The sequence below is a fragment of the Urocitellus parryii genome, unplaced genomic scaffold (assembly GCF_045843805.1).
Source record: "Urocitellus parryii isolate mUroPar1 unplaced genomic scaffold, mUroPar1.hap1 Scaffold_40, whole genome shotgun sequence".
Lineage (NCBI taxonomy): Eukaryota > Metazoa > Chordata > Mammalia > Rodentia > Sciuridae > Urocitellus > Urocitellus parryii.
Window position 1 is genome coordinate 3,890,793 of NW_027553586.1, and position 144,179 is coordinate 4,034,971.

Genomic DNA, 144,179 nt, shown 5'->3' on the forward strand with positions numbered 1-144,179 from the left:
CCACAGCTCCCAGTTCCCCAGTGGTGGGGGACGGAGCCTCAGAACCTCATCACCTGCCAAAGGTTCCAACACTTGAACTTTGGGGACACATTTGGACTATAGCAGCTTCCCTTGGGGAAGCAACATTTAATCAGAAACCCAAAAGATTAACTGGGGGCTGGGGTGGTGGCTCAGCGGTAGAGCACTTGCCTCACCTGTGTCAGGCACTGGGTTCGATCCTCAGCACCACATAAAAGTAAAGAAAAAAAAGATACTGTATCCACCTATAACTAAAAAATAAATATTTTTTTAAAAAAGATAAGTTAGGCAAGGAGGGAATGTTTCCAAAAAGAGATGTGAAAGTCCTAAGTGGGGAGGTGCCTGATCCCCCGCCCCTTGACCTAACCCTGAGCCCAGAGCCCGCAGAGCTGGGGCCAGCTGGCCAGCATCGCGGGTGCTCAGTTCTGTGTCCCTCCCATCTAGGCGGACGCCATCTACAATGTGATAGGCTACCCCAACTTCATTATGGACCCCAAGGAACTGGACAAAGTGTTCAACGACGTGAGTGGTTTACGCCCTGCCATCCCAAGTGCCCACTTGGGGAGGGGCCAAGGTGGGCGGGACACCCAGGGCTTCTGGAGGCAGGGAGGCTGACCTGGCATCATGACAGCCATCAGGGGATTAGCTCAGTGGGAGAACGCTGGCCTCGCATCATGACTCCAACTGGTTCAACCCAAGCACTACATAAAATGGGGGTCAGGGGGGCTGGGGCTGGCTCAGTGGCAGAGTGCTTGCCTCACACACGTGAGGCCTGGGTTCGATCCTCAGAACCACATTAAATAAATAAAAAAATAAAGATATTATGTCCATCTACAACTAAAAAATTTAAAAAAAAAAAAGGTCTTGGGGAAGCAGATCCTAAAAGGTGCAGCACCACCTGACCCTGAGCCCAGAGCCCACAGGGCTGGGGTCAGCTGGCCAGCATCGCGGCCCTAAAACACCACGGGGTGGGTAGAAAGTGAAGCCCCTCACACCCCCGCTCCTGCCCCAGAGCGGCCACCTGTCTTCAGGGTTGTACCCCGACCTCCTCAGAGAAAACTCGGACCTCAAATTTTGACCTTGAGATGGGAATGGGAACGAGGAGGCAGCCATCCCAAATGCACGGTGACGCTCCGCTGAGGTGGAGGGGGATTGCTGCCTCCCTGCTTGCTGCCAGAACCTTCGGCACATCACCCCTTTAAGTGGGTTGTGATTTTGCCCCAAATAATAGTTTCCTATCTTCTCATGAGTGAAATTTCTGAAATTCAGGCATTTTTGAAATTATAATAACCTCTCATCATGGTTCTATTTAAAACCTAAGACTATTAAAATTACTTCTGAGAATAGGAGACTCATTCCGCAGCCATGTTTCTTAAGAATAATTTCAGACACCCCAGGGTCATCATGATGCGAGACCCAGAGTCTCCTGGAGATAGCTCAGGAAGGGCCCACAGGACAGGGACCTGCCCCTAAGGGCCCAGTGTTTTATAGCAGCCCTTGGGTACACCGTAAAGATCTGGAGTGGACCTGGGGGAGGGCTTTGCACCTGTCAGGAGCTGAGAGGCCTTGCCCAGGGGTGGGGGTGTGATAACACCTGTCCCCTGACATTTCAGAGCTAGACTCCAGCATGGTTCATTAAATCTGTGCTGTCCAATTTGTTAGCTACCAGCCATGGGGGGCTATTTAATTCATCAAAACTTAAGTTAATTAAAATTTAATTACACTAGCACATTTGAGATGCTCGGTAGCCACCTGTCACCAGAGTCTACCATATTGGCCAGTGTGGATATAGAACACAGGGAGAACACACCCATCGTCACAGTCCTGCAGCACTGTGACACTGTCAGGCGCCTGAAGGAGACAGTTGTTGCTGGGCCCAGCAGGTTAGAGGCCTCCGGAGGGGTGGAGCCTGCAGCTCCAGCCCACACTCTGGCCCTGGTCCTGCCGACCCATCCCTTCACCTCAAGGGGTCTGAGTTTCTGAGTTTCCTCTGGGCGTGCTCTCATCCTGTGTCTCTGCTTCTTTCTTCAATACACGGCAGTTCCAGACCTCTACTTCGAGAACGCCATGCGATTTTTCAACTTCTCATGGAGGGTCACCGCTGACCAGCTCAGGAAAGCCCCCAACAGAGACGAGTGAGTCCCCCAGGCCCGGCCAGGAAGGCCTTGGTTCCCCACCATGGGGATGCACCCCGCTGAGCTTGCCTTCCCCACCCACTGTCAGGTGCCAGGTGTGACTGTCACATTGGCCCTCTTTTCAAATTAAGAAATCAAAAGCCACTGGGTGCGGTGGCACATGTCTGTAATCCCAGCAGCTCAAGAGGCTGAGGCAAGGGGATCGCAAGTTCAAAGCCAGCCTCAGCAACGGCGAGGCGCTAAGCAACTCAGTGAGACCCTGTTTCTAAATAAAATACAAAAGAGGACTGGGGATGTGGCCCAGTGGTCGAGTGCACCTGAGTTCAATCCCCAGAACCCTCTGCAAAAAAAGCCAGAGTAGAGCCCATCCTGGCCCCAGTCTGTGTGCCGCAGTGCCCAGCCTGTTGGCAGAGTGAACCTGGCCTCTGAGGCCGAGGAGGCCTGGCGCCACATCCCAGCTTCATGGCCTTCGCATTCAGAGCCTTCATTTCATTATCTTCGAAGTAGAAGGGAAGGGAACTGGTTCTGGGGTCATTGAAGCAATCCAATGTGGGAACTGGGGAGAGCCAGGCCCTGAGAGGAGGCCCTCCGCATGGGTGAATGTCCCATAACTCCTCACAAACAGGAGCGGTGGTTTCTCCCACTGTCTCCCTGAGAGCTGGGGAAGGTTCTAGATGGGCACTGATAACCAAGCACATGAAAACACTGCAAATCCCACTGTGCATCAGTGTCCCTTAGGGAGCAGTTTCAAAGATATTTCCCTAGGATGAGGGTGTAGCTCAGTGGTAGAGTACAGCCTAGTACTTGAGACCCTGGGTTCCCTCCCCAGCACTGCCAAAAATGTGGGTGAGGGTGTGGGGGTTGCCTCCTGAAGTTTTTTTGTTGTTGTTGTTGTTATGGTGGTGTTTGGTTGTGGGGGCTTTTGCAGCGGGGGTAGGGAGTTCCTGGGGATTGAACCCAGGAGTGCTTTATCACTGGGCTAAATTCCCAGCCCTTTTTTATTTTTTATCTTAAGACAGGGTTTGACTAAGTTGCTGAGAGCCTCACTAGGTTGCTGAAGCTGGCCTTGAACATGTGATCCTCCTGCCTCTACCTCCCAAATTGCTGGGATTACAGTTGGGCACCACTGCACCTGGCCATAGCCTAACTTCTATCCCAGATCTTAAGTCAGAATAATCTGGAGAAAGACCCTTCTTTTTAAAATGGTCTCCCCAGGAAATTTAGATGTAGTCAGCCCAGTACTAGTCCCTCCACTCCTGAAACAGGATAAATCTTACCAAAAGTCAGAACTAGTCCTCTTTGCCTCTGGCGCCCTCTTGTGGGCAATGGAGGTTCAAACATCCTTTTCCTCCAAGTTTTCCATTGTCAACCAGGGTCCCCCTAATAAACAAGAAGGTAGGTGGGCCTTCACCTTCAGAATATGGCACAGACACTACTGCCAATTTACCTGGCTTTTTAAATTATAGATTAAAATTTTTCACTTAAACTTGTCTTCTAGCCAGACACAGCAGTATTCATCTACAACCCAAGCTACGCAGGTGGCTGAGGCAGAAGGAGCCAAAGTTCAAGGCCAACCTAGGCAATTTAGCAAAGTAAAAAATAAGGGCAAGGGATGAAGCCCAGTGATAGAGCACCCCTGGGTTCAGTCCCCAAGGAAGGAAAGATTAATGCAGTGTGGAAAATCTGAACCAGTCGTGGTGGTGCACACCTGTAATCCCAGTGGCTCAGGAGGCATGGGCAGAAGTTCAAAGCCAGCCTCAGCAAAAGTGAGGTACTAAGCAACTCAGTGAGACCCTGTCTCTAAATACAATACAATATAGAGCTGGGCTGGGGCTCAGTGGTCATGTGCCCTGAGTTCAATCCCCATTAGCCTCCTTGCGCCCCCCAAAAAATACAATATGAAAAATCTGAAAACTTATCCATGAACTTTTCATACCCTGTACACTAAAATCATTGATCTGTCTTGCACTTTTTGGATTTTTTACATAATCATGGCCTCATGCATTGGTCCTTTGGAAAATAGCGTTTTGCCAGGCATGGTAGCACATGCCTGCAATCACAGCAGCTAAGGAGGCTGAGTCAGAGGGATCATGAGTCCAAAGCCAGCCTCAGCAACTTAGCAAGGCCCTAAGCAACTCAGCAAGACCCTGTCTCTAAATACTATATTAAAAAGGGCTGAGGATGTGGCTCAGTGGTTACACACCCTGGGTTCAGTCCCCAGTATGAAAAAAAAAAAAAAACAGAAAAGAAAAAAAATTGTGGTTCCACTAAGATTTACAGATTTTCCACTTTCATATACTGCAGCCAAAAAAAATTTTTTTTCACATTAGTTAACATCATAGTTGACCTCCTGAGAAAAGTCTTAAAGTACTATCAAATTCATGATGGTCAATACAAGTTTTCCAAAATTTTAATTTTTCTTTAAAACTTTAGTTTTTTTTGAAACCTCACATTTTTATCATTGGTAATAAATGACAAAATGTGAATTATTTACCCTGAGGTGCTAAGCTTCCCTTTTCATTTTCAAGAACATGTCTGCCTAGTTGCCCAAGTCCAAAATTCCATGGCTGGTCAGTCATCCGAAGAGGATGAGAGAGGCCTGAAGCACCACGTGGGTATTTCCCCATTGGTCACACAGGATATTAAAGACTGGTACTTGGGGGCCGAGATTTAATGGAATTAATAGTTAGGCTACTTTTTCCTGGGTGTTGTCAATGAAAATGACTGGCTGGTTTGTTTTGGTTGGAGCACCTTCTGGGGAAGGAGAGGTGGCTGCTAGGACTTGCCTGGCTCCCTTCCCAGGCGGCAGCAGTGTCATCCACGGTTGCTTTTGTACCTTGATGCACATCTCAACAAGTGGCAGAGGCAAAGTGTCTCAGTGTTATAATGAAGATAGTTTTGACATCATAAACCAGAGGATCTTGGGGACTGTCCACAGACCACACCTTAGAACAGTTTCTAGACACATTTCAAGCCTCAAAAATAACCTCAATTCAATATCTGATGGTCCCTCTTGCTGTCTGTGAGTGCCTTGGTGTGGCACCCTCTGAGGTGACATCTCTGATTTATAGACATTCAGGTGTTTTCTAGTTTCCCCCTCAGAAACAGTGCTGCCCGATGTCCTTGTGCTGACTTGGGCCCGGGTCAAGAAGAACCCACTGGAGTTCCACTCCGCCCACCGCCTGGGCTCTCTCGCACCTGTTGCTTGCAGGTGGAGCATGACCCCGCCCATGGTGAATGCTTACTACTCGCCCACCAAGAATGAGATTGTGTTTCTGGCTGGGATCCTGCAGGCACCCTTCTACACCCGCTCCTCGCCCAAGTAGGCCATCTCTGGTGCTGGTGCCCCGATGGGTCCCCTGCCCCTCAGCCAGCCCTGTGTCTGCAGCTGACCCTGACAGCCATCTTACTGAGCCATCTGCGCCCCAGTGGCCAGGTGGCCTAGGATTGCAGCGTCGTGGGTGCAGAGGGCAGCAGCCCCTGTCTCCTGCCTTCCCTCCAGGGGTCTCTGGGGCCGAAAGCTCCTGCAACCGGGGAACGTGGCACAGTTGTGCAGTCAAGAGCCCCATGTGGGAAATACTGCTGTGCCGGTGGCTTAGAGCAGTCACAGCCAGGGAGTTGGTGGGTGAGGGCAGTGTACTAGAAGCTGGACTCCTGGGATGACCGTGTGGAGCTTGGGAAGAGGTGCTGGCCCATTCCCAGGCTCCGTTTGCTTTAAAGCTTAACTGCTAGTCTGTGGGAGGGGACAGTGATCCTCTAGAGTGTCCAGCACGAGCATGTCACCCACAGGGCACAGCTGGCTCCCTTAGACTGCCCAGCCTCCCACTGTCTCTAGGGCTGTGTCCCACAGAGCCCCGAGAGACTCTGCTAAATCTCAAGCCCAAGAAGTGAGGACCACATGACAGGGTAGGAGCCAGAGGCCTTGCTCTCACTTTGCGTTTCTCCCTCCAGGGCCTTAAACTTTGGTGGCATTGGTGTCGTCGTGGGCCATGAGCTGACTCAGGCTTTTGATGATCAAGGTACAGGTTCCTTGGGGTCCCTCCAGACAGAGCCCATCAGCTTCTTAACCCCCGCTGCCTCTGCTCCCTGGGACTTAGCTTTGGAGAGAAGGACCAGAGTCTAAACCCTGGCTCAGCTACTTGCCAAATGCTCACAACTCGGCAAGTTACGTCATTCCCCAAGCCTCCTTATCTGCAAAATGGGTGCAACAGATCCAGGTGGGGGTGGAGAGGATCATGTGAAGACTATAGCTAGCACCTTCTAGAGGGTGCTGGGTGCTCGGTGCTCAGTGGGAATCAGAGACGTGGAAGTCACACCCTCCTCAGCAGCTAATGTCCAGGGTCTTCCTCAACTGCCCCCTGCTTGGGGACAAGAAGGAAGTGGAAGAGACCCTGGAGACCAGGCCTGTCATGTGCTCCTGATTCTGTCAACTCCACTGGCCCCTTGCTGGCCTCCATTCCTTGGGATCCGAGGCCCTTGGCCAGTGGAGATCCACCCCACGCCTCGAGCCTTTGTACAGCCGCTCGGCCGCCTGCCTGGCCACTTTCCCCCACCCTCTCCCACTCGGTCTGGCCCGTCCTCTGGCCCTCTGATGGGCATCCTGTCCCTGTGCAGGCTGGAGGGTGGGGGTCAGACAGAGGAACCCACTTGTCACTGGGAGAGAAGAGCGATAGCAGGGACAGGTCCCACGGTGCCACTCCTGCGCTCCGACCACAGGGCGGGAGTATGACAAGGACAGGAACCTCCAGCCCTGGTGGAAGAACTCCTCAAGCAGCAGAGGGAGTCCATGGTGGAGCAGTATAGCAGCTACAGCGTGAATGGGGAGCCCGTGAACGGCCGCCACACCCTTGGGGAGAACATCGCAGACAATGGGGGCCTCAAGGCGGCCTATCGGGTGGGTCTGCTCCCCCTGTGCACCTGTCCAGGTCCACATCTGTCCAGATGCCTCATCAGTAGGTCAGCGTAGAGACGCCTGGCAAACTGCAGGAGTGCTGTGCCTCAGTTTCCTCATCTGTCGGTGGGGGTGGGGAGGACATGAGCACTGACTGTGGATGCAGAGCCTGAGCCGGGTGCCCAAGGCCCTGTGCTCAGAGACCACCTGCCTGAGAGACCCGGGAGAGAGCCAGGGTGGGGTCCACCTGCAGAGCCGGCCCCTTCTTACCTTTGAGGGGGAACCCACTGCCAGGTAGGGCAGCAGGGCCCAGGAGGACACTGAGCACAGAGCCAGTTCTGGGTTCTGATCCTAGTCTAGAGTAAGTGGCTACCATCTGAGCTCATTGGCTTGGCTCTGAGCCCCTGACCTACACCCTCAGGTGGCCAGAGGTGAAAGCAAGTGACTCAGACACAGGTCCCGGCCCGAGAGGCAGCCTGGCAACTCACCAAGGAAAAAGGGCCAGGGGCAGGGGGTGATGGAAGGAGTGGGAAGCAAGGGCCTCTGTCACTGAGAAAGGAGCTTGTTTCTATTCTGGTGACAGTGGGAGCCACTACAGGGTCAAACAGGAGACATTATCTAAATCCTTCTTTAAGGCAGGTCTGCAAGCCCACAGCCCGTGGGCAAATCCAGCCCCAGCCTGTCCCTGTAGGTTTGGGGGACCTGGCCACACTGTGTCCACAGGTTGCCTGTGGCTACTTTTGCACTCTGAATACAGAGGAGGATAGTTCAACAGGGACCGGTAGCCCCAAAGCTGGAACATCTACTCTGGCCCTCACAGAGGAGGTCTGCCAACACCCGCCCTAGACAGTTTGCCACATGAGGAGGGGACCAGGCTTGTGTCCTCCGTTCCTCTGAGTCAGGGCGACCCGTTGGAAGCTGTTGTGTGGTTACCCAGGCAAGAGGCCGTGTGGAACAGGGGGAAGGGTGAGGAGGGTCAGATTTGGGGTGTTTGGCTTGGCTGGAAGAGTTGGGGGGCACTCTGGGATTTGAGCCTGAGTAACTAGGAAGGTGGTGGTGCCATCGTATGGTGGCAGGTTTGGTGAGGTTACGTGTGTGTGTGACTTATTCCTCTGTGCCATGCTGAGTTGGATGTGACCTTGGGTGTCCTGCTAAGGCAGTTGAATATCCAGATCAGGGAAGAGGCTGGCGCCAAAGTGCACGTTGGAGAGCCATTGGCATTGTATGGCGTTTTAGGCCTTGGGGTTGATTGCACTCCCCTTTAGGGAGGGAGCAGAGAAAGAAGAGGGATCCTCCAGGCTGAGCCGAGGCCCAGACCCCAGAAACCAGCCCCGGCCTGCACACTAGCCCCTCGCCCCTATGTCTTGGCTGCCCTCAACCTCTGGCCTTCTCTCCTCCCAGGCTTACCAGAACTGGGTAAAGAAGAATGGGGAGGAGCAGACCTTGCCCACGCTGGGTCTCACCAATGACCAGCTCTTCTTCCTGGGGTTTGCACAGGTGAGTTCTTTAGGGGAACAGGTACAGGTCCCCTCCGATCACCAGCTCCCTAACTCATCAGACCATCTTCAGGTCATTACCCTGTGAGGAGGTGAGCTTCCTGTCATTAGAGAGATTCAAGAAAGGGCCAAGAAAGAATACTAGTATCCTGTTTGTGGTGGAGTAGGCCCCTCCTGGTTCTGGGGTTCTAGAAACTTCTTAACATAGCCAGACATGGTAATGCACGCCTGTAATCCCAGCTCCTTGGGAAGCTGAGACAGGAGGATCACAAGTTCGAGGTCAGCCTCAGCAACTTAGCAAGACCCTGTCTCAAAATAGAAAATGAAAAGGGTTGGGATGTAGCTCAGTGAGAGAGCAGCCCTGGGTTCAGTCCCCAGAACCGGGGGAGAAAGAAATCAAGACCCACCAGGTCGGCACTTGAGTTGGCCTTCAGTTGATTCCCAGAGCTGCTTCACGAGAGAGTGTCCTGCCCAGTAAAGATGAGATCTGGACTAAATCCAAGATTTGTAAAGTAGAGTTTGGGCAGAATCCCAGCCTGGTACGTTGGCATCAGACAGAGACCCGGCTCTGGCTGAAGAGACACAGCTCGGTGACACCTGCGTCAGAGAGGGGCACAGGCGCACACCAGCCTCCCCTCCGACCCACCCACGGGCCTTCCTGACTCCTTGGGGTGTGAGCACCAGGCGAGGGCTCATTCCACCCCTGCACAGTGACCCCAGCTTCTCCCCCTTGTTCCCTCAAAGGTCTGGTACTCTGTCCGTATGCCCGAGAGCTCCCACGAAGGCATCATCACCGACCCCCCACAGCCCCTCCCGCTTCAGGGTCATCGGCTCCCTCTCCAATTCCAAAGAGTTCTCAGAACACTTCCACTGCCCCCTTGGGTCACCCATGAACCCTTGTCACAAATGTGAAGTCTGGTAAAGGGCAGAGCACAGAGAGCCAAGACGGAGGAGAGGAAGGGGCTAAGGATGAGCCCCGAGGGGAGGCTGCCAAGTCTGCCCCTCCTTCCAGCCCTTGGCCGCCCAGGGCCCCTTCCCCGAACTGGAGGGTTTGCAGCCAGCACTGGGCCAGGTGGGGTCCTCCACATACCCGAGTTGCTCCCCGGCGTCCCAGCGTGCACCAGCTCCAGCGGGCATTCGGGTATCAGGCTGGTGGCTCACCAGGCCTGGGCCCCACAGCGACAAGGGCCGGGGGACACAGCCCCCTCGCCCACATCCAGCACCACATAGACCACAATTACCACTGTGTCAAATGCTTTAAGATATGTTTTTTGGGGAAACTATTTTTTAAACATTGTGGAATACACTGGAAATCTTCAGGGAAAAATGCATTTAAAACACTTTTTTTTGCGGGAAGGATTGTTATATTTATTATGTTTTCTTTTTTTTCCTAAATAACCTGTGGATAAGGAAGCCCCACTGATTTACCCCCTCACTGCAAGGCTGGGCTGAGGCAGGGACACACACACACACCTGCCCCAGGCCACTAAGCAAATCCTCTGACTGTGGTGACTACTGCATGGCCACCCACAGACAGAAAATGTGGGAGCCAGGCAGAGGCCCAGTTCATGGCCAGCTGCTCTCAGCTTGCTGCCCCTGTCCCCAGAGTTCAACCATGGAAACCCCAGCAAGGAAGATCTCATCCCCACAGTCACAGCAGGGGACTGATGGCTATGGCAGATGAAGCCAGGTCAGGGTCCCCAGCATAGTCTGAGGACACCCAAGCGCCCTGGATCTGGAGCACAGGGCCCTCCAGCACCAGATGCATGCAGCTGCCCTTAGACCTTCTCTTTTGGCCCTTCCTCTTCGGGTCACCCCGCGGGACCTGTTGCTTCTCTGTAGCAACCCCCCACCCCAGCCATTCTTGGTTCTGCCTTGCAGGATCCCTCTCCCCCAAGGGAAGGAGGAAAGAGACTGCCATTCTTGTCTGCAGAAGTGTCCAGATCCTCCCCTGAGCTCCATCCTCATCCCCCAGCCTGGTCAGCTTCCAGACCAGTTCTCTAGTGCCTTATCTGAGGCTGCGGCCTGGGCCGTGCTGAGGAGATGACCCCTGCCCCAGCGGCCCCTGGCCTCCTCAGTGGAGCCCCCAAGTGTCCTGATTGGAACCCAAGGCCATACTCCCACTCCTGATGCTCACAGGGCCACCCCTCAGCCCCCAGGAGCTCTGGCCTGCAGGGCTGTGGCTCTGGGTAGTAGAAGGTAGATGCCACTGCCCTCACCCTGGGCTCCAGCCATCAAGGCCTCCTGGTTTAGATCAGGACGGCCCCTGCAGCTGGACAGGCTCCCCTCCTTAGGCTAAGGGAAGGGTTCCTCAGCGCAGTCTGGCCCGTGGAGTCAAGAGACCAAGAAGGTCACCCCTTCCTAGAGGCCACAGCTCCTGCCAACAGCAGATGCTCAGGCTCCACCAGGTAGGTGGGCCCGACTGCAGCTGCACAGAAGCTCCTGTGAGAGACCAGGCCCTGCCCCATGGCGCGCCCCTTACCGAGGAAGCCTTGTCCAAGAGGCACAGACAGCTCAGGTCAGCAGGAGGCTTGTGAGTGGGCTCCAGGCGAGGCCCCTCTTCCTCACAAGTTCAAGGCCTGGGAGCTCTTTGGGAGAAAGAGAAGAAGGAACCAGGGAAGGATCTAGAGCCAGCCACCTGGGAGGTGGGCCTTTTCCTTCGCTGCCCCACCCTCCTGCCTTCCCCAGGGAAGGGTGGTCCAGGAAACTGTCAGCACTACCAGACAGACACAAGTGTCTTGGGCTGGAGTCTAGCCAGAGGGAATGGAGATGGCACTCCCCGTCAGGATGTGCGGGGGCAGGGGGAGAAGTCCAGGCCCACGCAGAGGCAGCGTCCCCACTCCCATTGCCCCTCCACAGTGTCAAGGCCAAGGGGAGATGGGCAGCTGCACTCCCAAGACCAGGGGAGCCTCGGGCTTGCTTCTCTGTGGGCACATGGGTGTGGGGTTTGGAGGTGGGAATCTATTTTTTGTATTATGTTTCGTGCTACTGTAGTTTTGTGTGGCACTATTGTAATTAAAATAAAGTACTTGTATCGAGAGCCACTTGTGTGTGAGTGTCCTTCCAGGGTGCTGTGCATCCTTTGGAACCACAAGAAAGCCCCAGCCAGCCCAGAGCGGCCCACCCTAGCCTCACTAGGAAGAGGCTTTGGACCCTGAGGAACAGCTGGAGCTTCTTCCTGCCTGCACCCACCTAGCCGGCACCCCCCCCAGCCAGCCGGGCTTCATGGGCAGGCTTGTGTGCACCCCCTACCCGTGAGAATGATGCATCTCATGGCCTGGGCCCAAGGGGCTCCCTGGTCAATGTCATCTTTCCATTATCTCAGAGCAAAAGAGTTTCTGGATCTCAGATGCTTGGGCAGGGCAGGCAGGAAATTCAAAGAGGTCCAAAAAACAGCCTCCCCTGGCTTTTACATGTGTTCTTCCTGCTGCCTGGAATGTTCTGACTTCCCCACCTGGTGAACTCCTACCATCCTTCAGTGCCCCACTCACCATCACCTCCTCTAGGAAGCTTCAGGTCTGCATGGGGGGGCTCACACAGGCTTTCCTCTCCTTCCAGAGGGTATTAGTTTACTAGGACTGTTGTAACTGGGTACCACAAACACAGTGGCCTACACGACAGATTAAGGTGTTGGCCTCCCAAGTCTCTGGGGTTACGGGTGTGGGTCACCAAGCCCGGCCTGACTCTACCTGTCTTTAAAAGGAGTAGGTCGTTTCTCTGGCTATAAGACCTACAATGTACTCTCTTCTTCTGTCTTGGTAACCATCAGGCATGGGCGACTGAGGATGCCAGAGAGAGTGATATGCTTTGAGCTCAGATTGTCCCCATGAGGTGTGAAGGGGCCTGCGAGGCCAATAGGCCCCAGTGTCTCTCTTCGGGGCAGCTGGGAGAGCCCCCTCCCCTCCACCTCTTGTCCTCAGGAGAGCAGCCTGTTAAAAGAGTAGGTCCCTCTCTGTCACTGGCTCCTACCTCTTGTGTTTGACCCTGTTGTGTCCTGTTTGTTTTGTCTGGGGCAGTGCTGGGGTTAACCAGGCCTCAGGCTGCAAGCGCCCCACTGAGCCACACCCCAGGCCTCCAGCTTCTTTCTGGAGCCCAAACAGGCCAAGCCCTTTCCCACTGAGGCTCTGGGTCCCTTTTGTCCTTCAGGCTGGAATGTTCTCTGCACAGAGGGCACACCCCTCCCCAGCAGGATGGATGCGTGAATTCTGTTTAGACCCGCCATGAGTCATGTGCCTATTGGAGTGCAGCCATGTGCAAGAGTTCTCACCCGCCTCCCCTGGAGCTCACAGTCTGTGGGACAGAGAATTTCTCAGCCCTGATGCTCAGAGGAGGTGTCATTCAGGGACACTGGGTTGCAGGGCAGGAAGTGGCTGAGCTGGGTTCTGAACCCAGGCCGCTTGCTTGGAAAACGTGAGAAGCCGCTAGAAACAATGCCCCAGGGATGCCACGTGTGCAGAACACGCATGCGCGTACACACACACACACACACATATGAAGGCACAGGATGGAGGAGCTGGCTGCTGCCCACCCTTTTCCCAAGAAGGGAGCTTTTAGCCACCCTTCCCCCAGCCCTGGGCCTGCAGATGCCCTCCCTCCAGACAGGCCACCTCCCAGGGACTAAGGACAGGCTCCTTCCTCCCTGGGCTGGGGTCCCAGGGCCCCTTGCCGTCCTCATCTTCCTAGATCCTCGCCCAACCTTGTTCTCCCCCCAAACAGGACTTGAAACCCCAGCCTGGCCCTTCAGACTTCACCCGACACATGTGGAAACACACAGGATGTAACTTGGGAACAGCTGGAAAAAGTAAGCAATCTGTAACAATCGTGTAAGCAGAAGGGCCTGCAGAGGCCTCTGAAAGGGTGAGGGAGCAGGGGGTTAGGACAGACTTTAAACTTGTAAAGAGTTTGGTCCACTGAAGAGCCCAACCAGAACTTGGAAAACCTCAGAAGAGAAAACTGAGAAACTTTACCAAAGACCATCAGAGAATGCCCTTGAGCACCCTGCTGGTGGGCGGAAAAGTCCAATGTAATATTCAATGCCAGCTCTCCCCAAATTAATGTGTGATTTCAGCGTACTCTCAGCCAAAACCCCAAGATCATTTTGCATAGAATTTGACGAGCTGCTTCACATGAAAGGGAAAAAGCACAATCAGGACAATTCTGAAAAAAAAAAATTGAAACAACGAAGGAGATATATTCCATATGTAAATATTTATAAAGCAATGGTAAATGAGAGCTGCTATAGGTTAGGAACAGGTACCAAACTGGAATAGACCAGAAGCCAGAGACAACCCTGCACATATATAGGAATTAGTGTAAGATAGAGGAAGCACTTCGTGAGTGGAGAAATGAACCATTTAATAAATGAAGTCAAAAACTTCATGTAATCAAAGGTCAGAATCATTATTTCAATTTTTAATATTTTTTAAAGTCATAGTGAAGATAGAAGATTTGAAGTGTAGACAAAAATGAAAGAAACATTTTATCAAAACATCTTTTATAATTGTTGCATGTTTTTATGATGCATGTTGCTTAGGGAAAAGCACCATCTCCCATTGTGCTTTGAATCTTATTTGTTCATTTAACTTTTATTGTTATCATTTGTCCAAATTGCTATAATCTTTATAACTCTCATTTCTAGTCATAGACTGGTATTTCTTTGTGCATATAAGCCATAATTTTAAAATTAGGTGTAATTAATTTTTAATTACACACTCTCCCATTATTCATTATGTTTAATTCAAAGCAAATTTAACTATCAGAATTGCTGTAAGATCCAGATTTGCCTATAGCTCATGTCAGTGCATCTAATAAACCATAGCAATTTTCTCTCTTTCATCCATTCTGTCATTTTTTTGTTAGATGCAATATGGTACCACAAATCAAGCAAATATGTTTTTACAAATTATGTAAGAATTGACAACAGTTATGCATGAGTCATGAATAAATTATTATAATTTTGCATTAGTGCAGGCTTTCCATTGTTGATAACTTTTGATGCAACAGCTGATATATGTAAATATAATGTGTACTACCTTGATCTTTAGCCTTCTTCCATCCATCCAAAACTGCCCCATCTCTGCTTGATCTTTCCTGTGTAGGTTGTGTCAGAGTAGTTCTCAGAGAGCTAATCCTGGGTGGCTACCAGTTGCAAACACTTTTATACATGTCCCAATCCCCCACAAACTCCATCCTAAGCTCTCTGTGGCAGGAATGGCTCTCCTAATCCCTGAACAGTTGACCTTCCCTGTCACCAGTATTCACTGGATTCTATAACACCTGCTTTTGTTTTGTTTGTGATGTTTGAGGATGGAAATATGAGAAAGTTGTTAAAGACATTTACTCTCTCATTTTTCTTCCACCAGTGGGATGGATTAGGACCTCTTCCAGACTATGCAGAACCACCCAAAGGGATCCAGATGCTGTGGCACCCCTCCATAGTCAAACCCTACTTCACACTGCTCTCTGAGTGCTCAAACCCAGACACACTGGAAGGGGTGGCAGATGCCCTGCAGAACTTGGCCACAGGGAGCTGGAAGGCATGGCTAGTTCATTACAATACAAAAGAATCTGGAGTTGCAGCAAGTCTTGAGAAAATAATGCAAGTGTAGTTCCAAGAGGTGCAATTCGAACAAAGAGGTTTAGGGAAAAAAAATTATATTGAGTTGTTGGGCTTAGAAAGTTGAAAAAAAAAAACTTAAAAAAGAAATTCTTCTTAAGGTTTCAGAGGTATTTGAAGACCACTGGTGAATAATATGATCATTGAAAAGGCTGTGAAATTCTTGTGATTCTATGGGGAGAGCTGAGCTGCTTGACTTTCAGGGACAATTGTGACATGTGTACGTTTTCAAAGCACCATCATTGGCTGTTAAGGGAGCTAATCTGCAAACACCCATATGAGTATTATAGATGTTGTACTGGATCCCAGCCCCCCAAAAGACCCCTTGCATTTTTAAATCATGAGCTTACAGAGGAGAACCGATTGGTAATTCCGTTTGGCAAAAATATTTTTTAAAATGTATGATTTTGACGAGATTAAGAGGTTCCTTTCTCCAAGTCCTTATAAACTGACACTATTCCTGCTTGATTTTCACAGAAAATTCTCAAGACCCAATTTTTGGTAGGAAAAGATTCACCAGGGGAAAAAAAATTCTTGACTGTGGTCATCATAGTTACAAGCACCAATTTGCCTTGTTGCATTAAAATATAAAAATGTGTGACCACTCTTAGAGAAATGAAGATAGAATGTATGGGAAAACGCCAAGAGAAAAAACATCAAAAAAAGTTTTGATTTTGCCATCATGTTCCATCCATTTAATATCAAAGTCAGGATTTGGGATGTTCATAAACCACTCTTTTCTTTGACATTCATTCTCTTCAAAGTGATGTTAACATTGACACATAGCTTCAGAATTTTCAGAAGCTCAGAGGCATAGATGTCACTTGTCTTGGCCTCAGATTATCATTTCCTTGTGCTCATATGGTCCAATATCAGCCTTTTTGTCACTTCTCTCTCTCTCTCTCTCTCTCTCTCTCTCTCTCTCTCTCTCTCTCTCTCTCTCTCTCTCTCATCCTTGTTTCCATTACCCCAGCCCTAGCTCTTCCTTCCAGCTGTGACATCACAGCTCATGGGCCTGGTCCCTGAGTGTGCCTGGGGAGCTGCTTGCTGCTGTGTGGACAGGCTCACCCTTCCTTGAGAGCCTGAAAAATGAACATGATTGTTCCTTTCCCTCTCTGCCTGTAAAACATCCCTGGTGTTTCTACCTACAGAATTCAGGTCAGGCCAGGCTGTAAGATGTCTCCTACTTTCAACCAGAGATAGGTGCAGACAACTTTCAAAAGCAGAGTCCCACTAGTCAGAAGGCCAGAGTGTGGCCTTATAGGACTAGGAAGGTCATTAATGGAAATCACTTCTTTGAAGTGGCCCTCACATCTCATGTCCCTGTAAGCTTAACATGGTCCAGTAATTTTTTATTCAAACCACAGTTCAAACCCAGGACCTGCCTTTTCAGAGGGTGGTGATCTTGGGCAGATTACACCTCTTGTGGATGTCACGTGTGTCATCTTCAAATAGAGAAGACCATAGCTGCCAAGTACTTTACCATGCAGATGCATCAGATGGGAACAAGATGGCATGGCCCAAGGATTGTCACATTTGTGGCCAAGAGACCCCACCAGTACTCATGCTTTATGGCACTATCTCAACAGGCATGGAAAGGAAGGGGACTGTGAGCTGAGACTAATCTGAGGTACAAAAACCTGGATATCCAGATAGTGACAAATCTAATGTGATATCTAAGCTCTGTATTTAACCAACTATCTTGTTCCCTGAAAAAGATATAGTTCCTTATTATGATAATTTAAAAATTATGAAATATCTTTGGGCACTTGAAGATTTTGAATATAAGATTTTGACTTTTAAACTCAGATTCTTTATGTTCAAAACGTTAAGAGGATCTGGCAGGAATATGTAAAAGACCCAAATCAAACTTCTAGAGTTAAAAATAACATGTCTTAAACTACGGCATTTTGTTGCATTTAAATGGAATACAACAGTTACTAATATGGCATTATGTAAAAATGTGGGTGTGTAACTAATGTCATTCTGTAATGTGTATTTGGGGTAAAAATGGGAGTTCATAACTCACTTGAATCTAATGTATGAAATATGATATGTCAAGAGCATTGTAATGTTTTGAACAACCAATAAAAAAGACAAAAAAAATGTGTGAACTTGAAGACAATAAGGGAGATTATCCAAAAGAAAAGAAGAATGCAGAGTACATCTTGAGAATCGAGTAGTCTTGAGAAATGCAGTGAACCCTCCCACAAGGGAAGGCAGAGAAGAAAAGAATATATTTAAGGAAATAATGGTTGAAATTCTTCCACATTTTAAGAAAACCAGAAATTTACAGATTCAAGTAGCTCAAGGAACCCAAAAAACAAGAAACATGAAGAAACTGTACCAAAGTACATTATAATTCAGTTGCTCAGAACTGGTAATAAAAGGAAAATCTTAGAATCAACAAGAGAAAAAAGATGTGTTGAATACCAAGAGCCACGTTGCATCTGACAGCGAAGGTCAAGAGCAGTGTCATGGATCATTTATCCCTTCATACCACAAGTCCTTGCTAAGCTGCTAAGACTGACTCTAGAAGAGAATCTGGTCTGTGAGCCCCTGAAGGGCCAACACTAACTTCCACTTGTCTCTGTACCCCACTGCTTGGCTGAGCAAAGATGTCCCAATTTTAGATTATATAATGCCAATTATGAAAGGTGTGTAACAATTATTCTCAACATTTAACCCAAGCAGTACCTGTCCACATGTCTTTCTTTTAGATGATATCTATTCATAAGCATCTATCTATCAGTAAGAATTTAGTAACATATTAAGGACCAAGCCATCCTCAGATGGTCACATTTAAGACCAATTACTTGGTCTTTTGATTCAGATACAAATACACTTTTTAGTCAGAATAAAGTTGGTAGAGTTGTTTTTGCAGAATCTGGGCTCAGCTGTGCTGGCAAGCTGCAGGTTTAGAAGTGTGGCCCTGCTCTGCAGTTCCTGCAGTGTGGAACTATACCATACTTGTATCTCAGGGGCAACCAGGCCAGCATGAGAACTGCTGACAGGTTTGGGTAGTTAGGTGTTAGGGGTAAGAAAATGGCAGATTTGAAAAATATTCTCTATTTCTATATTCTCCAATTATCTCCTACTTTGGATTATATAATACCAATTATGAAAGATGTGTGACAATCATTCTCCGTGTATTCTAGAAAGAGCATCTTGCTATTTCCAGAATATAAGCCTATGTATTAGTGTAGCACAATTGCCCCAGTGTGACTACTGACCACACACATCCAGGGGACATTTATTTGGTAAATTTTTATAGAGTAAATACTATTAAGAAGGCGAAACTGAATTCAAGGACATAGAAGTTGTTATGTATTTTAGACAAAGTTTAACAAATATACCACTGGAATTCCCAGTCTGCACTATAGACATGAACTAGAAAATTCAGATACACAGTAAAAAGTCAGGGCGGATACCCTGATGGCAAAGAGAGAAAAAAGAAAAGAGTTAGGAAAAGTAAACATGCAGATGCAAGAAAGAAACACTCCCAGAGGTTGTTCTAATAACTGGTAGTCAAAGTGCTGACTTCTGTCATCAAGAACATGTTAAATTGCCACTAATAAATTTTAGAAGACAGAAAAAAATTTAGAATGCCAGTCTTATTCTAAGCTCTGCCCCCGGAATAATTCTAGACAAGTGAGTTAGTCCTCAAGCGGGGTGAGTTGCTACTAAGGAACATTCTGTGCAGTTGTAAATAAATATATACTTATGTAGGGTCTTTTTTATTAAAATACAAATACATAGGTACATATATAATTCAATCACATTACCAACATCTATTACATAATTTATTAATTTACAATGTGGGAAGGGAGGTGGACAATTCTTGGACAAGATTGGGAAAAATTTCATTGAACCAAACACTAACAAATTACTTCAAGAAAATTGACAATTAAGTGTTCAGAAACCAAGAAGGGAAACCCTTACTTTCAAAAGTCTATTTCAAAAGACAGTTCTTGAATAATTAAAATATTGACAGGATACACAATAGAATTGACTTTCACACAGATAGTATTGCTGTCTGAAATCTAGAGTCTAAGATTGTGTTTTTATAGTAATTGTCAAAATTTTGTGGTATTTCTTTAGTGTCCTTAACTTTTTATGGCCCAACAAAAACAGAAATGTGAAGGTAAAACACCAGAATATTGCATGAAGACAGCTTTTTATAGACCTCATTTTCTGAAACAATAACTTTCCTTTATGGGAAGAGCATGCACACTCTTTTTTTTTCTGTAACAAATTGACTAGCAAACTAGATCTTCATAATGGCCCTAAACACTTTTTAATGTTTAAAACACTCATTACTTGGTTTATGAGCATCAGAAAAAGATAATGGCATTATGCAGAAGCAAACTGATACATGTTTTTCATAGATGACATGGACATCAGTTACCTTTTTCTCATTTACATTACAATGGTTTTGTTTGTAGCAGAATATTAAAACAATTGGATATAGTAGCCTGAAGATTTCCAAAATGTGAATGAATACTTTTGAAGTGTCATTCCAATGTGTAGTGAGTTGACGTCTTAATATTATGGCCTCACAAACCAAGATTTTCTTGTCATGTGTAGATTTTTATTATCATTTTAAATCAGATTGCAGCTATAACATCTAGCACAGCTTCTTTTGCAATTGAGACCTATCTATCTTCACCTTCTTCCTTCCATATTTTGAACACACCACCACCACCACATCTCTAAAAAACAGAATTCAGTGCCTATTTTTTTTCTATTTTGCAAACCAAAGGTTTTTTATTTTTTATTTTGCAATTAGTACTTCGACGTACTTTTTGAAGAAGACATTTCTTAACTTTGATGTACATTGGACTCACATCTCCAGGGACACCAAGATACACTAGCTCTTATCTTAAGGCCTACTCAGGAATTCAAAAATATCTCAGTTGATAACTACTGATTTAGAGTCTGTAAAAACCATTATAGATAGAAAATGCCTGCTCATTTTCTGAAAAATTGTCTTCTTCCAATTTTGAATTGTTTTTAATGGTGAAAGCTTAAAACATGTATTTTTCTCTGAGACATTTCATTTCTTTGATCAGTAAAAAGATAAAAAAAAATTTTTCTCCAGGAATATTCTGATCCAAATTTCCTCCTTATCTTACTGCATGTAATGAATAATTAATTCTAATTGAGTAGCCAATTTCAGCCAGCATTACCACTATTGGTATTAATACCTATAGTTAGAACAAAGTTTAAATTGCTGTGTATATATAATTGGAATTTCAAGACAACTACTCCCATGTTTTAGAACAAGTTTTACAACACACCCTTGGATGAAGATATCACAAGCCTCTTCAGTTTAAGGAGGATTCTAACTTTATATTTCCACTTAATGAAGCCCCTTATGTTGAAAGACCAATTTAATTAAGAGTACAGGCTTAATGAGCTCATCGAAAACATTATATATGAGTGGCCACCAATGGCAACCACAGGCTGGGAAGGCTGTGGGGAATGCTTCAGCCCCCCCCCCCGCCATGGGTGAAGATATGAGGTGTCCAAGTTGCTGTCCAGCCCAGGAGTCATACAGGTGACCAGCATGGTTAGCCTTCCGGGCTAGTGCCTTCCTTTCAGCTCCAGTCTTAGCTCATTTCTGCAACCAGAACCCCTCATTTTTCACTCTACACCCAGATATTCCTCCTCACACTTTTTTTTCATGGCTTCTTTGAGTGTCTCTGCTTAAATGTGGTTGAGTATGGAAAGAATGCCCTTCATGTCCCAGTAAATGAGCAAAGGAGAAGAAAATAGCTGGGCCATGTCACAGGCCTGTAATCCCAGTGGCTCAGGAGGCTGAGGTGGAAGGATGAGGGGTTCAATGACAGCCTCAGCAATTTAGCAAGGCCCTATCTCCAAATAAAACCTAAAATGGGCTGGAGATATGTCAGTGGTTAAGATATGTCATTGGAAAGGAAGGAAGGAGGGAGGGATAGAGGGAGGGAGGGAGGGAGAAAGGAAAGATATATGCATATTTATATTTCAAGATACAACCCTGCCTCCAACCATTCCCCTAAAGTGCTGTGGTATTAGCATTACATTTCCATGAGCTACTTTCCATGAATTAAATCTTCCTATCACTTCTGAAAAACAGTTGTCCCCAACATCTACAGGGAATTGGTTCTAGGACCTCTCTGTTCAAAAACCAAAACCCATGGATGCTCAAGTCCTTTTTATAAAGCAGCATAGTATTCTCATATAAACCATGCACATCCTCTTCTACACTTCAGACCCTCTTTAGATTACTTCTAATACCTAATATGCTATGAAAATAGTTGTTCTACTCTATTGCATTGCAAGTAATGACAAGAAAAAGAAAGCCTTGCATATTCAGTACAGATGCAATTTTTAAAGACATTTTTTAAATTAGTTACTGAATTCATAGATTTGGAACCTGAAAATATGGCCGACTATTCTCCTCTGTCTCCCCTTCCTCCCCCTCCTCTCCCTCCTCTTCTCCTCCTGTTCCTCCTCCTCCCCCCTCCCCCTCTCTCCTTTTTGCTTCTACCTTGTGCCTTATGCCTGGATGAGTTTGAACTCTGCTGTTGGTTTATGGAGGCAAGGCAGTATGTGTTTTGAGTTGCTTCTGAGTCTTTAAGACAGGATGTTTTAGAAGCATCTCCATCTAGTATCTAGTTCCCTTCCCATCTCCTAACATAGGCGTGGCATTCAGATACCTCTGGACTTTGGTGAAGAGGCTGCCTCAGATGTAATACAGGAGAGAAGATAATTGGTGTCCTTGAAGGTCAAATATTTGGCCTTGCTTTTTTCTACTGAACTAAGAAATAACAAACAACGAGGAGACCCAAGAAGTGATCCCACTGTGCAGTGAGCCTGATATTACCCATCATTATGTGTCACCTTCTGGGACAGCTCACTTACGCCCCCCCCCCAAATAATGCTGAAATCGGTTCCTTCCTATTGATTCCTGCTATTGGCCTAGGCTAGAGGAGAAGAAGAAGAAGATGAAAGAGAAATTTGCTGATGGGGATTGGCAAGGATGTTTGTGGAATGAAGAAGTATCATTTCTAAAGACTCTTTAGAGGGAAAATTGAGAAATTACTCAACTACTTTCCATTAGGTAAGGGACTAGAATTAGTTAAAAACATTTGAATAACAGATTAGAGGAGCTCCTCTGGGATCCACATTTCAAACTTCAAGCATGTGACAGTGTTCCTATGGATTGGATAGTAACAATCTCTGAGTAATAATGGATACTGAACATTCGGTAATTAAGTACAATTTGCAACAAAGCCCATCTTAAACGGATAAGTGACCTCATGTGTGTAAACATGATTTCCTCCATGGTACTTAAGCACAAATTGGAAGAGACAGAGTGAGTCAGGCTTAGTCTTCTTCCCACTTTGGTTTAAGGCACTGCTAGCTTCTCAGTTTCCAAGCTGGCGTCAAAGACCACCCCATCACCCCCAATATGGCATCCAGGCAGGAATAGGACACAGTGGAGGATTTGGAGGTGTTAGAGTGGGAGGGACATTTTGCAGACAAGAGTCAGTAATAGCCACAATTGCAGTGCAGATCTTCCAAACAAAAGTTGAATAAATAAACTCTAAAACTCAATAATACAATCAATAACTTAGACTTAACTGACATATATAGAATATTTCAACCTGTATCAAGTGGACACACTTTCTTCTCAGCAGCATATGCATCCTTCTCTAAAATAAACCATATAATATGACATAAAGCAACTCTTAGCAAAATACCAAAAAGTAGAGATACTACCCTGCATTTTATCAGATCATAATTTAATGAAATTGGAAATCAATGACAGAATAAAAATAAAAATTACTCCAACACCTGGAGACAATATACTACTGAATGAACAATGGGTTGCTGAAGACATCAAGGAGGAGATTAAAAAATTCTTAAAGGTAAATGAGAACATAGACACAACATATGGAAATCTCTGGGACACTATGAAGGCAGTACTAAGAGGAAAGTTCATTGCATGCAGTTCATTCCTTAAAAGGAAAAAAAATCAACAAATAAATGACTTCACATTATGAAACTCAAAGCCCTAGAAAACGAAGAACACATCAACAGCAAAAACAAAAGAAGACAAGAAATAATTAAAATTAGAGCTGAAATCAATGAAATTGAAACAGAAGAAACAATTTTTAAAATTGACAAAACAAAAAGTTGATTCTTTGAAAAAAAATAAATAAAATTGACAGACCCTTAGCTACTCTGGGAAACCAAGCAGCCAACTCAGGGACCTGCCCAAAAGGAACACAGAAAACACAAATTACTCCCTAGACCACATCCATCTAAGTAGGAAGAGTGTGATTGAAACACGTCCAGATTTTGCCATTTCCTAGGTTCATTACTTTCCTTTAAGAATTATGCTGAATTTTCAGGAATGAATGCTGCATTTCTGTTTGGCTTTGGTAAGACAGAGTGGGGTGGTTTTTAGATTATGGAGCTGACAGAGCTGGGGAGACCTAGGCTTGGGGAAGTGATCAGACAGCCATAGGTCAGCTCTGGCTGTGTCAGCAAGGAGAAGAGAGGACCACTCCCAGAAGTGACTTAGGGAATCCAAGAGGAGGAAGGCTGGGGTCAGGAAGTGGATGGGATGTGGGTGTACCTGCCTGGAGGGAGGCACATCTCTGGTGACCTCTGCCTCTTCTTCCCCCTCCACCTGCCTCTCAGACTCACTTCCCACCCGCAGCTGCTAAGAACCCATCTCTGTTTTGTTCTGGAGTCCCCAGGTCCAGGGCTTTCCTATCTACATATTTTACCTTGTCTCTGCTCAGATATGCAGTGACTAGATTCTCCTCTCTGCTTGTTTCTTTATAAATTCAAAGGCACATGAGATTCCTTGTTTTAAACACAGTAAAAAGTGGGATCAACTAAGTACCTAAGAATAGCCCCATAACAGAGCTGAAAGGAGCTGGGATCTTAACTTAGAGAAAGGAAGGGGAATGGGATGGAAAGAATAGACCCTGCTATAAATGTCTTGGGGAGGACACATATCTGTTCATCCCAAGCCCTGCCCCACCAAGTGGCCTGAAGTTCTAAAGACATTTTTTCTTTCTGTCACTGGCCTCTCCTGGGTCTGGTGACTGTTCCTGATATTCTCCTTGAAAGGTTTTGTGGTCTTGTCCAGGATCCCCAATGATGGCCAAGGCTAGCCTGACCATCCAGGCTGCAAGGGGTCTGTGTCTGTTTATTGACAGCATCAACAATTATAAATCATTGACAGAATGATTAAAGACTGGAAGCCACAGTTTATTTTTTGCTTGCTAACTTTCTAAGACTGTTGTATAGATATTTGCTACTCCTTTACAACATCACATTTAAAAATATTTAAATGTACCACAAATATAATTCCTGTGATGTATTCTAAAATAAAACTGACATATATCCTTTTAAAATATGTCTAAGAAATCTGAATATTACAGTGGTTTTATATCCACTGTCATCCTCTTTAATAATGTGTGAGTAAATTCTTCATTAATGTTAGAAATTCAACATTGTTTATTTTGTTCCTTGAACATAGGATTCTCCCACATTCCTCGAAATTTTACCCTGATTAATGTCTCTTATGCTTTAAGGTCTCTGATTTATCATTGTCTCTTGAAGCAAAATATATGCAAGTTAAATTTTAATTTTTAATACTTCTAATGGTAACAGATTTTCAATTAAAACTTTTATGAATTAAGTTATTACTGTAGGTGTTAGCAGAATGAAATTGACCAAAAAACATACGTATCACAAATATTATTAAAATTTTTAAGAGTAGAATTTCCCTGGAAATACATTTTTTAGATCAAAGAGCTTCACCCCTCAATTTATGTATCCAAAGGTACATTACTTAGTGTTTGAAAAAAAAACAGGGTTCAGTATCATTCTGTTCTTATTTTTGTTTTGCTTTAGTTTTACAGACTTAAATACTGAGAAACTTATTTACAAACCTAAGCAAAGGCCTTTCCTTATAGTAATGCCATTTGATTCTTTGAACTTCATATATATATATGTGATTTCAAAAATCTCATTGGGGTCCATCATCAGAAGTGATTTTTAATTCTCTATTAATGGACAACCTGATTTTGCTCCCTTTCAAACTTGTTGAAGGTAATGAATTAGAAACTCACCTTCTGGGAAAAGCGATGGATTGTCCATCATCAGAGCCATTTCCTTTTCCTTGTGACTTAGTCACAGCCATGTGCAGTATCTGGGTTTTGTCTCACAGAACATGTGCCCTCTCAGAGCAGGGAGGGATCTGACCGGGCTCTGTGAAATGGGAAAAGGTACATTGTGAGTGGGCAGGCCTCATGTTCTCAAGCAGGTATATCTTGTTGTAACAGTGTGCAGGGAAGTCAAGGATCTAGAGAGGCTTCTCTGAACCCCCACACCAAACATTCCCTTGTCAAGCTCCAGGCCACACAGGCTCCTTCTGGAGACCAGTACCTCAGGATAGCCTGACCTTGACAGCACTATAGCCATGACCTTGAGGTTTTTTCTGCACAGAATCAAAAGTTAATGGTGCGAAAATGTGCTTCTCACCTGAATGAGCTTTGTTTTTCACAAGCTATTTCTGCATATGCCAGTGCTGAGCTGCAGATCCCCAGAGGGAGCTTACCACAAAGAACAGCAGCCATCTGCATGGTGGGAAGCACCAGGCGAGATTTAAGGGTCACATTTGAAGCTAATTAAGACTACAGGATGAATTTTATGCTAGATAATAATTTATTATCTACATATAGAGGATCATTATTGGGATAATAAGTGCAGTATTTAAAACTTCCTAGGGATCAATTAAATATAAAGAAGTCCTGCTTTCAGACTACAAGTGCCACAATTCAGTTCTCATACCACAAAAGTTTAAAGTGATTATTTAATTTAGTTACTGAGATTCTGTAATAAAAAATAGTTGGGTATTTCAAGGGTTTATCATCATTTTCTCCTTGTCTATCGACTTCCAACCTGTGAAATTAATTTGTATCCTCATTTATTCATTCAATTTACTCATTCATTCAGTATTTATTGAGTGCCTACTGTGTTCCAAACACAATAGAGCATCAGCATCAAAGTTTCTTCTGCTTTATGGAGACTGTGGTCTGATGGTGAAAACAGACACCAAGCAAGCAAACAATATTTACTTTCTACTTTAGATATGAATAAAATTGATAGGGGATTACAGAGTAACAAGATAAGGGAAATTTTGAATGTAGCAGTCAGGAAAGAATTCTCTAAGGAGGTACGTCATGAGTGATGGACAGGAGTTTCGGAAAGGCATCAAAGACAATTTTCTGGGTACAAGGAACAGCAAGAGTGAAAACCCTGGTGTAACAGAGAGCTCGATGTGTGGCGAAAACAGGGACAGAGTCAATGTTATTACAGCCAGTAAGTGAATGGGAAGGCTGAAGATGCTGAGGATGGGTGAGGGGTGCCTGTAAGCCCGAGGGTAGGGGACGGATTTGGATTTTCCTGCAAGGGTTTTAGCTGGAAAGAGCATGATTGGATTTACATTGCAGTCCTGTCTGCTAGTCCTTTGCACACTAGACTTCAGGGAAGGAGGGAGACCTAAGAGGGGTGGATTCCAGGAGTCTGGAAGGAGAGTGTACCATCCTGGACCAGGGCTGCAGTTGGGGTATCAGGAAAAGAATTTCAAATGTGGAACCAGCGGGATTTGCGGATGGATGGGGAATAAAGTGCTATAAATAGAAAGAGAACAGAGGCAGGGAGGGACTGGTAGGAACTAGAGTTTGATTGGGGAATGAAGGTGTAGAATGTGTGTTAGGAAAAAGCAGAGGCCAAACAGGAATCAGGAAATATTAGTTTGGAGCTCAAGACTGAGATACCCCTCTGTGGGTTATTAGTGAAATTAAAGGGGGAAAAGATAGTTAAAGTCACGGTCCAATTATGTTCATTTTCTGAGTACACAAACAGATATAAGGAAGCCTAATCATCTTTAAATAAAAAGCCTAGCTGCTGGTATACAAGCCTTTTGGGGCTCATTAACCAAAGACAGGTTTCTTACATAATTTTCTTTTTCATTTTTACTTGTGAATAAAGAAAACAAAAGATAATGTTGTTTCTTTCTGGATAATCTGAGACCACATATGTTCACGTAATTTTGCATGACCCACAGGTTGTATTGTGAAGTGTTTTGATGGTCTTCCTACTTGCCTAAGTGTGGCACTTAAACCTGTGCCTGCAGAATAACTAAATTGTCATGGCTGTTAGCCATATGCAGAAAAAAGTGTGGCCAGGTTGGAGAGGGTCAGTCATTTAAAACTGATGAGAAGTCTGCATTTTCATACCCTGGTCTAGACTTCCTTGGGTATTATTTGTTTTATTTTCTTAGTGTTATTATTTTGGATAGTCACATGTTACTACTGAAATTCCCATCTGGCAAGTAATATTTGTGTGTGTGTAGTCATCCGTCAATCTATTGCTGCAGGGACTTGATGGATCCCTGTGAACAGGACAGCATACCTAGTCATTCGGCTCTGTTCAGTTTTCTGTGTGGCGGAAATTATTATAGGGACCCGTATATGAAGTGCTGAGTTATTTATCTGTGGAATTTATTAACAGGGAAATAGATAGAACTGCTTCTTTGCTCATACCTTCATACATGCAGCAGAGCAGTAGCCTCCCTTCCACACCTGCCATACAAATGCCCGGGTTATGAATTCATCTCCCAATTTTCAGCTGTGTGCAGGTCTTGTCAGGAGACTCTGTCAAACATTTAGAAGTGAGAACAGCCTGTGGTGAGGCAAATGCTTCTAGGACACATAAATCTAATTGATAGAGGACCATTGGAGACACCTTATAGCCAAGTTCACCTTACTTTCTGGGGTGGGGGGAAGTATTTTATTTCCTCTTTTTTTCAACCCTATGTAAGGCTCAACAGATTACTATGAGATGGGAGTGGGTGAGTTCAGTAATATTTGTCCTTTAAATTGGACACTTTTACCCCCATTATTGGATTTTATTTGGCTATGGGTGAGTGATTTTCTTCCCCTAATATCCATATATCTTTGTGTGCTACAAGAGTTTTTCAAGCAACATGATTTTTGTCCCAAAGTATTTTTAGAGATATATGTGATTCCTTCAGAATGGAAAACCATCATTGCTCTGTCTTCAAATTCCCAACATCTTTTTTGTTTGTTCCCTCAGAGATGAGACCCAGTTCTGTGGTATTGATGATCTATCTATGCCTATACCATTAAACAAATCAATATAACAATAGACCCCCCTTCAAACTTCCTGTTTCCTCTTGTTTCCTAGTTACTGTGCTTTTGAGGCTGTTTTAAGAGCCCAGGATGTCAGTCTTAGTGCAGTCATCACATTCTTAGAGATGTGTGCTGGAGGAGGGGTGTTGGCAAATGGACGTGGTTTTCCATAGTGCAGACCAAGGGCAGCCATAGTTATAGACAAACAGATGTCCCAGAGGTATGGCTCCAGCAGGTTCCACACACTGGGATTCAGTGAAAACTACTCCACCAGGAATCAGCTTCAGAAATATATAGGAAGACACCATCCCTGACCTGACTCAGGCCTCCTGAATCTTTCCATCTGGCAAGGGCCCCGAGCATCTGTCTGTAGAAGTCTCCCAGATAACTCTGGTATATGGTCTGAGCTTGGGACCAGGTTCCTGCCTTGTAAAGTGTTAGCCCTCTCCAGGCCCCTCCTCTTATGTGGTACTGCCATTGGCACTGCTTTCTTAGCTCTAAATTTTCACTTGAAAAGGTTTTTAGATCCTTAAAAAAATAAAGCTCAAATCAAGTGTCATCAAGACTGTGCAATGAGCCTGTAGATTTAAAATACATAAGCAATTTAGAGCAGCAACTACATCATTGTTTTTAAATAAGTTAGATGAGTAGTGTCAAGTTCCATTACACAGGAAACACGGGGAGAAAATTTCCTAGATTCATTTAAATTTATTCTGCGTCTCATTTTTCAGCATTTCTTGGGTAGTAATCTAAATTTATTCAGTCATGAACATTAACTGAGTGATTACTATATTCAAGACATCATGCTAGGTGCTGATTCAATGCCAGGCATTTATTTTGATCCTCAATTTGAAAGGAGATTCATGAATAGTATTGAAGTGCATGGGTTTACTCTCAGAAGTGAAAGCCATTGTTTGAAGGTCTAGTTTGATTCAAGTATGTACTTAGCAAAGTCTGGATGATGGGAGACACTGACACCCCACCTCTGTGATTCAGGGCCCCAGCATGTTGCAGTTATACCAAGGACCAACTGGAACCCTCTGTTCATGAGCAAGTGTGTCTGAGATCCCACAATAGTCTGTGACCATAGGAGCTGACTTCTTTTGCAGACAGGAAGCCAGCCAAAACCCGGGTTGGTGTTGCAGGTGGACCTTCCTGTCCTCAACACACCAGGCAGTGCCAGGTCCTGGCAGGATGTCTGCCTGTGGGTTCCTGCTGTGGTTCCAGTGCATACATAGCAATCTCAGGTAGAGGCTTGTCACTGTCTATCTCTGACTCCTCCCCACTTGTGTCTTCTGTCCCTAAAGCCAAGGACCACTTAGCACAGTAATGCTAGGCACTGCCTCTCTCTAGGGTAGCTCACTGATAGCTCCCTTGAACAGCTTGTGCCTTGGAATGCCACCTCTTGACTCCAGACTGGTGGGAGTAGAACTTTCCTCTACCAACTCAGGTCCATAGTCAGATTAACAGGAGAAAATTCAAGTTTAGTCACATATACACAAGAAAGCTCAGTCAGGAGTAACTAAACAGTGGGGGAAATGGTTTACACACCAGCTTAATTGGGATGAGGCATAGATAGGATTTCTAGGGAGACTAAAGAAGATGTGAGAGAAACTAAACAGAGGTCCAGAAGCTTCTGATAAAGGTTGTTTATGCAGTTTCTCACCCCAGTGCTAAGGACCAGTCTCCTATTGGATGGGAAGTTCCCCAGCGTGGGTTATTGCACCTTTATTCTCAGATTGCTCTTCCTGAGACCCAAAAGGGAGGCTCAGAAAGGCTTCTTCTAGGTTTCCTCTTCATGCCATTCTGGTTGGTCCATTCGAGATCCCAGAGGCTGTGTCTAGGTCGTCTTGCCTCTAGTTCCTATGTTCTTAACCCTGACTTCTCAGACCTTTTCACTTTTCCATTTCTCAGTCCAGTCTGTGGTGTAAAGAAATGAACTAGGTCTTGCAGACTCCAAGGTGGAAATCAGCACCTTCAGCATGGCTCAGCTGTGACCAAGGCTTGCTCTGAGAAGTCCCTCCAAGGCTCCCTGTGTAAGGCCGAACATTAGAAGCACACATCAGGTGTAACAAAGCAGAATTGCTCAATTGCCATGAGAGGGTGGAAATGTAATGGCTCCACACAAATACAAGCATAGAACAATCTAGGGCCACCTAGTGTGGGACCAGAGCTCTTAGGACAATATTACTATAATGTAAAAAATTATATCATGTTCCCGAAAAGCCGCTGAACCATCTAGAGAGTGTTAAACTTACTCTATCCTAAGTCTTCAACTTTCATAGAAAAAAGAGTCTAGAATGTCCACCAGGAGTAGGCAATAAACATGCCTGATCTTCAAGGAGAAACTGGGGTGTGTGGAGATGGGAGGTAAGTGTTAGAACTAGCTGTATGGTGGGGGTGGGATAGTGGTCCTGGGGGTCCAGATCCCAGCTGGGGTTTGCAGGGATGATGGGGGTCACTGAGGAGGCACTCCCACTCCTTTTATTTCTGAGCAGTGGGCATTGCATGTTCTCCAGCTTAAGTCACTTGGGCAAGTGAGTGATTCATTTTCTCTGTGCCTTTGTTGAAGATGCAGAGTAGTACCATTAACCCCCAAAGCCTGTGGTAAGAGGTAAATGAAGACATAGAGTTCTTAGGCCAGTGCTTGGGAGGTGGCAACTTGGATGCCATCCAGCCTTGATGCCTGTCTGCAAAGCCCCAGCACCAGCAGCTCTCATCCCTGGCTTGCCCAGGTGCTTTCCTGGGCTTCTCTAGGTGCAGGGGCCTGCAAGGCAAAGGCTCCTTCACACCTCTGCTCTGTGAGCAAGAGATTAAACTGTTTGCTGTATTTAGTTATCTTTAGCCTGTTCTGATGAAGGTTTTTTTCCCAAAGCATGTTTTTATTTTCATTTTATTGTAGGCACAAATCTTTCTTATGCAGCTGCTTAATGTTTGCCCAAAAGAAACTTACTCCTGAGCTGCGGATGTGGCTCAAGTGGTAGCATGCTCGCCTGGCATGCGTGCGGCCCAGGTGCAATCCTCAGCACCACATACAAAACAAAGATATTGTGTTCGCCAAAAACTAAAAAATAAATATTAAAATTCTCTCTCTCTCTCTCTCTCTCAAAAAAAAAAAAAAGAAAAAGAAAAGAAAGAAAAAAACTTACTCCTCCTGCCCAGATTTTGTATTTGAGCATCACATCTCTGTTCTTCCAAGTAGCCCAGGGATGCACGGTGGGTCTCTAAAGCAAAGTTTGGGCAGTGGAGAGCACTCTGCAGTGACAGGACCTGAGATCTCAAGACCTTCAACTGTGTTATCCTACACATTTGCAAAGTTGGATAAAAGGAGAGATAGCTTGTTATGCCTTAACAAGAACTTTGGGTTTTAACAACCCAAATAAGCCTGCTTTAAACAAATTCAAACACATGAACACAAAGGAGATCAAGCACATCTTGTGACCCAGAATACACATGCCCTCCATAGGGTTGGAGGCAGTGGTAACTTCTCTTTGACATTCCATGAACAACACTCTTCTATCCAGATGTGGCCACCAGAAGAGCACTGTCTCTGGGAGTCTCCAGGGAGCCAGGCAGAGCCTCAGATAAAAGCCTATTCCCAGGCAAATCCTTGGAGAAAGGATTCTTGAGGAGGACATGAGTGCATTATCTGATTAAGTTGAGTTCCTTTCCTTGGTATCGAATTGCTTTGGCCTTATACCAAAGAGCTCAGCCTTTTCCTACAGAGGTTGAAATTTGTCTGTTTGACTCATGAATGATTTAAGCCTTTTTTTATTTCCTCTGAAACTTCTCTGGTAAGCTTGCCTCCATTTATAAACACATCAAAGCCTAGTAGGAAAAATAATAGAAGAGAAAATCACCTTTAGTTTAAGCTTTGAATAAGACTGAATTGGTTAGTCATCTGAGATTAGTGTGGCTTGTGAGAGAGTGTACACCAAGCCATGGCTGTCACCCTTTGTCTATTCTAATTCCTCTTTGAAACTTAAATTATTGACATTAGGTCATATCTGTAAGGGACTCTGGTGAACTCTAAGATTGAACTAGCTACTGCCCAATTTGAGTTTTGTGCATTCTAATAGAGACAAAGAAATCAACTTATAATCAAGCATTATAAGAATAGGCCAGAACTAATTTCTTGATAATGAAAATATCCAAAGTTTACATGATGCTATACAATAATTTTACAGCGTAATGAACAAAGGGCCAGCACGAAGTCTAGCTGCCTCACATGCTCACATCTGCTTGAATTCTAGTGGAAAAAAGTCCTCAGTGGTAACCAAGACTTGCTTCCTAAATATCATCAGCACAACTCGTTGCTAAAACAAAGCTGAACTTATTCCATGCCATGTTGAGGGAAACACCACTTAAGGGAGCAGGAGGCATACCTCGTTATGGTTGGGGGAGGTCTCATGGGGAGTCTGAAGCCTGGTTTACAAAGCAGGGCTTTCAGGGTGGTGCTTGCCCAGTTGAGGATTGGTGGAAGCAGGTGTCCAGAGTCTCCAGGTGTATGCACGTATGTTGATAGTTTCCATTGAAAGGTTGGTGGGTCTTTTCACAAGTTTCCACATTGAATTATCAAGTTCTCTGCCTGGTCAACAACCTCATGAAAGAGATAATGATGCTAATCATGATGATTAAGTGATATTCATGAAGCAGATGTGCATGTAAATTCATTGTCCAAGCTGTGCATATAGGGCAGCATGTATGTGGAGCCATAGGGTTCTTCACTCGAAAATTCTCTGTGTCATGAAGGACAGGAAGCTGGGAAGGAAATAAAATCACAGTAACACAAAGCTATCAATCATCTGAAATTCATTTTCACTTAACTTTAACAATCATTTGCACCCCAGTGTCCCAGTGTCTTCACCTCTGGACTCCCACTTAATTATTCCCTCCCAGCTTAACAATTTTAAAATTATATCAAAGAGCAGAGATTTAAGACTTTGTTTCAAGTTTATTGATTCAAAATATATATCCATATATTTTGTAATATATCCATACTATAGGTCAAGTATTCTGCTATGAAACAGGAACATAGGGATGAAAAGAACAGTGTTTTTATGTATAGAGGTTTTAATTTGCCTAATCCCTATTGTCTGTCAGGACTATGATTTCACATACTGGTTACCTAGATCTTTTTTCCTCCTTTACAATTTTTTTTGCAGAATTTTAGTGTAATGAGGGAAGCAGAAAACAAACAATAAAAATATGCTTAGTGTGCCATAATATGAGAAAATAATAAGCAGAAACACAGCCAGATCATCTGATGAAAGAGGTCTAGGAAAAGAGAAAAGTAAGTGAAAAGCTGGACCCGGGGCTTGAGAAAGGTTAACCAGTCAGAGCTACACGGAGAGGACTTCTCTGTGCCATAGGAACTAAAAACATATAGATTATGAGTTCTTGGACAGTTAAACAATGTGACAGATGGGTTAGTGGTCCCACATCTGCATGTTTATCTTTAAACAGACACCACCATGGTAGTGTTAATTTTAACCCTTGAGCTAAATTAAAAATTTTTGCTGGTGTGTTTTACCTTGGCATGCCATTTCACACTATATTAGTTTGTAGCTATAGGTGGTTTCAGATAAATTAGCAAATAACAGGTTTGGGGGAGCAGGCAATGCCTACCATGGAAACCTGGTCACAAGATGCTCACTGTGTGACCTTCAACAGAAGACTTTAAACTTGGTGCTAAAATTGTATATGTGGGATCCCAAAACAGGGGGTGGGAGTGTGGGAAGAGACATGAAAAGGCTTTTTGACCCAGTGAAACCACATTAGGAAATGGAAGGTATTTCAATGACAATGTTTCCAGCTTTTACTGTGATTCTCAGCCAGCTCTAAAAGCTGATTCTTTAAATTTCAAAAGCAGCTGAGTTCCACATGAGTGATTAAAGAATAAGGATATGCTGGCATTAAAATATTAGTTCAAAATATAAGCTGTGCTAAATTAGCAGTACTATTCCTTTGCTATTAACATTTTAAACTTTATTCAGTTGGACAGGGTAACCTTAAGCCATATGGCAAAAGGCTAGCTCTGGATTTCTTCATTTTGGAAGCCATGACCATGACTTTTATGTCAGAGTTTTATACACAGAAAACTGGTTAAAGACATACAAATAAAGAAATACAGACATATTTTATTAAAAATTGAACACAATATGAATGCCTAAAATATAGCAGATTTAATGGCTAAGGATATTGAAAATATCTGTTCCTTGTATATCTAGGGATTACATTTATTCCCCAAATCATGAAGGACCTAAAAGCTTCTTAGGGAAAAACTACTTCAGAATTACATATCAGAACTCATTATCTAGGGAATGCGGGAATGTTCCTTCTCAGTTTAGATCTTAAAAGAAAATGTGGAGGACAAAGAAGGAGGAAATGCGATCTGGAGGGCATGACAGATGAGTCTATAAAAAAAAATGGATATGCATCCAGGACTGTATTCTTAGAGATGGTTATGAAGTTTGTCCAAGATCTGTACTAGTATCTGAATCAAATACAAAAAGGAAGTATATCATAGAGCAGATTGCAATGACTCCACTGGAGGAAACAAAGATTCAAATTCTTTTAAGACTCACTCACTTGAAGTTGGATAAAGAATATTTTTTAAGAGCAAATAGATATCAATCCCTAATAAGGACAAATGTGGTTAATAGTTGTTGGTCCTCCACCACTGGAGGTCAATTCCAGCCAAAAAAGTGGAAGTGATTGCTCAGGGAAAAGTATCAGAGTACAACGAACCAGGTTCACACACTGGTTCCAACGTTTTGGGGCAATTCACTGTTTGAGTTACAAGTCTAAATATTTCACTTCTACATGGTACCTAACTCACTGTTGATATTGACGACAAGTGAAATAAGTACTACTTTAAAAAAAAATTATTAGTTCATTACAGGTATACATACTACTAGGGTTTATTTTGACATAATTATAAAAGCATGAAATATAATTTGCTTCAATTTAGTCCCCAGACGTCCCCTGTTCCTCTTCTCCTTAAACTTACCCCCCCACTATTTCTATTCCTCAACTCTACTGATATATCATCTATTTCTTTATAGTTTTTTTTAATTAATGCACTATGGATATACATAAACAGAGAGACAAACCCACATAGTTACAGTCATTTGATACTTGACAAAGGTGCCAAAAACATATGTTGGAAAAGCAGCCCTTTTAACAGATGGTGCTGAGAAAACTGGATATCCATATGTAGAAGAATGAAATTTGATCTTTCTCTCTCTCTCACCCTGACCAAAAGTCAACTTAAAATAAATCAAAGATACAGGATTTAAACAAGGTAGTTACTATTATTATGCTGATTGTACCAAGACATTTGGTTAGTTTTCCAAACTCAAATTGCTTATAAATATTAGAACTCTAGTCAAATTAAGTTATTCTGATACTAGAACATGTACTCCAATGCCATATTCTAGAGAGGGACTGTGTGCATAGGTCTGTAAAACACTAATATTTAAGTATTGGAAATGGAAAGGATAGGTAGTGATCTGTGAGATAACCAATGTTAAGGATAAGACCCCCATGTGCTCAAAATACATAATTTTCTGATATTCCTAATTAATCAAGGATGTCATGATTTGAAGTGTAATTGACAAGTGACATGTTTCTCATGTTATTTTCTTTAGAGTTTTCTTCTTGCCATGTTTTTGATGGGAATTGAGGATAAAGAGTAAGATTGGATTATTTAGTAAAATTCAGCAGAATCACTATCTTGCTCATTAAAGCAGTTAGGAGCTTCAAAAATAAACAAAAATGACTGCATGGGAATTTTAATATGAAGAGTTAGTCTCAGACACTACTTGTTTTTTATTAATAGGTCATCACACCCCTTAGAGAGGTGGAATATCAAGATATATAAGGTCCAAACCAAAATGATTCTCAGGAATATAATTTATAACTCACTAAAATGAGATACCCAAATTTTGCCATTTAAAGATTATTTTAGTTAAAACTTTATAAAGGTGTTACAGTCATCAGACATACCATGATTTTTCCAATTCTAATATTACCTTTTGATTGTGTCTGCTGTATAAATGTACATTGCATTTGTTTTAGAAATGATCTGAAACCTAATGCCAAATAAACAACCTCCCCAATCTTGTAAAATTCATTTTAAGCTATCATGCCTGTCAAAGTAGTTGGCAGGTGTTATATAAATATTCAGATACCTAGAATCTATGAATATTTATGTGTTAAAGTTGCATTTATTTTTACATACCTTGTAAATAAATAGGCAAAGACCTGTAAAAGAGAACAATTTAATAGTGTCAGGTGGTCTATAAATAAATTCATCTATGTGTGTGATATGGATTTTAAATTAATTCAAAGTAGAATACTGAATGTGTTTTCATCATGAAAAATTGCATAATCAAATAATTTTTAGAAAATCTGAGTCTAATAGTTAACTGGCAATCTGAATGTAAACGGATGTTTTAAAATTGATCTCTTTGAATTATGAAATTATCATTTGCAACTGTGTGAATGATTAGAAAAATAAATGATTTAGTGTTTGTTTCCTTTTTACAAATAAAACTAAAGAGTATTTGGGCAGAATGTGCATATAGCTGAAGGTTGGGAAGGAAGGAATTATCTAGGAGAGTATTTGTGTGCCTAAGAATGTGAATCACTGTCCCTGCACTCACTCTTCCCAAATAAACTGACAAAATGATACATAATCTCACCAGCTCATTTTGGTAGAAGGAGTTGATGATGATGCTCAATTCTCTAATAGGATTGCTGTGTCAAATATTGCTCAAAAGCTAAAATACTTCTTAATTTAAAAAAATTAAATTCATTGTTTATTGTCAGGGATTATGACACTCCTGGTAGAACAGTATTTGAGATCTTTAAGTTTCTGATTTAAAAGAAGAGAAAGAGCCATTGAAACTGATTTCAATAACCTGAGAACTTTTATTTTCCTTATTAGGTAAAAAATATCAAGTAAGAAATCAACTGTGTAACTCCTCAAATCTGACTCAAAGGTGTCCATTTCCAATGAAGACTTTTATTGGTCATAAGAGACTAATTTCTACGCTCAATTTTATTTTGTCTTATTTTAGCCCCATCAGAAATCAAACCAACCACATGGAATGGCTGAGTCTTGGGCAGAAAGTGTAACAGGGAGCAACAGGGTGAATTGGTTTGATAATTGTAACATACATAATGTTTCTAAGGAAGTTCATGTTTTTGTATTTTTTGTGCCTTACAGTAGCTAGTCTATAAACTCTACAAGATTTTCTTAGATGTTACAGAAAGTGCTTCTTCCCTTTGTGTCAATTACAAATTGATTTTCAAGTAATAAACAATATTATATGATTTTATATGAATGTTCATTCAGCATCTTCTAACATTGCAAAAACATTTACAACTCCTGATATTTAAGACAACATCCCCTAATTTTGGTGAAAACTACACTAGAAGTCTCTCTACACATATGAGTGTTCTAAATTGTATGTGATTCTTTTGGATTTTAATATTTATTCTTCTGGGAAAACGACCCACAGACTTTAACACATTGTATGAGGGTAGGTGCACTCAAAATATGAAGAAACTTTAATTAAAATAATGTTCAAATTCTGTAAGCATATTTGAAAAACTAATTTAAAGTCTATGGATATTCTCTTCATAGTCAAGCCAGTCCATTTTTGTGGTCTAGTTTTCTTCACATAGTTTGAAATTGAGTCAAGAGGAATTCATTTCAGATTAATTCAGGAGTTAGGACTTTGCCCTAAAACAAACAGAATGACTCCTTAAAACATTTAACTTAGTGCTTACACAACAATTCATAATAGAAAGCAAGGAAATTATCTTTAGTGACATTGTTGCTTAACTTTTACCATAGAAAACCTTTTTATAAATGATGATGAGTTGTCCTACTTAACTATTTATTGTATTATATAGTTCAGCCACTGCCAACATTGCTTCCAAAGGAAATTGAAGTTTATGAAATAAACTTAAATTGAACTTTCTGAAGAGTCTGTCTGTTCATTGGGAACTGTTTATTTCCCATGACTTAAATGGTGTTCTTATGGACAATAAACCACAGTATGTGAATAGTTTTCCTGAAATGTTTGAGAGGGTCATTGAAACTGCACAAAAGATAAATGCATTAACTTAAGAAAATGCTTAGTTTGGTCCTTGAAAAATCTGCGACTTTTAAAAGTACACATTTCAATTTTAAGAGGTTAGACTCATAGAAGCTGTCCTTTCCTAGGTCCTAACAGGATGCTTTATTACATGTAGTATTTACTTTCATTTTTAGAGCAGAAAAGTCAGGACAAGTTTTTAAGGATGTGTGTGTCATAACATCATGTCCTATTCATTCCACTTTATAAGATCACAATAACATATTTACTCTTTCCCCCAAATGCTGCATGTTTATAATAAATACAACATTGTATTCATTGACTATTATGTAGTAATTATGGATAATATTCCAAAATATATTTTGAATGTTGAAAAATATTTTTTTTCATATGTAGATCATTTTAAATTTATTCTGTTGGTCTGCAATAAGAACAGAATAGTATTGTAATATTTTGAATGTATTCTTAGGAATTCTTGTAGTATATGAAATGCTAAAATGTTTTATATAGAATTTAAACTGTTTGATATAAACAACAAAATTGTAAGTTATATATTGCTTGATGATAGAGATATGCTCTCAGAACTCCTTCCTTAGGTGATTTCATTATCACAGAGTATATTACACACAGTTGCAGCATATGTCAAACACTCAACATGGCTTCTTGATGCAATCGGGAGATGCAATAAAGGAGATGTATGAGACTGTTGCTGACATAACATGTATGTTGATTTATAGTAAACTCTTTTATAATTAGAAGATGTTCACTCTAAAATAATGATAAAATGTAGTAAATTTACAAATGAGTTATATTTTTATTATCATTATCAATCATTATGCATTCTATATAATTGTATATGTTATACTTTTATGGGACAGACAGTGCAATAGGTTTTTTAGATCAGCATCATCACAAGTGTGTTAGTAATGCATTGAACTACAACATTATAACAGCTTTTGTATTACTAGATGACAGAAATTTTTTCAGAAACATTAGATATTATGGGAACACTATTAAATATGCGGTTCTTCATTCACCAAAATATTGTATGATATATGAGAATATATATAACATAGTGTAAATTTTGTAAAACCTACAGAATATTATTTGGTATTTTACACACACACACACACACAGAGACACATTCACTGTTATCTAACTTTCTAATAAGGTATTATTTTTCACAGAGCACTTCTCAGCATTTACTAGAATCAGGTATCTTTTGGATCATATTTATTAAATCTGTTGCACCCAAACTTGAGTTGAAAACAAACAAACAAACAAAATCCAAATTGAAAAACAGAGGCTTATTCAACTCACTTTTCTTATTGTCATTATATTCAAGAAGTGATATAGAATCATGAATATGGACATGAAATATTGGTGGAGCCCAGAGTCTCCTCATAATATTTCCTGCTGAGAGATAAAGTTATAAAACAATTAGGAAGATCAAGGCTTTATTTAATTTAGAGAGGTTCTGAAAAGACACTTTAGATTTAAATTGTCCCATAAGACAATCATTAACAGTGATAAAATAACCAGGTAAGAAGGGATATCTTGTGTTATTGAAACTACCAGTGGTCAACATTATGAATTGTGACTAAACTACTCAAGAATATCATTTTAGAGACCAAGATGCAAAAGTTTATCTTAGTGTTCAATTGAACTTGATAGAGTATTGGAGAAACTGGTCAATGATAAAAAGATAAGAAATAAATATGTGCTGAGACAGTAGCTCAGTGGTAGGGTACATTCTTGCATACAGGAGGCCCAGAGTTTCATCCTAAACACTGCAATAAATAAACAAGAAAAAAGAAGCAGATATGATTCTTTATAAAGCTACTTTATTTTCACTTTTAGAAACTTAGTATGATAGTTTCCAATTAAGTGTATGTTATCAATCTCTTTGAGACTTAATTAGACATTATTTTGGGTCAAAATCCAATTATTAAACATTGAGCAATAAATGTGGTATAACAAAGTATATATCAAGAGTGTTAGTCTTTAAATAGATAAGACTACATCTGAAATTTTAATATACAATATTTATTCTCACTTTCAGAGGTTGATAAGAGATATATAAAATTGGTCACAGATACAAAATTTTATACATATCATTTTGTTGAGAATATTGATGGTACTTTGAAAAAATCTTATTTATTTAATATATCAAAATAATCTTGGTTACTGACACTTCAACATCTAAAAAATAAGATCTGAGATTTCCTGTTAATCTTAATTTCACTAAGTACATATACTAAGCTGTTATTAATTTTTACCAGGTTGTATTGTCATTTGAGATAGGATATGTAATTCAGATTGAGCACAACAGTGATGATCTCAAAAGTCTTTGAAATATAAATGCTAAAACTGACAATTTGAGGTGATAGCTTGTCTTTGTACATTCAACATCCTTAAACAAAATTCAGGCAATGAAAATACATCAGCATATTCTTTAAGAACATAAATGTGCCAATTCAAATGGGATAAGATGAATAAAGATGACTTATGAGTTAAATCAATGCAAAAAAGTAGACTTTTTTAAAAGACAGTAAAAACCATTACTAAATTCATACTATATACTGTAAAAATAATTGAAACTACTCTCCATGTCAAATCTCTGTTTTTAAGCTTTGATCAGTTTTAAATTTGATAAAGTAAAAAATATCTAGTGAAAACAAAATAGTTATTAAAGAGTAAGCATTAACTACTCTTTCAAGTATCTGTATTTACATTTGATAAGCTGTCATTGGTATACTTTGATCTTTTAAAAATTTCAGCTTTTATAGCATATTTAGTATTGAAATGTTTGTTAGAAGTTTAAAAAGTTCATGTAAGTTTGAAATACCTAGAGATTCTTTAAGAATCTATTACATTTTGTACTTTGAGAAAGGTGTAATGTAAATAAAAATAAGTTTAAAAATATAGTTTGTTTAAATTCCATTAATTTAGGGTTTCTCAAAGATAGGTGACATCTTTCTCTTGCTTTTTTTGTGGAAATGCTTTCCTAGGGTAAAGTGAAGTGTTAAAACAAAATGGACTTATTTAAAATAAAAGCCTAAGTTTTCAATAAATAAATATTGCCATAGTAAAGTATATATAAATTGCAAAAATACCAAAGAAAAATTGGGGGAAGCCCAGGAAATATAGTCACTGATGAAATTGAAATAAAAGAAATTGGGTTGCCCTGAGAGTTAACTCATAAAATAATTCTGTGATAAAAATCATGTAAAGTTTGGTTGAAAGGGAAGGGGGAATTGAGTTAGAACTCAGAGAAAATTGATATTATACAAATAACACATTGGTCACAAATGTACATTTATCAGCACCACAAAATACAAAAGCATGATTCAGAGAGAACATTTTGACAGTGATTATTTGACTTGGATGTAAATTGTAAGAAATAGAAATTCACTTAAATAGGAATCAATTTTGTTTAAAGAGGAAACTATAAGGGCAAGTCTTTGTTATATTGCTTTTCTTTGTAGACTGTATTGACTTCTCCCTATACTAGCCAACACAATATTTTTTCTATATCCTTTCTGTAAACTGTGTTAGTATTCTGATAATTATAATTTCAACATTTCAATGTTATTCCATTGTTCCTATTCCCATCCAAAATTATGAGAAATAAAACTGAGCAATTCATCATTTTGAACCAGGACAAACAGTGGTCACAAGTGCTATTCAGCTGGGGATTCCATTTTTTAGAGTCAGATGTTTACTGTTGATCCAAATTTAAAACACTTGACAGCAAGAGAAACAAAATATATATTACAAAGAATTGATAAGTCATGGCAGACAAAGATCATCATTCCAGTTCAGTCTGAGCCAAGATCAAGTCTGTCTGATCTGAAAGACAATAATAGCCCATGTATATTGGAAATCTGTCTCATAATCTTCTTTTATTTCCTGGCATTAAGACTTTGCATCTTAAAACCTATTTTCCAGCCAGGCAGGAGGCAGGATGCAGGAGGATTGCAGGTTCAAAGCTAGCCTCAGCAACTTAGTGAGGCTCTAAGCAACTTGGTGAGACCCTATCTTAAAATAATAATTATATATATATATATATATATATATATATATATATATATATATATATTATTTTAAGATAGGGCTGGGGATGTGTCTCAGTGGTAAAGTGTTCCACTATGTACCCCAAAACAAAATAACAGCAAAAATTAAAACCTGGTTATTCCATGCAGGTTTTATTATTTCCCTACCAACCTCTGATTATGTGTGTTTCCACGTAGCTTATCTTCTGGTAAAACATTAGCTAAACAGAGAACATGCTTGTCTAGTTAACTAGGCAGTTGCATCATTATATAAATAAACAGACATAATACTCAAGAAGCTGCTTCTATGTTTGTTGTTTTGAATCAAAGATACCATGATCTGTTAACTTTGAGAAACTGGTAAATTCAAGTCTCTGAGCCTGAAAAATTGAATGTGAGATACAGCAATGAGACAGACCCATGTAGATAATTGTCAGCTGAAGAGGCCTCTTCAGAGTCAGTGAGAAAGCTGACCTTCCCTAGTTGACAAACTTTCTCTCACAGGTCTACTGTGATCACTTTTCCTACACACATTCACCCATATAAATGCATACAAAAATTCTCACTGTAAGAAGTTGATCTTTAGTTGTGGGAAATAAATTTCAAAGAGCTTTAATTTGGGGAAAATTTTCATAAATACTCATTTTTATAGCCATGAATGAATACATTCAGTTCTTTATAGATCGTACACTATCACTTTTATGAAAAACTTCAATTGACGTGACAACATCTTTTATTTTATGATTCTTTGCTGTCATCTGGGTGACTCTCCTATTGCTTATTGCACTAATTATTTCTGACAATATAATATTTATTATAATATTTTCAATACTTCTCTATCCTAAAACTTTTAATTTACATCTTTTGTACAATGATATTAGAAGAAAGGGAGTTTGGACAGTTAATATTAGTTTGAATCATAAGAAATTGCCAGATTTTACTTTTGATGACTCAAAAATGGCAATTTCAGGCTGGGGATATAGCTCAGTTGGTAGAGTGCTTGCCTCACATGCACAAGGCCCTGGTTTTGATCCCCAGTACCACGCTCACACACAAAAAAAGAGGCAATTTCATGTAGTTCAAATTAATAATGTTCAATACATTATATTTAAAAAGATGAGATTTTGTTTCAAGTTCTCCCCCTAGATTACATTGTGCCTTTTTATGCAGAGAGATATTATTAATTCTTTGCTTTGCTTCTCACTATTTTATTTGAAAGGCTATCTCATAATTTCAACCATATAACACATGGTTGGTAGATATTAAACTGAGGCAGATTAAGTGTCAAGTCCTGAATTTACAACCTAATGTCTGCATAATCCTAGAGAATTTGTCCCAAGTTTGTTACCACAAAATCAGAAGAGTAACAATATAAATTTTATAGAGTTAGTATAAGGATCAAATAACATAACTTACATTATCATTAAACAACAAACTTAGTAATATTAACACTTTAATAAATATTAGCTGTTCTTAGCTACTATTTCTAATAAGTATATATTATCATTTCCATCATTAATTGGTCATTATTTCAAGTACAATAACTTATCTTCCAAAATAAAAAAGTAATAATTCTGCTAGGCAGAAAGGTTCAGCTATGTTGTGCATACTTAACCTCAGGATTATCCAATCTCACCTAACTCATATCATCTATAGAGGCTTCCAATGATAATTAACTGCATAAGTGTGCTCAGAATTAAGCAACCTGCTCAAGTTAATATAACACATAGTTATTGAGACCTGCATCTTGTAAATTACTGTTCTAAGTTGCTGAACCATGAAACTGGTGTTCTAGGGAGAAGTAATAACATAAAGATAAAGAATAAGTTTTCCTGGGGAATGGGAGTGTTCAAATTGTAATGAGAATTCAGTTTTTACTGCAACCAAGAATCTGTATAGATTTATAACAACAGTAACAAAAAAAGACAGGGAAGGAATTTGAGAACCATGTCTAAGAACCAGAGATGTTCATCCTTCAGTTACCTTGGTCAGCTCACTGCATAATTAATGTAAAACAAGAACTTCCTTGTTGAACCTAGTCAGTCCTTAGTATCATGTGAAATAACATAGTGTTACTTTAATCCATTAAATTTAGTATACTTTATCATTAAGTAGCAACTGACAACTAGAATACCAAACAATTCTTCATATATATCCAATAGATAATAAGCATAATCAATAATCAATAGCATAGTAAAGATATTTGTTTTTGTGTTAGACCTAAATATACTTCCAGAATATTTTGTTTCAATAAATACAAAAATTTTGTCAGGAAAAAAATCTTTCTTCAAAAATTTACTTCATCTGATAATCGTGAAGTTCACATTTCCAAGAAGCTGTTTCAGTTTCCTATTGACCAAAAATCATTTGTGGTCCAGGTGTCTGTCACAGGTTCTTATAACCTAGGCATGTATCAGAAATGGAAAGTTGAGCTCAATGGTTTGCTGCTCAGGAGTGTGAGCCTCAGCTTAGCTGTTATTCACAGCAGCACCACTTCTAAATCTAAGGAGTCTTCCCTCCGCTTGCCTTTGGCTTTTGCCTTCCCTCAGGACCTCTTGATGACACAGCCAGCGGGTATCTCCGATGATCTTTCCCCCAAAAGAGATCCATGAATATCAGGGGAGGCTAACGGCCTAGAAATAGGAAGAATATTATTAGTATTAAATGGAGCTTTAAGGATTTTAAAAGTATTGAAGTCAGTGGAGAGCCTGCAGGGATTTTTTAATAATAAGAGCACTTTCAAGCTGGGAAAATTTTCTGTTTTTTAAGGTAATAATGATCCACTTTCTCTCCCCCTCCCCGTGTGTGTGTGTGCGCGCGCGCGTGCTTATACGTCAACACACATGCACACACATGCTCACATTTCTCATAATTTATCATTTAATATTTATTTTATATATTGCTAAACAAACAAAAAAAGTGGAAATGTTTGTGCTGATAGTTCATAAGAAATACTTTTGCTGGGTGCGATGGCTGCACACCCGCACTCCCAGTGCTTCAGGAGGCTGAGGCAGGAGGATCACAAGTTCAAAGCCAGCCTCAGCAAAATCGAGGCACTAAGCAATTCAGTGAGACCCTGTCTCTAAATAAAATACAAAACAGGGATGGGGGTGTGGCTCAGTGGTGGAGTGCCCCTGAGTTCAACTCCCACTAGCCCAACAAAAAAAAAAAAAAAAAGAAAGAAAGAAAGAAAGAAAGAAAGAAAGAAAGAAATACTTTTTAAAAAAATTTTAACTACATGCAGGTTCCTATTAGTGGACAATAACTGACAATCATTTGTGGTATTTCATTTCTTCATTTAAAAGGCCATAAGGCAATAGCAAAATTTGAACCAGATCACAGATCAAAGACTTTAACAAATGTTTTCCATTTAAACATCAATCCTACCTGAATGAACTTTGGAGGAATATTTTTTTCCCATGAATTTTTGAGAATAAATCTTATTGAAAGTAGGTCTGTTTCTCTATCTTGGTTTTTATATTTCATGCTGAATTATCTGGAATGTCAGCTAGTGTTGACCTTATATTGTGAAAATTAAATAACATGCTGAACTTTTTCTTTCTTTCAAACTAAACATACAATGTTTAATAGGTAATCATGAGAAGAAACCTTCTGATTGATATGCCAAATAAGTATAGCAAGAGTTTCTTTTGGCAAAGATAATAAAGTACAAACATAGATCCTTTTAAAAATCACCTAATCCTAGGCTCTTCATACTTACAAGTATGCATGAGTGTGCTCTCTCTCTCTCTCTTTCTCTCTCTCTCTCTCTCTCTCTCTCTCTCTCTCTCTCTCCCATAAAGGTCTAATTTTGACAAGCAGTTTATATTGTTTTCACACCAACTGTTATATTAAAACCGGGTTTCATAGTAAATTAACAAGGTTGTCATTTCTTGCATTAACAATGTTCTACATTTTTGGCAAGTTAACTTTCCCCATCACGCTTTGGTTTTCTCATGATAGGAGGAGGAAAAGAAAATCGACTTCTCACAGAACACTGGCATTCTTATTTTCCGTCTTACTCTCCTTCTATCACTAACAAATAATTTGAAGAACTCATTCATAATAAGAATACTGAGTAGAAAATTTTTTAAAAAGACTTAATTATAAATACTTGGGATGAGATACCTCCATTTAGTTTTCCTTTCACTGTCTGTACTCTCAGATGAACTAATACCTCCCATTACTTGCACTACTCATATAAATGTAGAAATTGATATGTATATATGGACAAATGTAATGTATAAATAATATGTGTGGAAAGAAACATATTTTTATCCCCCAAAAAACTGTTTCCTTAGAATTTCACATGCAACTCAAGAATAAAAGGTGAGATCCTGTTGTCCGTAAACAAATACATTGAGCAAATCAATAATCATTTTGACAATAAATTCACTTGGACCTTTCTCAGTTCAAATCTTTCTACATGAGATCTCTCCGATTTCTCCCCACCAGGGGCAGTGACAAATATTGACTATTTGTGTGGTATGATCACAGATATAGTTTGTCTCTGTGCCTGACTGGAGTATGAATATTGGCCTTCCTCCCTTAATCTTCATTTCAAGAAAATAATACTCAACTCTTTTTGCACCACTAGGTGGTTAATTGAGCCCATTGGTGTGCTAGATAGGCCAATCTTGTCTCTTGACTTTGAACTGTATTACTATTCAAAGCACTTTTCTTTCAACCCTTGAAGCATCAAATACTTCTGTAGGTTTTGCAGGTAGCAAACTTCAGCTGAAAATCAAGACTAACCTCTGTATTCAGAAGTTGTCCTTTACTTTCTTGGCAGCCTTCTTCACTGCAATTGCCTAGGGAGAACACAGGAAAAGCATACTACCTTTATTCTTTCTTTGTCACAGCTCTTCAAATTCTCCTTCTATTCCTCCAAGCACTTGTTTCTGCTTTTGAATCTAGTCTCCCAACAGGAAGTTGAGAGGAATGGGGAGAGAGGATTTAGAACAAACCTTTTGCACATACAGTATTCTCAATTCTTTTGTCCCCTACTTTGCTAGATCTCTAGTGAATCTTGCAATTCATTGCCTCCTGTATTTATCCTTGCCTGTTTGTACACTCAGTGTATGTGTGTGTAAGGAAGGGGAGGGTGGACCCCAGGGGATTATGAAGTACAAGTCTTTGTCCTTCTCATCCTATATCTCAAGTTACTGCTGCAAGAAAATATTTTGTATCTTACTTCTTTGCAAAAATATTCTACTGTGGTAATAAATATGCTCTGGTAGCACACCTGAAAGCAAAACATGTCATCAATATTTCAATTCTAGCCCACCTATAATTACTAGAGCAAGGTGCACTATGTTCAGTATTTTTTAGATGATTATTTATGGTACTATTAAAAAAAAACGGTTTCCACAGTAACCTTGTCTGCAGATAGTTTCAGAATAGCCTTTACAGCTTCCAAATCATGAGTGCATTTCATCCACTTGGAAAAAAGGAAGCAAAACAAGTTTCATAGTTAATTTGTTTAATATCATGAGGGAGTGATTCTCTCTAAGGTACCTTTCACATACCCAAAATATCATGAACAATAATGTTTTCCATTTGTAGAGGAGAGAGAGGAAGGAAGGGGGGAATGAGAAAGAGAGAGAGACAAAGAGAAAGAGAGTGAGATTGTTTTTTTCACTCTTCCAAAAGATGACAACTGCTTTCTGATGAGAAATTAAACTTTGTCTCTTTCCTTAAAAATCATGTTATAGTTACCTGAAGTTCATTTCATAGAAGATTGTCATGCCTCAACTAAGTGTTCCCAGAGTGATTATTTGGTATGTATAGGAGATTCGCACAGTATTTTCCTTTGTTTAATGAACATTTATTAAGCACCTTCTAATACAAAACACTGTGGGGAGTGTGGAAGTAAATGATGACAGTGACAATGTAACAAAATGTCTGGGAGAGGAGTATACCTTACTGACAGGGTAAGATGACATGATGTTTGCTGGCAAGGCAGAGGCAGATGTGAACACAGGAGAGACACCATACTGAGTGTGTGTGGGGAAGCTTCTAGGAAGGGCAATGCAACAGCTGAGTGCTTAAGGATAAGTAAGAAGAATTCATTGATTAGAAATGGACTAGAAAAATTCAAGTTGAAGGAATAGAGATGTGATACATATGATAGGATGTTAAGATATGGTAGATGAGATAAACTGAAAGTAAAAATAAGTGTAGAATTGAATAGTATTAATCTAGTATGTCATTTCAATAAATATGAAGGTGAGGCAGAAACTTGATGGAAGTCAAGTTTTAAGGAGATACAGATAAGAACGTATTAATGTATGATAATTACACAAATACCATTGTAGGTTTTTTGAATTACTGCTGCTAATACAGATCTAGTGACATAGTTTAAGCAAATGCCAAGGGGAATTCTAGGTTCTATAAACACTTTTTATGAGGCTATGTTTAGACTGGCACAAGAATATTGATGGCAGTAGTTAAATCCTTTAGCTATAATATAATAAAAAGGTAGGAAACAGTGCTCAATCTCCCAAGGCACTTGCAGTGTTCTGAGGTGATCTCATAATGTCCTTTTCCTCCACTAATGTATGCCAAATTCTTTTAAGAAGAGATATCCGTTCTATCTCTAAGAAATGTCAAGAGGCAATAACAAAAAATATTTGAATTTATTCTAAAACAGTTATGCAAGCGTGTGTTCTCTGTTATAATTTCATTAAGAACATAAAAATACAATATTCAAAATACAACATGTATAAATAAGAATTTATAAACAGCTCCAGCCATCCTGTGGCCTGAGGGACATCTGTCCTCATCAATAGGAGTCACTGTAATACGGTGGTGGCTCAAACTGCCACCTATTTTCCCCACCGGCATGACTAGTGCTGTGAAAACCTTTTAAATAATGAATACCTAGATTCGAATTTTATTGAATGAAGTTTGAAATTTTCCTTGTGACTTTAAATATTCATTATTTTTACTTGTGAAAGGAAATAATTGAAATAAATAATATAAATTACATGGAGGAAATTGAGAGAACTAAATTTCTTAAAATTCTCAGTAATTCAAGTGTCTTTCTAGTACTTTCTGTTTCATGAGGAAATTCCCATTATGTGCCCTAATTCATTCCTTCTGAAAAGAACATTCTGGCTATTCTGTTACCTCCATGACAACTGTGCTTTTTACTTCTTTACTTAAGATATCAAGACCCGTCAGTGGCTTCTCCTTTCCTCTGACTTTTTAATTAGTTTATCGAATCTTTGAACTATCTCCCTAGAGCTCAGAAATTTCTGCTTCTCCAATTTAACCTTTCCTTGTCAATTACTTTCTCTAGCCTTTATTAGAGTGCCAGTCTTCTGGGTACCCCAAGAAATCTAGTGAGTCTCATTACTAGAAACAACAACTATTTACACAAAATTTCTCTCTCAGTACCTGCATTTGAAATATTTTATTATTTAGTTCATATAATAATGAAATAAGAGAAAAAATCCACTTAAGATTCTTGACACTAAATTATCTCTTTGAAAACTCCCAGTGTCAAAAGATTCCTGTTATGAAAATCAGTAGTTTATACACACTAACACATTTCATATCAATGTAAGATATTTTGCTGTTTTACATAAAAATGATCTTTTTTTCCTTTTATTTATTTTTTAGTTTTCGGCAGACACAACATCTTTGTTTGGATGTGGTGCTGAGGATTGAACCCGGGCTGCACCCATGCCAGGCAAGCATGCTACCGCTTGAGCCACATCCCTAGCCCCCCAAAAAATGATCTTTAAAATAATGTATTAATAGTAAATGGAATCCAAAATTTTATTTTGTTTAAATTAATAAGAAAACTAAAATTCAAAAAGATCAAATGACTTATCTTGCAAATAAAATATATGGACAAACAAAGATTCAAATAAATCAGCTCCAAAGCTTGAACTCACACCATTTTGCTGTATTTTATAACCGCATTACCACTGAAGGAATTTTGTAGAAAAATTTTGTATAGGTTTCTTTTTCTCCTTCTGAGATTTTACTTTAATGAATGCCAACTTTTACTATAAGAATTCACACAAACAGCATTTTTCATGGAAGATTCATGCCTTAGGCACTAAAATGATCTGAAGCCACATTATTCTCCTTCAGGGTTTGGTTCAAGAACCATTCCCATGAATTATATTCATATATATATATATATATATATATATATATATAATTATTATACATAATAATTATATATATTATAATCTTCAGCTTCCTCTACACAGTGTCCCATAATCTGGCCTGAGTCCTTGTCCAGTATTCATGAGGAGTCCCCCTCAGGAACTCAGAGTAACATAAAACAGAAGGTGACCTCTGCAAGCTATTCATAACCATCACCTGCAGGAAGCTACCTGTGAAATGTTTGTGGACCAGATCAGCTTTGAAGCCATTGAGTGGGAAGAGCTGGTATCTGAGAACTCACAGCGGCACTCCTACTGGGGAGATGGCCCTATACACGTGAACTCCCACCCAGCTCTGCCAAAGGTCCCACACAAAACCATCTTAGAGGGATGACTCCTTAAGAGCCAAACAGCCTGCCTACACTCAGTTACATACCCTGTTCTCTGTGAAAAAGCACCACCAGGAGAAGACTCCTCCCACACTGAAACCTTATACCTACCAATCCCCTTGGATCTGTACCACTATAAATAAAACAAGCGAAGTGTCCTTTCTTTGTTAGAAGCTGCACCCCTCTGGTCATCTTGGCCTGTCACTGCCCCTGCTCTGAAACTATATTTCTGTGTGCTGTGGTTAGTTCACATTAATATTTTCTTAGCTTTTATTTCTCAGCCAACCCATCCCTCTGGAGGGGAACCCCTTCTCTGGCCCATGTGGGACATCTGCAAGAGTCAACCATCTCCTATCTCTTCCAATTGTTTTTTTATTTAAAAACATGGAATACTGCCAGCAATATTTAAACCAGGTCAGCTCAACAGAGTGGGTTTTAGTGCACTGGTCAAATAACTAGGTTAGAAAAATCAGATCATCTGGACAAAAAATATTTGGGTTCTGAATTTGGAGCAAGCCAGATCATGTAGATGTTTCAGATCTTTCTCTCATTTACTCTATCTCAGCCAAACCCAGCTTCTTGGTATTTGGTAAACATGTCAGGCCCAAAGGCTCCTCCAACCCTCTGCACTTATAAGTACCTCTGTCAGTTAGGCATTTCATATATATATATATATATATATATATATATATATATATATATACACACACACACACAAAATTCACTTTTTCAAAGAGGTGTTTTTCCATTATCCTATTTAATTATCACTTCCAATAAAATTTCATGCTGCTTCCATGTTGTTTCTCTCATAGAACTAGCAATCATATTCTCTTTTTCCTTATAATCTAAACTTCATAAAAAAAGAACAATACATCTTTTGTGGCTTGTCTCCATCCATCCTTCTCCTTAGTAAATAAATCTATTAAAATCTCCTCAATGTCCAACCTATTTCTACCAAACTCCTGGACTTTAACTCTGGTATCTTGGAGGTCTTTTAGTCAATAAGTAATTATAACTATTAGCATTGCTCAAATGCTGAATCAAGTGTTTCTGGCAAATACATCAATATGGAGAAAAAGCAAACACGATTTAAAAATATGTTTTTCTCCAGATTTAGCTCTTTCAAAATCCAATGTCTCATATATTCTTCATATTTTTTGCTGATCTAAATTAACATCTTTGTGCAATTCTTAGTGTATAAATCTTTGGCTTCATTTTGAAAGGCAGTACCCTGCCTCTGAAATGCTTTGTCTCAAAACTGTTTTTTCACAAAAGAAGAAGGAATTTGAATCAGTAAGCAAAACAAGACAGGGAGAACAAATATCCATCTACAACAATCCACATGGAAGAATGTACAGATTTAATAAATATGACATACTGTACATCTATTGAATCATTAATCCTTGGACTGTTCACATTTCTTTTTTTTTAATATTTATTTTTTTTAGTTCTCGGCGGACACATCTTTGTTGGCATGTGGTGCTGAGGATCGAACCCGGGCCGCACGCATGCCAGGCGAGCGCGCTACAGCTTGAGCCACATCCCCAGCCCTGTTCACATTTCTAGGTAATAAAAGATGGATCTTTTCTTTCCTTCTCTGAAAGATAGCACCTGAGGATTGTGCTCTAAACCACAGGTATCATGGGAGTCCTACTATACATTCTGTAAGATCAAATTTCTGCTCCTCCACCTCCTCTTTCTCATTGGACACACAGTGGTAGGTAAGCTAACCAAAATTTTAAAAATCATGGATATTACATCTAACATGTTAATAAGTTACCCATTTGAGAGCCAAGGATTCTGTCTTGAGTCTTCTTACATGTGGTTGGAAATGGGCAAATGGAATTGGGATGGGTAATTGCTGGTGACCTTTTAAAAGGCTTTTAGATATATGTTTACATCCAAAATAGAATCTCCTTGCTCAATCCCTTTTAGAGTATATATATATGATAATTTTGTTGGGTTGGTAAAAATGCAGTTGATATTACAGCTTAAATGTAAGTATTAAAAATTATCTTAGAAGTATTTTGCTTATGTGTTGACAATTTGGATATTGGATTTTGACTGTATACCAGGTCTGCTGTCTTTAGCAAATAATACCTTCACTTAACATGTCCTCAAGCATTCAACTGATAAACTGAAAAAAAGGGAGGAAAGCGACAATAAAATCCTAATATTGAATAAAATATCTGTATAGCTAATAGACTCTCTCACATCAGTAAAGTGCTTAATATACAAAATTGCTAAATATAGTTATTGCTCAGATACTTTTTAGGATTTTTGAAAAAGTACAATAAAATTATGAGGACCACAAGCAATGGTATCAGATAAGTTTTAAGATGTAGCTTGCCTATTACTTGCTCTGCGACTATGAACAGATCATTTAAGTTTTTTAATAGAGTTTTATGAACTGGCTAATGTACATGGTCAACTGTAATACCCACACCAGAGAATATACACAGGAAATAGTTATCATTGTAAGTAAGGAGACAAGCACTAGCTGTTTCTATGGTTCTATTTTGGTTGTTAATATTATTTGTATTCTATTAATTACTTGCATATTATCAATATGCAAGATATTGATGATCTTGTCTGCAGTAGACTGCAGTAGTAGATCTTGTCTGATGAAGCCACAGGTTTTCTAGGAAATAAATCAATGAAACAGTAGCTGATGAGAGAAATTAACGCAATAATTTTATAGAACTTTTTCCAAAAACTGGTTTTGAGACATAGTAGAAAGGATAATGACCGTTGTTGTGGTGGACTTTGTGTTTTTGTTTTTCATTTCTTTAAAAACAGATGAGCTTCAAAGAGGGAAAGCCTTGAGACTGTAGAAAAACCAGTAAACCAATAGAAAAATGGAGAAAAAGTCATTGTTTATGTTGTAAAAGGTAAATTTCACACAATTTGAATTATTAACTTAGAGATGAGCAGAGAGCTTTGTTATCATGACAGGAAAGACATGTAGGTGAGAAAAAGTAAAGTTCTTAAGTTTAAAGAGAATTGAAGGATCCATAACCTGATGCCTTCATTTTATATATGAAGTGAAGCAGTGGTTGTTCTCATGATTTCCCAAAGTAGCAATTACTGGACCAAAGTGAGTGTGCATTTCTGTCCTTCTGTGTACATATATACCAAGTGATTTTCATAATAAAATTTCTAATTCATACAATTTAGTACTTTCTCAATATGTACAATTATACAGTCATTCCTTACTTCCACAACCAGGAGCATTCAGCAATCATCCATTTATTCAAAAATAAGTTTTTATATGCCAAGCAATGTTTTAGATAGTGATGAAGAATGTACAGGAATTTTCTGTTCTCACTTGGTGACAATACAGTGGAGCAAAACAGTTGATAAACAGAGTTTATAATAATGAATAAATATTATCTATATAATTATCTATCATCTATCTCCACTCTGTATTTATCTATAGTATTTCTAGACAGAGGGTACAGATGCATATGTGAGCTGGGTGGGGGGAGAGAGAGAGAGAGAGAGAGAGAGAGAGAGATATCTCCACATACCATTGGCTGAAACAAAAAATACTCTAGGATGGTTTGAACATATGATACATGTGTTTATACACTCACACAATATACACTCACATACATACTTGGTAACCATAATTTGGAATAAAAAAATGATAAAAGCAGCCAGGTGCAGTGGTGCATGCCTGTGATTAGAACTACTCCAAAGGTTGAGTAGAATAATTACAATTTCAAAACCAGCATTGGCAACTACAGAGATTCTGTCACAAAAGGGATAGGGATGTAGCTCAGGGACAGAGCATCCCTGGGTTCAAATATAAATGGAAGAAAGGAAGAAAGAATGAAATAAAAGAAGGAAGGAAGGAAGGAATAGAGGGAGAGAGGGAGGAAGGAGGAGGAGGGGAAAGAGAAAGGGAACAATTAAAGAATCTGGGAACTTAAAGAGGATATGCAATAGAGAAACATTTAGGAAGGAAAAATTGTTTCTATTACTTGTTTAAACATTTAATTTTGTTGTACCTATATCTTTGAACAAGCCATCTTCCCAAGCAGCTGTCTGGGCACTGATTGAGCACAGGGAATGAAATTGGTACCTTAGGGATCTTCATGGTCACTACAACTCTCAGGCAAATAACTGCCTTATCTCAGCATCAAACCTATGTCCTCTACAAATTCATGTTTAGCTCTCTCAAATGAGCCTGGATTATCTGTATCTAAAATTCAGAATTCTTATTCCAGTTAAGTATGGAACTATTAAAAAATAAAACAGAACTTTAAAACAAAATGAAGGGTTTGAAATGTTCTGAAGGAGTTCCATTTGAAAAGTCTATACAGAATTATAAAATTATCTTTACTCGGGGGCTGGAGATGTGGCTCAGCGGTAGTGCGCTCGCCTGGCATGCGTGCGGCCCGGGTTCGATCCTCAGCACCACATACCAACAAAGATGTTGTGTCTGCCGAGAACTAAAAAATAAATATTAAAAATTCTAAAAAAAAAAAAAAAAAAAAAAAAAAAAAAAAAAAAAAAAAAAAAAAAATTATCTTTACTCATGAATTTTATTGGGGTGGGGGGACAAGGGAGTACTGGGAATTGAACCCAGACATACTTTACAACTGAGCTACAATCCCAACCCTTTTTACTTAGTTTTCTCAGACAGGGTCTCACTAAATTGATAAAGTTTGCCTCCAAATTAAAATCCTCCTGCCTCCACCTCTCATGAAGCTGGAATTATACTTGTGTGCCACCATGAGTAATTTACTCATCTACTTTTGTTCTTGGAGTTCTCAATATCTAAATTACTAAAACTCAAATTCCCTAAAAATAGCTTTCAGGCTTTCACTTGGGATTATAAATTTTACTTTGATTATACCTCTTTTATATTTCCTTTATTTCCTACTTTTATTTTGAACTAGTCTCCATGGATACATGTTCATTGGCAAATATTCTTTAAATATTTAAGAACATCAAATGTTTAAAGAAATACTCTAGGTAATTACAGAATTTTTAAATCTTATTTGTATATGAAGATTTCCCCTTTTTGATTTAGTAAGATCAGAACAAGGTTTTGAATTAATTGCTATTTTAGCATTTATAAATTTAAGATAAATGCCTAAAACTTGAAAGACCCTTATTAATAAGAACACAAATGAACTCCTCAGTCATACTTCAATATTTTTCTGATTATAAAATCTTGGATAAATAAGCCTAACTGAAAGAATTCAAAAGAGCATAATCCTGTATGAAACTTTCTTTCTTTTTTCTTTCTTTCTTTCTTTCTTTCTTTCTTTCTTTCTTTCTTTCTTTCTTTCTTTCTTTCTTTCTTTTTTCAAGCATCAAAATGTCTGCATAATATGTCAGTGTCAGTTGGGACAGATGGAGACAGGTCAAGCATGGAAAAAAGCAGAGAAATGAGAAGTACAGAAACAACCAAGGGCTCCAGTGGCAGAACGGAGGCTGAGGCATACAACTGACCTTCAAATGTTTAGATACCCCAGAGCAGGATTCCTATAGGAATTTCAGGGCAGACTAAAACCTTCAAAAAAGCCATGACCAAACTTAGATGTGGTTTATGAAAGTTTTAGACTTCAGTTTTAACCAACAAATTGACTTCTTTTTGATCCACTGCTGAGATATGCTGAGAAATATTTTAATTCTATTTTATTTTGAAACTTAATTTGTTTAATAATTGAATAAACTGGGGGGTCGGGCAGCAATAACTAAATACAGTTGAGTACATTCTGGTGAGGTTAAAACTGATTCATTCGTTTATAGATAGCTCAGAAATTTAAAAGTTGATTTCTGCCAACCCCCATAATCCCTTCCATGCCTTAAAATAATAATTACAACAGCAGGAAAAAAGAAAAACTAAACTTATACTCCCCCTGGTGTGAAACCTCATTTACTGCCATGCTCCTTGACACTACAGGTGAAGACAGGAATTACTTATGGACAAATTCTGAAAGAGAATGGTTTCAATTATACTCGTAAAATTCAGTTGTTTTTTTCCCTTATTTTAGAACATCCATTTATTTGATCTGACATATCTCTTTTATCAAAAAAGTACATAAATATTTTTCATCAATTATTTTCTGTTCCAACCTTCAATTATTTTCCTACTCTATGTTTTTTTTCAAATAATGTTACAAATATCCTTATAATAAGAAAATTCTAGGAGTTTAGCTAGAAATAAAGATATTACCATATCTTCTGATACTGAACTAAATGATTCAGGGAAATGGAGGATGAATTCATGTCTATCTACCTACTTAGCTTGTCCTGGTTTATAATTTTCTTTCCATTTAAACCAATATGTAACTATTTGAGTATATAATGTTATTTGTTTAACTCTGATTTAAAAATGAATCTTTGAGAATAATTTAATTGCCACACCTTCAGTCATAAAATATCTATGTAGTTAAAATGTCAATCAACAGTGACAGTCATTTTCTGTTTACTCATATGTAGAACTCCTTCTGTATTAGTATGTTAAATGAATAATAAGCTAATAAAAATAAAAAGTGTTGAATATGAAATAAAAATCTTCAAAACTGTTGAAATAATTGAATAAGAGTGGTATGAAATTATTTGCTTTAAATATAGAATGAATAAATGAAGATTACTTACAACAAACATATAAAGTGTACTTTATTTTATTTTTTTCTCTTTAAATTGTTAAACTTCAAATATCTAAAGTAGTGAGATTGTTCACTGGTTTCAATTCACAAATGGACAAATGCATGAGGAATCTAATTGCTGAAGTAAAAATAGAACATGAGAAAGCATTTCCCCCTTTAATTGATGGGTACTGTGATTCATTGTCTAAATAGTTTCACATATTCAAACATAAAGATAGATCTTGTCACAAATTGGCACTATTATGACTTTAATTTATAATGAAAGTGGGTCACATTGAGCTCCTGAAGATATTTTAGGTCCATTTGCTGGAAAATGGAGTAATAGATAAAAGATGAAGAGATCTAACTAGCAAACACAATTATGCTTCTGCTATAATTCATCACTCACATTTCTATTTTCAATGAAGTCTGTATTTTAAATCATTCCTACTAGTTTTGCTTTCTCATATTTTGGAAATATTTGTGATTTCTGCCTCTAACCGTCCAATATCTGGATGAAGTAAGACAATCCCAGTTCAAAGACTTGACAGAAAATTTCAGAAATTGAAATAAATTAATAGTAGCTGAATTACCAAAGAATCAGATATGAAAATAACAATTTTTATTTTCATCATAAAGCAGTGTTTCTGATTTATTTTGAATTTTTATATCTGTAACACCTTTAAAATATGTAAAGCATCATCCAAAGTTATTCAGAAATTTTTCCTTAAAATCTCATATATATATAAATTTTTTGATAATAAACAATGAAAATTTTACAGAAATAATTAGGTTCTGAGTACAAGAGTTCACATTGGGTCCTAGTATAGATATTCATAATCCCTCATATTTTTCTTTGGCAACACTGAAACATTCCAAGAACAGTTAATATAAGAGTCTTTATCCTTTCAATATCCTAAAGGAGAATGTTACAGTGTTGTGAATATGTCTTTCACACAATTCTTTTAAGTCAATTGGCATTTTTGACATGTAAACCTTGTTTACTAAAATTTAACATGATAAAAATTAAATCAAGACTTTTTAAAATGGTGCAAAATTTTTGTTATGCAGGAAAAATAATTTTAGAAACAATGTATTAGTATGGTGACCATAGGTAATAATATTGTATACTTGAAATTGCAATAAATATTTCTAGCAAAATTAACAGTAATGGAGGTGATATAATAATGGCTTTAGTGTAGTAACCATTTTTATGATTTACACGTGTTGAAACATCACTTAGTACATCTTAATTTTATGTCAATTGTAACTCAATAAATCAGAAAAAAAATAAATTTTAAAAATTAAAAATGTAAAAAAGGGTGACTTTATCAAAAATTAACTATATGGAATGGACTCCAGTGAAGTATTGCAGAGGTTTAAAGAAAAAAATTTAGAAAACTAATGCATCATAATTTTATAATCAGTAAAATTTTTATCATAATCAAAATATTATAAACATTATTTAACACACATTAATAGCAAAATAGGATCATTGATATATGAATATATCATTTATAATTCTTAAGTAGCTTGTTCCATTACTGAATATATTTAAGAGGCTTAAAGTCATATCTACTTTGAAGAATTCATGCACTTCATCCATAGTAATTATACACACAAAAAACCCCCACAAATATGGTATACACACTCACACACTTATGTAATCAATGAAAGTTATATGCATGAATTTGTATCTTAATTTTGACTAATATAAAAATAATTAGTGTATTACATTCAGTATTATACATGCAGCGGTTCATAATTCTGACTTTTTCCTTTTATACCTTTTCCTGCTTTTTAAAAAATCATACCTAGAGCACTTTGATTATAATTTATTTCCTCCTGAATTTTTGAGCAAAATTTTCAATGAGGCATTTTAAAGAGAGAAAATGTTTGTATGCTTGACAGTAATGCTGTCTATCAGCATTTTATTTCATGAAAGTTATTTTATTTCACAAAAGTTACAAATAAGCATGGATTATTTCAAATAAGCATAGATTCTTCAAATCTATATTTTCTAAGAGAAGTGTTATGAATAGATGTGGCCCTCACAAAAAAATTACCTGGTAAAAACCAATAGGTTATGTTGATATAGGAATAAGTTGTCTACATGGTAGTCTTGAGTGCCAACTGGGAAGAGTCATCTTCACAAAAATTGTCCCCATCCAGCTTCCAGAATTGGGTCAGCAACAGGCCATGTGAGAACTCAGGCTTTTAACAACATTCTCTTTGCTCCCACTCTCATTAGGAAGTGATATTTGGGAATACAGAGCAGAATATAAGAAATGAAGACCTCAGATATTAGCACTGCCTCCAAAGGGCTCTTTGGTCTCAGAAGAACATTCTGGTATTATAGAGGAAATTGAAAAATGAAATAGAAGGCATATGAAGTACAATGAAAACTTTAAATTAGAAAGAAGAATAGGTTGAAAGTATGTGAAGTATAATGAAAATTGTCACTAGAAATAAAAATGGGTGAATTCATTTATTAAGAATTTATTAATTAAGAACTCATTTATTAAGTATTATTTTAATGAATGCCCTTGGTTTTCAATTATTCTGAGTGGATAAAGATTGAGGAAAATATTTTCAGTGCAAAATGCCATAATTTTTGTCCTGATAAACAAATTGTTTATTTATTTCCTTTAATTTAAAGGAAAGCTACCTAGCACTTAGGGAAACCTATTATAGAATAAACAATAATTTTATTGCTTCATGCGTAGTAATTCATATATTAGTATATATGTTCATTGCAACAATTTCACGAAATGGACAATGTACACATATATTACAGAGAAGGAAAATAAATTATTTACAGGGTAACTAAGTTACCAAGTATCATACAACATATTAGTTTAAAGACAAGAGGTTGTTCTGGCTGTCTTTAGAGATGCTCTTAACACATCACATGCTAAAAAACGGGGAGTTATTACATACCTATGATTGACTTGAGTTGGAATAAATGAATTTCAGATGAACAATTGAGATTATTTTCTTTGTAAAACCCATTATGAGTAATTTCAATGGCAAAAATTTACATTCTTTTGTGACATATATGAAGAATTCTGAAACGGGGAGTTATTACATACCTATGATTGACTTGAGTTGGAATAAATGAATTTCAGATGAACAATTGAGATTATTTTCTTTGTAAAACCCATTATGAGTAATTTCAATGGCAAAAATTTACATTCTTTTGTGACATATATGAAGAATTCTGAATTAAATGTGACTCATCAGCAAGCACTGGATTTTATTCCTTTAAGGTTTTCCAAATTTTGAGTTCCTTCTTTTTTATCACTGAATTGTAGTTACACATATTATTGGGGTTCATTTTGACATAATCATACCAACATGGAATATAATATGCTCAAATTCAATCCACAGCACTTTTCCTTTTCCTCCTGTCCTCCCTCCACCATCCCCTTTCCTCTACTCTACAGGTCTTCCTTTTATTTATTTATAATATGTACAAATTCGGAATTTATAGATATACAAAGAGGTGAAATTTTCTGTGGTGTATTTATCTATGTACATGAAGTAGTTTGTTCAATTTCATTCCATGTAATACCTCCAAACTCCTGTCACTCTTTCCTCCTCCTCAATTTCCTTCCTCTATTCAACTGATCTCTCTTATATTTTCATTAAATTTCTTCCTCAGTTTTTCACATTATTTTGATCTGCCTTTAGCTCATGAGAGAAAACACTCAACTCTCAAAGTTCTGATTCTGGCTTGTTCCACATAGGATGATGTCTTCTGGTTCCATGCTTTTACCAGCAAAGGCCATAATTTCATTCTTAATGGCTGCATAAAACTCAGTTGTGTATATATACTACATTTTCTTTATCTATTAACCTATTAAAAGGTGTCTATGCTGGTTCCATAACTTGTCTATTGTGCATTTCACTACTATAAACTTTGATGTGACTGTATCACTATAGTATACTAATTTTAGTTCTTTTGAATCAATACCTAGTAGTGGGATGACTGTGCAATATGGTGGTTCCATTCCTAGAATTTTGAGGAACCTCCATATTACTCCATATTACTTTCCAGGGTGGTTTTCCTTTTTCCTATTTTGCAGTCTCACCAACAATGTATGAGTGTACTCTTCTCCCACATCATAACCAACATTTCATTCTCTCTCTCTCTCATTTGTTCTTTTTAAATTATGTAGGACAGTAGAATCCATTTTGACATAATTGCAAAAGCATGGGATATATCTTGCTCTAATTCAGAACTCAGTACTTCTTACCCTTTCCTTCCCCTGGTTCCTATTCACTTCCATCGATGGATCTTTCAGCCATTTACTCATAGCTATTTTTCAATTAATTTCTCATGGATGGTGAGATTCAGTGTAGTATATTCATATATGTACATAGGTGAGTTTTATCAGATCCATTCCACTGTCTTTCCTTTTCCCAACTCTCATCTCTTCCCTTCATTGTACTTGTCTGCTCCACTGAACTTCTATAATTTTCTTATGGGCATTTTTGATAATTGCCATTCTGACACAGTAAGATAAAATCTCAATTTACTCTTAATTTGCACTTCACTAATTGAAAAGATGTTGAACATTTTCTTACACTTGTTAGTCTCTTAAATTTCTCCTTTTAAGAAATGTCTGTTTAGTACCATTGGCCATTTTATGATTGGGCTATTTGTTTGTTGTTGTTATTACACTTTTTGAGTTCTTTATATATTTTAAATATTAATCTCCTGTCAAAAGAGTAAATGGAAAAGATCTTTCTTTCTGTAGACTCTCTTTCCACACTCTCATTTCCTTTACTGTGCAGACCCTTTTATTTTTATGTTAGCCTATTTATTGCTTCTTGGTTGTATTTTCTGAGCTTTAAAAATTTTATTAAGGAAGTTGGTGCCAAAGTAAATACGTTAAAGCATTGAGCCTACATTTTCTTCTTGCACTTGCAGAGTTTCTGATCTAATTCCTAGGAATTTGTTTCCCTTTTATCTGCAAGGTGAGAGAGAGGGATATAGTTTTATTCTCCTACATATGTATATACAGTTTTCCCAGCACCATTTGTTAAATGTTTTTTCCAACAAAAGGTTTTGACACCTTTGTTTAGTATTAGATGGCTGTAAATATGTGGATTTGTTTTTGTGTCTTCTATTCTATTCCATTAACATTCCATTAACTGATTAACATTAACATTACTCTTTTTACTCAACATTTCCATAGCTATTCTGGGCCTCTTATTATAGCAATGAATTTTAGAATTGTTTTTTTTTCTAGTTCTATAAAGAAGGCAATTGATTTATATATGTTAATCTTATATCCTGCTACTTTGTTAAATTTATTCATCAGCTCTAAATATTGACTGGTGATGTTTTTTGAGTTTTCTAAATATAAGATCATGTCATCAGCAGAGGTAATTTAACATCTTCTTATCCTACTTATTTTCCTTTAACTTTCTTCTCTTTCCTGGATAAAGTTTCAAGTATTATGCTGAATAGAATTGGTGAGAGTGGACATCCTCATCTTGTTCCTGATTTTAGTTGAAACGCTTTCGTTTTTTTTTTTTTTCTATTCAGTATAATGTTAAACTTGGGTTTGTCATATATAACCTTTAAAATGTTGATGTGATGTAAGTTCTTTCTATCCCTAGTTGTTGGTGGATGAAATACTCTAAAGATTATATATGTATATATATCATTAATAGTAGGTTTTATTTCTGAAGAATCTTTACTTAGTTTATGTAGGGATGACCTGGGTCATAGAGATAGAGTCGGATTGGAATCACCCAATATAAATTGAATTGTATTCTATTTGATCCTTTATATTGAGAAGGCTTCATTTTATGTAAATAGGTGCACCATTTGGGAGGGGACATAACACAAATATGTATAAGCATTATATATTGTTGTTGAACAATTCCTTCAAACAATATGAAGTGGTCTTCTTTGTCTCTGATGATTAGTTTTGGTTTGAGTTTCTACTTTGACAGTAGTTAAACTTGCTTGCTTTTGGCTACCATTTGCATGTGCACTTTCACCTTCAGTTGTAGATGTCTTTTTATGTAAGGTGAGTTACTTGTAAACAACATATCATTGGGTCCTATTTTTTAATTCAAACTGACAGTCTATATCTAGGACTTTTGATTAGAGAACATAGACATTTACATTTTATTACAGAAAGGTAATTTTTATTTTCTGGCATTTCTATTCATTTTAATAATTAATTCAGATTTGATTCTCCTTTAATTGGCTATTCTTCTAGTGGGATTCATCCCTCTGCTGGTTTTCATTTTGTTTTTCATTTCTTTTGCATTTATGAAATTGTCATTGTATATGCTTTTAAATGTATCTTTCACCACCTGACATTTATCCATAAAAGACTGAGAAAGTATTGCCAATAATTTAGGTATTGCAAATATGTTTTATGAGGTAAACAAACTGGAAAATATGGAATCTTTAAATAATTATTATCAACCAGAAATTAATTATAAAATATCAAATGTTACATAATATGGGAAATATGTAAAAATTCAGATACATAACTATAATTATATAAAATATTTTAAAATATGCAAGTATATAATATAATACTTATATATTTACAAAATATATATCTGAGGAGATACACACACATATACATACATTCATATATAGCATATATATGTGTGTATATATATATATATATATATATATATATATTGATACAAGGGTTTTTACCCAGGGGCACTTAACCACTTAGCCATATTCCCAGCCCTATGTATATTTGATTTTGAGAAAGAGAACCACTAAGTTCTTTTAGGCCTTACTAAATTGCTGGGGCTGCTTTGAACTTACAATCCTCCTGACTCAGACTCCAAAGCTACTGAGATTGCAGGCATGCACCACCATATGCAGCCACATATACATTTATCTAAGTTTATTTCTCCCTCTAACTTTCCATATATCTCTATATATAGAGATACATAGGTCTTTCTAAATTAGATAAATATCATATTGATATGGATATTTACATTGACAATATTACATTGAAGTGTTCTCTCTGTGCAATTCTCTTCATAATTATAAAAATATGCCTTCCACTATCATCAATACATTAATTTAGTTACTAATCTAAAATATACAGAAGTATATTCAGTACCTATAACGGTGGAAAAAATAACTATTTTTACTAGAGATTAATATCCTTCCTTAACTCTATATTAAATGTATTTAAATAAATTTTAAAATACCAACTTTGATATTTAAAGTGAATATTCCAAGAACATGGGGAAAGCTGACATTTGCTTTCTATATGCTTATTATGCTTTCTATAACAAACTTCCGAAAAGTCTTTTACATCTAAATACCTAAAAACTTTAGAAAAAATATAACAAAATAAATCTAACTGAACAATCATTCATAAAACAATTTAAAGCCTTTTAAAAATTGAAGGTAAAATGTGTTTGTTTTGTGTGGCGATTGTCAAGCAAGATAGCATGGAGTCTAAGATCTTCAGCTCTCTCCACTGCTACACAAATTTGAGCAGCTATTCACACATCAAATCCCAGCACAAGAATTAAGGAAATCATGATGTGGAGATTCTGTGTGGTGTATTCATCTACATATATGTACATACATAAGTTATGTCAGATTCTTTCCACTGTCCTTCCTATTCCTATTGCCCCTCTTGTCCCTTTATTCCCCTTTGACAAATTCACTGAACACCTATTCTTTCCTTCCCCCTCCCCTCCCCCTCTCTTCCCCTCCCCCTCTCCTCCCCTCCCCTCCCTTTCCCCTCCCCTCCCTTTCCCCTCCCTTTCTCCTTCCCTCCCCCTTCCCTTTGTTTTGTGTTAGCATATCAGAGAGAATATTTGACCTTTGGTATGAGGGGATTGGCATATTTCAATTACCATGATTTATATCCACAAGATTGGGATATTAATTAGAATAAGATGTACTCTACATTTGTTTAAATATGTCAAAATTGATTCTACTGACATGTATAACTAAAGAGAATAAATGAAAGAAACAAATAAACAAAAAAAATTTAAAAAGGAATTAAGGATATCAGATGAAAGATCAATTTAATATATAAAATCACAAACTTACTTATATGAATTATAACTTGGAACTTTGCTCACTTTTATATTTTAATCATTTCTATGTATTAGAAAACATTTGAAGTATGCTTTTGTTGCAAAATATTTCAGCTATGAATATATTATAATTTTTTCAATCCCTGTCATTGAGAAATGAAAATTTTCAATATTGTAATGATGAGTGTGTATACAAGTATATGTATTCTTCAGTCTATAAATATTGAATGAATGGCCATATTTCGTGAAATTGGAGCATGTTATACAGTGTATGGGAAAAAATCAAAATCCTTGCCTTCATAAGCCTTATAGTTTACTGGAACACATACACTGAAAACAAAAACTAAGGATGTAGTTAAAAAAATGTGATGTGACATATGAAAAGGAATAAATTATTAAGAGTCTCTCTCAACCTTTTTCTCCATGTATCCATCATTCTATGCAGCTGGAGCTACAACCAAAATAAAGTCTAACCTGATCTTGAAAGTTTGGATGGGGCTAACTATGAAAGTGAAAAGAGAGAGAGAGAACATTCCTAGTAGAAGAAACAATATGTGAAAATATCCTATTATAAGAATTTAGTGTGCTTTAAGAGTCAAAGAAGTATCCCTGCAAGTCTGAACCATATCAAAAGATCAGCATGGAGAGCTGACCAAAGGCTCTGCACTGTCTCATACATCTTGGACAAAGCACTCAGCGAAGGTAGGATCAAAGCTGGTTTGAGTTATATTCCCCACCCCAGTGTGTGTGTGTGTGTGTGTGTGTGTATGTGTGTGTGTGTGTGAGACTTTCTACTTTCTCCAGTTGAAGCAATTTCTTTTCTTTAACAACAAAAAAAAAATCTTATGTTTACTTGTTAAATTCTATTTAAGAAACAATCTTATGATTTTGTTATGTCCAATCAATGTCAAGAGTTCAGTAATTGGAAATCATACAAGATTTTATTCAAAACACACTTTTTAGGTTAATGTTAAATGTCCTCCCTTCTTAAAGCTCAGAATGCTCCAGACTGGAGCCTGCTGTTACTGCATGCTGCTTTCCAAATGCAAAGAGCTACACAAATAATCTTGCCCACTATGTCCATCTGCTGATCAGCTTATCCACCCTATACTGAAAAGGTTCTTTGCTGCAATATTTATTTGTCCATTTTCCTGGTGCCCACTATCTTCTCTGCAACCATATTCTATGCTTTTCTATTAAGAATTCCAGGATTACCTATGACTATTTCACAGGTAGCTCACACAGTCTTTCCCGGCAGATCTCACTACCTCTTGACTGTAGTGTATAAGATACCATGCAGTTGTTTTAGCTCTCTTCTCATTGCCAACTAAATAGTCAGTGCTTTACTTGCTTTCTAGATTTCTGAAACCAGATTCTCACAAATATTCCATGACTTCATTGATACCTAATTCATGACAACTTCCTTGTCTTCCTGAATAAGAACATAAGCTTTCTACTGATCTGTTTCCAGTAGCTTTGCTGATACCTAATACTATTTCTCCTATTCGCTATTGGACCTATTTTTTAATTGAATCTATTATATACTTTTTCTTCATGAAATTTCTCAATGGCTCCCTGTACCTCTCTACCTCTCTCTCTCTCTCTCTCTCTCTCTCTCTCTCTCAGTGCTAGGAATCAAACACTGGGAACTCACACATACTAGGCAAACATTCTACCACTGAGAATTCTACATCTCCAGCCTCTCCATGCCTCTTTTCTGTATAGAACATATAATACTCTGTCCTTAACATAGCCTTAAACTTCATTCTCAATATGTGTCTTCCTCATTATCACATACATTGGTGCATGCCCAAACACTGACCCTTCCTAGGTATGGGCTAAACAATGAACAGCTTTCATCCTTCTATGTCACATTTTCTGCCCTGACAACCACTTACCCAAGCTCTTGAACAAATCATTTGGCTAACAACTCCTTACACTTTAATACTGACCTAGACTACAAAGCTGTGTGGGAATCCCATTATGCTAGGCTGTCAAAGCTCCATTGACTTCAGTCTAATTCTCCTATAATGCACTTAAGCCACCCTTTTATATTTGCTTGCTTGTTTGTTAATATTCCTTCGTAAGTCATCTCTACTTCAACAGCAAGAATCATGCCATTTTCTCACCATGGTATCAACAGCATATAATATGATACTTGCAATGATTAGTACTTAATGAATATTTGTGAAAGTAATTAATGAGTTGAATTAATATAGTGATGGAAATCTGACCCAAAACATGTTTCTCAGAAGCTTTAGTTTTATCAAGACTCCAGTCTGACTTCCAGTCTCTAAATTCATACTTATAATTCTAGGTAGAAAAAAAAATCTGATGGATCCATTTTAATTTCAGTATATAGTTTTTGATTAAATTGAAGTTAATTAATTCCAATTAATAAGCATATTGTAAATATTTTCTCAATTCTTCCAGTTGACTTCATTTTGACCACTTTATTTTTTAAAGCACTTTTAACTTACATATTTTAATGTTGAAATTAAAGAATATAGTAGGCCTTTTCTTAATTCTTTTCATGAAAGAATCATGAAGCTTTGCTTGTTTATAAATACATTTTTATGTTTTCTTTTCATTGATAATGGATTAAAAAGATATTTTCAATTACCTGTATATATGGAGGTTTACATGAAGTATCTTCATTTTCAATTAAATATTTTGATGTAATATAAACTATTGTGAGGATTTAATTGGTCATAATTTTATCTGTGCTTAAAATGAACCTAGTATGTTCTACCAATAAGCTATACACCTAGCTCTTTTTATTTTTCATTTTGAGGCAGGGTCTCACTAAGTTGCCCAGGCTGGCATCGAATTTGGAAATATAAATATAAATGCGGTAGACAACATAGATGATTTTAAACATATATTTAATGCTGATTTAGATGCTATATTCTTCATATATAAATAAATTTCACTTGAGATGTATGGATGGAGTTGAAGTTCTTGGTAATCTAATATTAGTTTGCCTCATTATTTTTGATTTTTTTTTCTAATTTTCTTTCCACTAATGGATTACTATTTTTGGCTTTTGTAATACTTGGTCATTTTCTATTTCCATTATATTCATGCAAATCTCTCTGGATCCTGGTGTGAAAAATCTGTAAGATTTTAGGCCTAGATATAGAATGGACCTTAGTGAACTCAACTAAATGGATATTCTCTTTTAGTACTGGGTCATTATTTTGAATGTGCATAACTATAATTTTGAATGGTTCTTGGTGACTGAACTTTTATTTATTTATTTATTTTTAACTTTTTGTAGTGGGTAGACAACATGTCTTTATTTTTATTTATTTATTTATATGTGATGCTGAGGATCAATCCCAGTGTCTTAAACATGCTAGACAATTGTTCTGCCACTAAGCTAAAGTCCCAGCTCAGATAACTCAGCTTTTAAATAATCTTCTTTTAGTAAGTGTTATACAAAAAAGTTATACTACATTTCTGCCAAATATTCATGTTTCTGTTTTTGTACCTATTCTTCCCATTCATGTGTATGTGTATGGCAACACTTTTATGTCCCTTGATTTCATGACACTTTAGGTATAGCCTGATTGTTCTAAAAATTATGTGACTATTTATATAATCTCAATTTTCCATCTCTCAATCCATCCTTATCTATTGGGAATTTGACTCTGATCTTTTTTTTCCTATTATAACAAGCAGTTTATTAAATTGCTGTGGGCTGTGAACATCTGAAGAAGAAGAAAGGACTTCCTTATATATGTAGGAAATAGAACATTAAGATAGCATCAATATTTTGTACCAATAATTACCATGAAATTTACCTTATCATTACTTAAGTACTGTAGAAGTAATTTTGTTCCATTAGCTCTTGAGATAGCAATCGTTTTTTTAATTTTTTTTATTTTTATTATTAGTTGTTCAAAACATTACATAGCTCTTGACATATCATATTTCATAATTTAATTCAAGTGGGTTATGAACTCCCATTTTTACCCTGTATGCTGATTGCAGAATCACATTGGTTACACATCCACGTTTTTACATACTGCCATACTAGTGTCTATTGTATTCTGCTGCCTTTCCTATCCTCTACTATCCCCCCTGCCCTCCCCTCCCCTCCCATCTTCTCTCTCTACCCCCTCTACTATAATTCACTTCTCTTCCTTGTTTATTTTCCCCTTTCCCCTCACTTCCTCTTATATGTAATTTTGTAAAACAATGAGGGTCTCCTTCCATTTCCATGCAATTTCCCTTCTCTCACCCTTTTCCTCCCACCTCTCATCCCTGTTTAATGTTAATCTTCTTCTCATGCTCTTCCTCCCTGCTCTGTTCTTAGTTGCTCTCCTTATATCAAAGAAGACATTTGGCATTTGTTTTTTAGGGATTGGCTAGCTTCACTTAGCATTCTCTTCTTTAATGCCATCCATTTCCCTGCAAATGCCATGATTTTGTCATTTTTTAGTGCTGCATAATACTCCATTGTGTATAAATGCCACATTTTTTTATCCATTCATCTATTGAAGGGCATCTAGGTTGGTTTCACAGTCTAGCTATTGTGAATTCTGCTGCTATGAACATCGATGTAGCAGTATCCCTATAGTACACTCTTTTAAGGTCTTTAGGGAATAGTCCCAGAAGGGGAATAGCTGGGTCAAATGGAGGTTCCATTCCGAGCTTTCCAAGGAATCTTCATACTGCTTTCCAAATTGGCCACACCAATTTGCAGTCCCACCAGCAATGTACAAGTGTACCCTTTTCCCCACATCCTTGCCAGCACTTGTTGTTGTTTGACTTCATAATGGCTGCCAATCTTACTGGAGTGTGATGGTATCTTAGAGTAGTTTTGATTTGCATTTCTCTGACTGCTAGAGATGGTGAGCATTTTTCCATGTATTTGTTGATTGACTGTATGTCCTTCTCTGAGAAGTGTCTGTTCGGGTCCTTGGCCCATTTATTGATTGGGTTATTGGTTATCTTATTGTTTCATTTTTTGAGTTCTTTGTATACTTTGGATATTAGGGCTCTATCTGAAGTGTGAGGAGTAAAAATGTGTTCTCAGGATGTAGGCTTCCTGTTTACCAATCTTATTGTTTCTCTTGCTGAGAAAAAACTTTTTAGTTGTGTAAGTCCCATTTGTTGATTCTTGTTTTTAACTCTTGTGCTATGGGTGTCCTATTAAGGAATTTGGAGCCTGACCCCACAATATGTAGATCGGAGCCAACTTTTTCTTCTATCAGACGCAGAGTCTCTGTTTTGATATCAAGCTCCTTGATCCATTTTGAGTTAACTTTTGTGCATGGCGAGAGAAAGGGATTCAGATTCATTTTGTTGCATATGGATTTCCAGTTCTCCCAGCACCATTTGTTGAAGATGTTATCCTTCCTCCATTGCATGCTTTTAGCCCCTTTGTCTAATATGAGGTAGTTGTAATTTTGTGGATTGGTCTCTGTGTTCTCTATGTTTCACTTCATGTGACCTATGGATTAACTTTAAAATGCTAAAAATCTGTGGGCAGTTTAAATTTGTTTCATCTTATTTCTAGAAACTTTATAAAGATTTTAGTTTCATAAACTCCTGCAGTACCTACTCTCATTTTTCTTCACCTTTGTAAGATTCTTTTCTAGGGCAGTCTATACCCTTTGCCTATGGCTTATATCTGACAGTTGGTTTTTCTAAGCCCTATGACCTCTGTCTTCTTCTTTATTTACTTCTCTAAACAATATTTGTTTTCCTAAGAATCATAGATTCTTGAATGGTGGCTACCAAATATTCCATCAAAATAATTTGTAAAATATTTTACATACAAATATTTTAAGAGAACGATTAAAAACATAATTGTATATTTATCCACAAGGTAAATAGTTAATGTCTTAAAATTTCTTCATGTAGAATCAAACCCTTTTTTAGAATTTTAAATATGAACTACAAGTTATAATCTTAGAAATATGACTTTAGTTGCCCCATAAAAGTCAGTTATTTCTCACCTATTGCCTCTACCATGTCTAGGTAATCCACATTTTATTCCTATAATCCTTATGTTTAATTGAATTGTTGAATTGCATGAATTCTTTTTAAAATATGTTTTCATATGCTGTTTTCTTTGGACAATTAGATCCTACATTATAAGGTTTATTTTAATCACTGTAATACTCTAAGCATCTAGTCTGTAGACCCCAAGATTTATTTGGTTGCTATATATTGGTCTGTTATTTTGGGTTTGTATTTATTTATTATGGTTTCATATCTTGTATATTTTTTTCATCTTTTGCATTTCCCTATGGATTTTTTCATTTCATATTTGACTTTTCAGTGACTAAAAGTTTTTAAATCAAGAACCAAAAATATATATGTATTGTTCGAAGATTGAAGAATGCAAGGTTATGCCACCTATAAACATTAGAAGAACTTTAAAGAAAGGAGTTCTTGGACTTTATTATATTATCTGCCAAACCTTCTCCTGGGACCTGGGAAGTGCAGACATCTCTACTTCAGGCTACCTTGTAATTAGGCTTTATGACAAATCTGCTCAAAATACTTATCTTACACCAATTTCTCTCTGTATCTCACTAAGAGTGTATAATAGATGTATGGCTTAAAAGTTTCAATAAAGTAGTAGATAGATATTCATATGTCCTCACTAGATTTAAAACCAGCATAATCTCTAAGTTAATAGTACAAATTATAAAATACTAATGAGTCCTAATGAATATATTGTGTAAAATCAACACTATCAAATAAAGCTACCATTATTAACAGTAATGTATAAATAAGACTCATTTATTTTGATCATATTTATCTTATATTTATCCTTTAACCTAGCAAGGAATATATATGAATTTATACAATTTTATAATTATCAGCTTGAATAAATAAAAAATGCTACCATGATCCTGAAAATGTCAACACTCTTTACACTTGAATCTGAAAATTTTTACAGAACTGCTAGTGACTCCAATTTGACATTAAAAACAAAAATCAGTTTATAGGAACTTAGAAAATCTTTTGTTTTTTTATGCTTGTTATAGTTTCATATTTACCTTTTAGGTTGTCAGATTCGCCAAGAAACTATTTTAGTATTCCAGGTTTTGGATGGGATAAAATGGTGACAGAGCATAGAGAAGAATAAAAACAAATGCAAGTTTTCTAAGCCACTGTATGTTACATGCACATACACTCACACATGTTATATATATATAATTATTATATCACACACACACACATATTAAGCTCAATAATTGAATGTGAAACCATTGTTTTGGTGTTTTGCCAGAATTCATTTTTATGCCTGTTGAGAGTATTATGAAAGTTTTTTTCAGAAAGCGATATATATTCAGACTCAGGTAACTACACAATACACTTAAAGTAAAACCAATTGAAGGTCAAGAGAAATTACTAAAATTTCAGATTTTGTTAATTTTCAAAAGCAAGACATTGTTATTAGGAATCATATCCTGTAAAGATTTAAAGTATATATGCACATGGCATGTAGCAGTAGTGTGTCTTACGAAGAGTTTTTCTTTACTTCCTTTCTTTCATACATCAATCTTGTGCTATTTATTCATTTGTCATTTTTGTTTGTTTTCCCTTTCCCCACACATGTCCAAAGCAAGTGTCCTGTTCTCATGTGGCAGTCTTGCTGCCATATCATGTAAATTCTTTCCTCTTTGTAGATAACAAACTATCCTTAGAGAGGCCATTAATAATAGAACAGGGCTTCTATCATTTATGTTTAAAGTGCATGTTCTGTATTTCATAATAGCCTTCTCTGTATCATAAGCTTACTTCTTCAAAGGACTTTCAAAGTAAGGAGTAACTTTATACAACCTTATATTTTAATTCAGAAAGGCAGAAAAGATATATGCATTTCTCCTTCCATTGAGGAACAGATATCAGCACATTTATGAGAGCATTTTTTGCTAATAGATAAGTCATGGGTGAGGTATCATAGCAGAATCAGCAAGGTTTCTGATTTTTCTCTTTAGGGATCCATTTTCACAGATTTGGTTTTATTAGTGTAACGTAGGTTAAGCCTGATCTCAGACTCTCTCAATTACAAATTTATATTCATACCATAATTCAATTTCAATTTTAAATTGAGATGTAAATAACTAGCAAGTTGACTACAGTGCAGATTTTCCTTGGTTAATGATTTTATTTTGTATTTTGTAATGCACATTTAAAGCATGCAGAAAAGAAGAGTTTAATGAGCACCCATATCTGACATCAATGAGATTTAACAACTTACTATTTTGCTACATTTGATCCATCTATTTATGCTTTTACTGAAGTATTATAAAATATTACAATCATAAAACCATACATATATAAATGTTTCAATTGGCATCTGTACCGAATGAGGTTCTTTTCCTTATATTACCACTGTCATTATCATAACTAACAAAATGAATAATTCCAAAATTCTCTAAACTCTGGTCAAAGTCACATTTATCCAATTATTCACTAAATACCATTTATGCAAGTTTCATGAAATCAATATCCATCAAGAACCATGCATTACATTTGCTTGTTATATCTCTTAAGTCACTTTGATCTAAAAGACAACACCAATCTGAGAAGCACAATGACCAAACATATATTCTTTGTTTCCTCCATGGTACTGACTTGTTGAAGAAATTCCAGAATAGTCCCCCTTCTAGATTTTTATTTTTTAATATTTATTTATTTATGTATTTTAGTTATAGGTGGGCACAATACCTTTATTTTATTTTTATGTGGTGCTTAGGATCGAACCCAGTGCCTCATGAATGGTAGGCAAGCACTCCACCTCTGAGCTACAAGCCCAGCCCAATTTTTTTATGTTAATTGTTCTTGTGTTATCTGAATTACTAAAACTGAAACAGTCAGAACAAATTTGTGCTAAACATTTTTGCAAAAACATGCTAGTGGAGGTTCTGTGAAGTTTATGTTACATAATGTATGTGATACTGGATGAATGATAGACTAATCACTGAAGTAGTGTAATGACATTCATCACGAAGAAGTAATCTATGGAGTGATACTTCATTATAATATGAGTACATGGTATCGCATTGCCACAGTCCGGCTGCAGCAAAATAACCGGGGGGTGAGGAGCAACTTGTGTAGATTGATACAGCAGGAGTGGGAGCCGTTTATTGTAGGACAGGAGTGGTATTTATACATTCCACACTGCATATCTTAATTAACATAAACTAGATACAGCAGTCAACCAATAAGGAATCTCCACACTTAATGGCTAGCTGGTGTTCCGTCATAAACCACTCCCTCTGGCAAAATGCCAGGCGCCATCCAGACTTGTTTACAGATTCTAACATTTGCCAGGCGCCATCCTGACTTATTTACAGACCCTAACATCGCATCAGTCTTTCAGGTGATGTTTTTATCATCAATTATGATCATCGCTTGAATCATAATTGATGATAAAATTTCACTGAAGATTACAAAATGTTGATTTTCTAATTCTATCATCCTTCCTTAATTTAACTGCCATTCCATTAATAAGATTTTTCTCTCACCAATAAGACTAACATTAATTCTTTCCCTTTAATTATTAATCTTAAAGTAAATATTTATAGTTCTATAAATTGTGATAGAAAAAAGTTTTGTTTTTACATTTTTTAAATACTAAATATCATGGTTTAGTGGATTTTTTAATACATGAAGTATTTCCACTAATAATAGAATTTATTTATATCTACTCCATTAACTCATCTTTGTCAGAGGACTTAGGTTTAAACTGTTTCTTTATCCTTTTCTCATAACTCCATTCATTTCTTTGTTTCTTGTACAACAGGATATTTCAGATTCACATTATGAAAAACTGAAAAAAAAAACATGTCCCAAGTACCCTAGCACAGATAAAACATGAATTAGAGATTAAATTCTGGGAACCAAACATACCCATTACTTCCTGACTCCTTTGTGAGATAAGATATTTATAGTTGCTGACAATTAAAATTATTATGATGAAGTTTCTTATATGTGTGTATCTTCTTATACTAAAAACATTGATTCTCCATGATGGTTTATTAGTTTTATATTAAGTATAAATTTTAAGTTCTCAATTAATCATTATAATCAATAAATATAAACTTTTCAAGTATTCATATTAAATACCAATGTGTGCTAAATAACATTTCAATCCATGATGGACTGGACTTCAGGTGATATTTTTATCATCAATTATGATGATAAAACAGTGGGCCCATAAGATTGCATTTCCTAGTAAAGTCATAGCCATCTTAAATTGCATAAGGATGATGTTTACACATAAGTAACATACATGACTGTAACCTCGATGGAATTTACTATCTCTAGTGGTCTATTTGTTGATTAGCATCTTCCACTACCCAGCATGACTCTGCACCATGTATAGCCAGAGGAATGAGAAGTTGTGCTCCATTTGTTTGCAATGTGTCAAAATGCATTCTACTGTCATGTATAACCCCAATTACAACAAATTAACAAAAAATAGAAAGGAGAGCAGTATAATAGACATAGGGGATCAGGTGGAAAGAGGGGAAGGAAAAGGGAGGTACTGGGGAATGAAATTTATCAAATTATACTGTTTTATTGTGTGCATGTATGAATATATTATAAGAAATCCCACAGTAATGTATAATTATAATGTGCCAATAAAAAAGAAAAAAGAAAAAATGTAATTGTTCAGATTACAGAAAAATACAACAATAAAAAATAAATAAATAAATAAATAAATAAATAAATAAATAAATAAAAAGAACCCAAAACACAGGAAAATAAAAAAAAAGAAAAAGACAGTTTTATATATGTTTCTTGAGTCTTATTTTCTTTCTGTATGCAATTTAAAAGGTGAATCATAGGAAGAGTTTTCTATAATACCAATAACAAATTACCAATGCATACAAGATTGTCAAGTTAGTGTGAGGGAAATATTCATTGTATAACATAAAGTGTATCCTAGACTGTCTATTTTAAGACCTGGATCAAAGACAGTTGAAACATAAGGCATTAAGGGCTCTATAGAAGCAGGTGTGGGATTATTTAACCCAACATATCTGACTCTGAACTAATGTTGCTATTCATTGTTTCCTACTATTGTAAAGTATGAACATAATTCTGCTTCCAGTTTATACATCATGGAAGAAATATGTTTTATCTCAGTGGCAGAAAATTTTCTAATAAACAGGGAAAACAAAGTGAAATAACCTCTGCAATCTAATCCCAAGGTAATTAATCAATATGGGAAATTCATTCAATGAAATCTATTACATATTTGTAATTTCTAACTTAAAGCCATAATTCTTCCTGCCTTACTTTAAATGGCAGTGGAAAACAAATCTTCATACATAAGTAAATCTAAGGAAAAACAACTCTGGGTGCAGTGATACAGGCCCATAATGCCAGGAGCATAGGTTTGACTCCATCTCAAAGAAAGAAAGAAAGAAAGAAAGAAAGAAAGAAAGAAAGAAAGAAAGAAAGAAAGAAAGAAAAGAGAGAGAGAGAGAGAGAGAGAGAGAGAGAGAGAGAGAGAGAAAGGAAGGAAGGAAGGAAGGAAGGAAGGAAGGAAGGAAGGAAGGAAGGAAGGAAGAAAAAGAGAATCTTAAGTTGTTTCTGTCTCTTGTGTTCCTCCAAGGTTATATCTTCTACCTTTTGTTTACATAATCATCAGAGAACTGTTCTGTTTCCTGATTAAAAAAAAAGTCAAAGGTCATTGATAAAATTTTTTAAAAAATTACTCAATATTCTAGAACTATCTAGTTGAGTTCAGTTTTTCCTTTGAAAATACACATTGATAAATACACACATTCAAATTATTTAAAGATAAGTTTTGTGTTCAAGTTCTGTTTCTTGCCCCTATGTTCAAGGAACTTTTCCAATATCAAATCTGAAACATTTAAAAAATGTCAACAGCACCAATTAAAAAAACAAATGTCAACAACATCATTTCAAATGAATTGATTTAGAAGTAACTTTTTAAGAGTAGTTTATGTGTGATTTTTTTCTGAAGTGATATTTAGAGAATAGTTATGAAGTGATATTTAGAGAATTTAGTGATATTTAGATATTTATATATCTTAAGGTATTTCTTTGTTTTCTGCCCAATGGTGACTAAATAACCTCTTTGTATATACTTGTAAAGATACAAATAGATACTTAAATATTGAAAATATTTTCATAATAAAACATGACAATTTAAACTATTTAAAGAGCCTATTAAAATTACCCATATTTAGTAATTTATAGAATATATTAATTTACAAATAGATTTGAATTTATTGATTTAAAAATTTTAATGAAAATAGAAGTGTAGAATAAAAGGAAAATAAACTATGAGGGCTTCTTATTTGAAATCATCTTACTATTGTCTACTTGTATACAATTTTGTCTTAATTGGAAAACCAAAAACAGTTATGCAATTACTAAATTATTCATTTTAATTCTGTAATTTTGATAATTGTTTTCTAATTTCCATCTGTTCTTGTACATTTATTTACCCTTGCATTTTTATTTTATTTTATTCATTTTTAAAGAATACATAGCAAAACAAGAAATGCACAAATTAAAGGAGTACCAGGTAATGTTTCAATAATAAAATATTTCTATTTTTTCTTCTTTACTAGATATTTACTTACATAGTATTTATATAGTTTGTACAGAGTGTGTTAGTTTCCATTCTGCAACTTTCCACTGGTATTAGGAGTGCTCAGATTTTCAAAATTGGATTGTGATATTAGGGTGTTTACATATTTGAAGTGTGAATTCTTGTAAAGGGAAACAAACATTTGTCATCCGTGGCATGAGGGGGCATCATATTTGGTAATTACAAAGGTGTGTCTTTGAAGCTAGTTTTGAGGGTACTAGGGAACACACAAAAGGTCAAAGTGAACATCTTAAAAGGACAATTCATGGGGCTAAGTTTGTAGCTCATTGGTAGAGTGCTTGCCTAACATGTGCAAGTTCCTGAGTTTGATCCTCAGCACTTGCAAAAACAAAACAAAACAAAACAAAACAAACAAACAAAAAAAAACAACCCACAATCCTATAAAATCACAATGGCTCTATTGTAACTTTAATAGTTTCTTTTCTTCTATGACTAAAAAGGAGTTGAGATACATAGAAGGAGTAATGCATGAGGAGCTTATGCTTGGGCAAACAGAATCAATGGTATATTGTCGCGACCCCTTGCCCGCAAGGAAGACGCAACTCGGGAATCTTCTCTCAGCAGTTTATTCAGGTCCTTGATACTTTTCTTCTATTTCCTGGATGCCCCTCCCAGCCTTAATAAAGCACCTCAAGCCCCAATGCGAAGCTACCACGTGGACTTTTCTCACAGGGTGCCAAGTCACAGCATGCCAACTCATTCTGATAAGGAGTTGTTTGTCACAGACTACAGGGGAAACCAGCGCCATCTTGTAATGGCGGCCACAGTTCACAGAAACAGCTCACCACAGTATATGTTTGAACCCATAAGACCTCCTGCAGATTTCCTTGCTGGCAGCAACATTCTCCTTTCCCAATGAAGGGGTAAGTCTTCCTCTACATAGAAGCTTTTCAATGATTACCATTCATCTGACAAGCAGATGTTACAATCTTCAGGACCCTTAGGGCAAACCTCCTTTCTATTCTTCTAGACTCTAAACCCATAGGGAGAAATAAATCTCGAAATAGCCTTTCTAATACAAGACTACATGGGTATGAGCTAACTTAGAGAACATGTTGCTGATTTTTATCAACAGAAATCAGTGGAGAATCTGTGTGGATTTTACAAGTTGTAGAACAAAGGAGAACAAAATATGAACATTGGGTTAGACACATTTATTAATATAGGATTACATTCTTCATTTCCATACTTTAGTTTTGAACATATTGGTTTGATCCCAATTGAGTGTTGTCACTTGAAATCTTGACTCACAGGTGGAATTTACTCATTGAGGTTGTAATGTCCAACCTGTTAATATGTTTTTGAAGAAAATCAAAACCAGGGAGTTGGGAGTGTTGAAATTTATTTTGTGTATATTCCAATCAGATAGTTCTCAACTATATTTTCCACAAAGTCCACAAATGCTACACAATGCAAAGAAAAAGCAGCAGAATTCTTGAAAAGCTCTTTCCTGGATGTAGATGATCACAGAAAAGATTATAGTGGAGTTAGGTTTTAAAAGAAGGAAAAAATGCACTTCTAAAAGTTCTAAAACAGGGTTGGGAATTTAGCTCAGTGGCAGAATGTGTACCTAGTGTGAGCAAGGCCCTGGATTCAACTACCAGTATTGAAAAAAAAAGTACTAAAACTTAATGCTATTAATGTCATTCTGGGTTATAAAAATAATAAAATAAAAGTAAATTACAATCATATGAATTTTAATTTTAATGCACATCTTTATATTTGAAATGGAAATGTAAGACATTGAAATTGTTTGCAGAGTCACAAAAAAATTAGTTATTTTTACCTTTTAGTTGAATACGTAGAATATTTTGTTATGATTACAAGAATAGAAATGTTGCATGTTACTAACTTACCCGTTTTTAATTCACTTTTTTATAAGTGAACATTCTATCAATACTCTCTGTCTTTGCATGTTAAGTAATAATAGCTAAAAGAAAAAAGTAAATATGGTTGCCTTATCTTTTTTCTTTTGTGCCAAGGAATGGTTGGCTAATAAAGAATAGTAACATAAAAGAGAAAGAATGATAAGATTCCTTGATTGTGTTTCTTGTAACAACTTAGCTTTTATTTTTCCATTCAAAGCAAGTTCTGCTTAACAGAAAAACTGGTTCAGATATTCCACATTTTCAGTTGTAGTCACATCAAAGTAAACTTGTGCAGGTTTTGAGTCTCATTGACCTCTCATGCATAATGTTACTTCAGAATTCTGTGAAAGTTAAAGGTCACTTGAAAATGGAGAAGCTAAAACAGTGTTGGACAGGCATATTATATGTATCTCCTCTCCTTGTGTGCATACAATATTATACCATCAGTCTCTCCACACCAAATATAATAATAAGTATATAATTTAATATTTCAAGATAACAATATAAGAATGTTATATGTAGTGTTGTTCTGGATTTAGGGCTTTGTTATTGACTAGAGTATCTGAACACTGATGGAAGGAAACATCCAAATTTTCAGAAACTATTAGATACTGTATCTGCAAAGTGAAACTATTTTCTATTCATTATATTTTGAGTCTGGAGATATGAAGTTGATGACATAGGTATCTTAGATTATTGTGGTACTATATTATCTTTTACTGATAGTTTTGCCAGCCCCAGAATTTATATAAGTAATAAATATTAATAACCAAGAATGATTACATGGATTTCTTGATATATGAAGTGGAGAGTATTTTGGTAGAAAGGACAAAGTGAAAATCCTATGTGCTGAGGTTGTGGCTCAGTGGCAGAGAGCTGAGGCACTGGGTTTGATCCTCACCATCACATAAATATAAATAAACAGAACAAAGATAATTTGTCCATGTATAACTAAAAATATTTTTTAAAATTCTTCATGTTTTTCTCCTCACCTAGCAAGATAGTAAAACAAATAACATAATCCTCATATAAGTGCAGAAATGAGATAATAAAATGTGTAAATGATGCAGAGTTGGTGGCTCCAAAAGCATACTCAAAGTGACATGTTTGGTCAGTGTCAAAGCCATAATGAATCAGATTTGGCATGAATGTTATCAGGTGGGATACCCATTTCTGCTTTAATCTAAAATATGATATAATTAGCAGAGCAGAATGTTATAGCATCTAGTACCTTGTCCACATTATTAGTCCTGCATGTACTAACAAAAATATAAGCAGCTTGATTTTACATATGCATGCAGCATCTCTAGAACATGTAATTGTTTAGATTTCTTGTCCAGTATATGCCATTTCTCCTACATTCTATCATAGCATGTTCTGAAGAGAACCATTTATCTTGATATCTTGTAGTAAATGAGAGAAAAATGTCTTTTTCTCACTAAACCTGATTTTGTTAATTTCTAATAAATTCTTTTTTTTTGAATTTTAACATTTATTTATTTTTTCCTTAGTTCTCGGCGGACACAACATCCTTGTTGGTATGTGGTGCTGAGGATCGAACCCGGGCCGCACGCATGCCAGGCGAGCATGCTACAGCTTGAGCCACATCCCCAGCCCCTCTAATAAATTCTTAATGTTGTCAACATAAAATATAAAATTTGATACCAAAGCAAAAGCATACTTGTCCTGGATAAGATCTAAAAAACATTCAGTAACAAATAGATGATATTGATTATAGATTATGAAAGATAAAGAAAGTTTTTCTTCAAGAAATATAGAAATTTCTAAGAAATGAATTTTCCTCTTTCATAGTACTTCTACATGTGTCATTTGAAGACTTAGAAAGTGCCTTACTCATTGTAATCTACTAAATATTTTCTCTAATTAAGACATGCATATCAAAGTAATAGGTATGCACAGTCCACCAGAAATACTTCGCATGATAAAACAATAGACTAGCCTGGCAAGGCTTGGTACCAGGTGGGGATAAGAACCATTTGAAATTGAACTATTCTTACTTTTGTACAGGATGCAATATAAGCTTTAAAGAAGTGGCCAGTATCTGGGTGACATCTTCCCCTTAATGCCAGTACCTATGAGCATAAGGAAATGTGGTATGGTTATACCAAAACCAATATTTAAGACTTTTTATCCTTGCTTCTATCATTTTTGGTGGTCCTAGTGCCTAAAGGAGAAATGTTGGATTTAGTAAATAAAATAATGGCTCAATTAAATTTGGAAAATGAGGAGCTAGGTATGTCAGCACACACCTATAATTCCAGCTAATTCATAAGAGGCTGAGAAGCAGGAGGATCACAAATTGGAATACAGTCTAGGTTACTTAGTTAGACATTGTCTCAAAACAAACAAAAAAGGAGGGCATGAGCTGGGGACTTAGTTCAATATTATCAATAGTAGCATCCCTGAGTTCAAGCCCCAGCACTGGGAGGGAAGAAAAAAAGAAAGAGAGAGAGAGTGCATGGGGCGAGGGGTGGGTGGGGAGAGAGTGGGAGGGGGGAAATGTCACATGCTGCCCCATCTGTTATGCATCTCATACTTCTGAATCAACAGGAAGTGAATAGATTTACTCTACTGGAGCCCCATAGCTGATACTGATCCCAGTTGTTGCTACACAACAGCCCGGAGGAATTCAGCCTCAACAATCCAGGGTTACACACTAAGGTACCAGTTACTATTCATTTGTTGAATAGTGCTGTTCAGTAAAAAGCTGTAAACATCAGTTAAAAAGAATTTAGATCACCAAAAAGAAAACCAATCAAAAGAAGTTAGATCATATAAAAATAGAAGTTTGGGTTATTCTCTCAGGACTGTATCTGGTCCAGTGGAGGTTCTGGAAGAAAGTAAGAGAAATTCTGAATCAGTTCTGGAAGAATAAACTATAATTATCCTCTTAATCAGATTTAGAAAGAGTGGTTTTACTATATATTGTTTGTCTTCATACATGAAATGCAGTAAGGTTGGATCCAATAATGGTAGAGTTTCATTTTGAACAGTGATTGAATTGACATAATTAATTGAAAGATAGCTGTCAGGATTTTCTGGACCTTCCTTTGTTGGAGACCAAATATGATATATGCCCACAACAATAATGGTTGGGTGGTTCTGAATATTCTCCTTTCCCTCTACAGATGTACTGTGCACCCTTCTCAACCCTCTTCTGATTCATGAGGCTCTTCTTTGTAAACTTTATCAAGTAGGTTACTCTGCCTGGCTGGAATTCTAATTAGTACTGGCTAATGTGAGTTACTTGTTCATAAAGAGCTAAGAGTAGAACCATGTTGGACTTAAGGCCCTCTGCCTTTCAGAGACATAAAAATGAGGGGTAATGGTATCTCTTCCAAAAGTCACAGTACCTTTATGAAGAACCTTTACCCCTGGGTGCTGTAATTACATTCTCCCTTTGTCTTTTTACATATAAGGATGGTAAGTTTTCCTGCTATGATTGGTGCTTCTCCATTTATTTGGAACTATTTCCTTAATTAAATTACATAAACTATTCTGTTTAAGTGTAGTTTGAACTTTAGGTCAAAATATCAATTTAATTTTAATTTTTCTGAATTTGAGACTAAAGACATTTTATTTATCATGATTCCCTCCAATTTCATCCATTTTCTTGCAGATGACATAATTTCATTATCTATGGTTCAAAAATATTCCATTGTGTACACATAATATTTTCCATTCATTTCTTGATGAGCATCTAGACCAGTTCCATAATTTGGCTATTGTGAATTTTGCTACAGTGAAGTAACACATGTATCTCTATGCTTACCTTAATTTTTTTGGATAGATACAGAGGAATGGTGTACCTAAATCATATGGTAATTCAGTGTTTAGTTCTTCCAGTAAACTCCATACTTATTTCCAAAGTGGTTTACTAATTGACTCTTTTTTGTTGTTGTTGTTGTATAATTTTTGACCATTTGTATTTCTTTTGATAAACTTGGGTGTGTGTTTGGGTAAAGCATCTCTGCTGCTTTATTACTGAGCTAAATCCCAAGCCATTTTTATTTATTTATTTTTTACTTTGAGACAGAGTGAAATGAGACTGGAGTTGAGGTTGCAATCCTCCTGCCTCAGGCTCTCGAGTAGCTGACATAACATGCATGCACCACTGCTTCAACTGATGTTGAGATTTTGGGGTTCTTTATACATTCTGTATATTGATTCTGTTAGAAGAGAAGATAATTTGGCAAAGATTTTCAGTTGGATTGAAAATTGTGATTTTCTTTTCTTAACAGAAGCTCTTTATTTTTTAATTTTTATTTTATTTGTTTTTTTAGAGACAGAGGAGAGAGAGAGAGAGAGAGAGAGAGAGAGAGAGAGAGAGAGAGAGAGAGAGAGATTTTTTTAAATATTTATTTGTTTGTATGTGGTGCTGAGGATCGAACCCGGGCCGCATGCTTGCCAGGCAATTGCGATACCGCTTGTGCCACATCCCCAGTCCAAAGCTCTTTAATTTAATGTCATGTTAATTATCATCATTTTAAATAAAATAAGCCAGACTCAGAAAAATAAGTGAATGTTTTCTGTCATATAGAAACAAGAGGGGACAAAATTAATGTCAAGATAGTAGAAGTGAGACAATTGGAGTGGATCTGGGGATCAGGGGAGGTAGGAGATGAGGGTAAGAGTAAATATTGAGGTATCAAATTGATCACATTATGTAACGTGTACATACAAATATTCCACGAAGAAATCCACTATTCTATATAATTAATATGCAGTGAAAAAAACAATGATAAATGTATGATGCAGAGCCATTTTTAGGACCACATTTTGCTTTTTAAAGAGCAATATAACAAAACAGTGGGTAACATAATAAATCTACTGGCCGATTTTAATTCTTATGGATAGGTTCTAAGGAGTGGCATAAATGGATAATATCGTAACTCAATTTTTAGTTTTTTAAAGAACCTCCACAATAATTAGCTTTCATTTTTAAAAGAGCAATATTTTTAGCAGAGTTCAAAGATAAAAATTAAACGATAAATTATTATTTTATATTACATGCTGAAATGTTGTTTAAGGTTTATCTCATTTTATTTTTAAGTTGGCTTAACAAAATTCAAAATATGAAACACTTTATAAATAGTAGTTTAATGAATTTATTCTGTTATCTTTTTATAAATAAATGATTTTTAGAATATTTCTTACTTGGAAGAAAAATATCCCTTCTTGTTTTATATCTCAGACTAATTTCTATTTATGGATTTTAAAAATACAGAAAATAACAATTTTTAGAGAAATGAATGTTAACCATATAAGTTATCCAACAATTTCCACACCATTTATTTTTTCAATGATTAAGATTTTTTAAAAAGGTGTTGGTTGGAGACTGAGCCTAATGACCTCATTGCTTCTTTCTTCTTTGTGAGGAATAGCTGTAACACCTAAGCTGTTCCTTTATATATGTGTTCACTAAGAACCCCTGAATGGGGTAATACTAAGTAACTTCCCAGCCTACTTTGCTTGGCATAGACACCGGTCACACATACTGACCTGCAATAAGTATTAACAGTGCACCTGCAAATTGATCAATGTGAATGATACATGCTTGCTTTGAAACCTATTTAACATTTAGAGGGAAATTAAAGTTCTTGCAATCCCCAGTGACTCACTGTTTAGCTATGACTTTCAAGGGAATTAGCCCTGATAATTCTCTGCTCATGATTGCCTGAGGAATTAGTAAGAAACAATGGCTGGGAAAAGCTTAATGGTAAACACTCCTTGAAATGTAATAAAGAGAGGTCATTATTTTTCACAAATTTAAAGAGGCCATGTTTTGAAATATCCAATTCATATCCATGATATCTAAAATAGTCCTTACCTGTAACATTTTAAAATAATAATAACTGATAAGATAAATGCATGTGGATGAATTGTAATAATGCAGAATATTATTTGAACTAAATCATTTCTGAAGCATATTTTACAAAGGAAACCAAGCAACACATCTTTCCCATATCTTCCTTCTCATACATATCTCCAAGCACACTTTTAGTAGCATTACAGGTATGAAATTTATGTTTACATTTAACTAGTCTACATTTTTCTCTTGGAAGATACTTAAATAATCTTTTTATAAATGTGCATGTTACTTCCCAGCACTCAACTCACTGATTGTATTCTTTGTTATTTTTAATTATTGACCCTATTTTCAATCATATTTAATGAATAAATGTTAATTAAATACCTACCATGAAATCAGTTTTTATCTCTCAGAACATTGGTGGAAACATACAATGAGTAGTTGGATAAAGTCAAATGAAAGACCCTCATAAATAAATAATAAATAAAGACACACACATACCAGGCTAATGATTACATAACCTCTTTTGATTTATTTTTGTGACTATGGAGTCAAATAATATATTCTAATTGGTGATAAGCAATGAAAAGAATATTGTGCCAATTTTCTATCATGTCAGTGAGACAAATGGCAATGGGGGTTGGTGAAGAAAAACACCTTTAATTTAATCAGCTCTATCTTTCCCATTACAAAGGGAAGTCTATCTAATGCACAATTCATTTTTAGCTTGAGAAATTTTTAGTAGCTTCTTATAAAATGTTTTCAATGTTCCTGTTTTTAGTGATTAATCAGTAAAATGTATAAATTTAGTGTTGTCATGCAAGTCTATATAGCATGAAGCATGAGGCATGATTATGCCATTTTGGGTAATAATATATTTGGTCAGTAGACTCACTAGATTTCAATTGCAGTCCTCTTTTTAAAATTTATGTATATAGATTTAACATACATCAATGATCATTGAATAGATCTGTTATGTCATTAGTCTTGGTAAAATTTAGTTATTGATAAGAATTATTTTAAAAGAATTGTTATCATCTGTGCAGTTATACATGTTACATAAAATAAAGACAAAGCATGTTATATGCTTTATTTTTTTCCTCTTTATTTATCAACTTATTGAAATCTGTCAATATCCTAACACTGTCAAGACAGACAAGAAAGAGAATGATTTTAGTGCGTCAATTTAGTTTTAGCCTAGTATTTTAGTCATTCAAAAATAGAAAAAAACCCATAATCTATAGCAATCACAGGATATTGGTCACAGCAATCAGATTTGAAGATGTTCTGTTTCCTCCATCAGTGGTAAAAGTTAACAGGATTTTTAACTCTTCATTAAAGCCTTCAAAGTTCTGATTATGTTATTTGTCCATGATAAATACATCTTTTAGCAGAAGGCAAACAAGCTGAAAGAACTAAAAATAAAAGGGAAGCTTTCTCATCTCCTTTAATTAGTGTCAAAATGAATCCTTTTTCCTGACACTTAGACTCATGTTATCAATGATTTGATTACATTTGTGTTAAGATTATCATTACAAAAATTATTTTTTTTACTTTAAAAGTGGAATACAAAAGTGAGAGAAATAATTTTATCATTTTATTATTGTACTATAAATTCTGTATAAGAGAAGCCTCTCAATTTTGACCTTGATGTATTTAAAACCCCTGCTAGACATTAGAAATTGCTCAATAAATATTGTAAATGGCTTTTGATAACTTTCTTTAAAGTTCTCTGAGATTGAAGGCAACCATGGAGTTTTGTTGACAGAAGATGAAGGCATTTCACCAAAATGAACCAAGATCGTATTTGATTGGGTGTTAGCATAAAATTTTACAATTGTTACTTAATTGCTGAGAAATAGTTGGGGTTTATAATGTTCCCTATATTAAATATGCTAGATATCTGGAAATTCTGAAACAATAATCAGTTTTAATTTATCTTCCAGTGGTTGGTGTTATCTCAGAATGATGTTGTATTAATAAAAGTGGAGATTTACCCCTTTAATGACAGGAAAAGCTCATAAAATTTCATTCATGTCCAACTTTAAATGACATTTAATTCTCCATAATATATGCTATCTCTTTGTTAGCCTTTGACTTTTAATAGGCATTTTAAGCTTAAAAGTGAATTTATCTAATATTAATATTCTTTAAACACTGATGCTCAGTTTCACATTTCTGAGGTGTTAACCCCTACTCACTCTTTATCTAGGAAAGTTGGTTACATGTAAGAAGCAGAGCTTAGGTTTTTGCTGAAAATGTAGAGAAACAGCTTGCCTATTATTTTTATATAGCACAGGTTTTATTCTTGTTGCTTTTATTGCTGGTGAAGGTTTTTGTTTGTTTAAACAGATAATATACTTCTTCTCTGATGAAATTCTAGTGAGCTAAATAAATAGGAAGAAAACCTTTGGCAGATTATGTATGTTTTTTTTACTATAGATAAAAACTGTGGGCACAAATGTATATTTTAAAAATATTGTTTGGCAAAATGTTCATGACAGTATTATGATGAATGTTTCTCACTGATGTATTTGGGGAAATTCTGATTACTTAATTTATAAAATATTCCAAGTTTTTTTATGGCCTGTGACAGAGAAAGTGTTCCGTAATAAAGATTTTCTTCAATGAAGTTTCATAGGTTGGCATTGATATTATTAGAGTTATATTTGAAAATGGCACTTATAAGTAATGGTTTAATTGTTTACATAATTGTATGTTTTAAAGACTATTCAGTGGCTCATTTTTTTTAATATTAACATTTAAATCACCAAAGTTGTAGCAAAAAAGTTTTAAGCCTTTCAGTTCAGTGTACAGATTTTACTATCTTGTTAATATGTTTAGCAAAAATTAACAGTAACTTTTTGTTACCTGTTAGTAATGCTTGGTCCCATCTACAAACTTAATTAATTAAACATCTTCAAGTATCATAATTACATTTAAAATTTTAATATATTTGATTTCTTTAATATGTACTTTAATTGTCTAACTTAACAAACAAAACTTGAATGCAAATTAGCTCTTGATACTTAATTAAGTTAAATATATAATGGGGAAAGTTAAAATTATCTTAAATGCTGTGTACTACATAAAATTTGTACACTTTCAATTTGTCATCAGAATTGCAAAACACTTAATTATATTCTTGAAGCTAAAGTTATAAAGTTATCAGTAGAATCAGGCAATTTTTTAGTCCACATATAAAATACCATTACATGTTTCTTATACAAAATATTAATATTATTTTTTCAAAATAAGTTTCACATTTTCCTGAGATGAATGATATTAGTCATAAAGAAAAGATTGGTATTCTCACTACCTGAGATTAATAAGACTGGATTCTTCAATTTTGTATGAATCTTGGACCTGCAGACATACACAAGATTTATCACTATTGATTGGGAAAACCATTTCAACTTCCACAGTAATTTTGGGAGTTTCTTTTTCAGTATGTTTGGAGTCAACACAGACCAGAGATGTTGACAGAGATGCTCACCAGACTGTGTAGATGACATTAGTAATGCACATACTATCCTACTTATAGGGTTCTTCATCAACGAATCCCTAACAGAAAAGAGATTCACACAGTTTAACTCTTCAGATGCAGAATATACACATCACCCAATTCTTACAGACTCTGCTACTCTTAAAAAGTAAATTTTATTATTAAACTTGGATTTGCATCTCTAGGTGAGTTGTACACAAACTTTTTTTCCCCCTTTGCACATTGTCAAGGTATTTGCACTTGATGATACCCTGAAATACATGAGGACTTATCCACTCTTGGATACAACATACCTTGCAGACATTTGAAACTTAAATATGCTTTATATTTGGCTATTTTCCATGGCTTTGTCAGTTGCCCAGATTGTAAAAAGAATAATACTGATGCAAGAAACATTAATTTCCATGGATTTCTGTAGAAAAGTTAAATTTTCCATTGAATCTCAGAATATATATATATAATCCAAGCATGGTTCTTTGTATTTAAGGATGTGTCCATCTATCTCTAGGCACTATTTTGTACAATTTGTTTTAAGAGTATATATATTTTTCAAAGTTTATACAGATATGTCTTTCTTGTACATTTCTCTACACTAAAATAATCTGAGACTATGTGGGCTCTTTCATTCAATGTTTGTACTACAATATTTTTTTAACTGCATGTACTTTTGTAGATTGATGTATAAAACATTTTGAGACAGATCAAAATTTAGAACAAAAGGGAAGACCCAAAGAAAGGAAAGAAAAGTTGAAGGAATAGGCATTTTTTAAATAATACTATCTATATGTCATAAACTGAGCTAGATAATTGATGAATTTGTCATTTAATTCTCATAGCAATGCGTTAGGGAAGATACTATTATGAGTTATACAGATGAAGAAACTTCAGTTAGGATTGCAACTGAGATTTGTCTCCAAACAAAAGCACTTTCTACTGCAGCCACCTCTGCTGCATCACCTTAGAGCTCAAGCAGAGTCCCAGCCTTGTTTTACAGAGTGCATTCAATTTAGTCCTTAAGTGGACTCATTTTCACTAAGAAACTCCAGTGCTCTTGAGACCACACAGTACTTTTTATTTTCTATCTACTAACCTTTTCATGCACACAACAGATCCTTTTTAATATCAAATTTAAGAAAGGCTTCCATGTTAGTGGTTCATGTGCTCACAGTTTGGCATGCATTTATAACTGTCTGTAAGCAGGAAATATTGCTAACCGTCTGTTGCTGTAAAAATGTCTATCAACATAGTACTTTACATTAAATAAATTCCACAATGAGAACATTGAAGGAATATATATCTCAGGAAAGTCATTTTAGGTATGATGTTTGATATTTGAATTCTTTTCTCTGAAACATCTGGAATGAAAATGTTATCAATTATTTATATGTCTTGAAATATCATGTACATTCATAAATGATTGCCTAGATAACTGTGTCAAAAGTGGAGTTATCACTAAACTGAAATTTTAATGAAATGAACATAATGATAAACTGGTTTAAGCTCATTCTTACTTTTGAAGTCTGAGTTGGTTGAATTTTAGAGTATGATTACCAGAATTATGGTTGTTCACATAATATTCTTGAAAATCACAAGTACTATATAATTTCTAAAACTCAGAAGGGAGGGCATCTTTTATAAGCAATATGGTTGTAGTAATTACCAGTCTACTTCCGGCCTTTAGTAAATATTATTAAATATCATCTACTAAAATTACATAAAATGAAGAACTATGACATGTTATTTCATGGCATACCAGCAAATCTTTATTAGTATCATACTAGAAATAGTCTCTGCAAAGCATTTCCTTAGGTCTGTAAGATATTTATTGCCTTTGACAATTTTGTTTGGTTTAATTTAATTTGAAAAATAGTCTGCAACTATGATATCCTAAATCACCTTCTTAGAATTAACTTTTGTTTTAAGGGGGGGAATTTGTCTCAAGCATTTTATATAGTTCTGAAAAAATACTTTTGTTCTCTGCATTCAAAAGCTCTAACTGGTGACAATGAAATTACATACATTGAAGAAAAATGTGGGATTGAACATATAAATTCTTTATATCCCTTATAAAATTTTATTAGTATGAGTACTGAAAAGTTACTGGAAAATCATTCAGCATTGCTGAGCTGTCACTTGATTATCCTGAACTTAGTAATATTGTAAAAGTAGAATAAAATGCTGAGTAAAAAAACAAGAGGTTAAAAAAAGAGCAATAGTAAAAACTACAGTTCAGGATATTAATTTGTTGAATCGTGTGGGTTTCTGACAGGTAATAAACCAGTGATAGATGTGATCTCTAAAATTGCATGTGTATCATGAGCTGAACCCTCAGTCTAATGCTGGGTCATTGTATTTTACAATCTCATAAGCTTCCAGGACTCTGCCTGGCACATCAAAACAATTGCTTAATATGCAATAAATTCTACAGCTAGCCATCTGCTTACCCTCTTGACCTTTCAAATATTATAAAAACCCAAGCCCATAATTTTTCACTTCATGAACCACCAGATTTTTGGAATATGTTATATTCCAGAGTTACTTCATATTTTTATGCAACCTATGAGACTTAATATATTGGATAATATTTGGCAGCAACATTTCTTTTCTATTGTAATGGTTATGAGAGCCATCACTAGAGTTAAAAAGATTTAGGCTGCTTCTACCCATTGTGTAACTTGATGTGCTCTTCTAGACAAACACGTGCTAGTTATGGGGATTCTTAAACTGCACAGTAATGCAAATTACAATAAGTAAGGACTCCAAAAAAGTAAAGATACAGTAAAATTAATCAGAATATTTATCTTTATTGGTAATACTTAACTTTGTATCTGTATGAATAGAATATTCTATCTTTTTTATACTTTGGGGCTAGTCCATGAACAATTTGCTTAATCATTTAATGGAGAATTTCACTGAAAAGTCACAACAATGTGATATACATCTTCAAAGAACATCTTTAGTTTTGAGATGTTTAAACATTGTTTATGCATCATGTATATCCAGTCTTAGGGCTGGAAGGATTACAAATGTGAGACAAAAATAGCCTGCATGATTCCTTCAGGTTCCCATGGCTAGGGGAAGATTTGAGATTTTCTAATCTCTTTTTCTAGGTTTGAGCATGACCTGGTCCTTAGTCTTGGGGGTGGGGAGGGTGAAATACAGATATCAGAAAAACATAGCATCAGTACACTATTTATTGGTTTTGACTTAGGAAATAAAATGTAGAGGCTGAGGTTGATAACTGAAGAGCAACTGAAAGTGGGTTCAGGCTGATACATGAAGGGCAAGCAAGAAATAATCCATCAATTTCTTTACTTTTTTTGTGTTTGTGTATCTTTTTTAAAAATTGTATTTATATATTTATTTATTATTTATATATGACAGTGGGATGCATTAAAATTCTTATTACATATAGAGCACAATTTTTCATATCTCTGGTTGTATAAACAGTATATTCCCATAAATTTGCATCTTCATACATGCACTTTGGATAATAATGATAATCACATTCCACCCTCATTAATAACTCCATGCCCCCTCCCTTCCCCTCAAATCCATCTGCCCTATTTAAAGTTCATCTATTCCTCCCTTGCTTCCACTCCCTATCCCACTATAAATCAGCTTCCTTATATCTCGGTATTTGGTTTTTTGGGATTGGCTAACTTCACTTAGCATTATCTTCTTTAACTCTATTCGTTTACATGCAAATGTCATGATTTTATTGTATTTTATTGCTGAGTAATATTCCATTGTGTATATGCCACATATTTTTTTTATCCCTTCATCTATTGAAGGACATCTAGGTTGGTTCCCCAGTTTAGCTATTGTGAATTGTGCTGCTAGAAACATTGATGTGGCTGTGTCCCTGTATTATGCTGTTTTTAAGTCTTTTGGGTATAGATCTAGGAGAGGGATAGCTGGGTATAATGGTGGTTCCATTCCCAGTTTTCCAAGAAATCTCCATACTGCTTTCCATATTGGCTATACCAATTTGCAGGCCCACCAGCAGTGTATGAGTGTGCCTTTTTCTCTACATCCTCGCTAATACTTACTTTTGGTTGTATGCATAGTAGCTGCAATTCTGACTGGAGTGAGATGAAATCTTAGAGTGGTTTTGATTTGCATTTCTCTAATTGATGGTGTTGATGAATATTTTTTTCAAAAATGTGGCATATATACACAATGGAATATTATTCAGCAATAAAAGAGAATAGAATCATTGCATTTGCAGGTGAATGAATGGAGTTAAAAAACATAATATGCAAAGAGAAAAAAAGCAAGTATTATTTGAATAACAATATGCTATGTAATTAAGTTTATCACAAATAAACACACCAACAAACATTAATTTGACTGTTTATTTTTAAATCAAGAAGATAAATTTCCAAAGGAAAAATAATTCAGACAAATTACTGTTATTATCTCTGAAATAATTGCTGGTCTTCCTATTTTCTTTTTCAACCTCATTCCTCTTCCCTCACTACTATTATTTTATATGCAGAAGTGTTATTCTTCAATGAATATTGCTGAACATGCTATTTCACCATATCAGAATGCTATTTCTATTTGGGGGGTACTGGGAATTGAACACAGGTACACTTTACCACTGAGCTACATCCCTATCCCCCTCACCCTTTTTATAAGGCAGAGCCTCACTAAGTTGCTAAGTCTGGCCTTGAACCTGCAATCCTCCTGCCTCAGATTCCCAAGTCACTAGGAATGCAAGTTACAGTCATGCACCACCGAATCTGTCCTAGAAAACTCTTTCTCCAGAACTTCCTAAGGCTTGGGCTCTCAATTCTTTTATAATTTAAGTTTGAGAAAGTGCCATCTCCATCAATAAACATTTTTTTAAATTTTTCTATCTGAAATAGCCTTTTGTCCAATTTTCTCTCTTTGTGTATCATTAGTTTAATTTTTTTGTCCATGGAATTTATCACATGAAATTATATATTTGTTTTATTTCTCAGTTTTTTTCATGAGTGCAAGTTCAACAAGTATTTAATCTTGTTGTATTTTTCTGAAGAATATACCATACCTGATATAGGATTGAGCACATCAAAGTCCAAAGTTAAATTTTTTAATGAAATAGATCAGCATACTAAAAAAGGCATTATTTAGATTAAATAATAATACTCCAAAAGGAAAGATGAATAAAATGATGGAAAGATATAAGAAAGAAGAATTAAACAATTAAGATTCAGGAATGAGAGACTAAGAGAGTGGAAACTTAACATATGTACATAAAATCCTCTCTCATTCCTTGTTGCTGTAAGTCTATAGAATGATTTCTTCCTTACAGTTTGAAATTTCAGATTCTTCTTAGCGAAAAACTGATTGGCTCAACCTTAGGTTAGGTAACTAGAACTATATCATGCACTACGAATAGAGTTGCAGAGTCACTCAGTGTAGGCACCATCAAATCAGTAAGGGCACAATTTTGCATTTGATGCCATTCTTGAAGAAAAGCTCAACAGACAATCACAGAGAAAACTACCAGTTAAACTTAATCATAAGAAATGAGTGGACTATCAAAATTCCTCTGTTTACCATAGTTCCCTTGTGATTCAGTGATAAAATAATTGGTATTTCAGGTTGATATGAAATAATTTATCAATATCTGTGTTGTAGAATACTTTCAGATACAGTATTTGTTGGTTACACCTAATTCACTCAGATTGTTCTATAAAATCAAGAATTTGAAGGAAATGGAATTGCTGCAAGAGAGCTAAGTATATGTTATAGTACCTTTTGTTGTTTGTAGTGAGTGAAATAGTAGAGGATAATAAAACTTAAACATTAAAAATTATCTTTCAGGATACATAAGGGTTACATGACATTTTTCCTTGTTTTTAAAATTATTTAACCAAAACAATTCAGGCACTTATGACATTAGTGTTTGAAAGTAGAACACTTGTTTCTCCATATTCTCTCTGACTTGGCTACATAAAGCTCAGCATACAACAAAGAAAACTACTTACTTTAAATTCTTGTTATATAGATCAATCAGATTTTTCCAAAGTACTACCTCTCCTTTTACTATAAAAGTTTGTAAAATATGAAGTATTTGTTAAAATGGTGGAAATTTGAAAAGACAGTGCACTTTGTTTTGATGAAATAGACAATAGCATGAGATTAAAATAAAAACAGGAATGCGTTAGAATTTTTGCCTTACGATGTGGAACTGGAGAATCCCAAACCCCAAATTAAGCACGTTTAAAATGAAAATAATAATATATAATAATAATGTATATCTTATAGGAATATTTGAAAATTATATGAGATATTGTGTTAAAAACACAATGCATATAACAAAACACAAATCATACCCCATTGCTATGTACAATTTTAAAGATTTACATATTAGTTAAAAGGTTTTTAGTTTAAAAAATGCCACATAATATTGGTTAAAAAAATATTTGTAATTAAATTGCGAATAAAATACCTCCATGGTATTTATTATAACTGAATATCCTGCAGTCACTAAAAAGAATATCAAAGTTCCTTATAAACTGGTGCACTATTGAATGGCCAAAAGAAGGAGAAAATAATGTGCATTTTATGTCTTACTTATATGATAAGAGGAAAGCAATATAATATACATTAATAACACATACTAAATGCAAAATTAACTTGGAAGAGCTACATGAGTAACTGATCTACTGCTTGCCTCTAGAGAGAAGAAATGAATGTATTTATCAAGACAGAGAAAATAATTTTCTTTGCACACCTCTGTGTATCCTTTGAATTATGAACCAATGATACACATTGTCAATAAAAAATGAATACATGATGTTCAAAGCTACTTAAAGTTCCTCTGACTTCCCTATCTGAGTCAAGGCCAGAGATATAGGGAATTTAATTCAAAAATTAAAATGTCTTAAATGTTGAGATTGATTTTTAAATACTTAAGTACTGTGTAACATCAATCACTTAAGATTACGAGAATTTTTTTTTTCATCTCTCCAATTTAGGCCCTGTTAGTTTTGGTTTGGGAATAAAGTATTAAGATTTATTGTTGGAGTTGGGCTGTGGTTCAGAGATAGAGCACGTGAATGGCACGTGTGAGAACCTGAGTTCAATTCAGTACCATAAAGGAAAAAAAAAAACAAAAAAAATGATTGTTACTGAGAAACTTACTCCATTGAAAATTGCCTGTATTTTCAATTTTTGTTTATGCTAATCTACTTAAAAAATAAAAACATTAGGAAAAGTATATGTATTATGTCAAATGTGGCTATCAAATGAATATAATAACCACATGCTTTGTTCTTTTTGTTTAATAAGCCCTTTGTTTAATCTATTTTACCTAATCTTATCAGCAGTATAACTACTCATTCAAATTCAATGATTTTTGAGAGTTTAGCAAAATATAAAAATAAATATTTAGCATTTTCTAGTTAAATCACTAGCAACTATCCATTGCTCCATATCTGTTAAACTTCTTAAACATATTGTAATCACATTACTTTTGAGATGCAAAAGTACCAAACACTTAGGCTAATTTTTGCATGTTAAAGAACATTCTGTTCTCTGGATTGTTGTCTGTCTGCCAAATAATTCAAGAATAAAATTCACAATGAAAAGGAAAATGCAGAGAACACTTACTTTTTAATTCTGTGAACTGAGTAATATTTGTTAATCATAAAGCAATAATGCCATAGACCTAGTGCTTCACATTTTTACATATAACTTATAATTTTATTTATACCACTTTGTATGGAGTACGGATCTTTACAATGCCAACAGTGATTCATTTTTTTCCCCCATTGCTGAGCATGGCATAGGATAAAAATAAAATTTGACAGGAACAAACATGTAATTCAGCAGAACATGGAGTTTAAAACTGTTCTTCTCCCCCATTGAAAATCAAATCTGCTGCAGACTTCATGGCATCTTGCCCGAAGGATAGTGTTAGAAATGCTGCTCAGAGTTAAAAATTATGTCTATGTTTTGCTGGCACTTATGTGCAAGCATAGTTGTCTTATATTATAAAACCGGCAAAATTCCATTATGACAGATGGACAGAAGCAGTAATTGCCAACTCTCAGTGTGGAAGAATCCTTTACAAAAGGCTTGAGTAGAAGGCCAAGAGCACAAAAGTGTTCTGAAATTCATCTATTCTTCTATAGAAAAATAAATAAATAAATAAATAAATAAATAAATAAATAAAACATTGCTTCATCAGGTAAGGATTTGATCATTTAAGATGACCAGTTAATCATACCTTTGGAATTATGGCAATTTTTGGTAACAACAATAGCAAAAATTGCATTGATTTGAAGAAGCCAGGGATGCAATAAGATGCTTCAGAATGTAGACAGCATTACAAAAGACAGACCAGAAACACACTGAAAAGGATGCTGAGGAAAGGATAAAAGCATTAAAGGTATTGTTAGGTGACCTGGCCTTCAGAGGCTTATTCAACTCTGCAATTTGAAGAGTCTACATTTTTCTCTCCGTGCAATTTAAAAGGCACTGGATAGAGTAAAATGTTATCTACAAGGAATCCCTAAAATTATTTAATGGTCTAAAGGTGCAAATTGTGATTATATTTTGATTTGGATTTTTGTTCAAGATACAAATGGGATAATTTTCTCTTCTGGAATGTGGAGAATCTTGGAAAATAGTATCAGGCAACATTAATGAAAATATTTTCCTAACTTAAATTTTTATTGTATTTCTCTCTTTAGACAAAGGATATTCAATGTTTAATGACATGGGCTTCAAAACAAAAAGTGCTTGCTCTATGGTTTATTCAGGCCTGCTATCATCTTCAGAAGGATGCTGAAGTGCAGCCATTACAAACAAGCTACTGCTCAATGTTCTTATGCAACTTATGGATTTGGGATAAAGATATTTAGACCATTCCTAAATACTTTCTTTTCTTAACTATAATGACACTTCCACTTAATTATGGTGTAAATTTCTTAGACCTATAAGCATTCAATATCCAGAGCAGACATTAAAAATATTCGTTACATTTATGCTTTCTTACATTGAATGAATACTATGATATGTTGTTCACTTGCTTTTGATTCAGTTTATGAGCTTGCTTAAAACTTGACTTACTATATTATTACCAATTGCTCTTTTGTGATATTATGTCTGTGACCAACTATGCTATACACATAAATGAATACCTTTCTTTTTAACCACAAAAACACCTTTATCCAATGGAAAAAGAAAACCAGATCAGAAGTACACAAAACTATACAATTAAATTTTCTGTATATATAGTCTAGTACACTAACTATACAATTAAATAATAAACATACAATAATATACTCAGTTATTTACTTTGAGGTATAAAGTAAATAACTGATAAAATTAAATGGAATTAGTAAAGAAAAACCCCATTGCACTTTAGTTCTGATTAGTACATATTACATGTCACTGTGAGTACTTAAGTTTTGTCTCTCAACCTCTCTTTTCAATTAGCATCTGATATATCCCTTGTCCCAGAGGAAAGAAGTGTCAAGAATTAAGAACCTTCAGTTTCAATCTTGGCAATTATTTTAGCCAAATCTAGAGGGAACAAGATCTCTTTTAATAACTTCCTAAAATCAAATTTGATGTAAGATTTAAATGCCAAAACTAATATATAATTATTTTACCAGGTACCTCTGAATTCATCACATATCATTCACAGATCTTTAAGCATTTTTTGAAGAGTATTGCTATTGCTAATATAGTTTTTGTTCCCCTGAAATTAGTGGAAAGAGACAGAATCATGTACAGAGGGATTAGATGATTTCTAAGAACCCAGAGAGACATTATAGAATAAGAAGTTTAGAATCAGCTTAAAACCTTGCCAATAATCAGAAATATAATCCTTACTTTGAAAAAAGTGTAATTAATCACACAATCAAATACTATAGTAGGACACACAAAAACCTTTAATAGTTATGAAAAGAATTCAGGGATTTTCAAAAAGTAATTGATTTTCTCAAAACTTCTTTTCGTGCATTATAGGACTAAAGTATAATAGGAGAATGAACTTGGTTTGAACTCTGCAGACTAACATTTTTTTATCATTGTTAATATGCTTCACTTACATTAATAGGTCTCTGTGAATTCCCTCTTGTGGCTAATCTAAAATATAAAAAAGTGCATTTTTCTCATTTACCTATGATGGCCCTGCATTAGGGAGATAAGGCCCTGTAACTGCCAGTTGTATGAGACATTTGTGTCTCAAATTCTTTTCTGGAGTAGTTTCTTAAATTTGTTGATGATTAAAATGCATATTTTATGCTGCTGTTATAGAAAGGAATATATTTTCACCAATTACTTTCCTAGTTATTTCCAAATATATCAGAAGAATTGTAAAATACATTATAGCTCAAATACTGCCCTAGGAAATAGTAAAATGTTTTCTATGTACATACAAATATGGAGTGCACAAGAAGCAATATTTGTCTCAATAGGAAAGTACTGTTATAACTCTTTTCTCATCCATAAATATTTTGGAATCTTAAGAAAGCCTATTTTTTAATGCTTTGAAGTTGTGTTTGTGTGTCCTCATCCTGCAAGTATTTTATTTCTACCATTCATATCTCTTGACTTTCTATGTTTGAATGCAATCATTTAGGCTCATGTCTAGTTTATCTTCTATAATAAATTATAGGCATTTTGAAAAGAAGATCTATGTCTGATTTAAATTCACACATCACTCAAACTCTTGGTCTAGTGCTTTGAAATGTGGTCAACAAATAATGCAGAATAAAATGAATTCTCATAAAGTGAAATTTTTATTGAATGTTAAAAACATAAAGATACTTGGATAATTGTGAATATACAGTACGTATTTTCAATGAAAAATACAAGCAAATACATTATATATGTTATATTGAATAATTTGATTAAATATTCTTGTTTGCTTTTTATTCACAAATGGATGTTTTTTAATAATACATACAGAAACTTTATCAATGTCAATAACTTGTCAAATTAATTCACAAGACTGAATATAAGGATTTCTTAAGATAAAAAATCAGTTATGGAACATATTTTTAAGAACTAGAAACATGGAATGTTAGCAAAGGCTATGCTGAGTAGACAATAGTGTAAAATATTAAGTACTTAAACATATGCTGAACATACCAGGTTTGTCTGAGAATTCTATAATGTTCTATGTTAACCTTAGCTGAAAAATCATGTGTAGAAGAAATACCACATTAAAGTAGCTTGACATAATTAGAAAAGGAAAAAAAATATAACGCAAATATACACATGAATGTCCACACACAAACACACACACACACACACACAAACAAACAACATGCTCCCTGAACTTACATACAGGACTAGAAGAGAATTAATATTATATACTATTCTTTATGCATAAGAGAATGTGGAAGAGGGAGTCCGCCTTGAAATTTAGAAGGAAAAAAGGAGAAAAGAAAAAAAAATCAAATATACCTGTTGTTGTACCTAAAGTCATGTACCTCTAAGAATGGCCATTTGTTAAGCATAACATTTTAAGGAAAGTGGAGTTCGGTAGGAAAAATTAATTTCTGGGGGGGAAAATTGATCAGTAACATTTTGAGATTTTGTATTCTAGCAGTATTACATTATCATAAAACCTTGATATTATCCCAAACTTACAAATTTTCTATTAAAAATACCAGACTTTCACTGATAAAGTCTTGTGGAAATAAAGGAATAGCAGTGACAACTACCCAACAGAAAAACTACAAGGTAAATCAAAGCAAAATACAACAACAAAACAGCATCATGGTGTTCAAAACAAGACAACAAAACAGCATCATGGTTTAGCTCTGTATGAACGCCTATTCAAATGTGGAATATTTGAATAATATTTTTTTAAAAAATATATAATAAATTATAGGCAAATGAAATATCAATAAACACTTAATAATAAATGAAAAACAGGGATTCAAGAGCAAGTGTCAATATAAACAAAGAAAAATAAAACTAGACAAAAAGGAGTATAGATTATAAAAATTTCAAATAAATATGTGAGTACATTTGTAAGTGGTTTAGAAATTAAAGTAGGTAATGAGAATTTATTTTTAAATTACTAAAATGAAGAAAAAATAACACATGTAAAATAAAGAACCTATGAGTTGATAACAACTGAACACCAAACGCTTAAGTAACTTTATTTAAAACTTTATTTAAAACTATAAGCTTAAAGATTCAAGCAAACACTACTAACCTCTTTTCAAACTCTTCTACTACTACCAATACAAATGAGTAGAAAAGCTATAGAACTTTGGAAGATAAGATTGGTATGTATTACAAGTTATTACAAATTTCAGATATACTCCAGGACAAGATGAGAGAAGAAGGAGAAGGAGAAGGAGAAGAAAAAAGAAGAAGAAGAAGAAGAAGGAGGAGGAGGAGGAGGAGGAGGAGGAGGAGGAAGAGGAGGAGGAGGAGGAGGAGGAGAGGTGATGATGATGATGATGATGATGATAATAATAATAATAATAATAATAATAATAATAATATTAATCAGGAATTTATCATCAAACAGATTTGGGATTGGAATTCATATTTTTGTGTAGCCTGAAAAACTTTATGGAAAGAATTTGATTTTTGAGCTGTCTCTGATCCATAGTATCCTTATTTTTTTGTGAGAAATGAAAGAAAATCCTTACTGTACAAAAACATCTTAGATCAACATCACTGCATTTTTCAAAGATGCTGAGCTCTATTTACCTTCATACAGCAAAAATATAAATTGAGGTTTTGGAGTTGATCATTATAGTGTTTTTGCCTAAATCCCTGGCTTAAAAGGAGTCTAGTGGATATGTTCTCTGGCAAATGAGATCTCAATAAACATTCAATAATAAATGAGAAACATGGATTCAAGAGCAAGTGTCAATATAAACAAAGAAAAATATAACTAGACAAATAGGAGTATAGATTATAAATTTTTCAAATAAATATGTGAATACATTTGTAAGTGGTTTAGAAATCAAGGTAAGTAATGGGAATTTATTTTTAAATTACTAAAATGAAGAAAAAAATAACACATGCAAAATAAATAATGAAAAATTACTGTTTTTTTTATAGCTAGTGTGGAGAACTTAAAACACACATTAGACATTGCTAAAAGAATAATAATAAAATGTAACTCCAGTTTCAAATTATTGAAAAAATAATTGATCAATAAGCCTAGAGAAAACAGAATAAACAGAACAAGATTAGATATGGAAATACATCTAAAAGTATGAATAATCACAGCAAATATTAAAATGAAAATATCTCCAGCAAGTTGTTCACATTTTCAAACTGGTAGAAAATCCAACAGAAATCTAATTCGAAGCCACTTATAATTCTCTCAAAATAACAGCAAATATTCAATGTTAACATAATAACTGATTCAGATGCTTTACGATAAAACCAATATCTAAAAACCAATTTATATGTATATAATGACTAGCTAAAACGTGTTAATGTACATTTATATTATCATATAACTATGTCACATTTAAAAATAATTTTAAAAGAATGTACAACTCCAATATAATAGAAAACATCCAAGATTCACATATAGTTATATGTCATTTATGGATTAGAGGATTTACATTATAAATGTCCCAATATTATCTGTGTGTTCAAATGCAATCAAAATTGTTTTTTAATTCAAATTATAAAAACATAAATGGAAAATCAAAATGCTAAGAATAATCAAGGGATTTCTTGGAAGAACTACAAATTAGAAGCAAATTTGAGGGCGTGGGTAGGTGAGTTAAGGAGTGTTGAAATCCAGAACATTGTCAAACTCAGGAGAGTTATAATAGAGTGGTTTGGATTGGTGGGAAAAGCAAGGTGAGAGTTTTACGTAAGGCACATGACAGTTAAGCTGCTAGTCTATAATTTAGCTCTGTACGAACGCCCTTGGCTTATTTTCCAAGAGCTGTTGTTTTCTCATTCAAACAGCTCTGTTCATTTGTGTGACCATGGTATTGCTTAACAAAAAAAACCTATCATATGTTTCATCTCATTGATTTTTAGAATAAAAAAAGAAAAATATGTTTATTTTGCATATAATTTAACAAAAGCAATGGCTATTATTTTGGCTCCAATTCTCATTTGTTTATAAATAATTATAAAATAACATATCATGAAAATATAGCTATGAGCATAAATGATTACAGGATATTTTATTTTGCTATATGGTTATAATAAATTATTACATTCTAATAATAAATATAATAGATCATCATTATTAATATTATAATATGTATAATTGGGTAATTATATTACATATGCTTTATATACTACACAGGCATACAGTATATATATATATTTTTTTTTTCTATAAAATTTTCAAAATTTCTTTCAAAATTGTAGGGAAATTATTTTAATCATCCAAATATTGTTTCTTCTCTGAATCCAATGTTCATTTGGAAAATTATTTTAAAAGAAGAGTTGCCCTGATACTTACACATATTTGCCAACTTTAAGATTGGTCTTTCATTAGCAGATTATATGTATGCCAAGGATGTCTGTTATTCAAATGAGCTATTCCAAATAGACATGTTTCATTGATCTATTGCTGTGTTTGTGTTTTCATCACCAAATATACTCAGGGAAGGAGCAGACTTCCAAATAAGAGGGTTAATGCCCTGCCACTTAAAAAAAAAAAAAAAAACACAACTTCTCTCCTAAAATCTTAATACTAATATCATAAACATAATATTTGAGCTGGAGAAGATATCAGCTTATTTTTAGACATAAGCATGATAAATTTAGTTAATTCTATTTCTCAATAATATATTATTCTTTTATATTTATTAATCACTAGTAAACTAAGTTCAAAAAAGTCATTACTAATATTCTTAAAGTACATATTTGTATTTTGCCACAAGTAAATCATGAACCCATTCTTCTTAGCGTGTTATGAGTTACAAATGGATCTGCTTAAATTCCAACAGGAAATTCATTTAGAAAATGTAATTCCTTATTTTAAATTATCCATTATCCATTAAATTGAGCAGCTGTGATTCATTTTTTTTTCTCAGAAATGCTAAGTGTTTTCTTTTTTTTTTTTTTTTTTTGTAGAGCATGTGGGGCCAATTGAGGAAAGAGGCTGTCATCACAGTTTGCAAGTGGAAGAGAATAGGAGGTGATTTTTTTCACTCTCAAGCCTCTTGAAAGTCAAGGATAAGTTTCAAGGATATATTATTTTAATGAAAAGTGGTGTCACACATCTGTGAAGAATGGTAGAGTCTTATCTCACCTTGGAGTGAGATGACTGTCTACTAAACTACTTGAAGTTCTGAGACAAATTTATTTTGCCTAACATTATAGACTTTAATACAAATGAAAGGAGAAAAAAAGATAAAAATCCATAAAAGTATTTATTGAGGTCTTTGTGTAGATTGAGGAGGAGAAATCTCATCTTCTGCTTTAAGCGATTTTTATAAGGAGAATATTGTAGAGAATGGTAAGCAATAGTTGCGTATATGATAGGTTTTAAAAATCTTAAGATTTTTCCTGAACTATCATCCTTGCTATTAATTTTTCCAACAATACAAACAGTAGAACAAAAAAGGAGTAGGGCCCAAGCTTCTATTAAGAGCTTGCCTTCTATCTACATGCTGAAATGAGATTTCCTTAATATATTCATAAGGAAGTAATGAAGAAATGTTGGCTTTCCTTTTGTCAATCCTCCCAGGTCTGTCCCAACTTCCCCCATCTTTTTCTCTTCACAATTAGTATTAAGTATGTTCTATGTATTAGGTCTTAAGTTATGCCATCAGAATAAAATACAGAACAAAGGGATTATGGTACCAGCCATCACTGGGCTTATATTTTAATGTAAAAAATACCACACAATTGTTCCAGGGCACAGTAATTCCAAATGTAAAGTACTATAAAAGAAAGCCTCATAAGAGGAGATCTGCTAATACTTCACACAGCAAAAATAAAAGGCTCATGGAAGTTAGAAAATGAAGAGTGGTCTCAAAGGAGGGCCACAGGTGGTGGGTTCCCACCTCTCTTTTAACGCATCAATTGTCTTGGTAAGCTGTATGACCAGAAATACCATTCCAATGGTCTGAAGTGAGGCCTTGAGATCAAGAGTTTTTAAAAGCACCCTGGCAATTCTTCTGTACAAATGTATTTGACAACTGCTAGTGTACTTCAGCACAATATAGATGATACAGGTTTTGCTAAGGATATGAAATTGTGGCAAGGTAAATTTAAAAGATTTTAAGCCAGGTCCTCATAAATTCTTATTTGGTTATTGTGAGAAGAGTGAATTATATGAAAGAAAGAACAATAGTGTAAATCCAGTTAGAGAAGAACTGGTCTCAAGAGAGAAAACAGTTATATAGAGTAGAATGATGGCAGAGGAAAAATATGAAAAAAAAGATAATTAATAGCAGAGTAACTCCTTCCCTTGCCTTAACTGCAGTGTAAACTTAAGTGCTTAACTTTCCTCTACAAGTTTCTATTTCATTATTTATAAAACAGAATGATAATATTAAATTCCACATGTGCTTATTAGAATGTTAGCCTAGTACAATGCTTTGCAATATAGAAGAAGCACTGATAAATATTAGCTGTTATTTCCCTTAAGTAGACCAGCTTGAAATAAAATTTGGATAACAATGGTTAACTAAAGAATTCCTTCTTCTCTTAATAAGATTCTCTCTACATGAAATATAGTAAATAATAAGTAAAGTTCATATTTTGTTAGATGTGCAAGTGTGAAGCAAAGGAAAATAAATCAGGAGAAGGAGTTAGGAAGTTGCCCAAGTTGAGGGAATATGGTTTTTAAGTAGAATGGGCAGGAAAGACCTTCTTGAGAAGTTCAAGTTTGATTAGTCAGGTATGACAATTCAATGAGAACAACAGCTCTGTTGATGGTTGGAATCAGATGGAATTTTCAGATTTATACATGGACTGCAGAGGGAAGAAGTCAGGTATTCTACTTTGAAGATGAAAAATCTGAGACAATATAGTGGATATATCAAGTTAGATAAATTAGATATATAAATTCTGGGTTCAGAGGCAGCTCTATATATGAGATAAAACAAAACTAAGAATTTTTATTATACTTTATACACATAAAAGTCATAATACTATCATAAATATCATACATTATGTATGTGTGATACATTGCATACATATATGTGTATGCACACACACACGTTTACTTGATTTTGAACCTCTGTGAAACAATGGGTAAGTTTAGTGTGACATGTTTCTTAAAGTATTTGGGATTATATCACAAGGAGAGACTAAATACTGATCAATTGTTTCTCTGAATTCCAAATTTAACTGGGCATTTTGTGTTTTATCTACCAAGGCTACATGCATATTAAATGTGAAACTATATATACATCTAATATAAAAGAGAAAGGCTCAAAGATGTACCTGGGCACTCTAGTAGTTGGTTTTAGATCAGAAAGGAACAGCCAAGAAGGATAAGATGGAGTAGCTAGTCAAGTAAAACAGATAACAAATGGAAGGGCATAAAATCTGTAGTGATGTTATTAAATGGCAGGAGGAATAAAATATCTGGTGTAAAAGTAGTGGAGTGGGCTTTATCCACAAGCAGGGACAGCTTATGCACAGCATCAAGTATGAAGCAGAATACTGGCTGCATGTGTGTTTGTGTGTGTGTGTGTATGTGTGTGTGTGTGTGTGTGTGTGTGTGTGTGTGTGTGTGAGAGAGAGAGAGAAGGGGAAGAGCTGTCTTTGCAAATTCTATTCTGATTGCTTCCATTTTTACAGTAAAATATACAGAAAAGCCATCAGTCAGGATACAGCAAGAGATGTTGAAGTTTTCAAGTTTAAGGAAATCATAGAAACACATTAAATATCTGAATACTCATTTTAAAGCAAAATTCTCTTTTTAATTTAAATGCTTTTAGTGTATACCTCATTTGATGATTCTTTTTTTGTAGTCATGAAACACATTTGCATACAGCACACAAGAAAAAGTTATATTAAGCTAGTAAAATAATTTTACATATAAAAATGCATCATGTGAAGATTTAAAATAATTAATACTAAATATTTAGAACTTAACTTTTCAATCTTTACTAAGCCTCCAGGAAAATGTATATTGTGTTTGCTGTGATGTGCTGTTATTTTTACCTGTGTTGAGTAATATATAAGAAAGACATTTAAAACAACACTGATCTACTACTAGGTCACAGCCAACGAATGGAAATTATATACTATATCTTCCAAACCAGGACATTTTATAATGTGTAAAAGGACACCAGACATAATCATGCTAGGGAAACAGTTGTGAACTGTTGTCTCTTTATTTTCAATCTACTCATTTTATCTTATTTATACCTATTTATACTATTAAAGTGGTATTCTCAAACAAGTTTAAAAGCTATGACAATAGAGATTGTCTCTGTTACTGGACTGTGAAGCCGGCAGAGTGACAGCTGACGCTGTTTTGATTTGATTTAAGATTTGTTAGAATTCCATTGTACAACTAGAAGGAATATTTTCAAGGTTTTTATAAATTCTTACAATGACAAATAGCCAAAATAAAACGTTTGGCCTCCTTTATGCAGTGACAAAAGGGAGGCTATACATCTAAATCAATAAAGGCTCCCAAGCCTTCAATAAAATACAGGTCTCAGGACAGTCTTTTCTTGCAGTTGGCACCAAATAAGGTATGGTAAAATTGTCCTTTTCAAAATCAGTTTTTTTTTCATGTTATGTAAATACAAAAAGTGACTTATTAAACCCTCAAAATAGAATTGTATTCTACTCTTCTATTTTGATTACAAAGATTTATATTTTGATATCCTGAGTAGTAATCCCTACCATTAATAACATTCCATAAATTGCCCAATGTAACCATAGTCTCCATATTCTGCATATATTTGTTAAAAAACATGTGAAGGATGTTAAGCAACAATAGTTATGAGTATAATTTCTTTTTCTCCAAATTATCAGTTAATATCTTAAAACATTAATGGATCCATATCAATTTAATGGCTTATATAATTAACACAATTATCAATATTAATACATACCATAGAAGGTCATTTTCGACTAAGAAGCTTAACACCGTCCTTTGTTTACATGCCGTCAGTATTGTTTGCAAAATGTCTCTGAAAGTTACTATCATCTATTCAGTTTGCAAGGCCCCTCTTATTTAATACCTTTATCAGACCTCATATCTAGCCAATAAATAGGGTAGCTTAATTGACCACAAACACTCCTATAATCCATTTAATAATGGTATTCTTCCCCTTGGCTACCACTCTAGCAGATTTCCATTCCTATTTTTACTAGACACCATTAAATTTTTTCCTCATGGTCTCACTGCCTAACTAACAGCTTCTTCTAAGAGAAATAGTCCCACCATTTGGCTGTGCCTGTGGTGTAAACTCAAGGATACATAAAAGTTTACCCCTTAGATAGCTATGGTTTTGCCAACAGAAATTACCATTAATTTAAAAGCAATTGAGATGTTATTTTATTTTTGTTTTTTCTAAAGGACAAGTTAGCCTTGCTGTGTCCTGGTATATCTATCTCTGTCTCTGTATATCTATCTCTGTCTCTGTCTGTCTCTTTCTCTCTGGGATCCAATAAGTATGCCGGAGCATACCTGAGTCCTAATTCTACTGAGCTTTTTCAGATTGACCAGTTCTCTAGCTCCACAAGGCCCTCCCTCATTGCTGTTTGTATTCATCATTAGCTATGAGAGTTTATCTATTTAACTGTTAGCTGTGGTTACATTCTCTTCTATGGCTTGAGCTCCTATAAGGAATTATCTTTGCCTTACAAGCAGGAAGGCTGAGCTAGAGGAACAGAATCCAAACTGGAGCCACAGCTCCCATTTTTTGCATAACACCAGTTTCATCAAGTGTGTTACCATGACACAAATTATAAGTCCCACATGATGTGACATAGATTGCATGTCAGACCTCACTTCTTAACATTTTTACTTCACACCCTAGTCACACTACACTTTCTTGTCCCTTTCCATCTGCTACGTTCTCATTCATTTGTCAAGTATCAAATTATGAGAAACCATCTCTGGAAATTTCTACTTGATTCATAACAAAAAAATCTGAGTTTTGTGTTTTGCTTTTGTAGTGAAGAAAGTGTTCTGCTGATTACTGTAGCATAAGCCTGTAATCCCAGCAGCTTTGGAGGCTGAGGCAGGAGGATCTAGAGTTCAAAGCCAGCCTCAGAAAAAACGAGGCACTAAGCAACTCAGTGAGACCTGTCTATAAACAAAATACAAAATAGGGATGGATATGGGACTCAGTGGTTGAGTTCCCCTGAGTTCAATCCCCTCACCCCCAGAAAAATAAGCTTCCTATGCTTTTCCCCTTGGAATTCATCACTAGTGGGCCATGTAAAGTCTTGCAGAGTATTGGGCATGGGAATTCTGGGGCATCTGCTCCTCGAATGCAGGAGAAAGTTATAGTTATTATCTACATTTTTTTTCTGAGTTTATATGAGTACATAGTCCCTTGTTTGAAGACACAGCTTTTGGAAAAGAACAGTGAGTGAACACAGCAGTAGAAAAGAAAAAAAATATAGGACAAGTAGGGCATTGAGGTGATAACGGTTTTGAGAATCAGTAAAGACCAGGGTCCATTCCCAGTGTTGAAGATTGAACACCTGAGAAACACCAATGCAAGTGCAGAAAGAAAGTTTATTTAAGAAAGAGAGCAGAGATAATAGACTGTTCTTGAGAGGAGCCTTGACCAACAACTGGTGACCAAGGGAATGGGGATTTCCTGCTCCTTTTATAGATGTTAGATTTCCTTTATTCTTATGCCCTCTCCTCCTCTTCTTTTGCCTACTTTACCAAAAGGTGGGCCAAAAGGTGGGGAAGCAGAATTCCTTGCCCAGAAAGGGAGCAGCCCAAGCCCATTTATTAACTTCTCTTTGTTGGGAGGAACAGTTCCCCAGAGGCAGGTAACCATAGCAACAGTTCAGAGGACGGGGAAGGGCTCTGGAGGTATTAGCATTTTATTTCATTTCATTTCAATCTCTCCCCCATTTCCCCTATCTGACCTGATCATTCATTACCTACACTGACTTTCCTTTTACCCCTGGGTCTCAGAGGCACCTATGTAAAGAGAAAAGGCACAGGTGTTATTAGCTATTGTAAGTGTGGATTTGAAAGATGTTGTAATGTTTAATGGGGAAATGTATATAATTTTACTCTGAAATGCTCATTCCTTTTTGTAAATGTATATACCATGTTTTTGATAAGCCAAGAGAACAAATGCAGATTACTTATATCTGCTTAAGTCCAACTGGTATATAATATATGCACGTATGTACGTGTGTGTGTACACATACGTATGCAATTTCCTAACATGCCATCATCCTCAAATAGGATTCTAATGCATTTTGATTTTGTCCTAATGTCTAAGCATTTGGAATTATGACATAAAAGCTGTTGGGGAACACAAGATAAAGTAGTTGCTCTCAGATTAATGTCATATTCCATTTAAGGCCAGGAAAGAGCACACATATTACTGGGACCCCTTGAAAAGCTGTTTTCAGAAATGTTGTGATAATAAGCAAGAACTGAGTTGGGGTTGTAGCTCAGTGGTAGAGCACTTGCCTACCATGTGTGAGGCACTGGTTTTGATTCTCAGCACTGCTTATAAATTAATGAATAAAGTAAACAGGTCCATCAACAAAAACAAAAAATATTAAAATTTATAAAAAAATAAGCAAGCACTACATAAGTATCAATGTAGAACATGAAGTAAAGATGGTAACATCTAAGCTGGTTCCAAGGTTTGAGAAGTTCTTCAGTGCCTAGGGCTTGGACACATTCTAATAATAAGTAATTATGGTTATTTAAGAAATTAAATAATTTTGTTTCTTTTCTGTATATTTTTCTCAAAAGAATAATAAGTTGGTAGACAATAAATCCTTATAATGTTGTTTGGTCCTAACTTCTTAATACAATGTAACTGCTGTGTGTTCTTTTGTTTCAGAGGCACTGGGGAAAATATCACTCAGACACTAAAGGAAATATATAACAAGAGAGTTTAGAAACTGGTTTTACCTGCTAATTAAGACAAGAGGAATTTTGGTTTACTTTGTTTTCTTATATCATGGCTTACTTATTTCTATCTCTTTATGTCCACTCTACTCCATTTTATCTTCTTTATAACTTCTTATGCTTTTCTTTGTTTAGCAAGTTAGTAGACATTTAATAAACCCGGGCCTCCACCTTTTGTAAGAACTTTACCATTTATCTCAGATGCTTTATAATTAAAAACTTTTTCAAAGTGGCCTCATTGAAATTTGGGATTTTTTTTTTTGTATTGAGATGTAAGGATTAAGAAGGTCCACTCAGTGCAAAAATTAATTATGTAAAATATAAAGAACTTTATACTCTAATGTTCAACCACATTCAGGTTTATTTTGGAATTCTGCTATTTCGTTAGAGATCAAAAGAGAAAGATACATAAGTCTAGAATATTTATATGAAAGAGTGTTAAGATACTAACAAATTACAACTGAATTTTCTGAACAGTACTTATTTGAAAAACTTACATATTTTATTGAACTATTTTCATGAATTCATTCAAATAAATCTCACTCTTTATTCCTCTATTTTATGATCTAGGTCACACCACTCACTATGAAACACATTTCCTAATTTAATTTGCATTGCCAAGAAATTGAAGACAGCAGTTTATAGGAAGCAAAACATATTATATCAGATGCATTTTTATTTAAGCATATTGTTTTCTAATACTATTACTGTTATTTCATATTCTGTGTCACAGACAATCTGTATATTTTATTGAAGCAGTTCATACTGTAATTGCCTAACTTTTCCGTGAACCATGATTTCATATGCAAAACTTAAATTTCATATAAATTTATCTGTAATTATTAAGCCATAAATAACATTGCCACTACTTCTTGAAAATGGGCCTGAATTTAAAAGATCCCTTAATGCATTTATTCTCCATACATTAGCCTGTTTTAAATCAATATGCTGAAAATGTTTACACAATAATGAAACATCTCCATTTGTGTTGAAGCAGTGAAGATTCCTTAGATTTCTTAGTTTATCTCCAGAAGAGTGCTTATTCCTGATATTTAAAACACTAATATAAACTTCACATACTAATTTAATATTTTTATAAAATATCCTTGAAGCTAAATTTGAAATATATTTATGATAAACCATTTAAAAAGAAATATGTGAAAACATTCTATCCATGTATTTAACAGAAAATCAACTCCATTTAATGGTCCTTGTTTGGGTAATTCTGTTTGTGTTGCTAAAATTTGGGTTCCTAATCTTTAAAAAGGCAATCAGTTTTTAAACCTATTCTCATTAAATTTGACTTGAGAGATTTTTAAAGCTGTTTATTCAAAAATGAGGTAAAAATATCAAAACCTAATGTTTCTAAAACAGCATGACTAATGTTTTTAGCAAGATCACGCCTTTGAGGTACAACCATTTCTCATCCCTATGCATCTGAAGAAAAGTTTTTAGTCACCATATTAGACAATGAAACACGAGGACTCTTTTACTGGACATAATATTCTACTTCCTTTACTCATTCATTTACCCACAGGCATCGATTACCTTTTGTACTTCCCTTCTTTCTCTTCAAACTTCCAATAATCTATCCTTAACCTTTCAAACTGTAACACAGTCTTCCACTTAATTGATAAAATTGAAATTATCATGAAAGGCAGGGACACTCTTTCTTTAGTACAATGTGGAATAGCAGATATCATTGGTTTGTACCTAAAGCCAGAGGGAAATAAATCCATCCTTCAACTGAACTGTGCCATTGATCCTTGGATTTTCTCAAATGTCCTTTTAGGATATTTCTCTACTATTTCTGTTTACTGAAAGTTTGATCACTGAGATGTTACATGCTCTTCCTTGTTTTTAAATTCTCTGTGTGCATTTAATTTTTCTGTGCAAAATAATATGGTTCCTCCTTTAGCCTGTTAATATAATGAATGATATTAATTGACTTTGGAATGTTAACCCAATCTTTCCATTTGAGGCAAATCCCTCTTGGTGTGAACATAGGCCTGTTCTCTCTCTCTCTCTCTCTCTCTCTCTCTATATATATATATATATATATATATATATATATATATATATGTATATTAATATGCTAGATTTACAGGTGTGTGTGTTTGTGTGTGGTTACTATCCTCATAATATGTTAGGCAACTGTTTTAGTCAGCTTTCTGCTGCTGGAAACAAAAGACTTAAGAAGAATAATTAGAGGAGGGAGGATCCAATATGCTTGCCAGAGGGAGGCAGCATCCTGTGTCACTCCATGACCTGGAACTCAAGTAGTGAGAATACTGCATCTCTATGAGTGATATTACTGTTCCCATGCAGGAATCATGGCCATCATGCCTGGGCAGGTCTCCAGACCTAAGCGACAGAATAGGTCTCCCAACTACTCACACATATAGGTCTACCAGGTATCTGAGTGGGACCATCAGCATCAGCACCCAGGCAAAACTTTTGGCCACCTGAGCAGAAATCCTGGATGCAGCTCCCATGCAGAATACCCAGCAACTAACCACATGCAAGCTCTCCTGCTGCCACTCTTGTGTGCACCCTCATCTACCAATGTGGGGCTCCCCCAGGTCACCTCCACCTTGGGACTCTGCAGCAACAGAGATAATCCCTAAGCGTAGTAGTCTGCCTGCACCAGAAAACTTCACACGTTCACACGCGCTCTGGATAAAGCCTATAACCACACTGCACACCAGAGAGCTCATTTCTGAACTCATTATCCAATGCCATCGCCCCCCACCCGAGTGGACACCCAATTGCTTAAAGCAACCGCCTCCATCTTGGATCACCTTCATCACCATCTTTAGTGAGGGAAACTCCCAGTTCGGAACTCTGGCCATCCAGGTACCCAGGTTTTAACTCCTCCCTCTCCCCAGCAGCTGCTTACCGGCATGGTGACTGCCCAACACAAAACAGCTTTCAGAGGGGCAGGTGCACAGCATGCCCAAAGTGCCACACATAAGAGCCAGGGAGAGAAAGGTCTCTTATTAGGAAGCAGTAGGGGAGAGAGTGAGCATGATATAGTTTTTAACACAGAGACCAGGAACTGGGAGGTCTACAGGAATGATAAGGAGATAAGACCAGATGCTCAGATCACATGAGTGGGCCCCAAAAGAAATCTTTGAGATGAAGTTTCCCTTGGAAACTGGCAGGTGCCACACCCCACTTCCAGGTGCCCCCCACCCAGGACCAACCCTCCCATCCTGGATAACTGAGGATGGAGATACCAGCTTACAACAGACAACCCCACCTATTGGATGAGAAGGGAAGCAGGAAAGATAGTGATCTCCAACCAAATCAATCCTTGTTTCTTCCTTTGAGATTTTTTCTCCTTCCCCCTCTCTATTCTCTTGCCCTCACATCCCAACATATATGAATCCAAGTACTTTGCATGGATTAGGATATTGAGGACTGGAACTCCTGAATAGCATATCACACTTATGTTGTATATTCTTTTTTTTTCTTTTCTCCAATTTTTATTATTTGAACACTATTATTTTTCTTAATAAATATGTGTTTGTTTTATTTACTCTACTGTCTTCCCACTTACTTGTCTACCCAAATTACTTCCTCTCCTTTCTACTTCTACTAATCTTTCTCTTTAGATTTTCCTTTCACACTTCCTAAGATAAAACAACTCTATATACTCACCTCCTACCTCCTTAACATTTCTTCCTACACCTCACCACCAGTTCTTTGTCCACCATCACAAACTGTAAAACCCCTTTTACAAACCTACATAATATACTGCAGATAATGATTTAATTCACCATTTCTGTACATTGTGACAAAATTGTAAATGTCTTTTTTTAAAGAGAGAGAGAGAGAGAGAGAGAGAGAGAGAGAATTTTTAATATTTATTTATTTATTTTTAGTTCTTGGCAGACACAACATCTTTGTTGGTATGTGGTGCTGAGGATTGAACCGGGGCCGCACGCATGCTAGACGAGCACGCTACTGCCTGAGCCACATTCCCAGCCCCTGTAAATGACTTAATAGCAACTATTAGTTTTTAGTTTGTATATGGTTTATATTGGTATCTGTTAACATCGTGCTTCCCCTCAAAGGAGAGGTATTGGAACACTACAGGGGCACTATAAGTCTATAATGTAAAAATACAAGTGCCTCAGATTAGAAGGGAAGACACACAAGCAAAATAAAAATACAAGGGAGGTAAGTTCTCCAAACAAATCAAGTTACCATATTATTAGAATCCATGGCCAGCACAGCAGATGAAATTACAGAGAAGGAGTTCAGGATGTACATAAGTAAAATGTTGTGTGAATTAAGGGATGATGCAAGAGAGCAAATACATGGAGTAAAACATCATTTTGACAAAGAGCTACATAAACAAATACAAGAAACAAAAGATTACTTCAATAGGGAGGTAGAGGTTCTAAAGAAAAACAAAGCAAGAATCCTTGAAATGAAAGAAACAATAAACCAAATGAAAAGCTCAGTTGAAAGCATCATCAAAAGATTAGGCCACTTGAAAGAGAGGACCTCAAACAGTGAAGAAAAATATATATAATCTTGAAAAGAATGTAAACCACACAGTGAAAATGGTAAGAAACCTTGAGCAGAACATTCCATAAATATAGGATAGCATAAAAAGATTAAATTTAAGAATTATTTGGATAGAGGAAATCATAGAGTTCCAAACCAAAGATATTAACAATCTAGTGAATGTAATATTATCAGAAAATTTTCCAAAATGAAGAACAAACTGGAAGACAGAATGCAGAAAAAGCATTAGACAGATCCACACCAACCCATATTATAATAAAAGATGCCTAATATAGAGAATAAGGAAACAATCTTAAAAGCCATGAAAGAAAGGAATCAGATACTTATAGGGGGAAACCAATTAGATTATTGGCAAGTTTTTCAACCCATACCCTGAAAGCTATAACATCTGGAACAGCATATATCAAGCTCTGAAAGAAAACGGATGCCAACCAAGAACCCTGTATCCAGTAAAATTAAGCTTTAGATTTGATGATGAAATAAAAACCTTCTGTGGTAAACAAAGTTAAAAGAATTTACAGCTAGAAAACCTGCACCATAGAACATACTTAGAAATATATTCCATGAAGAGGAAATGAAAAACAACAATGAAAATCATCAAAGGGAAATATTACACTAAATGAAAAACTAATCAAAGGAGAAACCAAGTCAAGTTAAATACTAAATTAAACAAAAATGTCTGTGAATACAAATCATGTCTTAATAATAACCTTGAATGTTAATGGCCTAAACTCACCAATCAAAAGACATAGATTAGCAGATTGAATTAAAAAAAGTACCCAACAATATGCTGCCTCTAAGAGATTCATCTCAGAAAAAGACATCCACAGAGAGAAGGTAAAAGATTGGAAAATATCACACCACACACATGGACTTGGAAGCAAGCAGTGGTTTACATCCTCACATTAAATAGAGTAGACTTCAAGCTAAAGTTAATCAAAACGGATAAAGAAGGACATTTTATACTGCTCAAGGGAACCATACACCAACAAGACATAACAATTCTAAATATATATGCCCCAAACAATGGAGCACCTATGTTCATCAAACACTTTCTTTTCAAGTTCAAGAGTCAAATTGACCAAAACACAATAATTTTGGGTGACTTTAACATTCCTCTTTCACCAATAGGTAGGACCTTCCAAACAAAAGCTGAACAAAGAAATTGAAGAAATCAATAATACAATCAATAACTTAGACTTAACTGACATATATAGAATATTTCACCCTTCAAGGAGTGGATACACTTTCTTCTCAGCAGCATATGGATCCCTCTCTAAAACAGACCACATATTATGCCACAAAGCAACTCTTTGCAAATACAAAAAAGTAGAGATAGTAACCTGCATTTTATCAGATCATAATGGAATGAAATTAGAAATCAATGACAAAATAAATAATAAAAGATACTCCAAAACCTGAAGAGTAAATAATGTGCTACTAAATGAACAATGGGTTGCAAAAGACATCAAGAAGTATATTAACATATTCTTAGAGGTAAATGGAAACACTGATACCACATATCGAAATCTCTGGGACACAATGAATGCAGTTCTAAGAGGAAAGTTCATTGCATGGAGTTCATTTTTTAAAAGAAGCAAAAGTCAACAAATAAATGACCTAACACTACATCACAAAGCCCTAGAAAAAGAAGAACAAATCATCACTTAAAGCAGTAGAAGACTGAAAACAATTAAAATTAGAGCTGAAATTAATGAAATTGAAACAACAATAACAACAACAACAAAAAATAATTTTAAAAATTGACAAAACAACAAGTTGGTTCTTTGAAAAAATAAATAAAATTGGCAAACCCTTAGCCATGCTAATAAAGAGAAGGAGAGAGGAAACTCAAAATACTAATATTCATGATTGAAAAGAAGTATCACTACAGAAATACAGAATATAATTAGAAATTATTTTGATAACTTATACTCCAATAAAATAGATAATATTGAAGGCATCCACAAATTTCTAGAGTCATATGCTTTGCCAAAATTGAATCAGGATAATATACACAATTTAAACAGATGAATTTCAGGTGATAAAATAAAGGATGCCATCAAAAGCCTACCAACCATGAAAAGTCCAGGACAAGATGGATACATTGCTGAGTTCTACAGGACCTATAAAGAAGAACTAATACCTATACTCTTCAAACTATTTCATGAACTAGAAAAAGAGAGACCACTTCCAAATTTATTCTATGAGACCAATATCACCCTGATTCCAAAACCAGGCAAACAAACACCAAATAAAGTAAACTTCAGATGAATATCTCTAAAGAATATAAATGCAAAAATTATTAGTAAAATTCTAGCAAATTGAATACAAGAACATATCAAAAAGATAATGCTACCATGATCAAGTGGGGTTCATCCAAGGGATGCAAGGTTGGTTCAACATACTAAATCTATAAATGTAATTCATCACATCAATAGACTTAAAGATAAGAATCCTGTGAACCTCTCAATAGATGCAGAAAAAGCATTTAACAAAATACAGCACTCATACATGTTCAAAACACTAGAAAACTATGAATAGCAGAAACATATCTCAACAATACAAAGCTATCTATCCTAAGCCCCAGGCCAACATCATTCTAAATGGGGAAAAGTTGAAAGCATTCCCTCTAAAAACTGGAACAAGAGAGGGATGCCTTCTTTCACCACTTCTATTTGGCATAGTTCTTGAAACACTGGCCAGAGCAATTAGAATGATGAAAGAAATTAAAAGGATACATATAGGGCAAGAACTCAACTTAGCACTATTTGCTGACAATATGATTATATGCATAGAAGAACAAAAAATTTCCACCAGAAAACTTCTAGAACTAGTAAATGATTTCATCAAAGTGGCAGGATACAAAATCAGCATCCATAAATCAAAGACATTTCTCTATGTTACAAATCCTCAGAAAGGGAAACAAAACAAGAAAAACTACCCCATTTACAATAGCCTCAAAAAAAAAAACCTAAGATACTTGGGAATCAACCCAAGGAAAGAGGTGAAAGACCTCTACAACAAAAAACTGCATAACACCAAAGAAAGAAATGAAAGGTCTTAGAATATGGAAAGATTTTCTTTTCTTTCTTTCTTTCTTTCTTTTTTTTTTGATAGGCAGAATTAGTATTGTCAAAACGACCATACTATCCAAAGTATTATACTTATTTAATGCAATTCCAATAAAAATCTCAATGGCATTTCTCATAGAAATAGATAAAGCAGTCATGAAATTCATCTGGAAAATTAAGAAAACCAGAATAGCTAAAGTAGTTCTTAGCAGGAAGAGTGAAGCAGGTGGCATCACTGTAACAGACCATAAACAATGCTACAGAGCAGTAGTATCAAAAACAGCATGGTATTGGCACCAAAATAGACTTGCAGACCAGTGGTTCAGAATAGAAGACCCATAGAGACTAACCCATATAATTAAAGTGATATTAGACAAAGTTATATTAGACAAAGATGCCAAAAACATATATTGTAGAAAAGATAGCCTCTTCAACAAATGGTGCTGGAAAAACTGGAAATTCATATGCAACAAAATGAAATTAAAACCCTATCTCTCACTATGGACAAAACTCAATCAAAGTGGATCAAGGACCTAGAAATTAAACCAGAGACCCTACGTCTAATAGAAAATAAAGTAGGCCCCAATCTCCATTATTTTGGATTAGGCCTCCTACTTACCTAATAAGACTCCTATAGCACAAGAATTAATATCAAGAATTAATAAACAGGATGGATTCAAACTAAAAACCTTCTTCTGAGCAAAAGAAACACTCAGGCGAATATTGAGCATACAGCATGGGAGCAAACTTTTACCACTTGCACATCAGATAGAGCCCTAATCTCCAGGGTATATAAAGAACTAAAAAAAGCTAAACACCAAACAAAAAAATAAATAAATGGGCCAAGGACACGAACAGGTACTTCTCAGAAGGTGATATAGTCAGTCAACTAATATATGAAAAAATGCTCAACATCTATAGCAATTAGAGTAATGCAATTCAAAACTATTCTAAGATTTCATCTCACTCCTGTCAGAATGGCAACTATTAAGTATACAAAAATCAGTAGGTGTTGGCAAGGATGTGGGGGAAAAGGCACACTCATACACTGCTGGTGGGACTGCAAAATTATGCTGCCAATATGGAAAGCAGTATGGAGATTCCTTGGCAAGTTGGGAATGGAACCACTATTTGACTGAGCTATCCCTCTCCTCAGTCTATACCCAAAGGACTTAAAAACAGCATACTACAGGGACATAGCCACATCAATGTTTATTGCAGCACAATTCACAATAGCTAAATGGTGGAACCAAGCTAAATGCCCTTCAGAAGATGAATGGATAAAGAAAATGCAGTATATATACACAATGGAATATTACTTAGCAATAAGAGAGAATAAAATTATTGCATTTGAAGGTAAATGGATGGAGTATATAATGCTAAGTGAAGTTAGCCAATCCCCCAAACCAAATTCTGACTGTTTTCTCTGATATAAGGAGTCTGATTCATAGTTGAGTTGGAAGGGGGAGCATGGGAGGATTAGACAAAGTCTAGATAGGGCAAAGGGATGGGATGGCAGGGGAATTGACATGGGGGTAAAAAAGATGGTGGAATGAGATGGACATCATTACCCTAAGTACATGTGTGAAGACAGGAATTATGTGAATATACTTTGTATACAACCAGAGATGTGGTAAATTGTGTTCTATATGTGTAATATGAATTGTATTGCTTTGTACTGTCATGCATAAGAAATTAGAATTTAAGAATATGAGTAATTAGAGGAGGGAAAGTTTATTTGGGAGCTCAGGGTTTCAGAGGTCTCAGTCATTAGATAGCTGCCTCCGTGGCTATGGATTCCAAGTGAGACAGAACTTTATGATTGAAGAGGTGACAGAGGAAAGAGGCTCAAGCTGTCACACTGGAAGCAGAGAGAGAGAGAGATAGCATTCTCCTCATCTTGACAAAATATAAACCCCAAAGACATGGCCCCAATACCCCCCTTTCTCAGCCTCACTCTATTTGACTTCATTACCACTCAGTTAATCCCTGTCAGAGGATTAATTTCTTAATTGTGTTAATTCATTGACTGATCCCATAATACAATAATTTCACCTCTAAACATTCCTGCATTGTCTCACAAATGAGCTTTACAGTGACACACATATTTAAACTATAACAACAAAAATCTCTCTTCTTTTGTATTCTGAAATATTTTGTGTAAATTATGTCTCATGAGTATAGTATTCAAATGAGTTTTGCTTTGTGAATCAATTTCAGTGCATTTTTTTGGAGGGTTTATGGTTTATAGGTGATAATCTCACTTTTTCATCTTTCAGATTTGGTGGAAATCACCAGTAAAAAAATTTGGACATGGAACTGTTTTTCCAGTTTGGTTAATAACATAAACATTTTTATAAGGTCTAGAATTTTCTCTATTTTCAATAAATTACCTTTATAGTTGAATTTTTTGTTTTTGTTACTAATCCTTCTTTTTATTTGTTTTCATAAAAAATTACATTAGTTTTAATTTATGTAATGTTTTCTCTATGTTCTATTATTTTTATGAATCTTATGTTTACATGAATCAAAATTATATTGCCTAATATTAATTTTAAATGCTAGTAAATGTCTATAAGATGGTGTTTTTATTGTATTGTTCAGATCTTTTAAAAAAATTTTTTCTCACTTGTTTGTGCTCTTCCTATTTCCTGGGAGAGTATTGATGTGTTAAGATCTTCTCTATATTTCTTCATACATTTTAACCTGTCATGTAATTTTTGGTTTATAAAGTTGCTTTATCTGTTGCTGTTTTTATAATTAGTCATACCTGTCTTACATTTCCTGTAAATATGATCTTTAGAATTTAAAGCTGTTTTTTACTGCTATCTTTAATAGTTTTGGCTTTGTTAAGGTTTGGATAGGAGATATCCCACAAAAGCTCATGTGTGAAACCATGCAAGAATGTTCGGAAGAGAAAGTTATGGGAGCAATCAATGAATTAACCCAATCAATTAATTAATCCTCTGAGAGGGAGTAACTGAGTGGTAAATAGAAGCAGGTGGGGTGTGGCTGTAGGAAGTGGTTAATTTGGAGCGTGGCTATAGGGTATACATTTTGTACCTGGAGCTGGAATCTCCCTCTGCTTCATGATCACTGCGATGTGAGCTGCTTCCCTCTGCCACACTCCTCCACCATGATGTTCTGCCTCACCTGGAGCCCAGATGAATGGAGCCAGCCTTCTCTGAAATTGTGAGCCCTCTAATAAGTTCTTCCTACCCTGCAATTGTGCTGGTCAGCAAAAAAGCTGAATAAAACAGTCTTCAATTCTGTCTTCTCTCCTATCAGAACAGCAAAGTCTTCCATCTTTTTTTTTTCCTTATCAGTATATATTTTGCATCCTTTGAGTTGGGTCCTCCAGAATCATGTTCCTTTAGGTATGTCTCATGAATATAGTATTGAAATGAGTTTTGCTTTGTGAATCAATTTCAGTGTATTTTTTGAGGAGGGTTAATAGGTGATAATATCACATTTATTAATATAATTGCATACTTTGTTTGAATTCTCTTTTGACATTTTTGTTATGCTCTTTTTTGTGTGTTTACATCATATTTAATTATGTTCCTGCACATAGTTGGCTTGCTTTCATATAATGGGCAGTCTTAATGTTCTATTGTTTAATACATTTTCATTTTTATTCGAGTGGCGATGCTTCTACTAATAAAATTTATAATGTTTTTATTGTTTCCCAGCTTAAACTTTTAACATTGGATTTTGCAACTATAAAAATTTCCTTAGATTCCCCATTACTATGATTAAATTCATTTTTCTTCCATCTCTGTTCTCTTTCCAAATATAAATTTATGCTATTTATATCTTGTTAATATTAGCATCATTATATATGCTATAAACTCTGTGCCAATATTTTAGTCTTTGACTCATACTTAGACACATGAATAATTATGTAAATATATTTATATGTAAATATGTATTTAATATTTAAAATACATTTGTATCAGCAATACAGTCAAATGCATGTAAAATATATGATATTATGATATCTATGTAACTTTATTTGATCAATAATTAAATGTACATATATTCTGTTCAAATTTCCATTGTCATCTCTTATCTGAGTGGAGCCCATTTTCTAATAGATGTTTCAGGAAGATTCTAGGTACAGTGCCTCCTTGTATGATTAAAGACTGCCTATACATTTAATCCTTTAAAGACTCCATGGCTAGATGTCAAACTTTTGATTTTCACTTTCCTTTTTGAGAATCTTATTGAATTATGCTGCCTGGTCTGTCAAGAATCAAGAATTCTGAAACCAATTAGATTTTGTTTTCAATGCAAGTCAACTTCATCTTTTTGACTGATGTCCTAAAACATTTTCTCTTTGATCTTTATATTTCTACAGTTTTGATAGAACATATTTCAGAGTAGATGGTTTCAGGTCAGTGTTCACAGATGCGCTAGCCCTTTCAGTACACAGATTTTTGATGTACTTTTATTTCCACTATGTGTTCTCAGATTGAAGCTTATATACTGTTCTGTTTCACTGTTTTGTTTTGTATTTCACATATTACAAAGATGTAAATAAATATGTGTGCTTGTGTTTATGTATATTGTGTATGAATTTGTGTGTGTATGTGTATGTGTGTCTGTGTGTGTGTATATATATATATATATATATATATAAAGAAAAGCAGAAATAGAGAGAGAGGAACCAAGAGGAATAAAAAAATTCAGAAAAAAGAAAGGAAAATCAATCCAAGAGAAAAGGCTGGTTAAAAGACATTTTATCAGGAGTTCTCTATTATCTCTGAAAATCAATGAATAGAAAGAATGTTCAATGCATGTTGTGCATTTTGAAGTGTTGCTCTTGCTGAGTAATTGCTCTTGCAGGGAATAATTAATTGTTATTTTTTTATTTCTTTAAAATTGACTTATAACATTGCATATTTTTATTTTGTGCAAGACGATATTATTAAGTATACATATATGTGAAATATTTAAACCTAAGTAAGTTACTGGATTTATTATCTCATATAGTCATCAATTGTGGTGTTCTCCTTATATTTTTCTTGAATAAGATATGTCAACATTAACTATACTCATCTTGCTGCACAGTAGACATTTTGAGAAAAACTTCCACTTACCTAGCTGCAATATGTGTCCTTTGACCAACATCTCCACATTCCTCTCTCCCCTCCAACCTCCTGTCTCTGGTAATTGATAAAGTAAAATAAGTCAGGCACAGAAAGAAAAATGCCACATGATTTCATTCATTTTATGTAATCTAAACATGTTGAGCTCATGGAGGTAGAGAAAGGGATTTTTATTGACTAACATTTTTTCCAAGCATGGGTTCTACAATTCCAATCTAACACAGAAGACTTCATTGTAGTCTTCTACTTTTCTTATCTGTAAATTCTTTTTCAGACTATGAAAAAAACCTAGCTCTCCTCACCTGCAGTATTATTTCCTGATTCATTCAAACTGAATATGCACGGCAATCCATGGATTAGACACATCAGACTGATGAATATACTCAGCTGGTATTTTCCAGACACAGAGAAAAGCAAACTACACAAAAGATTGATGAACTACTGTGTAGTAGTGTCTTTAGGAGAGGAGGTAAATACAAAAGAAAATCTCTTATCTAATGAACAGGCATTCAAATTTATGTCATAAAGTTTTAAGTATTCTTAAAATAATTATAAACCCTTGCAGAAAATGTATTACTAATTAAAAAGCCTTATTAATTAGGTGAATGTTTTCATTTATAGAACATACAGAAGCTCTCTTAATACATCTTTACAAAGCTGATCTTTGAGATCTTACCTTTTTGAAGAGGTACCAGCTGGACTATCATAGCTAATAAATATTTCTATCTTATATCCCATACTTTCTGCATTTGTTAGTTCCCTGAGTGTAAACAAGGCTAGATAATATAGATGATGCTTTAGGATGGGTTTTATGTAAAATAAATTGTGGAAAGCAAATTATAAAAGTCTCAAAGAAAAAGTTTTCTGTTTCTCTAATAAGATGCCTGCACATGTTTAAATAGAAATAAAAATTCTAAAGTATGTCTACCTTTTTTATCCCTTAAGTGTCTTACTTTGGCCTACTTTTCAATTAACTTCCTTGATATCAATTAAGGAATATTTGAAGGCTTCTACTATAGAAGTAGGATGTATTATGCATAAAACATAGATATCTTAGTTTAATATAGTGAGGCACTGAAAAGTGTATTTGATCTCAGAATGTTTAAAGCATGTGTCTTCATTTACTTTAATTCAGAAATCCAGTAATATAGAAACTAAATATACAGAAAATCCTAAGTGCAAATAGAAAGAAGGCAGGGAAGATGGACTCTGGATTTACCAGGTTTTTAGAGCATATTAATCCCTTTACCTTCCACTGCCCATCACCACACATAATACTATGTTCAACAGAATTAAATTTGAAAAATAAACCTACTATTAAATATTAATTCCATTGTTTTGAAAGTGTTACTATGGTATAGAACAAATGAATCAATGAATAAACAGAAATTCTCACAATTTCTTACTGTTTTCTTTTTACATTTTAAAACTTTCCATGTGACATTCTTGCTATTAACATTCTTTAAGAGAAATGGGAGAGAAAGCCAACGATAGGCCACTGATAGATCTTGTCCCATTCTTGCAGTTAGGCCTTCAGGTCTACTGTTATTTCAAATGAACCCTAAATTAGATAAGCCCATTCTGACCAGGATTGATAAAGGCAAAAACAAGAACACTCCCTAATTGAGCATGGACAGAACATGCACATTGTCTGAGCTACAACATATAATATCTCCCCTTCCTGGTTTGTGAATGACTGCTGTTTCTCTATCAATTATAACATTAGGCTCACTTTGGTTATTGTCTTCGTAGAAAAGATTTTGTGGGGTATTTAATCATGGAATTGCTTATCCGTCCTGATAGTCGACAATTCAGGACACAGTCCTGTTTTCTTAAATTCTTCTGCAAAACTTTGCATAGCTCCACATTAGAGAGTATTGTAGCTTATTGATTAAATTATCCAATTCAATAAAAGTATGGTAACCAGAAATGGGAAAGCTGTTTCTGTATGCACTGTTTAAATTACAATTAAGTTTTCCAGCTGGAGATCTCCAAAATATTGTGGAACCCTCACAGGGATGGTATTTGCCTTATTCTATTTTAGGATTCCTTAGCAATATCACCTTAGAGCAACAGCTGTTCAAAACACTGAGATTGGTATGAATTTTTCTTCTACTGCCAGGCAAGTTGAAAAGCTATAAAATATTTTCAGTTCATTTCAGGTTCAGGTATCCCTAGGAGCAATTGTCTTCATGCAATCAGAAGGGAAGATACTAAGATTGCAAAACGGAGATTCAGAAACTAAATGCAAACTGCTGTTGGTTGGATACACCAACTGGGAGTTTATTACCAAACACCAGACATTAGAAGATCAGTAGCTAAATTAGCCAGAGTAAACATCCCGAGGAACAAAACTAGTGCCAGCTCACTGAGCTAACAATAAGACAAGTGGGTGGCAATGGGGCTGAGGAAACAAACTAAATAAATTTGGATAAGTTCAGTATCTGTTCCTATATTGATGGACACAATTTGGAAAAAGAAATCTGTTTAAAAAAACAAATTCATTTATAAAGATGTAGAATAGAATTTTTGGCAGGTTTATGCTCTTGATTAGAAAATAAATAGCCATAGTAAGAATAATTCTATCTAACTCTAGTGCTAATATAAGAAGCTTATGAAAGTAATTAAGAAAATTAATCTAAATTTAATAAACATGCATTGAAAGTTTAGATCTTTGGTGGCATTACTGATTGAAATAAGCAATCATTTTGATTTCTATCCCTTCTCTTTCCTTCTGCTTTATTTTAACTTTTAAAATTTTTAAACTTCCCATTTTCTAAAATTTTATTATTAAAATGTACATTCAAAATAAGAAACATTTGTCTATGGGGCTGTCTGGGGTCAGGTATTCCAAACACTGGAGACAATCAGACAGAAAAGTCTGTGCACATGGAATAAACTTTCTGAGTTTATGAAACAGAAAGATGTCCAGAGTGTTGACAGCAGAGTGGAGGGAAGGGAAAGGTGGATGGATTGTCATTCAGACTTTATCAGCAAATACAGTGGGCCAAGTCATGGGTTCAGTATCAGAATGCAAACCTGAAGAAGGTATAGATCTGCCTTCAAGAGGCCTTGAAGTAGCCACAGTGACTCCATCTGCTCATAAAATGAACTGTTAAATACTTTCCATGACATGCACAAAGTGCCACAGTTTCCAAAATCTGCAAGGAGTCTCTCTAGGTCCACTTAAAAATTACAACCATAGGGCTGGGGATGTGGCTCAAGTGGTAGCACACTGGCCTGGCATGTGCGGGGCACTGGGTTTGATCCTCAGCATCACATAAAAATAAATAAAGATATTGTGTCCACCCAAAAAATATTTAAAAATATTACAACCACATTATTCTGTGTTATTCCATGGAGTTTCCATATCAAAACTCAACCTTAATCTTGTAGATTTCTCAATCCTTTTATTTTTAACTCATCCTAGTAAAAACAACACCTTTCAGTCTCAAAGTCTACAGTCTACCCACACCACAGAAGGTGAGTTCAGACTCTGATACTCACCCAGGAAAAATTCACTTTCTTAGTTGATGCTTTATTTGACAACACCTCTGAAATATAAAACACATTCAATAAAAATCACTGAGTAATGTGCCCATGCTTAGTGGAGGTCCATGAATGACACCCACACAGTTAACTCTTTCCCACTGTCTGCAACTCACCAATGCCTCCACTTTTCCATCTAGCAGGGTACCATTCTATCCACAGAAAGCCTGCACTCTGCTGAGGCCAGATGCAGATGCTATAGATTGTCATTTTTAGAGGGAACATTTTGCCTCAGCATCTTGACTATCTTGTACACAGCTTGGCTTTTTGATTTGGACCCTTGAGAGCAAAGTCCATATGAGAGCCAAAGACCTCATGTCTTTCCACACCCCACTACAGGGCTCTTTCTGGAAGAACCACTCAATAAGTCTTTCTTGGTTGAACTCAGTTACACTGTAAAATAAAATGATAGAGAAATGAATATTGGCTGAATATCGGCTCAAGGATATTTTTGTTTTGTTTTCATTTATCTAACCAGGAAACATCTGCTAGAACCCCCCACCAAAATGTACATTCAAAATTGCAAAATACAATTTTATACCTAGTGACTTTTTTCCAAATGGAACTAAGCTACATAATCAACACTCCATTCAAAAGACTCTAACACCCTTAAATAAATAAATCATTATTCATTTAAGTATAATCAAATTACATGTTTTAATAGAAAGGGCATCCACTGCCAAAACCTAGAAGGATAATTATAATTGCATATAATCTTATGTAAATCTTCCTAAATACATTTGTCTCTGCCAGTGCAACCAGTTACTCAGTTTCCTCAAACCGTGCTGATTGGAAAAAGATTAACAAACACAAAAATAGAGAAAGCAGGACCCATGGATCAGCCAACCTCTGATGGAGGAAGACTGAAGATGAGCAACTTCTGCACGTTTATTATATAGGTTTTTACATCAAAGGGATTCACTGTGAGAAAGTTACTTTAAAAGTAAGTAAAGTTTGAACAGCCGATCATACAGTTATCAGCTTGTACCCACAATTCTCCATCTCCAAGTAGTTGGCATTTGAATCTTAGATCATGAACTGATAAATTCCATGGCAACCACAAAATTTCCCTCTGAACAGGGTTTCACCACACAACCAGGCAGTTTTCTTGGTGCCTTTGCACCAAGAGATTCCCAAAGGAAGCATCAGCCTCTGTCTCTGGGAAGTTCAAAGACTCATTATTCATTCACCATTCCTGACATAAGTAATCTCTCAATTTCTAATGCCTAACACAATGTAAATACTATGAACATAGTTACATGCTAGGTACTTGAAATCTTCCATGGATGTTTTATATAAAATTGCATCAGACCCTTAATCATTTATTTTTCTCCTTCCTCACTTTATCTTTCCTCCTTTGAATTTAATAATAACTGAGCCATTACCTATATTTTATTTTACTTTCACACATATTTATGCACACAATTGTAAGCAGGAATTTTGTCTCTTTTGTTTATAACTACATCTCTAACATCTAAGTAGTGGTTAGTATATGTTTGTTTTATATATATACACATATATATATATATATATATATATATATATATATATAATTTAAGAAGCAATAAAATATGACAATTTTGCTTGAACATTTATTTATATATTAATAATTGAACAATTTATTGAACATTTAGTGAATATTAGTTTCTAAACAGCTTTTAAATTTATTTTACTAAGTCTTAAGAATATGAAAACTCCAATATTAACACTGGACTGCAATTTATCATAATTGCTGTGAGAATATAAAAATATACATATACTTTCCTTGATCTATGTGAAATTCCTGGTTTTGATATTTATATACTATAAGATGTAATCATTGGTGAAAATTTTGTGAAGCATACACATGATAAATCTGTAATTACATTAAAAGAAAAGTTTACAAAATAATAATAATTTACAAAATAATTAGGTGGCTCTATTAATTGATTAATTGCCCTTGATTAGTTTGTATTTATTTTTGAAAAGTCATTATTTTATTCTAATTTATTTAATTTCTAGTAAAAGATAGATTTAACAGAAATCATTGCAGAGTGAAAGTTCTGCTGCATTATTTAATTCACTATTTTTAAAGAAATACAGATAAAATAATATTCCTATTGAAATATAACTCCCAACAAAAATCTCAGATCAAGAAAATGTGTTTGATATTCATGTACTGACTCTTTCATTTTTATAATATTCAAGGACCTATTTCTCATAATACACACTTTCAGAGTTACTTTACCTTTGAATACATTCAACATTTTGTTTTGTTATGATCCATTTAAATAATTTTAAATGTAACTGACCACTTCAAACATTTTTTTTATTGACTAAACCAATTATGTTTTATAGTATAACACAATAATCCACTCAGTTGTTTCCTGGGTTATCAAAAACTACATATGTCTGGATGGCTTTATTACCTTCATCATAACTGCCTGTAATTCTTTCCTTTTCTTAAATACTGTCTTTAAAATACTCCCATTAGACTCATATTCACTCTTCTTTTTCTTACAGTATCCCCAGCCATTTATAGCCACAGAAATGGCACTTTTTAACTTCCCTTGTTAAATAAGTTCCCATTTTGTTTTTTTCTTATAAAGAAGTGAACATTTGTTTCATCTGCACCAGAATCAGCACCAGTTTCATACACTTTATGATATTTCAGTACTTTTTTAATGAAAGTAAATTATCTGCAGGACACAAGTACATGACCTGGTTTGACATTTAGTGTCTCTTCTGTGACATGGCAGTTTCTCAATATTTCTTTGTCGCTGATCTTAATATTATTTCAAGATGTAAAAGTCTGTGGTTTGTTATTTTGTAGAATTCATCTTAATTTGGATTTGCCTGATATTTTTTATAAATAAATTCATCTTATATTTTCTTGTAAGGTTTCTCTGGAAGTGACTTTTTTTTTTGGTCATGAGTAAATGAGGTCCATAGAAATATGTTGCTGTTTTGTCTCAGTAATTGTGATGCTAGATGTGATCACACTTTAAAGGTGGTATCTACTATGTTTATAAAGGTATTAGTCTACTTTATGATTTATTAGGAAAAATAGTAGTTATTTTTATACTAAATTTTTTGTTGCTAATCCACCAACCATTGATTATTTTCTAATTATATTCATATACCTCTACCCATATCTAATAAACAGATTTAGATGTAGTTTGCTTCCTATTGTAAGGAAGAGCCCTCTCTTTTCATTTATTTTTTATGTTTTTTGTTTATATAAGTATAGAGTCATGAATTATTATTTTATTCAATCAATTAAAACTAATGATTCAATTTGTTTTTATATACAAATTGTCCATTTCACTCATCTCTTTCTGCAAAGTTATGTTATTTGCCTAGACCCACTGCCCATTGGGAAACACAGTATTTATGCAGGCCAGGAGTAAAATCTAGATATTAAATAGCTCTGTGAGTTTTTCTTAATATTTATGTAATTTACATTAATCTTTGTTTATAAATTATTTGAAAATGTATGAAATGAGCTTCAACGTATTCAGAGAAATTTGTTAATAAATATGAAAAAGTAAGATAATGTCTATGGAAAAATTTTTTATATATTTTAGGCTTTTGCCTCATGTATAAAATTTTTATTTGTATATGTCAATCAGTTATGTGAATATTAATACCATCCTGAGAATTTTTTTCATAGAATATAAAAACTTGTAAAAATTTTCATATAAATTGTCTAAATATTATCTAAAAAGTTGTTCTGGTAGCAATTAAAAGCAACTCGATAATATTAGGTTAAAACTTTGTCTAAGAAATTCTCTATCCAAGAAAGATTTTATATCAGGAAAATCATAATAAAACGAAAGAAATACTGGAGTATACTGTTGGCTACTTAAAACTTGTTGTAGGACCATTAAAGTGGATCATACTCTAGTTCAAAGAAAAAAACATGATAGCTTCCTTCTCCCCATTGCCCTGCTTTTGAGTGAGATAACAGCCACAGAATGAAAACAGTGCAACCAGAAATGAATAGAGAACTGTGGTGCCCAGAGAAAGCTCTCCAGGTGTTGTGTTCCTCAGGTAGTTCTCCTCCTGCCACCAAGCATCAGTCTCTCAAAAGCAGAAGAAAAAGATTGGGACTAGCATCTATCCTTAAATTCTTAACATATTTTACAGAAGTATGACATTTCTTCATTAAGCTTAGTTTGAGGAATTTATATTTCATATAAAATATTATCACCCTAAATCAGTCTATTACTATTTTAAAGTCTCTAATAATATGTAAAATAACTGTTATTAAAAGAAAAAATATAGATTCCTCATCTTTGAGTATAGTATTTAATTTTATTGTTGCCCTCAAGGCCTCCATTAAATATGTCATGTCTTAGATGTATAAAGCCTAAATCAGGAAAGCACTATTATGACTTCTGCTTATTCTGATTTTAGTTGCCTACTGTTCTGATGCATTATCTATAATAGTTCCTACACATTAATTTTAATTTATTCCCAGAAAAAAAGAACTCTTCTTAACTTGTCTAAAAGCATTTTTGCCTAGGATTAAAAGGATTGCCATTTTTACATGCTGACTTTAAGTGAAAAAGAATAAAAATGAGAGCTATTTTCATTTTCCAAACATGGCTTTTGAAGTTTTCAAAGTGATTCTTGATAGAGAATAAGACCAGATAAAAATGTTACTACTGCTCTGGCCTCAGGAAGAAAAAAGAATCAAAACACCAGTTTCCCATGGCGACTCCCTTTCTGAAGAACTGATCATTAAATCATCCTGCTGTTTGACTTTCTTGTCATATTTTACAGAAGTATGGCATTTCTTTGATTGGTGCTTAATTTGAGGAATTACCTTTTCTTTTTTTTTAATCCTGTAACTTTAGAAAGAGTGAATAAAGACATTTTACTATCATGATGAGTACCCTCTGAATACCTCAAATGTTATTAGTTCTCAAAATCCAATGAACTAAATCTGGATTTGAGACCACCAGCGAGCTATAGGCCTGAATGGCAATGTCTTGGCCCCTGATAGAATTGCTTTTACTGAATTGCATTCTGGAATTTTGCCAGCAGTTTATTTTCTGGATGAAGAAAAAAACAATCACAAGAACCTTGCTAGCATTGTGGTGTTGTTATTGAGGACATCAGTCAATGTATGGATGGAATAGCTTCCACTTTAGAGTATCCCAGAGGAGAAATTCTTCTCAGGCCTCAGCATCAGTAGGAGTTATACATCTTTTAAACCACAGTCTTTCCTACCTCTTCTCCTCTCTAATAGCATAGATAATTAGTTTATAATAGTCTCTTAGTTTATTCTGATTGCTTTGACTACTACCAAGTTTGAGATCTACAGTTATGTACATTTCTGCATCTACTTGGGAATTTATGGTAGCATTTCTTTCTACTAAAATCCTAAATTTGTTATTTCTTTTCCCATGATTTAATTTTTTTCTGTTACTTTGGTCTTTTTTTCATCATTTCATATTGTAGTGATTTAAAATATAAAATACATGAAGCAATTGGCAAGTAATTAGTGCTTAAAAAGATGCTGTGACTTTTTGTTTGTAACTGAAACTTAAATGTTCCCTCTATATTTAATGACTGTTTCTATAATGCCACTTGGTTTAAACATTTTCTTATTATAGACTGGGGGGGGGGGAGATGGTGATCATGGGGAACTATTTATGTTCAACTATAGCATCTTCTTTAGCTTTGTCTCCTTAATGTCCTTACTCTTTAGTTTCTTTATTTTAATGGTTTATTCTTCTCAACCTATGCTTTTTTATTATTGATTGATTGGTTGAATGATACAGGTTCACTAGCAATTATATTCTTTTTTTATTCCTTCTTTTTAGTTATACATGACATTAGAATCCATTTTGACATAATTATAAAAGCATGAAATTATCTTGTTCTAATTCAGTCAGGCTATGCTTTTTGATGTTAATTTCTTGTATAGTTCAAACTTGAGATTTCAAATTGTAAACTGACAAATATTTATTTTAGATGTACTGACTGGTTGGACATGGTAATCAGTGGGATTCTAAGAAGTGTTTCTTCTGTGTCCAGAGGATAATTGTACACTGTTAGCATTAACTCAGAGCCACTTCTATAATACATTTCTATTGAATATCATTTTACACATTTTTATGCACAAGGAAATTCACATAGAAAACTGTTAGTAATGGTTTGATTTTTTCCACATATAAAATAGGAAAAAGTGAAGAAAATTGAGGCTGACATTTATTGAATATTTGCTCTACTTTATGCACGAGTTTTTCACATTTACATTTTTTTTAAAAGGGCTTTTTTAGCTTTTGAAGGGTGACAAAATATTGACATACTGCTGTAACATGCACCCTTTAAATAGATATATGAATTATCTATGGGAGAAAAGTAAGACAGGCAAATATAGCATGGTCCTTTTAAAAAAAGAACTAAAATTAGGAGTAGAAATGCTAATATTCTATTGTGATCATGAAAGAAGCTAAAACTTTCTGTTTTCAAAATTCTTGAAATTCAAACTTTGTTTTATTTCCAATTCAATTATTGTACCACAGATACCTTTCCTGTTATTATTAAAAACCCCACCCTTACATTATTATTTCCAGTTCTTATCACCTTTTCTTATTTTAAATTGAACTCCTATTAATCATTGAGTCTAGGAGATAGGCTAGATACCTACCAAATTAACAGTTGTTGTTTATTAACTATTTTTAGGATTTGCATGAAAAAAGCATGGAATGAAACAAATATCAGTCCTTCTGATAAAGAAGAGTGATTACTATTAGCAAATTGACTAGGATACTGTGTTATCAATTAAGGTCATTCTTTTGCTTCAGTCATTCAGGCCATGTCTTTACTATGATATCATTTTCCTCTGTTAATGATCTTTCAAAAGAGTAAAGAAACTTGTAAAGAAATATTTTTAGTATCTGAAAAGGGTCCATTCCTCTCCTAAATGGCAGAGGTCTAATAGGCTTAATTAAAAAGAGTGTTTGACTACAAGCCCAAATCTCTCAATTAACAAATTAGGGTTAATACAGAATCCCAGCAATGATGCTCTACATACACCATAATTGAATGGTTTCACTCCATTAATTTATATGATATTAAATATCATCCTTGGATGATCTTGGTTCTCGTATCAGACTTTCTTTCTGCTTATATTATCCTTCCTCTCATTGTTTTCATATTTTTTTTCTTCAATGTGACACTCTTCCTCAGGTACACCCTGATTATTCTATGTCAAGCTGTCCTCTCCCTCAATCTTGATCTCCTCTTTGCTGCCTATCATTTCCATGACATCTATCACTTTCAAATATTATAATATTTTGTTTAATGCATTTCTACTTCCATTAAGAAGTAAGCTTCATGGGTGGAGCTCTTTTGCTTATTAGCTTACCCTAAGGGCTTAATGTGGCATGAAATAGGTCTTCAAAAACACACATTCAGAGAATGAATACATTTCTTTACAAGAATAGGTTTATAAAGAACATATTCTTTATTTTATTTGCTGTTATAAAGATCAAAGTCTATGATAAGAGGACATTTTGTTACATGAGATTTTGAAATAGTTTGATAAGAGGTAGATAGCATGACAATGAAATGCAACTTTATACATGATTGAAATGTTTAGTCTAAAAATATCAATAAAGAAAAATAATTTGGCTTTAAATTTTTTAAAAATTAAAAGATGATAACCTGAAAATATTATTTATTGTTTGTTGTTTGTTTAATTTATTTTGGAGAGTGAGTTTGTATATCAAGAATGGCATAAATATTAATCAAAGGCTGCAAAACCTTTTTGCACTGCTAACCTCAATTTGGCTATGAATTGACTTTTGTCATTAAATGAACTGTGAACCTTATAGTACCCCAGATTTTCTGCTTCTGAACTCAGATAATTGTTTATAACTTTCTTAGTTGATCTATGTGTTTTCTTATAAAATGTGTTATCACCTCTTAAACTTAAAGAGGAGGGCCTGCGACACTGATTTCAGTAACATATAATTTTTATATTCCTTGATTGGCATAGCACAGTTGCCAGTGTGTACTAGGAAAAAAAATATTTGTTAAACGAAAAAACATGTTGTGTTAGTCAGCTTTTCATTGCTATGACAAAGCCAATTTAAAGGATAAAAGATATTTCAGTCCATAGGGGTTTGGCTCCACTGTTTCTAGACCTCTGGTGAGGCAGGACATCAGGGCAGACAGCACATGGAGGAGAAGAGAGCATTAGAGAGAGGAGTGAGAAGTTTCCAAGTGAGTCCCCAATTTCTAAGGTTTATACCTCCTCCAATTAGCCCATTCAGCTGTGAATCCATCAATTGATTCATTGATTCATATGTACTCATACATATATTTATTGAAGAAAAAAATATTTTAAACTGAGAATACTTTGTCATATGTAGTTGACAAAGTTGATGGGGACTGATATTTGCTGTGTCTACTCCAAATGCATTGTCAATTTATATGAATTTTAAATATTTGTACCTGACAAAGTTGATATATTTCCATGATCTACAAATAAAGCGATTAAGGCTCAGAAAGAAGAAGTGACTCCCCCAAATAATATGAAGCTATAATATGGTAGATCCAGGATTCAATAAAACAGTATAAAACCCCAAATCCTATTTCTACTGCACACAAAATTGCCTGCTGAAGAAAATCATCTGGATCTATTCCTGAAATCAGTGTCGCAGGCCCTCCCCTTTAAGTTTATAGTCCAGTTAACAAGGGCCACATATAATTCTCATTGAGATATTTTTGGAAACACTGGCTTTCAACTTAATATTTTCTCTGCTGTTGAAGAAAGGTCTTCTCTGGACCTAGGAAATAGACAATTCTAAGTGGCTCATGGTTTTGTTACATTTATGCATTTATGCAAGTGATTCATGGTTTTGTTACATTTATGCATTTTTTTTTACTTTGTCTTCTCCTGAAGTCCTTTTAACCTTTTAATAATTCAAAGAAATTACCAGAGGATGTGTTTAAAGGTCAGGATTGTGATGAGAGTACCTAACAAAATGTTTAGGCAGGTTTAATTCTTTTAAGTAATTTTTCTAAGGCATGATACTAGATCCAAGTCACTCCATGCAGATGGGCAGATATTCTTACACCTGGATTGGTCCCAAAAGCATTATCTGTGGGAAGACCTTATTGTTTTAATTGCACACATATTAGGCTGTGTGGAATCTGAGCAGCAATGTTAAATTACATTTCTCAGTAGCTTCAAGGCTCTATATCTGTAATTAGCGGCTTCTGTTCTTTATTACACTGATCAGGAATGCAGCTCTATTCATCACCACAGTCTCAGTTAATTATCCTTGCTAATGATTTTCATGGTGTAAAGAATCTACAGGACCCATTTGTAAAGCTCTTTTGCACTGAAATTATTGGATGGTTTGACACCATAGTGAGCTGATAAACTCTTGGAGGGATGTTGCCATGGGAGATGGTTACTCTCTTTCTATTGTATTTGCTTTGATTAGGGAGAAGTTACAGAAGAGGGAATGTAATGCAATTTTGCTTTTACAAGATTATAATACTCCAGGTGTGCAAGGAGGTGGGGAAGGAATCAACCAGAACAGAAGGAGAAAATTAAACTTTCTCTGTGTGTCTGAACCAGTTGAAATTCTAAGTTATTGGCTGGTCCACCTAGCACTGCAATTGAGCATGTATCTTGTTTGACAAATTGTAGCTACTATTTCATAATAGATTTAAATTTTGAAATATCTGATATGTAGAAAATAAATCATATTATGATTTTGTATTTGTGTTTTTTAATTATGAGAGGATTAACATTAAATTACAGATCTCTGGTAAGTATAATCTGTTAATATTGAAGAACTTCCTATTGAAAAACACATTTGGTTATAAACCTTGTCCAAAGATATTTAACACACAAAAAAAATAACAAAAACAAAGGATTTTTTGCTTTTTAGCCTTATAATATATATTGACATTAGCAATGATTAGAAACAACTTCATAAGTTACTATGTATAATTTTTAGAGGAAATAAAAATTTTCAAAAATTTTCTAATTTTTTGGCAAATCAAATCATATTCTAATCTGATATAAAATTAGAATAATCTTCTAATTTCTTTTAAAATGACTTTCTTTTTATATGTATTTATTTGTTTGTTTATTTATTTATTTATTTATGGTATCAGCGATTGAACTGAGGGAAACTTAACCACTCAGCCACATTCCTAGCCTTTTTAATGTTACTTTGAGACAGGGTCTCACTAGGTTGCTTAGGGCCACCTAGTTAAGGTGCTGAAGGTGGCTTTGAATTTTCAGTCTTCCTGCCTCAGTGTCCTGTGATGCTGGCATTGCTGGCTTTGCAGGCATGTGTCACCATGCCCAGCAAAAATGACTTCTCCTTAATGAGAAGTGATTATTTGAAAAGGCAAAAACAAAATGCCAAAATAAATTATTGAATGAAGAATTTCACTGAATTACACCCATCCCAATTTTATAAAATCCATGTGATATTTATTTTGGTTAAAATATCATTTTTTCATAATTTTTTTTAAAAAAATTCATTTTGCCTTAAGACAAATGTTTGTTTTATTCTAATTCCTCTCATCTGAATTATTTTTTAATATAATCATGTTAATTTTATAGGAATATGAAAAGTGAATACTAAAGCCTCTGAAACAAATGTTAGAAGTGAAAGGAAAGACACCAAAACACTCAGAGTGACCAAGAGAGCTTTATTGAAGCAGTGCAACAGAGGAGAAAAGAGACAAAGAGAAGACGAAGAAGGAGAAGGAGAAGGAGAAGGAGAAGGAGAAGAGAGAAAAAAAAGGAAAGAGAAGAGGAGAGATGGAGAGGGAGAGAGCAAGAGCAAGAGAGAGAGAGAGCATGCACGCAAGAAAGAAAGAACAAGAGAGAGAGAGTAAGAGAGACAGAGAGAGAGGCCCAGCAGGAGGGAGTTTTTATAGCCCAAATCTAATGGGGTCTCTGGGTCTGCAAGCTGCCTTGTTGGCACACAAGGGGGTTAAGTGTTTGGCCTTGAGCAGCGGGCTATGTGTTCAGCCTTGTGCGGGGCTTGGGCATTTGGACTTGAAGCAAACAGGTGATAAAGAACCAGACAGAGGGTTTGAGTGGCCAGGTCACCCTGCAGCTAACTTTGTTTGGCATGCCCTGCAGACAACTTACTCAACCTGCCCTGCACCTAAAAAGAAGTAATTTCCATTGCCAGATTCCAAGCTAAAGTAGATGAGGTGCAATGTTTGGGGGCATACACAAATAAGAAAGAGAATATATTTTAATAATGAAATAAGCATGATTATTTGGTCATATAGATTAATAACGTTTATAGAACAATTCCAGAAGAATCATATTTTCAAAAATCTTTCAAAATCGAACCTGCTTGTGTGCACCAGTAGACTCAAGTACTTGGGAGGTTGAGTCAGAAGGATAATTTGAGCTCTACTAGTTTAAGGCTGGTGTGGTAAATTTAGTGAAACCCAGTCCTAAAAACAAAAAACAAAACAAACAAACAAACAAACAAACAAGAAGAAAAACCTTAAGACTTGGAAATCATGTCCAGTTTTAGCTCTTATAATTTGTGGAAATATTAAGACTGAGTATAGAAACAAAACAAATTGATTTGAAAAGGTCTTACCTGCTGAGTCATTTTGAAAATCTTTTGTATTTGCTTACATATTATTTGATGATTTTTGCCTGGAAACAAGTTAGAATCATTGTGACAGATTGGATAATATATAATGATTTAATAAGGGCCAGATATCAACAGATTATTAAATTTCAGAGTACTAGAAATTCTCAAACATAGACATTCTTCTCAAAACTTGAGGAGATATGCTTTTATTTTTAAATTATCAGAAAATATTATGAAACTATTTATAATGTCCAAGTCACCAGAATTACTTCACCAAACTTATAAGATGTTACATATTTTAAAATCTTTCTATCTATCCACTTACCTATTATTTAACTACCTATGTTTACCAATCTCTAAACTCTGTCTCTCCTATCTATTTATGTGATCAATTTTTCTGTGGCAGCTTCTTAGGAAGACAAGAACATTTTTATGTCATACTCTTTGTAAAAAAGAGAGCATGGAAAGATAGGCCTAGGTTATTGAAATTCATGTGCTCCCTCCCAACCCTACACTGTCTCCAATGAAGCACTTGTACAAAATTAACTTCAAGAAATATTGTCACAAAAAAAAGTCACCAATAACTCTATAATCCCAGGCTCACTGACTGCTTCCAACACAATAAAGTCTCGGAACCGTATCTTGACATATACAATGATATAGTACTAGTTACATGAACTGGTCAGAACATGCTGACTGAGGGCATATCATGTAACCTCATTTTAATCAAATGCAACTTGGGTAGAATAATAGCAATGTATCCCATAGGATGTTTTAAAGATAAACTGAGCCCAAAAGATGAAGAGTACACTTCAAGGAAAGGACACAAGGATACACTTTCCTTTTACATCTCTGTCTCTTTCATATCCAGTTTGCACATTTTCTTTTTTTTTCCTACCATCTCTCATGCACCATTCATTGCATTTATTTTTTCCATTATACCATTTACATTTGACTCTTTTTATGACAGTATTTTTCTTAGTGGATGTAAAAATAATTAAGTAGACATGTCAACTTTCATATATTGTTCCTGGATTTGGTACTAAATGTTATTTCTTAATATAATGTTAAAATTTGGAGATAATTGTGGTGGTGTACGCTATAAGCCCAACAATTTGATAGGCGGAATCAGTAAGAGCACAAGTTTGAGGCCGGCCTAGACAATTTAGTGAGACCTTGTTTCAAAAAACAAAGAAATGAAAAGGGCTGAGGATACAACTCAGTGATAGTGTAGTGAGTTGAATCCCCAGTTTTGAAAAAAAAAAGGCGGATAAAGAGAAGAAAGGATTATATTTCACATACATTGAATAGCTATGTGGCATGAAAGCCATAAGGGAAAAAAACTGTTAAAAAGAAATTGCTTTTGGCTTTACATGAGAAGATTGAACATGAGGCAATGTTGATGATGATCAAAAAGAGTGCAAAGTTTTTAAAAATATATGCTTAAACAAAATATATCGGACAACATGCTTTGGGTATAGGTTAGAAGAGCGTGAATATTCAATAGTTCAAACTGACTAATTACTTTGTGACCTGAAGCAAGTCATTTAACCCCTTTGAATTTCAGCTATCTGTAACATAATTAATTTTATTAAATTATCAGCAATGTCCATTCCATTTCTGAGACTGTATAATTTGAAAGCAATAAGCCTTTTGAGTTTCAGGGATAAATTCAATCCCTTAACAGAAAAAGAAATTTTAAAAAGGTACACATAGATAGACATGATATTTTACTTAATTAAGACTTATCTCTATGTGATACAGATAAAATTACAAAGAAAAACTAAGTTTGAACAGCTATGATATCTATTATAATGTATACTAAGTATCATGCATTGTGAATAATGGATATCTAATAGGGTAAAATAAAACATTTTCTACAAGTCAAAAACTTTTTCTTTTTTTTTTAGCTTGAAATCAACAAATGCAAAGTTTGGGTTTTCTGAGGGGAATATTACCTTTATCATTACCATGCTGAGGAGCTAGTTTCTCAAAGAAAATACAGATTATCTGAAAGTTTTTAGGGTAGACCTTCTCAGTAAATAAGAGAGCCATCTCTCATTCAGCTGAGAGTAAAGACAGTATGTCAAGGAAAGAGTTTCAAATTTATTCCCCTCTTCAAGTACTCAGATTTATTCATCTATTCACAATTCTCTATTTTAGACTCTAAAGATTGTTTCTTTTCAATCGACATATTGGAATGAGATGCTAAATTAACCCAGCTCATTCACCTGCTGTAGCTTAAACATCCGAATCAAGCATATATGAGTGAATTTCAGAACAGTTTCTTCATGGATATTACAATAAACCTGAAGTATGCATAAAACAAGAAATGGGATATTTTATAAAAATTAAAGTAGTTTACCAAAGCCCTTATAGTATTGGAAAGATTTCCTTGTATTTAGTACTGTGATTAAGAGTCCAGAATACAAGGTAGAAATGTGACAGCTAAAACTTATTCTGTGCTTTTTATATGCTGATATTATTCTAAGTATTTTACATGCATTTTCCTACTTACCTCTCACCACAACTCAATAAAATACTAAATAAGATTATTAGGACCACTTTACAGATGGAGAACTGTTTGTTTAATGGAGTAAAGAATTAAACTCCAGATTAACAGTTTTTAGAATCCTAGATGAAAAATAATGCTCAAGCATTCCATTAATTATAAAGTGAAAGTAAAGAACTTCCCACAATGGGGGTGCTTTTATTCTATTTTACGTCATTTTTTTTCAACAATGCTTTCTCTTAATAAAATTCAGCAAACTTCCATCAACCTTGAAGACAACCTGACAAAAAATAAAAACAGTCTATGTTAGAACCTGATATTCAAATTGTTCTACTTATAAAACACCCATTTTATTTTGATTGAATGTTTCCTTCAGGGAAAAATTTGAAGCATCTGAGCATTGTTACCAAAAATCATATTTACTCTCACAATTGTTTCAAAAATATTTACATAAGTATTACTCTTCATCTTTTGATATTTGAAGATTTATTTTTGAAACATTTTATTAGGTATCATGAAGAAATAGAATGGATAGTTACTAATATGCATGCCTTTAATTGAAGTATGTTGTTCACAAAATAAGGAAGTTCAAAACTTTCCTAGTAAAAATTAACACTAACATGACAATTTTAAACAAAAGGATATTTGCTAGTCTTACAAGCAACGAAAGGTACAAATTAAATTGACAAAATTGAATATTTTATTTATCTTAAGTATTCATAGTATATTGCCTAAATAAGATATATTTTTATAGATTATTCCTTTTTTTAAATTATTTCATGCAGGTATTTTATTTTTCCTTAAAGTGATATGATCCTATTATAGCCCTGGAACTTAAATGGAAAGATGCATTACAAATATCCAATAAAAATATGCAAATTAAAAAGCTGATGGAGGGAATATTTTAAAAGAAATTATTATAAATTTTATCAATCCATTCTATTTTATTAAAAATATTTAGGATGCACTTATATTGGAAAGGATATAACAATATATTATTTTTAAAATTGATATGTTGACCTAATATTAAGTGCTATAAAATAACATTAATAAATATTTAAGTTAAATGCAAAAAATTCTGAATGCTTTGATGAGCTTCTATAAATTTCTAACTCTTCATACTACTACAATAATAGTATGTTATTTAAGATTCTTGTCAGTGATTTCCAAGAGAAAAATAATGTCACACATTATTTTAAAATTTTACATTATCTACATTAGAATACTAAGTGAATTTAAGTAATAATACATTTCATTTTTATCTATCACATCCAAAATATTGTAATGCCAATATTTATTCAGGGTAAAATATTAGTGAAATTGTTTTTTGTGTGCTGAATGTGAACTCTTGAAATTCAACAAACATTTAATAGTTTCAACACATACTATACTAATTTTCCCCCCCAGTATGGAGACATTAAACCCAGACGTCCTTTACCACTGAGCTACTGCCACAGCTCTTTTTATTTTGGGATGGTCTCACTAGGTTGCTGAGACTGGCAATCCTCTTGCCTGAGGTCCTGAGAACACAGCCTGGTTGTATTTGAGATGCTCATTTGTCACCTGTGGCTAGTGGTTACCAAAATAACACTGTAGTTTTTGAAATAATCTGAAGGAGTCAAACATTCTTATTTAGTCTTACTTTCAGCTATAAGCATACCAATAGTAATATATTTCTTTTTAACAAGCTCTGATATTCTTTTTCTTTATTATTTAGGTTTATTTTAGAAGCTTAGTAAGACAAATGTAGCCTCAGAGTAGAATCACGTTAGAAGTAAATAAGTAAGATGTTTTTTCCTTTAGGGAAGTGATAGGGTAAGACAAAGTAGATTTTGAAAGAGTAGAGGTTGATGCTGGAATGGGACGACAATACAGAAAATTAACCCTCAATTTATATTTTCAAGATTATACAACAGTACTTTTTACACTATGGAGGAAAGAATATCAGAGGGATAGCACTCATGAATTTCATATATCCAATGAAAGATTAGTCTAACTTCTTAACTATTTCATTAAAATGTGAACTAGTAAGGGTAAAATTTATATTTTTAGAACTATTAATTATTACCACATCACAGTATCTTGAATTGAACCCATGTTCATAATGTCTAACTGAATTTTAGTCAATATGTCCAATCAGATTCTTCAGACTTTTCAAATCAATTTATTCAGACTTTTAGCTTAACTAACATCTAAAGTTAACAGAACCAATTTGATAAATTCACATTTTCACTTTTTG

The 144,179-nt window shown here is 35.3% G+C and overlaps 1 protein-coding gene across 5 annotated transcripts; it reads left to right on the forward strand.

The window, feature by feature from the left end:
- Nucleotides 1-5,454: 5,454 nt before the first annotated feature.
- On the forward strand, nucleotides 5,455-48,329 carry LOC144252291 (endothelin-converting enzyme 1-like). 5 transcript variants are annotated; one of them, XM_077794710.1, is made up of 6 exons: nucleotides 5,455-5,475; nucleotides 6,105-6,172; nucleotides 6,870-7,047; nucleotides 8,446-8,541; nucleotides 13,257-13,341; nucleotides 48,264-48,329. In XM_077794710.1, the coding sequence occupies exons 3-6, from the start codon at nucleotides 6,940-6,942 to the stop codon at nucleotides 48,269-48,271; spliced, it is 297 nt and encodes a 98-aa protein (XP_077650836.1). In that variant the 5' UTR covers nucleotides 5,455-5,475; nucleotides 6,105-6,172; nucleotides 6,870-6,939; the 3' UTR covers nucleotides 48,272-48,329. The 5 variants fall into 5 exon arrangements, with proteins under 5 accessions (XP_077650836.1, XP_077650832.1, XP_077650834.1 ...); XM_077794706.1 differs by lacking the exon at nucleotides 48,264-48,329 and adding an exon at nucleotides 14,903-15,105; XM_077794708.1 differs by lacking the exons at nucleotides 13,257-13,341; nucleotides 48,264-48,329 and adding an exon at nucleotides 9,285-11,576.
- The last annotated feature ends 95,850 nt before the right edge of the window (nucleotides 48,330-144,179 follow it).

Bases quoted from the DNA above. Each gene is read 5' to 3' on its own strand.
- LOC144252291 (XM_077794706.1), top strand. From the start codon at position 6,940: ATGGTGGAGCAGTATAGCAGCTACAGCGTGAATGGGGAGCCCGTGAAC. The intron at 8,542-13,256 runs GTGAGTTCTTTA...CCCCCCAAACAG, and splicing joins TCTTCCTGGGGTTTGCACAG to GACTTGAAACCCCAGCCTGG. The intron at 13,342-14,902 runs GTAAGCAATCTG...TTCTTCCACCAG, and splicing joins CTTGGGAACAGCTGGAAAAA to TGGGATGGATTAGGACCTCT.